This window comes from Chenopodium quinoa, unplaced genomic scaffold (genome assembly GCF_001683475.1).
Source record: "Chenopodium quinoa cultivar QQ74 unplaced genomic scaffold, ASM168347v1, whole genome shotgun sequence".
NCBI lineage: Eukaryota > Viridiplantae > Streptophyta > Magnoliopsida > Caryophyllales > Amaranthaceae > Chenopodium > Chenopodium quinoa.
In genome coordinates, this window is record NW_018743514.1 from 1,465,694 (window position 1) to 1,609,872 (window position 144,179).

Here is a 144,179-nt window from a genome sequence, read left to right on the forward strand (position 1 = left end):
AGAAAAATTGTTATTATTATTAGATAGTATTATGTGAACCATGTGTTGCGTTAAATAATTTAAAATTACTTCGTACTTAATAAGGAATAATAATGTATAAATAGTTAGCAATGGTGTATAATATATTTTCTTAAATATAATATATTGATTTTTTTTCAAGTTTTGTTTTTGTTTTTGTGTTTTACATTATTTGTGTAATTAAACCTTGATTCAACAAACAATTTTTAACAAATAAAAACTATCATCAATGCAAAGTAAGATACTTTTATTAATACAGTTTAAAACATGTAAAATATATTAAAATAGTTTAAAACATGCAAACTCTTATTAATACAGTTTGGTTTGTTCTATTTAACATGTAATTCAATTTGATTTGGTGTATATATATATAATATATATATAATGGTATTTTTACTATTTGATTTGGTTCATGCCTCAAAATTCATCAAGTTGACTTGGAATATTCTTATGTTGACAACCACATACATAAAATACACGTCATAAGGGTAAAGGGTACATCAAATAAATAGATCTTATAAGAAAATTCAACCTTCTTTATACTAATGTATTATTTTAAACTTTATTATGAAAGGTATAAAGGTATACCAGAGATACAATTATATGACATGTATCTAGTACATGTAAAATATGTACGATAAATTTTGGCAAAAGTAAGAGAAAATTACCAAAAAAAAAAAAAAATTGGATTTAAAATATTTTTTTTTTTTGTTATATTGTAATTTATTTAAAATAAAAATTGGATTGTTTCATTTACATATGTATCTAACAAATTAAGACATGTACCTTACTGTTTCATTGACGTGTGCGTAATATGTGCAAAAAGGTGACATTATTTTGTTCTTTTTTATAAGTCACAAGGTAAATCAAACTACAAATAAGGGGTGGGGATTGAAACTATGATCTATCAAACACATACCCTTAGTCTTAACTATTAGGGCAAACCTCATTAATATTTCATTTTATCATGTGAATGCCATGTAAACCATATACAAATGAAATATGTGTGTTGGTGCATGAAATTATTTTAAAGTGGTTAAATTCATTCTCAAAAATAGTAGGATTAATTATAAGAAAATTAAGTCATGCGTTGTTATGGTGTGACACATAATCTATCTTAAATTTATCTAGCGTAAGTCTAAAGCAAATTAATAATAAATTATTTATTAAGAAGATTGAATTAATAAAATAATAGAAAACATGGTTATTTCATAATATGAAACAAAATAAAACTTAAAATCAAATATACATATGGTCCAGTGGCGGAAGCAGAAATTTTACATTAGGGGGGCCAAGTTTTTTTTTTAGGTAGTATTGCCATGTTGTGCTTATGTGTGATGTCAATATAAAGGAGAGTTTAAAAAAAGAAGAAGAAAATAGTGCAACAACCTTCGAACTCTAGACATGCAAATTGGAATCTCACTTGAAAACAGACTGAGCTATCAAAATTAACTAGACATTACAAGCAAAATTTGTTTTTATAGAGTATTATGGGGGTGGCCATGACCTACGCCAACCCCCCTAATTCCGCCCCTGATATGGTCTCATTGATATATCAAAAGAATATTTATATTTAGGTGCACTTCGACTCTAGTTCTATTTGACTTATACGATATTAAAAGTATATGAAGTTATTTTGTGTAAAATAAACTAATTAACAACGTTAAGTTTTATCTTAGATAAAATTTAAATTCATTAGTTTACATTGCTTGCCATTTCTTCTCCCATCCAATGTCTTACCTTAAACAAAATATAGTCACAACTCAAGTTCCTACCGATGTAACCTTCTATTTCTTTCTCTTTTGCAGTTTTACCACAACAATTTTAAAAATGGTTGATAATGTTAACAAGGACAACATCAAGAGGTAGAGATTGCAAAACAACAACAACAACAACACAACTCAAGTTCCTACCAATGTAACCTTCTATTTCTTTCTCTTTTGCAGTTTTACCACAATAATTTTAAAAATGGTTGATAATGTTAACAAGGACAACATCAAGAGGCAGAGATTGCAAAACAACAACAACAACAACAACAACAACAACAACAACAACAACAATAAAGAACAGAAAGACAGATTGAGTGCTCTCCCAGATGACATCTTGGTCGACATTCTCTCTCAGCTTCCTATTAAAACAGCAGCTAGTACTAGTGTTTTATCCTATCGATGGCTCAATCTCTAGACCAGAATTTTCTATGTCTTCATCAATAAGAACTATTTCTCCACTACCAATCACGATAAGGTTCGTAACTTTATCACTACTAGCCCTCCTCTCACTTCTCCAGAAATCAGCAAATTCAAAATTTATATTTCGGACCATAAAGCTGATGTTCTTAATAATGAAGATCATAAGCATCGATGGAATTACGCTATAAACTACAACCAACATTGGTTAACTAAGGTATTCGAGCGACATGTTAAGGTGTTCAAGTTAAGCTTCGAAGGGAGTGAAGGTTTGTCTGAATTAAGGTATTTACTAAAAGTTCGTAATTGTCAATCATTGGTAGAGCTTTATTTAGACGCATGGGGTGACATCCGATGGTTTATTGTCGATGACAAGAATATTTCATTTTCGAATATGAAAGTTCTTGACATCATAAATTGAGTTTTTTCTCTCGTCTTATAAAAGCATGTCCGTTGTTGGAACATTTGAAGTTGGAAGGGGATCCAAACGTTTCAGAAGATGGCGATGTCTGGGAGATATTAGCTCTGAATTCGAAAAGGTTGATCATAATTATGGATGATCCAGATATTTGCAAAAGTGTTATAATTGATGCTCTTAAACTCGAGTTTTATGAAATGCTCGAACATATTAATAAATCCAGGTATACTTTTGTAAAGACACCAAAATATTTGCTAATGCTTTGGAGGACCTTCAGCTCCAGGTTGGCTATTTCAAAAGAAGTAACACAAGACAATCTCAACTAATAAAGGAGTTGGAATTTTGCAAGAAATTGTACAAGTTTCCAAGGAGTTCTTTAGCTTGTAAGATTAGTTTTACAGGATTTTATGTCAATGTATCGGCCAAAAATTTTAAAGTTGGAGCACTTGATATATATATAGCAGTGTTCGGTGGGAGAAATCAGGTATGACCTTTTCTTTGGTATTCTCTATCCATATGTGTTTAGAAATTGCAACATATTTTATACTCCAATTTGTTTAATGCTAGTTCTGCCATTCTTTTTATGTTGAGCTTTGGTAAAAATCTTATTTGATTACTTGAAGCATGATGTACAATGTTGACTTAGTATCTTTTGCCTAATGTAACAGAAACTATATAACTATTATATCTTTCATCACGATTTTTTTATGATTTATTGTCCTCTATGCATATCTCTAAAAGTATTGTCTCATGAGACACATGTTAGCGTCTAATTAAATAATACTTGTAAATTTTGTGTATAAACATCCACTAGACCACTACAATGAGTATCTTACTTTGCCTCATGCCTAGTTTCAAAAGTTCTAACTTTAAAATACACGATTTTACTAATGCACAGTCTGGTGTTATGTTTTAATGTTCATTCCACTCAACAAGAAGATTCGAATTCAAATAAACATACTTATTGCTTTCATTTGATAATATAGCAATAAATGTGGTATGTAATATGCCAAGATAACTTAAATTTTATCTGAACTTATTCTTTAATGTTCACTTATCTTGTCAGGGAAACCAAAGCACAGACGAACAAACTACAAATCCTGCTAATTGCTTATTAAGCTACCAGTTTTAGATTTAAGTACTAGCAAACTTCCTATAGGTTTTTGTCATTTGTTTATTAGAAGATAGGGATTTTTCCCCCAGTAGAATAAATTTGGAGAGTAATTTGCTTGGTTTTTTGAATTTGTGTAAGTCGCTTTAAGAGTAAGTTTCATTGTGTTTGGCGTAATATTAGTCTTTTCTAAGGTTATTATGGTTGAGATTATGCTTAAGAAACTACATATTGTATGATGTCACTCTCATTTGCTAGACAAAGCTATTCCGTATTTCTTTTGTTATTCCGATGCTTTGATTAATGATCAAGTGTTGAGTAATAATTTTATATAAAATTTATTTTTATCTAAATTTGCGCTCTATAATTATGAATTGGGTGTATAAAATTTATTTTTATCTAAATTTGTGCTCTATGATTATGAATTGGGTGTGTGTCTCTTCCTTGACTTGATGTGGGACTCTTTTCCAATTGCTTATTAGATGCAAATATATTTTGATCCCTCTAACCTCACCTCTAGAACACGTAGAACTAGGAATGACAACGGCTCGGATTCGGATCGGATGGAGCATCACCCGCATCTACCATCCGCTTCACCTGATCCACCCATCACCCACAAAATCCATCACCCGCATCTGATCCACCCGTCATCCACGGGTGAAATGGGTGGATTGGATGCATAGCGGGTGATGATTAAAATTTTGAGTTTAATAAGTACATAAATAATTCAAAATTATTGCTATTAATTAAGTTGGCTAATTTAGTGAATGCATCAACAACAAATTTATCAAAACAATATAATTAAGTTCATTATAAACCAGAATGATAGTTTCACTGTCTTAGCATTATAATTAAGTATATTTAAGGCACTAGAATGGATTTCTTATAACAAAATGATAATTTTAGCACTATCTTTATGTAAAGTGATTTCTTCCATGTCCTAATAATTAACAAGAACGTACTACAAACAGGTACAAGTTGTTTCAGGGTTTTCTGTGTCCCTTGGGAGAGTTACATCACTAAATCTGGTTTCCGGGCGCCTGTACCTGCAAAACAACGGAGACTTCGGTTGGGTGGAGTTCTGTCTCTGACGATCAAGTTAGAACGCGTACGGAGAATGTAAAAAGGTGCTGAAGTAAAGTGAGATCTTCTTGGATTCCGAGATCAGGTGTTTTCTCTAAGGTGAGAGAATTCAATGTTTTCAATGATTGAATGTTGCTCCCAAAGTGGGGTAATCTTCCTACTTATAGGGTCATTGGGATTTGTGCCTCTGTCCTAAGTTACAGAAACCTAGGAATAGCGCCGTTTTTGGGCAGTCTAGGGAATTGGGCCTTGAAGGCTGCCAATTCCATATGGAGTATCTGCCTGCCACGTGTCTAGCCCTGGTAGGTCCACTTTGGGATCTCCCTAGGGTGACACGTGTCACGCTCTAGTTGGTCCACGTGGCGGGGTAAAAATACCCAAATCATTTGCCCCTCATAGGGGTGACGTGGCACGCCATGTGACACCTGTGACAAGTGTCACACATGCATGGGTGAATAGAGTTTTTACTATTTACCTTCTAGAGTAAATGTCAGGGTTGCCCCTAAGATTTTTACCCTTATATATATATATGTTTTCATCCCCTCATTTTCGCATATTCACGAGAAATTTTCAGATAGATAATCTTTGACTTTTGAGAGAATTTGTTTATTACCGCTTGAGTTCGATCTGCCTGCATTACAGACGTCCCAAGAGGTTCCTTCAGTACCTTTAATACAAGGTAATCGCCTGCTTCATCTCTTTCTTGTTCTTTTAATTTTCCGTCTGTGTTTGTTATTCCTTATTTTTCAAAATGGGTTCACAAACACACACGACACGGCCTAGGGTAGCTATCAGCCGGTCACCAGGGACGGCTCAATCTAGGACTAGGAGTGTCGCCTACCCCCACTTGGACTCCCTTCTGCAAACATCCCGGAATCCGACCGTCTCTGTGTCTGTGCAGGACACAATGGTCAGAACTAAAAAGACGGCCCAGGGCCCCATAAATGATGAGGAAGGTGGCGACGCTATTAGGGTGCCAAGAGAGGAGGTTTTTGATCACCCACCCGGCACTCCAAGCACGCCGGATGACTCCATTCTGAACAAGTCAGATGATGGGGCTGATGATAGTGCATCCGGCTATGAACAAGGGTCATCCCAGTCGGATGGTGATTTAGGCGGTTCCGAAGAGAGAACTGAGCCTCCTATATCCCATGAGGAGATAGAAAGCTCAGAGTCTACCTCTGACTCTGAGGAGGAGGTCGCCTCTCCTAAAAGAGGAAAAGGGGAAGATTCTTCCTCTACTCAAAAAGAATTCACTCCCTATTTCACCCATGTCTCTGCTAGTACTCAGAGAAATATGCTGAAAAAACTTGAGGAATTCCGGGACACCTATGTCATGGGGGCCGGATATGAGATTCATGTCCCTGACCTGGACGATACAGTCGTCTGGCCATTCAATCAAAGTTATGGGGATATGCTTCAGCTGTTACGAAGCTGCGATACAGGCGGGCTTGAGATTTCCCCTTGACAAAGACGTTAAGAAAATCCTGGACAGATACCATCTGGGTGTTTGGCAACTCGCCCCTAACTCGTGGGTGAACGTTCTTGGGTACGTCGCCACCGGTAAGATGCAAGGGGTGAAACCGGGCTTTGAGGCCTTTGCTTCGATGCATTATTTGAGCAAGGCTCCTAATGCAGCCGACCCTGGGTGGTACACCCTAACTTGTCACAAGGGGTTCATGATGACCCTGGGCAAGGAATCAAAATGGAAGGACTAGTGGAGCCATTTTTACATCATCTCTTCGCCAGATACCAGGCGGAACCGGAAGTATAACACTTGGAACAGGATCCCGTACCTTTTAGGCCAGAAGGCGATCCTCTCGCCTGTTCCTGATGAAGGCTGGGTTCAAATTTTGACGCCTGGCTTATTCAAGGTTTCCAACAAAACCTTAGAGGGAGGGAACGAAAGGGAGATAATTCCCCACAGTTACATCCCTAGGTTTGAGTGGCTAAGGGACCTTTTTTACTTAGCTGCCTGTGGTCTTAGCACAGAAAAAACGAAAGGTAGCTGGTCGGATGAAACCGCCTAGCAATATATATATATACATATATGTATATATATATACATATATGTATATATGTATATATATATATATATATGTATATATAATATATATATTATATATATATTATATATACATATATATATATATATATATATATGTATATACTTAATTCTTTTTGTTAATTCTTACTGACGCTCATCTGGCCTTTTCGCAGAAGAAGCAATGTCGTAGCTATCTTTGAGTAAGAAACCCGCGAGCTCTGCTGCCGCCTATCGCCAAATGATCCGGTAGAAAAACCAAATCTTTAAAAAAGATCAGCTAGAGCATGTAAGTATTCTACAATTGTCACAGTCAGGCCGGACCTTATTGTCTTGAATTTGACGACTTATCTTGATTTTCAAGAGGGATCAACGAGGCTGCCTGCCTTCGGCGACAAGCCACTAAAGCGTCCGCTTGCTGAAGAGGACCGGATGCCCACTAAATCGAGGAAATCTGTGGCGTAAAAAAATCCATCTGCTGCCAAGACTGGGGATGACTCTCACCCCTCTACTGCCGGAAAGTCGCCTGCTTCTCTCGGAGCCCTTAAAAAACCGGACGCCCCTCGAGCGTTGAAGAGTGGCAAGCCACTCACCGCTGCTGTCGGCTCAGCAGTAACAGGCGGGCCTGTCGCAAGCGGACGCAAAGACAGGCGTACTAAGGACTTGGAGGTTGAGCTCCCAGGTATCAGTGCCTTCAACCCATTACCTTACCCTAATAGGGTGAAGTCTTATCAGCAGTCACCCAACAGCTCTGTAGACACCCGTTCTATAGGCCGGGCTTATGTCAACTTCTCACCATGTGTTGAATGTGCAGATGCTACTCAAAGGCCGGATATACAGCAGTTCGTTAAGAACGTGCTGAAGGCCGTCTCTGCTGAGGAGCGAGATTTTGTGAGGGGGTTGGCACCCTCAATTTTGATGCCATGTTGCCGCTGCTAGCTGAGGTAACCTGTTTTTAAGTTAGAAAATATTTTTAACCCTTCTCATGCCGTCTGTATTGATGCTGCGGGTGAATGGGCTCAAGAAGCCGTTTTCAAACAAACAAAAAAAGGTAAAGAGTTCCAAAGAAAGGGCCGCCTCTGCTCTTGATCAAGCCATGTTTGACATATGTAAAAATGAGGCACTAACTCATAATATCCTGCATTCTCAGGCAGAGGCCAACTTGCAGGTCAGGTAGCAACTAGAGGTGGCCTAGAAGAGGGTATCTGAACTTGAGGGCCATCTGAAGTTAGCCAGGGATGAGCTTGAGAAGCATGAGGATTTCAAACAGATAGCCTCCACCGCTAGAACGAGAATCTTAAAAGAAAACTCGCCAACCATGAAGAGCAGCTGAGGAAGAAGTACCAAGCCCGGGCCGAAGAGGAAAAGAGGCAGCTGGTCGAGAAAAATGAGGCCGACTGTGCCATCCGGATGAGAATGTCTTGGAAGGCTTTGCATCCTGACGACGATTACTCCGTTTAGGAGTATCGTTTTGAGCAAGCCACTGAGGAGCTTGACGAGGAGCGGCTGCAGGCGGAGAAAAATGGCGGAGCTGGTGATGATGAAGACATGGCTGAGAATGAGGACTTTGAGCATGATGAGGATCATTCGGCTGATGCTGGTGAAAAGCCGGATGAGAATGTAGAAGAGTCCTCCTTTCTAGATCAAATATAAATCTTTCTTTGGCCGAATGGCCAAACAATTACTTTTCCGGCCTGCGTGCCGAGTATATATGTATCTTTACTGACTGAGGAGTCGGGTTTGATTAACAATTTCTTTTTCTCACCGATTATAAAATCGGTTAACACTTTCTTTTGACCGACCATGGGGTCGGTTTTACATGAAACAGCTGGCCATTGAGTCGGTTTTCCTTGCATTTTTTTTAATGCATCAATTTTGCTAAGTGCGTAGAACATGCGGTATGCCGAATGTACTTGCCCCTGGACGGATGTGCGCTTGGCTTCAAAAGTGGGTTGATTACCCCAATCAAGCGGACAGTCGTCCATTAAGCATCCGAATAGAGTATCAGACAATCATTGACCGTATCAATATTGCCAAAGGGCTTTTAATTTTTGAATCAATCACTCCTAACAATAGGGGACTCTGATCTTGGACCGTCTATTTTGGAACAGGCGGCTCAAATTGCCTTTGCCTCGTTGTGGGAATTTATTAGCTTACTCAATTATCATGAGATATTAATCTAAGTTGGAATGACGGTCGGTTACCGGCTAGTGTCAATAAGACATGCGGTTTTGTTTATGCCGTTTAGGTTCCATTATATATTCTTCAGGTCAAAAGGTTGTGAATTAGCCCTTATTGGGTTAATTAGTCTTTGCCGCTTGTGTTTGAGTTTATAGAGCAATGTACCATCCAAATGGGAGATGCTCTCTGCGACGAATTCACCCGGATGGGCGTCGCCAGATGTCCTGCTCTTATTGGAGCAGATGGGTAAACGTTTAGTAACAGACGATGTCAAGTCATTTTAAACGAGCAATGTTTAGCTGCTAAGTTTTGGACTTAGCTTATATTTTCAAATTTAGCCGTCTGTATTGCCCCTGAGAAATAACAGGCGTCTTAAGGGTGTAAGAACAGAAGTGAGTTCTTTTATCTAAATGAAATAATAGCCGGATGCCGGTTGTTATATAACAGGCGGTAATCTCTAGCTATCTAGGTCTCATTAGATAGTTCAATTCAAACAGCTGCGAGCTTATCTTAATCCAGACAGTCGGTAGGGCCGTTTGTTTTTTAAGTTTATAAAGCAATGTACCACCCGGATGGGAGATGCTCTCTGCGACGAATTCACCCAAATGGGCGTCGCTTGATGTCTACTCATGTTGGAGCAGACACTGGGTTTTAATAAGGTCGTCTGCACATTGCACAGACGGTATTCCCATTGGGAGGTGTATATAGTTAAAGCAATACATATCATCAAAAGCAACTTTTCATTGATAGGCTTTTAATTTACAAAAAATTTACAAGTCTTAGAAGTAGTACTTTTTTAAGTTATCTACATTCCAAGTTCTGGCTAGCTGCCTGCCGTCTGGAGTTTCCAGGCGGTAGGTGCCGCATCTCACTTCTTCATAGATCCGGTAGGGGCCTTCCCAATTGGGAGTCAGCTTTCCTTGCTCATTAGCCCTACCGGTTGCCTCCATTTTTCGTAACACAAAGTCCCCTACTTTCAAGGGTCATTTGTGTACTCTTTTATTGTAGGCTCTCGTCATTCTCAGACGGTAATCTCATGATGCAAGGCGGTATTGCCCCTGTGCTTCGGGAGTGAGTCCAATGCTAGACGCATGGCCTCCCAGTTAGCCTCTTAGTCATACAGCATGACTCGAAGAGTCGGCTCATGGTGTTTAATGGGCAAGACGGCTTCTGCACCGTATGCCATGAGAAATGGGGTTTCACCGGTTGCCCCTTTTGCTGTTATTCTGATGGCCCAAAGGACATGAGGCACCTCATCCGCCCATAGACCGCCTGCTCTTTCAATTTTCTTTTTAATGCCGTCTGAGATTAGGTTGTTGAAGACTTCAACCTGGCCATTTGCTTGGGGATGGCCGACTGATGCAAAGCAATGAGAGATCCCTTTGTCTCCCAACCAATTCTTGAGAGTAGGCGTCTCAAATATAGGGTCATTATCAAAGACCATAAACATAGGAACCCCAAACCTGGTGTTGATATTCTTCCAGATGAAAGAGATGATATCCTTTGTCTTAATGCCCTTGACCGCCTCTACTTCTACCCATTTGGTGAAGTAGTCAACGACGACTAGAATATAGCGTCGTCCGCCTGATGCAGGCGTTTATGGACCCAGAATGTCCATTCCCCATTTGGCGAATGGTATTGGGGTATGGATGGCCGTCAGATCAGTGGGCGGACGGTGTATGAGTCTGCCGAATCTTTGACACTTGTCACACTTCTTTACCATTTCCATGGCGTCTGCCTCAAGAGTGGGCCAAAAGTAGCCTTGCCGCCTGGCCCTAAGCGTTAGTGCCCTGCCGCCTATGTGAGAGGCGTAGTAGCCTGAATGCAATTCCTCCAGAATCTCTTGCCCCCTTTCTAGGGTGATGCATTTCAAAAGTGGTTGCAGAAAACCCTTCTTGATAAACTCTCCACTACGAATCTCAAAGTTGGTTGCACGTCTTTTTATTGCAGCCATTTTAGGATATGTATCCGGCAAAGTGTCGTCTAGCAGGTAGGCCCGGATGCCATCCATCCAGGTTGAACTCCGGTCTAGTATTCCAATGGGATCTTCTTTAATACTTCGCTTTTCCATTACCTCCCAAAAGACCGACCGAGGTGTATCACAGGAGGCGAATGATGCCAGCTTAGAAAGAGCATCCGCCTGATTATTCTTTGACTTGGGCACCTGACTTAGATTAAATTCATCAAGTGTCCCAGCTTCAGCTTTAACCGCCTCCAGATATTTGATCATAGCCGGATGGGTGGCCTCATAGTCACCATGGTATTGGCTAGCGATCAGTTGTGAATCAGAGCAGGCGTCAATCTTTCTTGCCCCTGCCGCCTTGCACAACCGGATGCCGGCTAGCAGGGATTCATATTCCGCCTCATTATTTGAGGCCTAAAACATGAACCGTAGTGCATATTCGTACTTATTCCCTTCAGGAGACTAACATATAATTCCTGCACCACATCCGTTCATAGTAGAGCTCCCGTTTGCATACACTTTCCAAACCTGGTCAAGATTCTCCGGCTTAGCCGGCCTTGTCATTTCGACAATGAAGTCAGCAAACACCTGACCCTTCACTGCCTTCCTTGGTTCGAAAGAGATTTCAAGGCTTTGCATTTCAAAGCCCATTTGAACATCCTACCGGATGACTCCAAGGTTGTCATTGGCCGCTTGAGGGGTTGGTCTGTGTAGACCACAACCGGATGTGCCAAGAAGTAAGGCTTCAACTTCTTGACTGCCATGAAAAGAGCCAGGCCAAATTTTTCAACCATTGGGTATCGTAGTTCAGCATTTCGAAGAACATGACTGATGAAAGAGACCGGGAGCTGGATGTCGTCTCTCTTAGCAAGGAGGACAACACTGAGAGCATGATCTGAGACAGCTAGTACATGTAAAGTGCCTCCTTTGGTAGAGGGATAACAAGCCTCGACAAAGAGTGCAAGTGTTCTGACAAACAGTGCGGGGTGACTTCATGTCAATGACCACCTGTACCTTCTCTAGGTTGGCCTCTATTCCCCTTTGATCAATTAAAAATCCGAAAAACTTCCCAGACTCAACACCAAAGACACACTTCTTGGGATTGAGCATGACCTTGTGCCGCCTGAGTGTGGTGAAGGTTTCTCGGAGGTTAACAAGGTGATCCGCCAGTAGCTTCGATTTGACTATCATGTCATCGATGTACGCTTCTACATTCCTCCCAATGTGATTAATGAAGATTGTATTAATAATTCGTTGAAAAGTAGCAGGCGCATTTTTCAAGCCACACAGCATCACAGTATAGCAGGGATAACCCCTGATCAGTGACGAATGTCGTCTTCTCATGATCATTTTTCAACAAAGGTATCTGGTGAAAGCCTGAATAGGCGTCCATAAAGCTCATCAAAGCATGTCCAGCTGTAGAGTCGACCAGACTGTCGATCTTTAGAAGTGGATAACTATCCTTAGGACATGCCTTGTTCAAATCAGTGTAATCAAAACACATGCGCCAGGTACCATTCGGCTTCTTTACAAGCACAACATTTGCAACCCAGTCGGGGAAGTGACACTGCCGAATGAAACCGGCGTCTAACAGCTTTTTCACTTCGGCGGCTGCCGCTTGACTTCTCTCCTCGCTGTGGTTTCTTTTCTTTTGCCTAACCGGCTTCTTTTTGGGATCCACGACAAACTTGTGGACAGCTAGATCCGGGCTGATGCCTGGCATCTCTTCCACTTCGAAGGTAAAGATGTCTTTGAATTCCTTCAACAAATTATGCAATTCTGCACCCAATTTCGCAAAATCAACCGTCCCCACCTTAATAGTACGCTCCGGACGTGTGTCGTCCAGAGCAATATCAATGTGTTCACCAGCCGGCTGGGGACGGAGTTCATTCGACCATTCCCTGGTCTGCGATTGCTATTGCCTTTCCTTCTTCAAGGCCACCAGCTGGTCGGCCTTTCTCTTCTTGCCGGCTGCAGTTAGAGCAAGCTTGGTTTCCTTGACATCATCAAGGCCTATTGGCTCCTCACCCTGGCCGGCTGCGGCCACTGTGGGATTGACGTCTGAGAGGTAGCACTCTCTAGCCGTCTTCTGATACCCGTTCAGGGAGCTAATGGACCCGTCATCCTTCTCAAATTTCAGCAGCATGAGGGATAGAATAATGACGGCCTTGGATTCGTTTAGAGTCGGAAGGCCAAATATTAGATTATAGGCGGTCAGCTCCTCTACGACCAAGAATCGGACAACCGTGTGGCGTCCATCTCCTTTCTCCCTCGGCCGGATGGGTAGGTTAATCCGTCCGACCGGGTGCACAACCCCATCCCCAAAACCAACCAAGGGGTGAGACACCTTGTGCATGCTGTCGGGCTTGTACTTTAGCTTTGAGAAGCACTTGTAGCTGATGATGTCAGATGAGCTATCGGTGTCAATGAGGATCCGGCCGACCTTCTGGTTAGCCACTTTGCACTAAATGACAATGAGGTCATCATACGGTCGGCGGACCTTGCCCCTGTCCTTTTTAGTGATGACGATCTCAGGGAAGGTGTCAGTAGACGTCTGGCCCTCATCAACTAAACTGATATCTAATTGTCTGACATGGTCCTTGGTGACCCTAATGGTTGGGCCCCCTCCAGCAAAGTCACCTGCTATTGTGTAGATCGACTCTTTGTCAGTGTCCGAACTACTAGCAGGTTGGGCATCCTTTTTAGACGACTGCCCGGGGTTTGTCTTCAGGGTCACCTTAGACTTTGGGATGTAAGACTTCAACACCCCTTTATCAGCCAAAAGGTCCAATAGACACTTAAGACTATAGCAGTTGTTGGTGTCGTGGTCAATATCCTCATGGAAATGGCAGTACTTGTTTTTGTTCCGGCTTTTGGCAGAACCTTTCATAGCAGCGGGCTTCTCTATAGTCACCCTTCTTTATCTCCATGAGGATGGAGTAGCAGTCTTTGTTAAACTCGTACTTTGGGACGTACGGTTTAAACTCTTTCTATTTCTTTCGGAATGGCTGATCAGAGTCGTCAACCGCCAAGATCTCTTTTCTCTTCTTACTCTCTTCAGCTTTCTTAGCCGGCTGAGATTGCTGACTCTCTTTTTTGTCAAACTTCTTGGAATCCGACTGCTTGCTGATGGAGCAGAGCTCGGTCGCCTGTATATAAGCTTCCGCCTCCATCAACACTTCCTAGAGGGTGGCAACTCTCTTTCTGACGAGGTCAAACTTAAAAGTCAACATGTCCTTCAGACCCTTGAAGAAGTATGTGTAAGCCACATCGTCAGACAACCCTTGAATCTAGATTCTCACCAAATTGAACCACCTGACGTATGACCGTAGCCCTTCTCTATCCCCTAGCTGCACTGCACCCAAGTCAAGACTTGTTTTCTTAGCAGGAATATTTATAGAGAAGTTAGAAGCAAACAAGAACGCAAGCATCTTGAAGCTATTGATGTAGCAGGCTGGCAAGTTGCCGAACCATTGTTGGGAGATGCCCTTCAATGTAGTCGGGAAGCATCGGCACCAGGTGGCGTCATCCAACCCCTGCAAGTACATGAGGTTGTTGTAGGCCATGAGGTGGTCTTCAGGGTTGGTGGTACCATCATAAGTACCCACTATGACATTCTTAACCTTGGCCGACTGTGCCGCCTCGGTTATCTCCTTGGAGAACGCAGAAGATTGTTCCCCAAAGTTTAACAAAAGGAGCTGCCAGTCCAAAGGTTGGACGTTTTGTGCCGCCTGACCCCCAAAGAGGGCCGATTGCATGTAAGGTTGTCCATACAGCATGTATGGCTACTGAGGCACATACGGGGCCGAATGGATCATCTGAGGGCCAGTGTAAACGGACAAGCCACTTGACTGACTCTCTCGTATAGATTGAGAATTCCTCATTGAGGTATTTTGGAAGCTGTATGGGTAACTCGACGTTGAAGCCGACTCAGACAGTTGCTGGTTTCTCATCTGCTCTATTAGGAACCGAGCATCAGAGTATGTCTTCTTTAAGCCATCCGACTGAACATGCTGGATGGCCTTCCTCCTCCCAATCTCAGGGAATCGGATCTTGGAAAGATCAAACAAGGGTCTCTTTCCCTCCTTTGATTTAGGATGCAGAGTGCGCTCTCGGTCCCTGACTGGCTTGTTCTTCTCAGAAAGAGAAGGATTCTTGGCTGACTGACCCCTGTTGGAGCCAGCTGTCCTTTTGTTAATCAGGTCCTTTATTTCCCCCTTGAAACTTGTCATGAATTTCATGAGTTCGTCTCGAGTGACTGGGGCTGTACCTTCCGCCGCCTAGTGTTGTCCAGACGATTGTCCGGATAACTCACTTGGACCAGCTTGATTGTCGCCCCGTTCTCTTCTTTCCTTGGGACGGGTGCGTCTGGTTCTAAGTGACCCATCAGCGGCCACATACGTTTCGACTTCAAAGTCGTCATCATTATCATAGTCCGAATAGATCTCAGCTTCAGTCGTAGGCTGTTTCTCATTATGAGGCGGTACAAACTGTTGTGAAGCCATCTTAGAGGTACTCTCCCCACAAACTTCAGTGTTTTCTCTGAGGTGACAGAATTTAGTGTTTTCAATGATTGAATGTTGTTGCCAAAGTGGGGTAAATCTCCTTACTTATAGGGTCATTGGGATTTATGCCTCTGTCCTAGGTTATAGAAACCTAGGACTAATGGGTTGCGCTATTTTTGGGCAGTCTAGGGAATTGGGCCTTGAAGGCCGCCAATTCCATATGGAGTATCTGCCTGCCACGTGTCTAGCCCTGGTAGGTCCACTTTGGGCTCTCCCTAGGGTGACACATATCACGCTCTGGTTGGTCCACATGGCGGGGTAAAAATACCCAAATCTCAAGTAACGAATACATATATTCGACCCAAAAACAAAGTTAATTCAAGATCAATAAGAGAATCAAAATTAAAGCAACAACAAAGATCCACAAATACAATCAGTAAAACTAGTACTAGAAATTAGAAAAAAAAAAAAAAAAGGAAGTAAAGGACATTACTAGAAATTAAAACCCAGTAAAAATACATTAATATAGCTTTGATAAACAGATCTACTAATCTAGAAATTCAAAAACAAAATAAGAAATTGAACTAAATTAGGAACTATTTGTTGATTAATTATAATTAGTAATTATAATTAAACTAGGAAAATTAATTAGACTAAATAACCAGAAAGAGGAGTGTTGCGCTACCGTCGATGACAGTGAGGACACCAGTGAGAAAATTACCGGTGAGCACGCTCGCAGCCGGTGAGAAAATGAGCAAACACCGAGATGAGGGAGAGTGAGACTGAGAGGCGTTCAATACTAATTGGGGTAAGGGATTCTGAAATTACTAAATTAGGGAAGGTTTTATATTTTTTAGAAAAATAAGTCAAACAAACAGAAATATATACATATATTAATTCAAAAAAAAAATACAATATAAAATATAAATTATTTTTCTAAGATTATATATATATATATATATAAATTATTTTTCTAAAAAATATAGTATCAAGTATAAAGTATACGGATGGATGATGGATCGGGTGATAAACGGGTGACGGATGCCACGGATCGGGTGACGGGTGAAACAAAGCCGCACCCGAATCCGTCCCGATCCGTCACCCGCTTCATCCATCACTCGCCCTTCATCTGAAAGGAATGGTGTCCTTCCAACAAGTGTATTCTTCTGATAAAGGGTTCAGAATTATTACAGAGCTAATTCTTTAGTAAGATCAAGTGATCGGAATGCCTAGGTGGAGGCCGCTTCCGATCAGTAATGTCAAGGTACAATTGATATTACAGCTTAATCTTAACTGAACCCTTCGGGTCGAACCCAATCGAATCACCGATCCGAGACGACGAATTAATCCGAAAGGATTCAATGAGTCGACAGAGTTTTACGAATACAGACGTCGGAAATCGAGCCTAGGGCATCGAGACCGAGCGTCGCATTATCACAATCGACAAGTATGAGTGTGGCCATAGCTAGGCTAGGCTAGCTCATCATAGGCGTCAGGCGCGCTATAGCAGCCCTAGCATCATGCCTAGGCGCTGTCGCAGCCCTAGCGTGATGGCTAGGCACCATGGCTGGCTATCGCTAGCACCAGGCGCGCCAACACATCCCTAGCATCATGCCTAGGCATTGTGTGCGAGAGAGATGCGTGGTGCGCATGGTGTGGGAGTGTGGTGCGTGGCAAGAGGCCACCATGCGTGGCTCACTAGCAGCACGCATACTGGGCCATGCGAGCAACGACGATGTGTGGGATGTTGGCACCAGCGCCAGCACGCACCAGCCAACACCAGCGCCAGCACGCACCAGCAAGCATCAGCGATGCTGTTGGGCTTGTGCTAGCATGCTGGGCTAGCTGGCACAGCCAGCTGGGCAGCAGCAAAGGGTGAGACGGTTTATGAGGGAAGTGGGGACCAAGGCTTTGGGAAAGCCTTGGGGATAAAGGTATTGGTCCCCCCACCTCTCCATGGTCCTCACCTAACACTCTCTCTCCTTTTGACACTTGTCGAATTGTGATTGCATTTGTTTATTGATTTATTTTAGAAATAAATTAATTGGCAAATAAATTATTCTCCCACATTGGTTGGGGGATGAGAATCAAGGGATCATTTCCCTATAAATACCAAGCTTGGTATTGGGATTTGATACAACCTTGAGTGGAATTAAAAAGGCAACTCTAAGAAAAGAGTAAACCTTTGATTCGTAAAACTCATAGTTATTTTTTTCCGGGTCTTGACTAACCTTCTAGACTTAGGACGCTCGGGTCGGGTTGAGGGTACGATTCGTCAGAGATCTCGTCTTTTCAGGATTTTGAAGTAAGAGCTCTTTGGGAGCGAAGCACGCATCAAAGGTATAATTCTTGTCCTTAATCTTGTTTGATTAAGTTTATTATGCTTGTTTAATTGCTTTAATTAAGGGGCGGGTCTTGGTGGGTTTCCTTCTGCGTAGTGTCGGGTCACTACGAAACCCTACATCATCCATTTAACGCGGATTTTCGTCCAATTAATTATATCGGGTGGATCGGATTAGCGGATATTCGTTTACGATTGCCATCCCTACCTAGAACTTACATCCAATCCATACCCCATCACAAATTATGGTACAACTCCACCACCTATATCAGATATATATGGATTTTATCCCTATATATTCTCTATCACCCACAAACCTTTAAATTTCTATGATAAATTATTAGTTACACTCTTGTGGAGGTAGGTGTCAAAAACTTACTCGACTGGTATACCTTTTATACCTATTATTTTTAAGCTGGTTTGAACTAAGAAATCTTAAATCCAAATTCAACTTTAACCTGAAATTAAATCAAAATAAACTTTAGCTGATAATTTATCATCAAAATTTGACATGGAATCTGTAAGGAGGGTAGTCCATTGTAAAGGATCAATCTCATGGCCTCATTGCCTAAGGCCCTTTAAAGCCTAGAGCTTTGCACTTTTAAATGCATAAAGATTTGAATTCCTTACTATTTGGGGGATATTGATATGAAAGGAACTAAGCATTGATTTTTTCACCTTATACTTAAAGAAGAGTCGTCAATGAGTTTATAGGAAGAAACTTATAAACCTCATTTGAACTCATAAACTCAAATCCGAATTTTATACTTAACAAGTTTATTTTCCGATGAATTTTATATGTTCGTACGACTGTTTTTAAGTTAGGAGTTCTAGAATTTCCTAATAAGCTTGGATTAGTTTGTGGGTCAAATGATTATGGGCTGGGCTTAAATTTAAAGAAAAAGGTTAAATAAAAAGGTTAAGCTTATAATCAAGGGCTAGGAAAATAAAATGATTGAGGTTTCTAAATAAAAATCGAATGCTCTTTCATTGCAATACTCTACTCGAATCTAGTGGCGATGAAATGTTTTCACTCATCATTGGGTTGTTGGTTGGGGAGACATATTTAGGTGTCTACAACTACGTATTATTTTTCTTTTTAGACGTAAAGCACCAACACATGCAAAAATGAAGGTATGCTACTAAAACTACGAAATTTAAAGAAATCGAAAAGAATTTTGAATGTTTTGAAAACAATTTCGAAGATATTTATTATTACGTCTAATAATGGATAAAAATAGTTAAAATTTAAAAAATGAAACAAAATTCAACCAACAATCTTTTGACTGACCAGAAGGCACAAAGTTACGTTGTAAGCCTCGCATAACATTATATTAGATGTTGCGCACAGTAGGCTCGCACAAATTCCACAGTTGCGCGCAATACTTAAACCAATGAAACAAAAGGAAAATACTCAAGCTATAATATTTCATTTAATTCCTTTGTCCCTCATTTCGCCATTTTTTTACCACCTTTCAAGCTTTCAACTCCATTTTTGTTACGGTTTCAAGCTCTAGGAAGTAGATCTATTATCCATTTTAATTTTTCCAAACTCCAATGTTTGAGCTAAATGGGGATTTTCAAATTGAAGATAGATCCCTAAATTTTGAATTTGGTTAGGTAATTCATGAAACTGTTTTGTCCCATGTTATTATAGCATGTTTGTGAACATTTTGAGAAAATTTAAATTTTGAATTTGGTTAGGTAATTCATGCATACGTTTGTTTCAAGCTCTAGGAAGTAGATCTATTATCCATTTTAATTTTTCCAAACTCCAATGTTTGAGCTAAATGGGGATTTTCAAATTGAAGATAGATCCCTAAATTTTGAATTTGGTTAGGTAATTCATGAAACTGTTTTGTCCCATGTTATTATAGCATGTTTGTGAACATTTTGAGAAAATTTAAATGTAAAATTTGGTTAGGTAATTCATGCATACGTTTGTTTTATTTTTTGCTCTTTTGGTTCAAATTTCATGTTCAAAGTTTCGTTTTTTTTTTTGGTAAATAATGATTTCATTACCAAAAGGAAGCTGCAAAGCAGCAAAAGAGTATAAACCAAGACAGGCTAAAGCCAAAACAAAGAAAAAAGCCAATGAAAGCCCAAGCACCACAAGCCAAGAAGGCAAACACCACCAGCCAAAGGTTAAGGAGCCATAGGCCACCTTCTAGGAAGGGTTCCTATGGAACCAGAACCAAGTAAAAGGCAAGATGAACTCTAAGGAAAGCGGCTACCCTCCAGGAAGTACACCCCTAACCAAAAGAACAACACAACAGACACCAGAGACCAAAGAGATACCTATTGACTCTCAAAACAGCAAACAGAGAGAAAAGTAGAAGACTCCCTAATTACAACATAAGCATCAATCTACTCTTTTCTGGGCATCTACAGGCCACTCTGAACATAATATCTCTAACAAGCAACTGAGGAGACTTAATTTGTCCAGAGAAAATGTAAGAGTTCCTTTGAAGCCATATACTGTATATAGATTCAGTGAAGCCATGTTCAAAGTTTCTTTTGTTGCTCATTTGGATCATACTTGCTAATTACATTGTTTATTGAAGTATTTGAACAATAATTATTATATTTGGAATTTTGAACTTTAAAATGGCGCGAAGTCGTGTTCATGTGTGGCTTATTCTTTTTCTTTGGCCATGTTTAGTAGCAATATTTGGTTTTAGGAATTATAATAATAATAATAATAATAATGAATTATTATTATGCATTCTCATTTCAAGATTAATGTAAACTAATTTAGTTTGACAAATGCTAAATGCTAGAAAATAACCGGAATGATGAAATTGTGATTAATTTGGTATATGTGTTTCTATCTCTTCCAACTACTGGATCCCCCAAGCTAGTTCCAATTGATTAGGCAATTAGAGTTTAGACCATTTATAGCCGTTATGCTGCTGAAATGAGCCTAAAATCCTTATGTTTCATCATTTTTCGATTATTTATAAATTTAGCATAGGAAATTGTGCTATATTTAGTAAATTAATCATTCATTTCCGTGACGTAGCATGTCTTCTCCATTTGAGGACGCTCGAGAGGGTTTAGAGGGGGCAACGATGGGCCCGTGAGGCCTCCCCTTCGAAAGAGGGCGACTCACTCTTGTGAGCACGTTCGGGAGTGTAGAGCTGGAGTAGCGCGATGGCATCATACAGAGATGGTTTGGGAGGCACCTCCTAACTTGGATCCTCAGGTTCTTCAGTGGGACTCGGACCACCATGTTTCAGTCAAAGGACGATGTGGTATCGTGAGCATCTTATTGTTTCACTTTGATGACAAAAGTCCAGGAAGCATCTAATTACTTATGTAAAAAATTTGATGAGATTAGCAATACTCTGATCTCAATGAAATTAAGGGAGAAAGTAGCAAAATAAAATCTCAATACGTTCAAATGCTCGAGTACCAGAAAGAGATAGATGAAAAAACGACAAGGTTTAAGTTATTCACTTATTTCTCTTAATAAACAATATCTCAAGTCTCACTAACTTTATAATTTGATAGGTTGAAAGAAAAATTGATGAAATTAATTAATTCTTTCTTAATTAATCAAAAGTTTATTATTAGATCATTTTAATTAATTTATTTACTTATTTATTGTATGCTATATACGTTTTAATTTACGTTTTTGTAATGCTGTACTCTAATTTTTAATATGCTTATGAAACTTGTTTATTTATAATTTGTTATTATTGTTTGTTTATTATCCGTTATTGTTTGTTTTTAGCTATATTTTTATAATCATTTTTATAATATTAAATCCTTACAATATATGAAATGTCTGATTATTTTGAAATCATGGTCATAATGCATGCATTGTATGTCAATTGTTCACCCTTGTATTATCATCATTATCAAGTTGAGCACCCATACACTTTAATGTTTGTTATGATGATAAAGAAGTAAATGAACCTTATATTGTCAATAGTTAACCACTATATTGTGAAATTCCACTGTATAGTACAAACAAATGTCTACTCTCTTCCATTGCATTGTCACTTTAATGTTAGTCCCTAGTCACATGTTGCTACTTTCTTAAAGCTATTTGTTAAGTCTTTGACATTTAAAGTAAAATGCCAGTTCAATTATAAAAGGTGAATCTATGTAGTCTATTTAGAAATAATCCAAGTGAAATTGTTTTTAATCTTATTACTAGTGTGTATCCCGGGTGATGCCCCGAGTTGCTAGTTTGTGTAATTCTTTAATTTAATATATGCTCGAGAGTTTGTATAGTTGGTGTGTGTAGTGGTTCGGGCGTTGCCTTGGGTGTCACTTTTTTTTTTTTTTTTACAATCATATGTATTTTACATTCTAATCTTGTGTAAAATAAATGAATTATATTACCTCTAATTTACTTAATAAAAGAAAGGAATATATAATATTATGTGAAATTTGAAACATTAATAAAAGTTGGTTGAGATGGTAAATGTATTACCTATATGTATTTCGTATCTTGTTCAAAGCATATTTTATTTTGTTAAATGAAGTGGCTAGCTTACGTGGCGCATATACTTTGGATGGTGACGTGGCATTGTGACATGGCACACATATTTTGAAGAGTACCACGTGGCACCGTTCCTTTAAAAGGAACGCCTTTTAATATAGAGTATAGATTAGTTGTATATATCAATAACTATGAACTCACATTAACTTTTATATATATATATATATATATATATATATATGTGTGTGTGTGTGTGTGTGTGTGTGTGTGTATATATGTATGTGTATATATATGTATATATATATACATATATATATACATATATATATATATACATATATATAGGGTCGGGATCCGGTGAGAACCACCTTCTACGTGAGAACACATCCTATATGTGAGAACCAATCTCAGCCATCAAATTGTATTCAATCCAACGCATGTGATTAATCACATAAAACTCCTAAAATCACACCTAACTGTCATCTCTCTCCACCTAGCTAACTAACTTCTCTCTCCACCACGAGCTTCATCAATGGCGCCTAATCAGTAACGTTGTTTCTCATTGCTTCAAATTGCTTCATCAAAGTAATCATAAGCAAGTTCACACCGACCTTGCTCGCCTTGCGCTATATTACTAATCGTGATTGCAATCGCTGCTACAAATCAAATTCGCCAGGTTATTGAATTGCATGTTAATTGGATGATAATTTTTGATTTTTGGTTTGTTCTGTTCTTATTAATTTGCATATTTAATTGCATCAATCACCAGGTTATTGAATTGCATGTTAATTGCATGATAATTTTTTATTTCTGAGGTTTGTTCTGTTCTCATTGAACTTGCTTGTTTAATTGCATCGATTATGGATTTGATTGAATTTACTTCTTTGAAATTTTTTGAATTAAATCAACAATTTAGGTTTGATTAATTTTATAGAAATTGGAAATTTGCAATCAAATTTAAAACGAGCAAATGAATTGAAAATGAGCAAACCTAAATATTTGTAATAATATAAAAAACATATAATGAGCAAACATAATTAAATTGAGCAAATTCAAAAAAAAATGAGCAAATATAAAAAGGAGCAAAAGAGCAAAATAAGTTGGTAATGGTGGTGGTGGTAGGGTGCAGGGGACAGGGGCGGCGGCGAGGGAGTGAGAGTGAGACAGGTTGTGGTGGTGATATTGGTGGTGGTAAGGTACAGGGACAGGGGCGGAGGAAGGAGAGAGAGTTTGGTGGTGGTGGTGATTGTACAGTGTAAGATAGAGGGTGAGAAATGGGATTCAGGTCATTAACATGAGTTGCAGAAGCAGTGAAAGTGAAAGAGGTAGCTGTAGCTAATGAGCAAATATTTAGTTGCTCCTTTATCAAATGAGCAAGTGGTTTTGCTTCTTAGATTGAGCACTTCTGTGTGCTGTGATAATCTGAAATTACTGTGTGTGTGTGTGTGTGTGTGTGTGTGTGTGTGTGTGTGTGTGTGTAAGTGAGTGTAAGAGTGAATGTGTTAGAGTGTGTGTGTGTCTAAGAATGTATGGTTTTTGTAGGCAAATATGCTATACTGAATGCTATATATGCTAGGTTTTGCAAATCATAGTGAAGGGTAGCATTATCAAGTTTTACTCCTTTTCAAATCATCTAGTTTCTGCTATCAAAGCATTGAGTTCCTTGGTTTTCTTACCTGCACACAAGCCCCACCCCCCTTCTTCTTGGTCTATTTCCTGCACACCAACCACACTCCCTTCTTACACTTCCTTATACAAACCTATTCCCCCCTCCCCCCTCATCTTTCTGTTTGCAATTCTGATTTCTGAATCTGATTTCAGATCTATTTTAGATTCTGAAATTATTTTTTGTGTGTGTGTGTGTGTGTGTGTGTGTGAGTAAGTGTAAGAGTTATGCTGTAAGTAGTAATTAGTATGGTTAAAAACATGATTCAACAACACACATGAGATTTTTAATGAGCTTCCTTAAACTATTTTATGGAATTGTTACTAACCTGTTATTTCTATTATATTTAATGTCAGAAATGATGAGCAACAACGAAGAACTTGACAGTCATTCTAGTACCATCACAAATGTGGCAACTACTCCTACAATAGTAGTTTCTCCTAAAGTAGCACCTTTGCTCACTCCTGGAGGAACAAAAGAATGGCTTCCAATATGCCCCAATGAGTTGAAATAAGCTATAGGGATGAAGTTTAATAATCTTGAAGAGGGCCTTGAATTTTATAAAAGATACGCATTTGCTGCTGGATTCAACACAAGAAAGTCTAACACTAAAAGGCAAAGAAGAAGCAAAGAATTGAAATCACAGTATATCTTATGCAATAAAGAAGGATACAAAGAGAAAAGAAAGCCTACTGTTGAAAAAGATTTAAATAACAACGAAGGAGAAAGCAATGAAGAAAAAACTTCAATCAAAAGGAAGAGACTCGTTACTCGTGTTGGGTGCAAGGCACATATTGTCATAAAGCATTGTGATGATAACAAATTCATAGTGTCACAATTTCATGAGGGACATACTCATCCACTTTATACACCTAGTTGCAATCTCTTCCAAAAAGAAGGAAGAAAAATGAACATATTGCACAAAAAAATAATTGTGAATAATTCTAAGGTACGACTTTCAAAGTCTCTTATGTTTCATGAATTTTCTGTATGTTCTAATAAAAGCAGTATGCTCATTTGAAAAATGAGCATTTAATTGTTTGTTTATTTGAAAAATGAGCATTAAATTGTTTGATCATTTGAAAATTGAGCATTAAATTGTTCAAATGAGCAAGCAAATAATTGAATTGTTTGCTCATTTTAAAAATGAGCATTAAATTATTTGCTCATTTGACAAACTGTTTTGTTCTTTAAATAGGTGAATATTGATCCTGTTACAACTTTTCGAATGATGAAGGAAATTGTTGGAGGATATGATAACATCGGTGCATCTAAGCAAGATTTCAAAAAATTTCATAGAGATTTGAAAGCATACATTCAAGGAAGTGATGCTCAAATGTTCGTGGATAACTTTACCAACAAAAAGCTAATGTGGAGCGCTTTTTTCTTTAATTTTGAGATGGATGAAGATTATTGCCTTTGTAGAGCATTATGGGCTGACCCCTTTTGTAAAAAGAGTTACGCTCTATTTGGTGATATGGTATCCTTTGATACCACATACCAAACCAATAGGTAATTCATAAAAATCACAATTCACTTTTATGTTATAACTATAGCTTAAATTAATAACTTTGTTTTAAATGAACTTAGTATAACTATTTGCTTATTTCACAAATGAGCATTGACTTATTTGCTCATTTCAGAAATGAGCATTCAATTATTTGCTCATTTGACAAAAAAGCAAATAATTGTTTGCTTATTTCACAAATTAGCATTGAGTTATAAGCTCATTTGACAAATGAGCAATCAATTATTTGCTCATTTGTCAAATGAGCATTGAATTATTTCAGTAGCTAATGACAATTCTGATTTCATAATCTGATTTCAGATTCTATTACAGATTATGAGTGCGTGTATGTATGTGTATGTGTGTGTGTGCGTGTGTGTGTCTGTATCTAAGTACGTGTGTCTGTGTATTTATGTGTGTGTAGTTATTTGATCATTTAAAATTTAATCTGTATGTGTAAACAGGTACAACATGGTGTTTACTCCATTTACAGGGGTTGACCATCATAAGAGCTGCATTACTTTTGCTGCTGGTTTCATAGCAAAGGAAGATATAGTGTCATTTGAGTGGTTGTTCAGATCATTTCTCAAGGCAATGGGTGGAAATGAACCGAATTGTATGATTACAAATCAAGATCCAGCAATGAAAATTGTTGTTAAAAGTGTGTTTAACAAGACGGAACATTGCTTCTGTATGTGGCACATAATGAAAAAGTTACCAGATAAGGTGGAGAAATCAATCATGCAAGAAGAAACTGGTTTCCTAAAAAAATTATGTGCTTGTGTTTGGCATCTTGAAATTGAACCTGCTGAGTTTGAAGAAAGGTGGAACAAGGTGATGGTTGAATACCACTTGGAAGAACATGAGAGGTTAGGTTATATGTACAAGATATGGAACAAGTGGATTTCGGCGTATTTCAGAGATGTGTTCCTTGGAGGAATAGAGCAACATTAATCATTGAGAAATTAAGAAGATTGTAGTAAGAATTCATGGTAAGGAAAGAATGTCAGGACTAAAGTTACTACCAGAGTATACGACAAAGTATATAGCTCGTCAGAGACCCAGAGTTATCCAGCACCCAGCACTAATGACTAACTAAGCACAAAAAACACAAAAGAAGAGAACGCAAACTTATCAGGTGGTCAATTCCATAATAGCACAAACAATATCACCATCAACAACCTTGAGTACCTTGACTACCTTGCCCCTTGGGACCCCAACCTTGAGTCAATATACACTCAGACACACAGTTGACCAAAATACGTTGCATTGTAAAATTCAGACCTGATTGATCAACTATTCTCTAATAATTAACCTTGGTTAGTGAAATAATAGAAACTAATGGCCCTTTAACTACTAGTTAGCTACTAACGTTATGTTTAAGACAATTCTTAAAGTATATAGTTACTTTTGGGATTTTTTAAAACTTTAATGCTAGCGATGGGAAAAGTGTAAAATACAACGCTATCAATGGGAATTTCCCAAATTTTTATTAGAAGTTCATAACACATCAGTTGTTTCTATTTGCTAGGGACATTGATCAATTTCTTAAATCGGCTACTTTTTTAACAAAGGAAGTCAGAATTTATATTGTTATCAAAATTAATTGCTCATTTGACAAATGAGCAAAAATTAATTGCTCATTTGATAAATGAGCAAACGCAAGACAATACACTACAAAGTGCAAACAAACAACCATGGCATGATTATGCCTTGAAGATAACTATAATAGGTAAATTTCTTAAATTAGTTCTGTATTTCAAATATTTTATCAAAGGATTTTATGTTATTTAGTATCCAATAAGAGACTTAAATTAGTTCAGTATTTATTTTTTGCTCATTTGACAAATAAGCAAGAATATTTGACAAATGAGCATTGAATAGTTTGCTCATTTGACAAATGAGCAAAGAACTAATAATAGTTTTTGCAAATACAAAACAACATCTACATTCAAATATAAAAAAATTATATGAAATGAGCAAAGTGAACATGAACAAAATAAAATGAACGAGTTGAACTTACAATTGCATTAAGACCGAAAAAGAAACGTCCAGTAGAATTGATATCTCTATATTGCTCATTAAAATTCAGAACAGTAGACCATGCATTAATGATATCACCATGAATTTTGCTCTGAGTTTTTAGCATTTCAAGTTGAAATAGCATTACTTCAGTATCAAGCTCACCCTCGCATAAAAACCCTGCATCACTACATATAAGATTTAGGGAAGTTAAAATAATTTCAATCGTAGATATGTAAAGTGAGAATATAGAGCTAGACTTGTTATAAGAAAGAAAAATAAAGTCAGTTGCCAAAATTTCCAGAACCGAAAAAATTGAATAAATACTTACAAACGATTTTTCTTCTCATGAAAAAATGAATCCATAACACCTTTCTGAACTGCTGTTAATGGTGTATATATGTTGATAACCTGAGACTTAAAAGGAGATCTTATCTGCAACGATGGTTGCACTTTACGCTTCTTTGGAATACAACTCTCATTTTCAGCATCTCCTTTTCTCTTAAGCGCAATTGGATCTTCTTGAGCATTCACAGCATCAACATCATCGGCAACAGCAGCAACAACTGATTTAGAAGCACCAACTTGTGCACTGACAGGAGCAACTACACGTTCATCAGTAGGTGCAATGCCAGGTGTTTGGGGGTTTTCTATGTGTCCTTCGGGAGAGTTACAATTTCCTAGCAAACTTCCTTCTTACGCCTGTACCTGCACCTAGCAGACCTCCTTCTTACGCCTGTACCTGCACAAGTAACGGAGACTCCGGATGGGGGGTGGGAGTTCCGCCTCCGAAGATTAAGTTAGTATCTTTTCTAAGTGGAATAAGAACAGTAAAAGCTTCTCGGTTCGAGAGCGTTTCAGTAGGTTTGGGCTTTGTTTGGTTTTTTTTTTTTTTGTGGTTGCAATTAATGTATCCTCATAAATGAGGTCTACCCTTACTATTTATAGAAAGGGAGAACTGTACCTCAATTAGGGTATAGGGGACACGTGTCTGCAAAGGGATTGGGCCTTTGCAGACCGTTTGAAGATTGACACGTGTCAAGCCTTTATTGGGCCACGTGTCTTAGGGTATTTTCACCCTAAACATCTGCCCCTCACAGGTGAGATGTGGCAAGCTCACGTGTCATCTGTGACAGACGTAGGGTGCATGGGGTAAGTGACGGTTCGTCTGCTTCCCCCCTCTTCTTTTTTTTTTTTTTTTTTTTTTTTTTTGAATTTCAAATTTTCGTGCAGAAGGTGACTGTTCGCCTTCTGCCTCTTTCTATAAGTAGGGTGGCTACCTCTTTCCTCCGCACTTTTTATTTTCAAAAATTTCCTGAGAAGCTCTGATACCGGCTGCTTCTTTCATGACTTTCGAGCATCCGGTTTTCGCAAGTACTTGACATCTGCCTTCCGGCTGAGTACGGATTTAGCAAGGTACCGTCTGCATTCTCCCTCTTTTTGCCCCTAGATTAAGGACCTCACTCGGCATTTTGCCGCCTGGGTATATTTTGTCCAAAAATTTCTGAATTACCCCTACCTCATCCGGGATTTCCCGTGTGGTTTTTGAAATATTTCCCTAGTTGTAATATGCCCTCATCCGTCATTTTGCCGCATGGGGCTGGCTTGGGGCAAGTCCAAAAATCCCCCTCATCCGGCGTTTTGCCGTCTGGGATGTTTAATATACACCCATCCGGCATTGTGCCGCATGGGACCCCTTTGAGCCAACTTTGTTTTTATTCAGACTAGTCACAAGTAACCCCATCTGGCCTTTAGCCGTATGGGGGTGGTTTGATCAACCTTTGCTTTCAAACATCTTTCAAATTGCCCCCATCCGGCATTTAACCGTATGGGGGTAGTTTGAGCAGCCTTGGCTTTTTCTCAAACATCATTCAAATTGCCCCCATCCGGCATTTAACCGTATGGGGGTAGTTTGAGCAGCCTTGGCTTTTTCTCAAACATCATTCAAATTGCCCCCATCCGGCATTTAACCGTATGGGGGTCGTTTGAGCAGCCCTGGCTCACACTTTGTTTCAAATTGCCCCCATCCGGCTTTTAACCGTATGGGGGTCGTTTGAGCAGCCTTGGCTTTTTCTCAAACGTTGTTTAAATTGCCCCCATCCGGCGTCTAACCGTATGGGGGTTGTTTGAGCAGCCTTTAGCTTTTTCTCAAACATACAAATAGCCCCCATCCGGCTTTTACCCGTATGGGGGTCGTTTGAGATTCCTTGGCTCAAACTTTGTTTCAAATTGCCCCCATCCGGCTTTTAACCGTATGGGGGTCGTTTGAGCAGCCTCGGCTTTTTCTCAAACGTTGTTTAAATTGCCCCCATCCGGCGTCTAACCGTATGGGGGTTGTTTGAGCAGCCTTTAGCTTTTTCTCAAACATACAAATAGCCCCCATCCGGCTTTTAACCGTATGGGGGTCGTTTGAGATTCCTTGGCTCAAACTTTGTTTCAAATTGCCCCCATCCGGCTTTTAACCGTATGGGGGTCGTTTGAGCAGCCTCGGCTTTTTCTCAAACGTTGTTTAAATTGCCCCCATCCGGCGTCTAACCGTATGGGGGTTGTTTGAGCAGCCTTTAGCTTTTTCTCAAACATACAAATAGCCCCCATCCGGCTTTTAACCGTATAGGGGTCGTTTGAACAATTTCCAGCCCATCTCTGCTATCCCTCATCCGGGACTCCACCGCTTGGGGGGCTTTTAAATGAGCTTCCAATTAAACATGTCTGATCTATTTTTCTTTATCAGCTTCAAACACATTCGGAGATTTCCGCCTGTGTAGGTTTCAAGCCACCATCTCAGCAAATTCCAACCTCCAAAGGTACCGTCTGCACCCTTTTTCAATTCTTTTTGTTAATTTTCCGGTTGCATAGATAGGATATGGACCCTTCAATTATACACTCGGCACAGTTTACGACTGCTGTCAGGCGGTCACCAGGCACGGCTGAGTCTAGGACTGGGACTGCCGTCTGGGGGTATTTGGGCGAACCTTCACCTACCTCGAATCCGACCGTCTCTGTTCATGTGCAGGACAGAATGGCTCGGATAAGATGGACGGCAGTTGACCCGGATTACAAATCCGACGACGCAGCCGAAGATCCGGCTGATCCCAGAAACGAGGACCAGACGGCAGGACCGTCTGGTGAAATTCCTTTGGAAGAAACCCTGGGGACTCGTCAAGATTCCCCGAGTGGTCCGAGCACACCGGGTGACAGCATATTAGAAGACTCTGATTCTAATGCCGAAGGATCCGGCGATGAATCTGCTGGAGAAGGGTCTGGGTCCGAATCTGAAGCCCCTGCACAGGAGGCTGAGCCTATTGTTGAAGAGGCCTACAAATGGCCGGCTAAGGGAGATCCGACTGACATGACCATGTCTGCAAGAGACGTGGTCACCCTTACTGCAACCCTTCCTGCCTTTCTTTTTAAAAGGAAACCAGTTGGGAAGGACTGGGAAATAAGAGTCCCGCCTGTTAATGCAGCCGTCGTATGGACGGACGACTTGGACCATGCCGATGATTTTTTCGGCTGTTATGAGGCGGCATTCAAAGCAGGCCTCCGGTTCCCCCTTCACCCCTGCATCAAGGACATATTGTTGGGGTATGACTTGGGCGTATGGCAATTGACTCCTAACTCTTGGGTCAATATTTTGGGGTACATTGCCGCATGTGAGCTGCAGGAGGTGAACCCCAGTTGGGAGGCTTTTGCACACATGCATTACCTCAGCCGGGCTCCGGGTGGGTGGAATGCCTGGTACACCCTTACCACCAACCAAGAATACATGATGACTTTGGAGAAGCCATCAAAGTGGACCAACTGGAAGAGCAAATTTTATGTCGTCTCTTCTCCTTCCACTTCCCTAAATCACCGGCTGCGGCGGTATAATAAGCACCCGGCATTGCTGGGCAAAAAATGCGCGCTCCCGAAAGTGCCGTCTGAGGCCTGGGACCAAATAATGGAGACGGGTCTCTTCCTCAAAACGACCCATCTGATGGAGGACGGTAGTGAAATCATCATCCCAAAGTTCTGGGTACCCCTCCCGGAATGGTTCAGGGACGAGTCCTTCTTGTCCCTTTGCAATCTAAGTTCAATGTTTAAAAAGAGTAGGTTCATTAACCCATCCGGTATTCTGACGCCTGATTATGCGTACACGCTCTAACTCGAATTTCCCTTTTTTGCAGGTAAAGCTAAAAGAATGGTGCCTCCTGAAAAGACACCTGCCTTCTCAGCTATTGAGCTGAGAAAGAAGCAAATCGAAGAGAAGAAGGCGGCACTGGCCGCCAAGAATGGAGTAAAACCTCTTCCATTTCTTACCGGATGACATATGATCTGCCTTTGTTTCTAACTGATTGCTTTGTTTTGACTATTTTCAGGGTGGAACCCAAGGCATGCCAAAATCACTAGCAAGCATGCACAAAAGACCGGCTGGTGTGATACCCCAGCCGGCTTCAAAAGCTCCAAGGCTGCCGGGTCCACCTTTGGCAGCTAGTCCTGCAAAGAGGACGTCTGACCCTGCCAGGCCAACCACTGCAGGGAAGAGCCTGCAGCTAACGCCGAGTGCTTCGGCGGGCCAGACCCGGATGGGATCTTGCTCAGATGCGGCTGGGGGGGGATGGCACCCCACAGCCTGAACAAGGTAAAACCTCTGCCTTTGACCCCCCCTGGCCGCTTGGGCATATGAGAGTCAAAACTCAAGCAAGCCAGTCTGGGGGCTCCTCTGGCAGCCGCATGAATATAGGCGGCGCCTATGCCCAGTATCTGACAGATAACCCTTCCTTTGCAGATGACTCTACCAGCCGACCTGACTACAACCAATACGCTAAGAGAATGGTCAAGACTCTGACCCGTTCTGAAAAGGAGGCGGTGCCGGCTGTACACCAGGTTAACCTGGATCGCATCAACTCTCTTCTTGCTGAGGTAAATAACCCGAATGCCCTATGCTTGTCTCAAGCTCTGCTTTTGCCGGATGAGTAGTAATTATCATCATTAGTTCTAACTCCTTTTCCGGTTGGTACCATAGGTGATGCTGAGAGTGGACGGGCTCCGAGTCCCCTTGTGTAAAAAGCAAGAGGAGGTAAGAGACGCTCAGAAGCGTGCCCTTGACCTAATTGACGTTAGTCAATTTCACAGTATTAAATATGATTTGGCAACTAAAGAGAGAGAGTTGCAACAGGAGGAATTACTGAAAGAGGCTGTGCTGGCTGGGGATGAGGCCAAGAAGAAAGTTGATGAACTTGAGCTCAAGGTCAAGGACCTCCAGGCTGATCTCAGAGCTCTGGAAGGAGCTGACAAGGAAAATGCCAACCTCCGCCAGAAGAACAGCGAGCTGACTGTTCAACTCACTAATATTCAGGCGGCCCACAAAAAGGAGCTGAACGAGGAACTCAGCCGCCTGATTACAGAGAATGAAGCCGACTGCGAGGAGCGCATGAAGCTGGCTTGGGACCTCATCCATCCGGACTCTGACTTTGACTATTTCAACCTCCGTTACTTGTATGCTTCTGAAGTTTATGAAGCTCGAGTACTCGGCACTCCTGCCCCTCCTCCTTTCGACGAGTGGGCTGAGAAGGGGTTAGGGTCAGAGCCGGATGGGGTGCCAATGGGAAACCAGCCGAAGCAGCTGCAAGAGCAGACGGCTGAGACTCAGGTTGGGCAAGCTCAAGGGTTGGAGCAGCCTCAGCAACAAGAGCAACAGCAAGATTGATACTCTTTTTTTATCGGCCTGCGTGCCGTATATTTTCGATGTATCTTTCCCGGACAGGGGTCCGGCTAACATTTCAATTAATCTATTAACCGACACAGTCGGTTTTTCTATCTATTATTTGCAATTTTTTTTTATATGCATTTTTACAAGTATTTCAGCCGTTCTATATATGCCGGATGAAGAAGAGATACCACAATATGCCCCTGAAATGGCTACCTGTTTACCCCAACAGTACACAGGCAGTCGTTTCATGGAAACCGGATGGGGGGTCAGTGACTGACCTAACCTTGCCCCGTCTGGTACAATTATATATAGGATGGGATGTTAAACCTTTTAGGTGGTTACGGTGGCCCATTAGGAATTTCATTTTTCCGGATGGACCTCTTTTGGGTCCTTGCCGGATGAATGCTAGATGCAAAGGATCATTTCTAACGGCTGCAAATCGTTTTAGACAAACGTCGTTTGAGTTATGGGATCGCTAGAACAATGTTCCACCCAGAAGGGAGCTGTTCTCTTCAGTGATTCACCCGGATGGGTGTCACCGGATGACTGCTCTTTTTGGAGCAGTGGTTTTAACAAGTGTTCTTCCGTCTGTGTTCTTGCACTAGACAGGTGCAAATACAATTGTATGAATGGAAATTATATGCTTTCACATTTCAATCCTTAGAAGTAGTACTTTTTCAAGTTATCTACATTCCAGGTACGAGGCAGCCGCATTCCGTCTGGGGTTTCCAGGCGGTATGTGCCGTTTCTAACTTCTTCAAAAATCCGGTAGGGTCCCTCCCAATTTGGGGTTAGTTTCCCTTGTTCGTATGCCCTACCGGTTGCTTCAAGCTTCCGTAATACAAAATCTCCAACTTTGAGGGGGCGTTTAAGCACCTTTTTGTTGTAGGCCCTCGTCATTCGAAGGCGGTAGATTTCATGACGCAAGGCGGCGTTGCCCCTTCTTTCTGGAAGAGTATCCAGAGACAGGCGCATGGCTTCCCAATTTGCCTCTTCATCATACAACATAATTCAAAGTGTTGGCTCATATAATTCAATGGGAAGCACCGCCTCTGTGCCATATGCCATAAGGAATGGAGTTTCACCGGTTGACCCCTTCTCAGTAGTTCTGATGGACCAAAGAACGTGAGTTAACTCTTCTGCCCAAAGCCCGCCTGCCTTCTCGATCTTTTTCTTTATGCCGCCTGAGATGAGCTTGTTGAAAGCTTCAACTTGACCGTTTGCTTGCGGACGGCCAACGGATGCAAAGTAGTAGGAAATCCCTTGGTCTTGCAACCAAGTCTTTAGGACAGGCGTTTCGAACTGGGGGCCATTGTCAAAGACCATTGACATTGGTACACCGAACCGGGTGATGACATTTCTCCAAATGAAGGAGATGACATCCTTAGTTTTGATGCCCTTTACCGCCTCGGCCTCAACCCACTTGGTGAAGTAATCAACAGCCACTAAAATGTATCTTCTGCCGCCTGGGGCAGGAGTGTATGGCCCCAAAATATCCATGCCCATTTTGCAAAGGGAATTGGGCTGTGAATAGCTGTCATATCAGTTGCCGGCTGCCTTATCAGCCGGCCGAACCTCTGGCACTTGTCGCATCTTTTCACCAGATCTAATGCATCCGCCTCTAGTGTAGGCCAAAAGTATCCTTGGCGCCGGGTTCTTTTGGCGAGGGTCCTCCCGCCAATGTGAGATCCACAGAAGCCGGCGTGGAGATCTTCCAGTATTTCCTTGCCCCGTTCTGGGGTAACACACTTGAATAGCGGCTGCAAGTAACCCTTCCGAAACAGTTCACCCTTGTGCATTGCGAAGCTTAATGCTCGTCTTTTAAGAGCAGCTGCTTCGGATGAGGTTTCCGGTAGAGTGCCGTCTTCCAAGTAATTCCGGATGGGGTCCATCCATGTGGAGCTTCGATCTAGAAATCCAATGGGGTCATGTTCAATGCTTTTCTTTTCCATGACTTCCCAGAAGACTGATCTAGGCGTATCACATGTGGCGGAGGATGCAAGTTTGGATAGTGCATCCGCCTGATTATTCTCGGATCTGGGTACTTGACTTAGGTTGAATTCATCAAATGCCCCAGCCTCCTCTTTGACCGCCTGCAGATACATAATCATCACCGGGTGGGTGGCCTCGTAGTCACCGTTGTACTGGCTAACGATGAGTTGGGAATCTGAGCAGGCATCAACTTTCCTTGCCCCGACCGCCTTACACATGCGGATACCGGCTAGCAGGGCCTCGTATTCAGCTTCATTATTCGAAGCTTGAAACTTGAATCGTAGAGCGTACTCGTATTTGTCCCCCTCCGGAGAGTGAATAATTACACCCGCTCCGCAACCATTCAGCGTAGAGCTCCCGTCTACATAAACCCTCCAAACTTCATCAGTTTTATCCGGCTGTATTGGCCTTGTCATTTCAACAATGAAGTCGGCAAACGCCTGACCCTTCACTGCTCGCCTGGGTTCGAAAGTGATTTCTAAGCTTTGGATTTCCACAGCCCATTTAATCATTCTTCCGGATGACTCTAAAGTGGTCATAGGCCTTTTGAGCGGCTGATCAGTGTAAACGGTCACCGGATGTGCTAAAAAATACGGTTTCAGCCGCTTGACTGCTTTGAACAAAGCCAGACCGAATTTTTCGATCATGGGATAACGAAGTTCAGCATTCCGGAGGACATGGCTTATAAAGTATACCGGGAGCTGATTACCGTCTCTCTCAACAAGGAGGACGGCGCTCAAGGAGTGATCCGAGACGGCCAAGTACATGTAGAGAGCCTCCTGGGGTAGGGGACTCACCAATCTTGGCAAAGAATGCAGGTGTTGCTTCAGCCGTTGAAATGCCGCCTCAGCCTCTTCACCCCATTCAAACCTTGACCTCTTTTTGATTGCTTGAAAGAAATACAGGCACTTGTCACCTGACCGGCTGAGGAATCTCCCCAGTGCCGCCAGGCAACCGGTAAGCTTTTGAGCCTCCCTGACGGTACGTGGCGACTGCATGTCAATCACCGCCTGTACTTTGTCCGGATTGGCTTCTATGCCCCTCTGATCAATCAAAAATCCAAGAAACTTCCCGGACTCAACTCCAAAGACGCATTTTTTAGGATTTAACATGACTTTATGCCGTCTGAGGGTGGTGAGAGTTTCTCGGAGGTCGGCTAGATGATTCGCCTGCAGCTTTGATTTGACAATCATGTCATCAATGTACACCTCCACGTTCCTTCCAATCTGATCATAAAAGACCGAGTTCATCATTCGCTGGAAAGTAGCAGGCGCATTCTTCAACCCAAACGGCATCACCTTGTAGCAATATAGCCCTTGATCTGTGACGAAAGCCGTCTTCTCTTGGTCTTTCTTCCACAAGGGTATCTGATGGAAGCCGGAATAGGCGTCCATGAAACTCATCAGGGCATGGCCGGCTATAGAGTCTACAAAATGATCTATCTTTGGAAGCGGGTAGCTATCCTTTGGACAAGCCCTGTTGAGGTCCGTGTAATCTACACACATCCGCCAGGTTCCATTCGGCTTTTTCACAAGGACGACATTGGCTACCCAATCCGGGTAGTAACATTGCCGGATGAATCCAGCATCCAAGAGTTTCTTGACCTCGGTTGCTGCCGCCTGGGACCTTTCCTCGCCATGGTTCCGTTTCTTTTGCCTGACCGGCTTCTTCTTAGGATCCACAGCGAGTCTATGTACAGCAAGATCCGGACTTACACCCGGCATCTCTTCTACTTCAAAGGCAAACACATCTTTGAACTCCTTCAGAAAAAGGAGCAAACCTGATCCCAAACTTTCAAACACAGCCGTTCCAACCTTGACGGTTCTGTCTGGCCGACTGTCTTCAAGGACAACATCAATTATTTCTCCTGCCGGCTGAGGGCGAAGGACGTTTGTCCTCTCCCCGGACAGTGATTGCTATTGTTTCTCCTTCACAGGCGCCAGTTGGTCCGCCTTCCTCTTTTTACCGGCTGGCTTTGTAGCCGGTAAGCTTTGATCACAGTCGTCAAGTTCAACAATTTCTTTCTCTTGACCGCCTGTGTCAAGCGTTGGTTTGATGTCCGAGAGGTAACACTCTCTCGCCATCTTTTGGTCCCCACTCAAGGAACCGACTGTGCCATCATCCCTTTCAAACTTTATCAACATTAGAGATGGGATGATGACTGCCTTTGAGAGGTTAAGGGTTGGACGGCCAATAATCAGATTGTAGGCAGTCAGCTCTTCTACAACAAGAAACTTGACAACCATATGCCGGCCCTTACCCTTCTCTCCGAACCGGATGGGTAGATCAATCATGCCACCGGATGTACTACTCCTCCCCCAAAACCTACAAGAGGGTATGAGGCCGGAAGCATGCTACTGGGCTTATACTTGAGTTTCTCCAAGCACCGGTAGCTGATGAGGTCGGATGAGCTCCCGGTATCAATCAAGATCCGGCCAACTCTTTGATTGGCGATTTTGCACTCGATGACTATGGGGTCATCATGAGGCCGCCTGACCTCGCCCCTATCTCTCTCGGTTTTTCAAGATTCAACCGGTCCTTTACTTCGTTGAGAATGGAGGCACAGTCCTTGTTGAACTAGTACTTTGGCACATACGGATCCGACCTCTTCCTTTTCTGGAAAGGTTGTCCGGATGAGTCTGCCGCCCATACCCCTTTCTCTTGTCTTCCTTTTTGGCCGACTGGGTAGGCCGATTCTCTTTTTTATCGGATCTTTTGTAATCCGTTGGAAGTTTAACAGCACACAATTCCACTGCCTGAATGTAGGCCTCCGCCTTCATGAGTGCCTCGTGAAGAGTGGAGACCCTCTTCCTAACCAAGTCAAACTTAAAAGTTGATCCATCTTTTAAGCCTTTGAAGAAATCAGTATAGGCAACGTCATCAGACAATCCATGGATTTGGATCCTCATCAGGTTAAACCGCCTGACATATGACCGGAGCCCCTCTTTGTCTCCCTGTTGTATTGCCCCTAGATCAAGGCTTGTTTTCTTGGCAGGGATGTTCATAGAAAAGTTGGACGTAAACCAGTAGGCCAAGGTCCTGAAATTATTGATGCATCCGGCTGGGAGGTTACCAAACCAACGTTGAGCAATCCCTTTCAACGTAGCCGGGAAGCACCGGCACCATGCGGCATCATCCAAACCCTGCAAATACATCAGGTTGGTGTATGCCATAAGGTGATCTTCCGGGTTGGTGGTACCGTCGTAGGCGCCTACCAACACGTTTTTTGATTTTAGACGGCTGGGTCATCTCGGTGATTTCTCTAGAGAACGTCGTTGGCTGTTCCCCAAGGTTGAGCAGCCGGAGCTGCCAGTCCATAGGCTGGACGGGCGACTGATGCTGCCCCCCGAAAATACCTGCCTGTGCATAGGGGGATCCAAAGGGCGTATACGGTGTTCCATGCACTGCCGGTTGGATCATATGGGGGCCGGATCGAGCGGAAACCTCGCTCGTCCGGCTGTCATTGTTTGTTCTCGAGTGCCTTCCTGAGGTGGCATTGAAGCTGTCTCGAAAGGTCGATGTTGATGCCGACTCGGATCGCTGAGTCTTTTTATCTTGGATGAGCGTCCGGGCATCAGAATAGACTTTCTTGGTTCCATCCGGCTGAATGTGCCGGACGGGCTTTCTGACTCCATCTATAGGAGTGTGCATCTTTGAGAAATCAAAGAGCCTAGCTGGCATGTCTGACTTCGGATGTGGGGTAGATGCTCTACCCTTTACTGTTTTGGCTGTCTTTTTACCGTGACGCCTTTCTTCCGCCTGACCCTTACGGGGGCCGGCTGTGTAGTCCAGAAGGCCTTTGATCTCTCCTTTGAAGCTCATCATCATATTCATGAGCTCATTTCTGGAGACTGGGGAGTCTCCAGCGGTAGAGGTTAACCCAAGCGGCCCCCTAGTTGGCTTGCTAGGAGCCGCCTGGTTCCCTTCCCGTTCTCTCTTATCTTTGGAACGGGTGTTCTTGGTCCTCAAAGAGCCATCCGCAGCAGTGTAGGCTTCCAAGTCATAGTTATCGGCTGTATCTTGGTCCGAATGGACCTCAACCTCCCCAGTAGGCAGATTGCCTTTACCAGGTAGTATAGGCTCAGATGTCATCTAGAAAGTACTCTCCCCACAGACGGCGCCAGATGTTTGGGGGTTTTCTATGTGTCCTTCGGGAGAGTTACAATTTCCTAGCAGACTTCCTTCTTACGCCTGTACCTGCACCTAGCAGACCTCCTTCTTACGCCTGTACCTGCACAAGTAACGGAGACTCCGGATGGGGGGTGGGAGTTCCGCCTCCGAAGATTAAGTTAGTATCTTTTCGAAGTGGAATAAGAACAGTAAAAGCTTCTCGGTTCGAGAGCGTTTCAGTAGGTTTGGGCTTTGTTTGGTTTTTTTTTGTGGTTGCAATTAATGTATCCTCATAAATGAGGTCTACCCTTACTATTTATAGAAAGGGAGAACTGTACCTCAATTAGGGTATAGGGGACACGTGTCTGCAAAGGGATTGGGCCTTTGCAGACCGTTTGAAGATTGACACGTGTCAAGCCTTTATTGGGCCACGTGTCTTAGGGTATTTTCACCCTAAACACCAGGGGACTTCTCCTGAGAATTAGTTTCTTTAGAAGAGATTCCTAAGCTGAATGAAGGAGTTCCACATCCTTTGGCAACTTAACTTCTTAAACTATATCTCATACTTGACTCTCCATGTTTTTTAAACACATGCTCAGCAACCTTAGGCTGTATGATAACAGATGGAGCTTCAACATCAGGTATACCACTTGTTATGTGAACACATTCAGCAGCAATCTTAGTAACATCAATTGGTTCTGATTCAATCAGATGATCAACCCTAGCATTAATTGTAGATTCAGCATGCTTGTCATTGCCTGAAATCTTTGAAAACCTATCACAAGCTTCAATTACAGCTAGATCTTGCCAATACTGTTCATCTTGGCTAAATGAGAGAGGAATATCTTCAGTCAAAGCTTTAGAGCTCATCTTGTGCTCATCACAAACAGTCATTGCATCTTCCTTCAGCTTTTGAATCTTCTCATTGTTTGGAAAATACTTAACAGCAGTTTCATGTTTTTCACTGAAATCCATGTATGCCAAGACTAGATTTGTAGATGTTGTTGCAAGCTCCATAAGGCATTTCTATAAAAATAAAAAAAAATAAAAAAATACATAATAAGGTTAATATAAATGAAAAGAGAAAATATGAAATGAGCAAAGTGAATATGAAATGAGCAAAGTAGATGTGAAATAAGCAAAGAAATGTGGTACACAAATGTGATATTAACCCTATCCTCCCTAAGATACAACCAGAAGATGTATCTTAGGGAGGATAGGGATTGGGCTGATAATTATGATGTAGATTCAGACAACTTTTCATAGGTTAGCTTAGGTGAGGAGGCACAAATCACTATTTTTACAAGGTCTGGGCAGAAGTCTGACACTAATATGGTACAAGGGTAGGACAGGTAAGCTACGTATGGGACATCCATAGTTATATGCCAAAGCCACAAACCTCTTATGACATATTCAAGTTCCAAAGAATAGACATTTTCAGCATTTAAGCAATTTAAAAATTATATGCTAAAGGTAAATCAAAGACATTTAAACAAGGCATAGCTATAATTCTTGATATTAACTAAGTATAGCATAAATGAACTAAACAAAGCAGTAAGCAGAAGCAACAGAAATAGTCCAATCCAAGATATTATACAATGAGTTCAGTAAAGAGAACAACCCAACATACCCTAATCTTCAAAATCATAGAGGCTAAATTAACTAGATATATGTTGATAGTTAAAAAATAAAAAAAAAATGATATCGGATTCAATTAATATGCACAACTCAAAGGATATTCACCATGAAAGTCACCCTCACCTCATAACAACTCGCACACCCCCAACCTTTTAACCCCCTACTCTTTCATCGCACGGCAATCCCCAAATTCACAAAACAACAATACAAATTCACAAATTAAGTAAAAAAAATAACAAAAATTAGGAAAAAAAAAAACAAAAACAAAAAATGAGCAAATTAATATAAGTTTCCAGAAAAGTCATATAAATACCTTCTTCGAATCTTGTTCAATTTCTTCATTTTTTGTATGAATTGGATCAGATTGTTCCTAAAATCAAGCAAAAACAAAAAAAAAAAAGAAAAAAAAAAATTAGGTAATTGTGTAATTTTCATCCAAATCACATAGAGTATCAAATGAGCAAAAAAAAATTGCTCATTTGACAAATGAGCAAATAATTTTTTACTGATTTAGGAGGTCCATTAATGTGCTATAAAGAGCACCACATTGCATCATTTTCCTAAAAGCAAGATTTGTTCCAATTCAATTCTTCAAGCAATGCCAAAGACATAGAAAAACTAAGTATTGGTTACAAGTGAAATACCATTTTTGGTTGTTTGCTGCCAAAAGGACCAACAAGCTTCTGATTTTTTATCAAAAACTACAAGCCTCCCTTTAAAAATTTCCAATTTCTCACGACTTGACAACATATCGGTTATCCAACCTTTGAGAACTGGAGTTTCTCGTTTGGCTCTAACTTCCTCAATGACAAACTGATCAGCGTATAAAAACTACAAACAAGTAAGATAGAAAAAATTAGTACATTAAAATTAAACAAATAACAATTAATACATAAAAACTACAAACAAGTAAGAAAAATAATTAGTAAATTAAAAATCAACAAATAAGTAAAAAATACTACATTAAAAAAACAACAAAAATTAAAGTAATACCATAAGAAACAGTAAAGACCTAGGAAAAAGAACCAGTTTGACGTTCTTCCCAGAAAAGCTTGGCCTTCACAAGTGAATCAAGGATATACTTGCACCAATTCAAGTCCTTTATTTTATCAACATCAGAAAGAAATGTGAGAATACCAGAATTGATATTCACATTTTGTTTCCCTGACAAAAAAATGAGCAAAACAAAAGAAAAATGAGCAAAAGGAAATTTAAATGAACAAAATATAATATAAATAAGCAAACAAAATTGAAAAATGAGCAAACTCCTATAAAATTTAAAACCATGATGTTGATTCTCCACCTTTTCCTGATGATATAATTAATTTTTAATATAACTTGAAATTTTTTGACAAGTATGTTAATATGAAGTATGTACCAAATCCTATTCCAAATTTGTTCACCCATCTCATCATTGACTAACAACAATAATCCATCAAATTATACAAACTACTTAGATAGCCCAAAAGATAAATACATAGAATAAAAAATAAATACATACATACATACATATATATATATATATAATATATATATATATATATATATATATATATATCTTATTCTGAAAGTGTCAACAGTCTCTATCTAATGATGTATAGTTTCAAGTAACTGATTCTATACATATATGACCAACAACTTAGATAATATAATTGCTATATATAGCACACAACTGCTAAGTGCTAACTATAACTAAAAATAAGCAAAATAAAAATAAAAAGTTTACCATCCATCAATGTAGAAACGCATAGCACTACAAAGTTCCTTTTGAACATAAGACCATCTGAGTTATGCTCTTTCAGAAACTCTTTCAGCTCCCCTATTTTGATAGAGAGTGAGTTGCTTTTGAATTGCTTCTTCCATTGCTGAATCACTCTCTTATCTCTGGAAAAATTATTTTTGTCAATTTCTATGCCACCCATTGGCAGCCCAAGTACTTGATGCACATGCTCTTCAGTGATACAAAAAGGTTCAAAATCTGGAATGTTTAAAGAGCATGTGTTAGCATCAAAGTGATGAACCAACCATAAACCCAACTGCAAAGGCAGTTGGGTCACCTTCAAGAACTCCATAGACCCGAATCCTATTGCTCTAATAGCTTTCAAACTGATTTTCTGAACATTTTTCAATAACTCGAACGATGGATGAAGGGGACATCCGACTATGTAATGTCCCATAAACATGAGACTTCAAATCTTCCCCTTCGTTGCTGGATTTCGTCTCCTCCAGCTTAATCTTTTGTTTTTCTTTCAATCCTTTTTCAACCTTTTTTACCTTTAACTTTAGTACCAACTAATACGTCTGATGAACCAACATCAGCAGCAGGCCCTGCTAAACCAACATCAGCAGTAGGCCCTGTTGAACCAACATTAGCAGCAGGCCTTGCTGAAACAACATCGGCAGTAGCACCTGATGAACCAACATCGGCAGCAGGCTCCTTTTCAATAGACTCCCTGCTCATACAAAACAATTAAAAAAAACAGTAAATAATTAGTTGGTAATTTTATACAAATGAGCAAAAACATAGATACTCATTTGTCAAATGAGCAAAAACATAGATGCTCATTTGTCAAATGAGCAATCAAACATAGATGCTCTTTAAGTGACAAGCAAATTTTTTGCTTTAACCAGCCTAGAAACTACATTTAGTCAGTAAACCTACTCTCACATGCTTCATACCCATCTTACATTCCTCCCACCTCATTCCAACCCCAAATCTATCCTCAAGTGCAGTGGTAATACCCTACAACCACTTGTCATCCGAAACAAAATCAGTAGACTTAAATGAGTAAATTCCATTTACTGCAAGACCATAAATGACAAAACAAACAGGAGAGAATGAGTAATTATGGAGTGCATTTCATTATATGTATTCTATGATATTAGATTTTTGTTCTGTTATTAAAGCTTAATTTCAAATGAATTAAGCTTTTTATACACATAAACAAGGCTAATAATGCTTTTTTTTTTCCTGAATGCAACAAATTTGTCATAGAGATCTTAAGCTTAAAAAACACTCTCTTAGATGGCAGTTCAAAATCGCGTCTCAAAATCTGCGACTTTGGCTACTCTAAGGCAGGGATACTCCTCTGAATCTATCATTTTGTTTATAATCAATTACTAATCATGACTAATCTTTGTTAATTATAATAGTCTGCAGTGCTACATTCTCAACCAAAATCGACGGTAGGAACACCGGCCTATATCGCCCCAAAAGTCCTTTCCCGAAAGGAATATGATGGAAAGGTAGTGTAACAACTAGTGAATAGTGATAGAGCGCTCTAGATTGCAATAAAAATATAAACAGCTACATGTATTACAGAGATGTAATATTTCAAGCAGAAAAGCTCAGTAATGTCAGGAGATTAAACAAAATTCAGCAGGTTAGGTAGACTACATGACATAAAGGTGCAATTACACATCATGGAGGACCTTACAAAAGACTCGGAACCATCGACTTTACTGGTTAGATAATATAACACATTCAACGCTCCCACTATTTACATAAAACAAACCACCCAAATTCAGTTCTGGGCATAGTCATTACATTAAACGTTCAAGGTACAGAAAGAACCAGTTTAAAAACCTGCAAAGAGCAAGGTACAGGAATATACAGACGAAAGAAGACACCCTTAAACATTGACCCAAGTACACAAAGCATGGAATAGGGCAACATTAATCATTGAGAAATTAAGAAGATTGTAGTAAGAATTCATGGTAAGGAAAGAATGCCAGGACTAAAGTTACTACCAGAGTATACGACAAAGTATATAGCTCGTCAGAGACCCAGAGTTATCCAGCACCTAGCACTAATGACTAACTAAGCATCAAAAAACACAAAAGAAGAGAACGCAAACTTATCAGGTGGTCAATTCCATAATAGCACAAACAATATCACCATCAGCAGCCTTGAGTACCTTGACTACCTTGCCCCTTGGGACCCCAGCCTTGAGTCAATATACACTCAGACACACAGTTGAACAGAGTCATGGTCACTAATGACTCAAACACACAGTAATAACAAACTAAAAGATAATCGACACACAGTAACCTAAAATTAATACACAACCAAAGCAAGAAGACTTGTAAAAACCTAAATTCAGAGAAAATAAAACTAAAAATAACTTGATAATTACTCAAAAAAAAAAACAAAAAAAACTAAAATCAACAAAAAAAACAAACTAAAAGATAATCGACACAAAGTAACCTAAAATTAATGAGCTAAAATCAGAACAAATTAAACGAAAAGCAAAACGAAAATCAAGCAAAAATCGCAACAAAATCAAGCAAAAATCGCAACAAAACAACATAATATCGCAAATACAAAACCAAAACAAGAACACTTAGTAAAACCAAAATTCAGGCAAAATAAAACTAAAATTTACTGGATAATCACTCAAGAAAACGAAATAAAACTAAAAATCAACAAAAAATAACAAAATGAAACATAATCGACGCATTGCATGTTAAAATTAATGAGCTAAAATCAGAAAAAATTAAACGAATATCAAAACGAAAATAAAACAATGAATGTAACCTAAAATTAATTGAAAAACAACAAATGTATAAACAATAGACTCACATTTAACGAAAAATTGATGAAGATTGAAGAACTTGTGATGAAAAACAGAGAGCAGCAGAGTAGAACACCGTAGAATTGAAGGAGGAGAGAGAAAAATGAGCGAAAAAGAAGAAGGAGGAGAGAGAAAAAACGTAGGAAATAAATTTTGAAATAAATTTGTTTTGTTTTGTTTGTTTTACCGGGTTGTATTATGACCCTTGGATGTAGTTGATCTAACGGTTGTAATATGTCCTCACATAAAATAGGGTTCTCACATAAGGCGGGTGGTCTCATATGATATATATATATATATAATATATATATATATATATATATATATATAATATATATATATATATATTCTCATAACACTTACTTTTATATATATTTAATCTCATAACAATTACTTTTATACACCACATAAATTGAGGGAGCCCCAATTTAACACGTTGATATTCGTGTATCAGGTGGCAAAACAATAAATAAATCAACAAAAACATCCGATCAACATGACATTTTCGTAATTATATCAATAACTATGAACTCATATTTAATAAAAAAAATTGTTGATTTATATATAATTTTATCATTTGATACTGATAATCTTGTGGATTCCCACACAACCTTTTTTTTTCTACCAAAATTTCTAATGATGAATAATACTGCCTTAAATACATCACTTCAACAAGAACGAAAATATAACCATCGAGAATGTCATTCAATATTAGATGTGTCAATTCAGGTGTTCGGATCGGGTTTGGTTAAGTCTGGTCGGATTGAGTCGGGTTAATTTTTAAACATGAGTCATACTAAATTATTATGTCCACGCGAGTTAAAATCTGAATCGTATATTTTTCAAATCGGATCGGGTGAATTGTGATTTTGACACCTCTATTCAACATTCCATTCACAAACATTACCTCTACTTTTCAAAGGCCTCTTTGAGTGTTTGTTTCCAGAATCTGGGACCCCTTTATCTGTTTTGAATCTCTTCCTTTACAACTTTTGAATCTCGTACAAGATTCTCATTCTCACCTCTTTCGTTCCGTCAGCACTCGACAATGAACAAATAACCTACATACACATATAGTCAACCCATTTATTAATTAGTTATTTATTTTTATTTATTCATCTGGTCCACTCTAAATTTCCTTGTCCCTTAATTTAAATCTCATATTGGTTGATAGGTATTTGTTACAAATTAATTCCCACAAAAAGCTTACTTTGCATTTGTAAATTTTGTCAAATTTATTCATTTTCTTCCGCAGAATTGGATTCTTCACTTTGACAGTTTTATTATTCTTTAAATTAATGTTTTAAAGTACAATTTTTTTTTTAAACTAACACCCAATTTGGTGAACGTGAAACAATCAAATTTGTGGGTTTAATTTAATTTTTGTTTTTTAATTGATGGGTGTTATGAATGAATATGGAGGACAATGTTTAATGGGTTTCAGAGGTTTAAGAAGAAGAAAGCAAGTGGACTCTGAAAATCTCAACATAAATCATGGTCATCAACAATTGGCCAAGAGATTAAATGTTCTTGATCTTGTTGGAATTGGTATATTTTTCCTTTCTTAACTTTTGAATTTTGTTTTTTTGTTATGTTTAAATTAATTGTTTATTGTGAGATGATGTTAATGCCATGCTTAAGTTTTTGTGCTGTTTCTGCATTAATGTTATAGGCCAAGTGAAATCATTTATGTTTGAGAAGGTTTTTGTATATTGGCATGAATTAAATTTATTGGCAAAGTGGAATCATTTGTGTTTGAGAATTATTTAAAGATTGGAATTTTTGAAGGAATGCAAAACTGGTACTAATTTTGAAGAAATTTGTTCATGCTGGATTAGCTTGAAGACTGAATTTACTATTAATTTCCTGAATTATGATGATGTGTCACATCTTAGAACTCGGTTTTCTCGTTTGCTGATAATTTGATATACAACTCGGGTTTTGAAGGAATATATATTTATGAAGTATCCATGGGCAAAAATTGGAAATTAGATGAAGGAATTAATTGAAATTAGATTGTTTAGTTTCGAACATCATGTTTCTGTTTTAGGTTTAAATGTGAAGATTGGCTTTTCTTAGCACTAGTTGCCTGGATTTATATATTATTTTTCAATTTTTTTGGTAACTTAATAAAGAGTTGCTAGGTAGGTTCACCATATGTCTGGTTGTTTTAGCTAAAAAAACTGTAAGTCAAGCTGTTCCACTCTCCAGTTTGTTGTCTTGCCCTGCATTTTCTTTCATGCCTATCATCCAGCTGCTGGCTTAATGAATATTGTTCAAGCCGAGTCCCAAGTACGAGTGCTACTAGGCCAGGAAAGTCAGCCTGCTTTGTCTCAAAGAACCAGTGGTTGGGCTTTTGAGTCTTGAGTTCTGCAGCACTTATTCATCTGTCAAGTGTCAACTCTAAGTATATGCGGATTATAGTATATGTATATTTGTATATGTGACTTGGTTAACATAAGATGAGTTTTTTTTTACTCTTTATCTTCCCGCCCCTCACTTTCTTTATGCAGTTCTATATTTTAGGGAACTAAAAAGCTACCTGAGAAGAATGTAATTATTGAGAATGATGTTTGGCTGTATACTTGTGTGGAAGCTGACTTTGGAAGTGCAAGTTCCATGCTAAACCAAAGCTACATTGTATGGTAGTTTTTTGTTCCTGGAACTTTAGTGTGTACCATGTTCCATCGTACATGGCAATCTGCTTAACTTAGAGTGTGTCGGTTCCTACTTCTTTTTTCTCTATTAGGAATGGAGTATTTGTTACATGTTAGTGTGTGTATTTGACCTTAATTTGTTCTACAAGGTTTATGTCTGAACCAAGCAGTGTCTATGCAACTTATATCTGCAAGAATGATTTAGGAAAGAACAATTACTTGGACTTTAAAAGCTAATGCTTGAAGAAAGGAGGAAGTGAAGTGAATGACTCCTTTGCTACTAAGCACTAAGGCCTAGCTGATTCCTTGATTAAAACATAAAGATGTATTATTTATATCTTTCTGAGCATTGAATTCCATTTTCATTTAAATGGAGCCAAACAATTTGTTTTTTCTATTCTTTTTGTTTAAAAATTTATAGACCAGATCATTATTTCTCGAGAAATCGATTGTGCTTTTCTCTTATTATAAAGTAATGGATGGTCGATTAGTTATGATCAAGGATCAAATGGAGAGGCTATTTTCATTCAACATCCCTAATCATGCCACAAATTGTATCTTATTAAGTAGCAATAGCATAATGTTGGTGTAACGTGTTAAGCCAAAGGGCGGATTCGTGACTGGCTCTTCAAATTCTGTCTGGATTAGGCCTGGTACTGATTGGCTTAGGTATGGCGCAGGATCAGTCCTTAGGTGTGGTAGTTCTCAGGCTCTAGGTCAATCTTTTCGACCTGAGCCAGACCAATGCACAATAGGCCTTGACTAGTTATATCAGGTTTTTAAAGTGGGTCGATTTTCAGAAGAAGCTATAAATTTTGTGAATGGCTTGGAATTAAGCTTGGTACTGAATCGGCTTAGATTTGGATCAGGTTCAGTCTTAGGTGCGGTGGTACATAGGCTCGAGGTCAATAATTCAGTGTGAACAAGATCAATGCACAGTAGTTCTCGCATAGCTGAAGCAGTTTTTCAAATTAAATCTGTTTTCCAAAAGAAGCTAGAAATTCTTGACTGGCTCACCCATTCTGTCTAAATTAGTAAATTAGGCCTGATACTGAATCAGCTTAGATATGACACAAGTTCAGTCTTAGGTGCGGTGGTTCGCAGGTGTGAGGTCAATTTTTTTCAGCCTGAACCAGATCAATGCACGATAGGCTTTGCCTCGCTAAACTCGATTACAAATGTAAATCTGTTTTACTGAAGAAGCTAATATGCATATGCCCGGCATAAACAAGGTCCACGGCCAGTTTATTTTTGGCCAGGACTAGCCTGCCCCACTGCCTTATCCATGATGTGCCCATTTATTAGGGAATTTTTGGGAAATCCCAGTCTGAACTATGGCCAAGCCTATATGAACTAGCTCATGGCTAGCTGTAGCTGATAATGTCGTTAGCTAGTGGTGAGTTCCTTTGTTTAGAGCTCTCTTCAACTCAGATTTCCTTTATTAGATGAAGTCTTCTTCCAAAATATATCACCAACAAAAAAGACACTAAGATGTCTTTTTAGACTATCATAACAAGAGGTTTGTTTATCTGCTAAGTTGCCATGTCCGGCTCGGCTTTTTGTGGAAACATTTGATGATTAGGGTCCAAAATGAAGGGTCTAAGTGTCCTACCCATTTCTGAATGTTTAGGATCCAACATGAATATTTGAGGTAAAGTGAAGTGTATGAGTAACATAGGGGTATCTGCATATTTATCTTCACATCTCTCTCTCTCTCTCTCTCTCCCTCTGTGTGTGTGTGTGTGCGCGCGCGCGTGTGTGTATTATTCAGTAGTAATTTAAATTCTTAGATTCTGATTTACATTTAATCTGTATGTGCTGCAGGTGTTGGAACCACTATTGGTGCTGGGGTTTATATCCTCATTGGAACTGTTGCAAGAGAACAGACAGGCCCTGCCCTTCCTATTGCTTTCTTGATAGCTGGGATAGCGGCTGCCTTGTCTGCAATTTGCTACACAGAGCTTTCCTGCCGTTGCCCTTCAGCTGGAAGTGCTTACCATTATTCATACATATGTATTGGGGAAGGGTAAGTCATTGTTTTTCTGATAATAATTATAAGGTCTGAGATGCTTTATTTATGTGCTTCTTGATTAACCCTTGCTTTTAAATGTGTTAGATCTTGCTATTGAATTTTTCTACATATGTGACTGTCAACTGGTATATATATCATAATTGATTGCAGTGTTGCGTGGATAATTGGTTGGGGTCTAACGCTGGAGTATGCCATTGGAGCTTCAGTTGTTGCTCGTGGTGTTTCCCCGAATTTGGTACTGCATTGTTTTTCTTCATGTTTATGTGAATTATGTCCAAGTTATGTTGGTTTGCATTGCTGCCACTGAACAAGCATTGTTTCCATAGTTAAATATTTAGGTTATTAGTCACTGACACATCCAGTCATATTCCAAGATCCAAGGAGTAAAAGCCTGCAGAAATTCAGAAAATGCTATCATTTGGCATTTGTACTGATTGTTCAGTGCTAGAACATCTAGGGACTCATATCAACAATTAAATCAATTATGGATTGATGGGAATAAGTTGAAGAAATATGCTTCTTAAATTAATATAGGCTCCATAGACTTTTATTTTCTACATGTTGGGAGAAAATGTAAGAATGCAAAACGACTTGCTTTCACTAGATGTAGAAAGCATACTGTTGCTTTCTTATACTAGGTTTTGCTATGGTTTCAGGCCTTATATTTTGGAGGAGAGGGGAATCTGCCGGTATTCCTTGCGCGTCATACAGTATTTGGCATTGTAGTTGATCCATGTGCTGCAGCCTTGGTCATCATAGCCACAATACTCTTGTGCACTGGAATAAAGGAAGTATGTGTAAAACTATTTCAGACAATCAGCAGCTTTGTCTAATCTTCTTTTAGAACCCAAAATTTAAGGATCATTAATTTCTTTCAGTAATAATGTGTTGTTCTTTTTTGGTTCCAGAGTACCTTGGCTCAGACTATTGTTACATCTATAAATGTTTGTGCACTACTTTTTGTTATTGTGGCTGGTGGGTACCTCGCCTTCAAGAATGGATGGGTGGGATATGAACTTTCGAATGGGTAAGTAGCTTCCTTTTGTGAATGTTATAAAAAATTAATGTAATTTCTTAATCAAATCAGTTGTTAATTTTGAGTTCTTTGTCTAATTTAGATACTTACCTTTTGGTATAAACGGAGTGCTTGGCGGATCTGCAACTGTATTCTTTTCATATATTGGGTTTGATTCGGTTACTGCCACTGCCGAGGAGGTAATAGATAGTACTCCTAATTTTTAAATACTTTTGATTTGAATGTTGTAGAGGATTCAAGTATATGAAAAACGGTAGGCTGAAATTATACCTTTCGATTTGTTCAACAGGCTATGATTGACCGTTGTTTTTTTTTTTTTATATATATATATATATATATTGGACTATTATTATTTTTTGAATTCCTTGGATATTGGTGGTGCAGGTTAAAAATCCGAAGAAAGACTTACCCTTGGGAATAGGGATCTCGTTATCCTTGAGTTGTATACTTTATATGATTCTTTCTTTTATTATTGTCGGTCTAGTTCCTTATTATGATTTGGATAAGGACACCCCGATTTCATCTGCATTCTCTGTGTATGGCGTAGAATGGGCAGCGTTAGTTCTATATCCCTTTGTTGTCTGTGTTATGACATTGATTTATAATATCCTGAGGATAATAACTGTGAATGGGGATTCACTTGGTTTATTTTTTGCTTGTCAAGTGCAGTTTTATAGTGTCAACTGGAGCAGTTATGGCCCTGCTTGCATCATTGATGGGGTCTCTTCTTCCTCAGGTATGCATTTGATTACAACTTTTTTTGTTTCGATATCCTTCTATAGATATTTTAATGTATAACCATTTATAGTAGAAGAAAAAATTGGTTAAGGTCAAATGGTCATGCAATTACCAATTGAAATTGAAATGCCCTGACCAGTAAAAATCCTGACTATAAGCTTACGTGACCTGACTTTACTGGACTGTTTGACATGTCTGTTCCGGAGCCAAAGAGATATTTGTGGGTGGTGGTGGTGGTGTTGGCGGCTGAGAAGAGAGGAAGGTGGGATTAAATGAAAGATGAGGAGAAATTGAAGAAGATGATGATGAGAGAAGGTGGTGGAACTTTAAGCAGCAAATAGTTATAAATGATGTCAAATTTTCTATCTAATTCAATGGATAACTTTTATGTCTTGCAATAAATTTTCTATCTAATTCAATGAATCACTTTTCTATCTAATTCAATGGATAACTTAAGGAAGTTGCTTAGATGTCAGTGTCATTTCTCGAAATGACTCTAAGTAAAGCAGAATTATCTTTACTATGCTAATTAGTTACTGTGTTAATCTGTCCAGTCTCGAATTCTGATGGCCATGGCTAGAGATGGCTTGTTACCATCCTTCTTTTCTGTTATTGATAAACGGACCCAAGTTCCAGTGAAGGGAACAATTGCAGTTGGTTTTCTTGCTGCTGTAATTGCATTCTGTATGGACGTGGATGAATTGGCTGGAATGGTATGTTTATATTACAAGGCAATTTAAAGATGTGAATGCTTCCTGTGGTGGATTATAATTTGGGCACATAAGCACATGCTGATTTTTAAATGCAGGTCAGTGTGGGTACACTGCTCGCATTTACTTCAGTTGCATTATCAGTACTAGTGATCAGATATATTCCACCAATTGAAGTACATCCCCTAGCATCTGCTGGAGAATCTTCTTCTTCTTCTGGTGGCCATGGTCAGAATATGCAGGGAGCTGATGAGGCAGTTGTTAAAGATCCTTTTATTTCGTTGGGGGATGATTGTCGAGGCTTAATTCTGAAAAGAGACCCATGTCATGGAGCATCTGTTGACCAAGAAACAAATTTAGGTAATAACAATACTACAGGAGGCAGTGATTTCAAGTGTATTGGTCAGTGTTACTTGAGTTTGCTTTCCATGTCAAGTTCTTTCTTTCGCCTTTACTTCTGTGCTTGCTTTTTGAGGTGCCTTTCCTGACACCTTGAGCACAAAGAGCAACAAATTTTGTATGATCTGTTTCTCCATTAGTGCTAGTTAGGAGAAAAACCAAAAAATAAGAATCCATTTAAAGCCTTGCAGGCATGTTTTGACCTTTTATTCCTTTCACATTCTTTCTAAAGATATTTTGAATTTATTGTACAAGAAGACAACCAAAAGGGGCAGAGAAGACGACCTTTGGCTGCATGGTTGTTAACTATTATTTGCATAGGTGTCATTGTGTTTACATCTTCGGCTTCAGCAGCATTCCTTCCCAGGTATTTTGTCTTTAAATTGAATTATTTTTTTGAATTGATGGGGAAGCATGTGCCGTTTAAGCTAGAATTTAAGATGTTTTCAAGTATGTCTTGTTAAGTAATACTCCGTACAAAAGAGGCAAGGACAGAGAGTAATCGACTTTGCTGTCCAAAGATATGGATATATAATTTTGTGTAGCTCCTGCATACAAAGAAATTTTATCTTTCATCTTGCATCTTTTGTTATCATAAAACCTTTTTCTTTAATACCTATTCATTTTCATTACTATCATCTTGTTTTCTGTTTTAGGATGTCCCATTTTAAATTTTAATCTTCTTGTTTTCCTTATGAATACTTCGTAAAATTTTGCTTTTCTCTTTTAGTTAAATTTATCTTTTTTCAATCTCCAATTCATCACTTTTATAAACCTTTTCTCCATTCACTTTCGACTTTGTTCTATTTTATTTTACATTTAACCGTTTTTTTATAATTATTTCTACATAATAGCAAACAAGAAGATTAATATAGCATAATTGCTTTGGCCATTCACAAGCTGAAATTGATGGCTGATGCTATCCTACTAGTTCTTACAATGAATTACTGTATCTATGCTGTTATATTCAAGAAGCTTTTTTCAATTTATTGATCTTAGTCTTAAAGTTTAAATGTAGCAATTTAGAGTTCTCTTTACTATCTTCTGTTAATATTGGGAATGGTGAAGGAGCTAAATTGTGTCAAGTACTTATAATGAGGGCTAATTATGGTTTAGAAGTTCTGTGTTATGGTGAAGGATCTTTCTTATGCACATGGTTTATCATCTTATCTGTGATGTAATTCTTTGTTTATGTACTGCCAGCTCCTCTCGCATCATACTCTGTGGAATTGGTGGTGCTATATTTTTGGCTGGGACAGCTGGCCTTGTATTTATAGGTCAAGATGATGCAGCAGGAGTATTCGGACACACAGGAGGTAAACTACAAATGTCCTATCACGACATTTCTGACCCTGCTAGGCCTAATGCAGCAGGCGTATTAGGACATACAGCAATATTAAAAGTGAACTTTAGAGCCTGATCTTTTTCATGATTTTTTATTTATTTATTTTATTTTTTATTTATTTATTTTATTTTTATTTATTTTTTATCATCTGACAATTGTAAGTTCATTTTTTCTACTAGTATGAATCTTGTATTTCCTGTCTTCAGGTTTTATTTGCCCATTTGTTCCATACCTGCCAGCTGCCTGTATGCTTTTGAATACATACCTTCTTATAAATCTTGGGTGAGTATCTTCTGATCAATCTGATTTTCACAGTGTAGCTTAGTTATGACAAATCATCATTATTTCCTTTCAGATGCTTATGAGGGAACTGACTTTAATTTCACTTTTGGCAGCATCGGGACTTGGATTCGTGTTTCAGTATGGCTGCTTCTAGGAGCTTTACTTTACCTCTTCTATGGCCGAACACACAGCTTACTGTTGGAAGCATCATATGTGCCCATTACTCATACCGAAGATATATACTCCCCCTAATTAAATTATTCTTAGTTTCATCTATCTATTGGCCAGTGGCCACACTGTCACAGAAATCACAGAATTTTCCTGAACTTCTCCGGTGAATTTCATTTCATTGTTGCTGGGGCGGGAGAACCACTGCCTGTCGATCTGTTGCTATCATGTGTATATACATTTGGGAAAATCATAGGCCATAATGTATATCGACTTGTACAGTCAAATATATATACAGTATTTGTTACCAAGGGTGTTCTTATTCTTTAAAACAACACCCCATTCAAGAAATCACTATGGCTTAGGGAAAACCATGTTCAGCAAGACAATGTACATGTTATTTTATAGTAAATCATATACTATAGATAGTGCATTATCCAAATTGAAAATATTTTATTTGGTATTGGATCAAGTTTTTATTATTATATTTATTCATTAATTTATTTTTTGAACTATTTTGAGATGAAATGTGGAAACATTGAAGTTTTAAATTAGATATGTCACTTTTTGTTTTTTAATTAATAAATTCCTTCTATGTGTCACATCATATCGGTTTTCATTTATCTTGTTTTTTGTAAAATGATGCAACTAAAAAAGGAGATACAAACTTTTAAAAAAATCGGGTGTACAATAATTATTGTACATCCACTATAAAGATAGACTAGATTGATCAAAAGTTACCCCTAAAATAAATAAAAGTTACCCTAATATGCATAAAAGTAATCCAATACAAATAAAAATTATTAGTAAAGAATCACATTTTAAATGACTAAAAATCAATTATTTGTGATTAAATGTAATTAAATTACCATTATATAACTTTTCTTATTGTCTATTTATATAAAAATGTAATTAAATTACCATTATATAACAATTTCCAGCCCATCTCTGCAATCCCTCATCCGGGACTCCACCGCTTGGGGGGCTTTTAAATGAGCTTCCAATTAAACATGTCTGATCTATTTTTCTTTATCAGCTTCAAACACATTCGGAGATTTCCGCCTGTGTAGGTTTCAAGCCACCATCTCAGCAAATTCCAACCTCCAAAGGTACCGTCTGCACCCTTTTTCAATTCTTTTTGTTAATTTTCCGGTTGCATAGATAGGATATGGACCCTTCAATTATACACTCGGCACAGTTTACGACTGCTGTCAGGCGGTCACCAGGCACGGCTGAGTCTAGGACTGGGACTGCCGTCTGGGGGTATTTGGGCGAACCTTCACCTACCTCGAATCCGACCGTCTCTGTTCATGTGCAGGACAGAATGGCTCGGATAAGATGGACGGCAGTTGACCCGGATTACAAATCCGACGACGCAGCCGAAGATCCGGCTGATCCCAGAAACGAGGACCAGACGGCAGGACCGTCTGGTGAAATTCCTTTGGAAGAAACCCTGGGGACTCGTCAAGATTCCCCGAGTGGTCCGAGCACACCAGGTGACAGCATATTAGAAGACTCTGATTCTAATGCCGAAGGATCCGGCGATGAATCTGCTGGAGAAGGGTCTGGGTCCGAATCTGAAGCCCCTGCACAGGAGGCTGAGCCTATTGTTGAAGAGGCCTACAAATGGCCGGCTAAGGGAGATCCGACTGACATGACCATGTCTGCAAGAGACGTGGTCACCCTTACTGCAACCCTTCCTGCCTTTCTTTTTAAAAGGAAACCAGTTGGGAAGGACTGGGAAATAAGAGTCCCGCCTGTTAATGCAGCCGTCGTATGGACGGACGACTTGGACCATGCCGATGATTTTTTCGGCTGTTATGAGGCGGCATTCAAAGCAGGCCTCCGGTTCCCCCTTCACCCCTGCATCAAGGACATATTGCTGGGGTATGACTTGGGCGTATGGCAATTGACTCCTAACTCTTGGGTCAATATTTTGGGGTACATTGCCGCATGTGAGCTGCAGGAGGTGAACCCCAGTTGGGAGGCTTTTGCACACATGCATTACCTCAGCCGGGCTCCGGGTGGGTGGAATGCCTGGTACACCCTTACCACCAACCAAGAATACATGATGACTTTGGAGAAGCCATCAAAGTGGACCAACTGGAAGAGCAAATTTTATGTCGTCTCTTCTCCTTCCACTTCCCTAAATCACCGGCTGCGGCGGTATAATAAGCACCCGGCATTGCTGGGCAAAAAATGCGCGCTCCCGAAAGTGCCGTCTGAGGCCTGGGACCAAATAATGGAGACGGGTCTCTTCCTCAAAACGACCCATCTGATGGAGGACGGTAGTGAAATCATCATCCCAAAGTTCTGGGTACCCCTCCCGGAATGGTTCAGGGACGAGTCCTTCTTGTCCCTTTGCAATCTAAGTTCAATGTTTAAAAAGAGTAGGTTCATTAACCCATCCGGTATTCTGACGCCTGATTATGCGTACACGCTCTAACTCGAATTTCCCTTTTTTGCAGGTAAAGCTAAAAGAATGGTGCCTCCTGAAAAGACACCTGCCTTCTCAGCTATTGAGCTGAGAAAGAAGCAAATCGAAGAGAAGAAGGCGGCACTGGCCGCCAAGAATGGAGTAAAACCTCTTCCATTTCTTACCGGATGACATATGATCTGCCTTTGTTTCTAACTGATTGCTTTGTTTTGACTATTTTCAGGGTGGAACCCAAGGCATGCCAAAATCACTAGCAAGCATGCACAAAAGACCGGCTGGTGTGATACCCCAGCCGGCTTCAAAAGCTCCAAGGCTGCCGGGTCCACCTTTGGCAGCTAGTCCTGCAAAGAGGACGTCTGACCCTGCCAGGCCAACCACTGCAGGGAAGAGCCTGCAGCTAACGCCGAGTGCTTCGGCGGGCCAGACCCGGATGGGATCTGGCTCAGATGCGGCTGGGGGGGGATGGCACCCCACAGCCTGAACAAGGTAAAACCTCTGCCTTTGACCCCCCCTGGCCGCTTGGGCATATGAGAGTCAAAACTCAAGCAAGCCAGTCTGGGGGCTCCTCTGGCAGCCGCATGAATATAGGCGGCGCCTATGCCCAGTATCTGACAGATAACCCTTCCTTTGCAGATGACTCTACCAGCCGACCTGACTACAACCAATACGCTAAGAGAATGGTCAAGACTCTGACCCGTTCTGAAAAGGAGGCGGTGCCGGCTGTACACCAGGTTAACCTGGATCGCATCAACTCTCTTCTTGCTGAGGTAAATAACCCGAATGCCCTATGCTTGTCTCAAGCTCTGCTTTTGCCGGATGAGTAGTAATTATCATCATTAGTTCTAACTCCTTTTCCGGTTGGTACCATAGGTGATGCTGAGAGTGGACGGGCTCCGAGTCCCCTTGCGTAAAAAGCAAGAGGAGGTAAGAGACGCTCAGAAGCGTGCCCTTGACCTAATTGACGTTAGTCAATTTCACAGTATTAAATATGATTTGGCAACTAAAGAGAGAGAGTTGCAACAGGAGGAATTACTGAAAGAGGCTGTGCTAGCTGAGGATGAGGCCAAGAAGAAAGTTGATGAACTTGAGCTCAAGGTCAAGGACCTCCAGGCTGATCTCAGAGCTCTGGAAGGAGCTGACAAGGAAAATGCCAACCTCCGCCAGAAGAACAGCGAGCTGACTGTTCAACTCACTAATATTCAGGCGGCCCACAAAAAGGAGCTGAACGAGGAACTCAGCCGCCTGATTACATAGAATGAAGCCGACTGCGAGGAGCGCATGAAGCTGGCTTGGGACCTCATCCATCCGGACTCTGACTTTGACTATTTCAACCTCCGTTACTTGTATGCTTCTGAAGTTTATGAAGCTCGAGTACTCGGCACTCCTGCCCCTCCTCCTTTCGACGAGTGGGCTGAGAAGGGGTTAGGGTCAGAGCCGGATGGGGTGCCAATGGGAAACCAGCCGAAGCAGCTGCAAGAGCAGACGGCTGAGACTCAGGTTGGGCAAGCTCAAGGGTTGGAGCAGCCTCAGCAACAAGAGCAACAGCAAGATTGATACTCTTTTTTTATCGGCCTGCGTGCCGTGTATTTTCGATGTATCTTTCCCGGACAGGGGTCCGGCTAACATTTCAATTAATCTATTAACCGACACAGTCGGTTTTTCTATCTATTATTTGCAATTTTTTTTCATATGCATTTTTACAAGTATTTCAGCCGTTCTATATATGCCGGATGAAGAAGAGATACCACAATATGCCCCTGAAATGGCTACCTGTTTACCCCAACAGTACACAGGCAGTCGTTTCATGGAAACCGGATGGGGGGTCAGTGACTGACCTAACCTTGCCCCGTCTGGTACAATTATATATAGGATGGGATGTAAAATCGTTTAGGTGGTTACGGTGGCCCATTAGGAATTTCATTTTTCCGGATGGACCTCTTTTGGGTCCTTGCCGGATGAATGCTAGATGCAAAGGATCATTTCTAACGGCTGCAAATCGTTTTAGACAAACGCCGTTTGAGTTATGGGATCGCTAGAACAATGTTCCACCCAGAAGGGAGCTGTTCTCTTCAGTGATTCACCCGGATGGGTGTCACCGGATGACTGCTCTTTTTGGAGCAGTGGTTTTAACAAGTGTTCTTCCGTCTGTGTTCTTGCACTAGACAGGTGCAAATACAATTGTATGAATGGAAATTATATGCTTTCACATTTCAATCCTTAGAAGTAGTACTTTTTCAAGTTATCTACATTCCAGGTACGAGGCAGCCGCATTCCGTCTGGGGTTTCCAGGCGGTATGTGCCGTTTCTAACTTCTTCAAAAATCCGGTAGGGTCCCTCCCAATTTAGGGTTAGTTTCCCTTGTTCGTATGCCCTACCGGTTGCTTCAAGCTTCCGTAATACAAAATCTCCAACTTTGAGGGGGCGTTTAAGCACCTTTTTGTTGTAGGCCCTCGTCATTCGAAGGCGGTAGATTTCATGACGCAAGGCGGCGTTGCCCCTTCTTTCTGGAAGAGTATCCAGAGACAGGCGCATGGCTTCCCGATTTGCCTCTTCATCATACAACATAATTCGAAGTGTTGGCTCATATAATTCAATGGGAAGCACCGCCTCTGTGCCATATGCCATAAGGAATGGAGTTTCACCGGTTGACCCCTTCTCAGTAGTTCTGATGGACCAAAGAACGTGAGTTAACTCTTCTGCCCAAAGCCCGCCTGCCTTCTCGATCTTTTTCTTTATGCCGCCTGAGATGAGCTTGTTGAAAGCTTCAACTTGACCGTTTGCTTGCGGACGGCCAACGGATGCAAAGTAGTAGGAAATCCCTTGGTCTTGCAACCAAGTCTTTAGGACAGGCGTTTCAAACTGGGGGCCATTGTCAAAGACCATTGACATTGGTACACCGAACCGGGTGATGACATTTCTCCAAATGAAGGAGATGACATCCTTAGTTTTGATGCCCTTTACCGCCTCGGCCTCAACCCACTTGGTGAAGTAATCAACAGCCACTAAAATGTATCTTCTGCCGCCTGGGGCAGGAGTGTATGGCCCCAAAATATCCATGCCCCATTTTGCAAAGGGAATTGGGATGTGAATAGCTGTCATATCAGTTGCCGGCTGCCTTATCAGCCGGCCGAACCTCTGGCACTTGTCGCATCTTTTCACCAGATCTAATGCATCCGCCTCTAGTGTAGGCCAAAAGTATCCTTGGCGCCGGGTTCTTTTGGCGAGGGTCCTCCCGCCAATGTGAGATCCACAGAAGCCGGCGTGGAGATCTTCCAGTATTTCCTTGCCCCGTTCTGGGGTAACACACTTGAATAGCGGCTGCAAGTAACCCTTCCGAAACAGTTCACCCTTGTGCATTGCGAAGCTTAATGCTCGTCTTTTAAGAGCAGCTGCTTCGGATGAGGTTTCCGGTAGAGTGCCGTCTTCCAAGTAATTCCGGATGGGGTCCATCCATGTGGAGCTTCGATCTAGAAATCCAATGGGGTCATGTTCAATGCTTTTCTTTTCCATGACTTCCCAGAAGACTGATCTAGGCGTATCACATGTGGCGGAGGATGCAAGTTTGGATAGTGCATCCGCCTGATTATTCTCGGATCTGGGTACTTGACTTAGGTTGAATTCATCAAATGCCCCAGCCTCCTCTTTGACCGCCTGCAGATACATAATCATCACCGGGTGGGTGGCCTCGTAGTCACCGTTGTACTGGCTAACGATGAGTTGGGAATCTGAGCAGGCATCAACTTTCCTTGCCCCGACCGCCTTACACATGCGGATACCGGCTAGCAGGGCCTCGTATTCAGCTTCATTATTCGAAGCTTGAAACTTGAATCGTAGAGCGTACTCGTATTTGTCCCCCTCCGGAGAGTGAATAATTACACCCGCTCCGCAACCATTCAGCGTAGAGCTCCCGTCTACATAAACCCTCCAAACTTCATCAGTTTTATCCGGCTGTATTGTCCTTGTCATTTCAACAATGAAGTCGGCAAACGCCTGACCCTTCACTGCTCGCCTGGGTTCGAAAGTGATTTCTAAGCTTTGGATTTCCACAACCCATTTAATCATTCTTCCGGATGACTCTAAAGTGGTCATAGGCCTTTTGAGCGGCTGATCAGTGTAAACGGTCACCGGATGTGCTAAAAAATACGGTTTCAGCCGCTTGACTGCTTTGAACAAAGCCTGACCGAATTTTTCGATCATGGGATAACGAAGTTCAGCATTCCGGAGGACATGGCTTATAAAGTATACCGGGAGCTGATTACCGTCTCTCTCAACAAGGAGGACGGCGCTCAAGGAGTGATCCGAGACGGCCAAGTACATGTAGAGAGCCTCCTGGGGTAGGGGACTCACCAATCTTGGCAAAGAATGCAGGTGTTGCTTCAGCCGTTGAAATGCCGCCTCAGCCTCTTCACCCCATTCAAACCTTGACCTCTTTTTGATTGCTTGAAAGAAATACAGGCACTTGTCACCTGACCGGCTGAGGAATCTCCCCAGTGCCGCCAGGAAACCGGTAAGCTTTTGAGCCTCCCTGACGGTACGTGGCGACTGCATGTCAATCACCGCCTGTACTTTGTCCGGATTGGCTTCTATGCCCCTCTGATCAATCAAAAATCCAAGAAACTTCCCGGACTCAACTCCAAAGACGCATTTTTTAGGATTTAACATGACTTTATGCCGTCTGAGGGTGGTGAGAGTTTCTCGGAGGTCGGCTAGATGATTCGCCTGCAGCTTTGATTTGACAATCATGTCATCAATGTACACCTCCACGTTCCTTCCAATCTGATCATAAAAGACCGAGTTCATCATTCGCTGGAAAGTAGCAGGCGCATTCTTCAACCCAAACGGCATCACCTTGTAGCAATATAGCCCTTGATCTGTGACGAAAGCCGTCTTCTCTTGGTCTTTCTTCCACAAGGGTATCTGATGGAAGCCGGAATAGGCGTCCATGAAACTCATCAGGGCATGGCCGGCTGTAGAGTCTACCAAATGATCTATCTTTGGAAGCGGGTAGCTATCCTTTGGACAAGCCCTGTTGAGGTCCGTGTAATCTACACACATCCGCCAGGTTCCATTCGGCTTTTTCACAAGGACGACATTGGCTACCCAATCCGGGTAGTAACATTGCCGGATGAATCCAGCATCCAAGAGTTTCTTGACCTCGGTTGCTGCCGCCTGGGACCTTTCCTCGCCATGGTTCCGTTTCTTTTGCCTGACCGGCTTCTTCTTAGGATCCACAGCGAGTCTATGTACAGCAAGATCCGGACTTACACCCGGCATCTCTTCTACTTCAAAGGCAAACACATCTTTGAACTCCTTCAGCAAAAGGAGCAAACCTGATCCCAAACTTTCAAACACAGCCGTTCCAACCTTGACGGTTCTGTCTGACCGACTGTCTTCAAGGACAACATCAATTATTTCTCCTGCCGGCTGAGGGCGAAGGACGTTTGTCCTCTCCCCGGACAGTGATTGCTATTGTTTCTCCTTCACAGGCGCCAGTTGGTCCGCCTTCCTCTTTTTACCGGCTGGCTTTGTAGCCGGTAAGCTTTGATCACAGTCGTCAAGTTCAACAATTTCTTTCTCTTGACCGCCTGTGTCAAGCGTTGGTTTGATGTCCGAGAGGTAACACTCTCTCGCCATCTTTTGGTCCCCACTCAAGGAACCGACTGTGCCATCATCCCTTTCAAACTTTATCAACATTAGAGATGGGATGATGACTGCCTTTGAGAGGTTAAGGGTTGGACGGCCAATAATCAGATTGTAGGCAGTCAGCTCTTCTACAACAAGAAACTTGACAACCATATGCCGGCCCTTACCCTTCTCTCCGAATCGGATGGGTAGATCAATCATGCCCACCGGATGTACTACTCCTCCCCCAAAACCTACAAGAGGGTATGAGGCCGGAAGCATGCTACTGGGCTTATACTTGAGTTTCTCCAAGCACCGGTAGCTGATGAGGTCGGATGAGCTCCCGGTATCAATCAAGATCCGGCCAACTCTTTGATTGGCGATTTTGCACTCGATGACTATGGGGTCATCATGAGGCCGCCTGACCTCGCCCCTATCTCTCTCGGTTTTTCAAGATTCAACCGGTCCTTTACTTCGTTGAGAATGGAGGCATAGTCCTTGTTGAACTCGTACTTTGGCACATACGGATCCGACCTCTTCCTTTTCTGGAAAGGTTGTCCGGATGAGTCTGCCGCCCATACCCCCTTTCTCTTGTCTTCCTTTTTGGCCGACTGGGTAGGCCGATTCTCTTTTTTATCGGATCTTTTGTAATCCTTTGGAAGTTTAACAGCACACAATTCCACTGCCTGAATGTAGGCCTCCGCCTTCATGAGTGCCTCGTGAAGAGTGGAGACCCTCTTCCTAACCAAGTCAAACTTAAAAGTTGATCCATCTTTTAAGCCTTTGAAGAAATCAGTATAGGCAACGTCATCAGACAATCCATGGATTAAGATCCTCATCAGGTTAAACCGCCTGACATATGACCGGAGCCCCTCTTTGTCTCCCTGTTGTATTGCCCCTAGATCAAGGCTTGTTTTCTTGGCAGGGATGTTCATAGAAAAGTTGGACGTAAACCAGTAGGCCAAGGTCCTGAAATTATTGATGCATCCGGCTGGGAGGTTACCAAACCAACGTTGAGCAATCCCTTTCAACGTAGCCGGGAAGCACCGGCACCATGCGGCATCATCCAAACCCTGCAAATACATCAGGTTGGTGTATGCCATAAGGTGATCTTCCGGGTTGGTGGTACCGTCGTAGGCGCCTACCAACACGTTTTTGATTTTAGACGGCTGGGTCATCTCGGTGATTTCTCTGGAGAACGCCGTTGGCTGTTCCCCAAGGTTGAGCAGCCGGAGCTGCCAGTCCATAGGCTGGACGGGCGACTGATGCTGCCCCCCGAAAATACCTGCCTGTGCATAGGGGGATCCAAAGGGCGTATACGGTGTTCCATGCACTGCCGGTTGGATCATATGGGGGCCGGATCGAGCGGAAACCTCGCTCGTCCGGCTGTCATTGTTTGTTCTCGAGTGCCTTCCTGAGGTGGCATTGAAGCTGTCTCGAAAGGTCGATGTTGATGCCGACTCGGATCGCTGAGTCTTTTTATCTTGGATGAGCGTCCGGGCATCAGAATAGACTTTCTTGGTTCCATCCGGCTGAATGTGCCGAACGGGCTTTCTGACTCCATCTATAGGAGTGTGCATCTTTGAGAAATCAAAGAGCCTAGCTGGCATGTCTGACTTCGGATGTGGGGTAGATGCTCTACCCTTTACTGTTTTGGCTGTCTTTTTACCGTGACGCCTTTCTTCCGCCTGACCCTTACGGGGGCCGGCTGTGTAGTCCAGAAGGCCTTTGATCTCTCCTTTGAAGCTCATCATCATATTCATGAGCTCATTTCTGGAGACTGGGGAGTCTCCAGCGGTAGAGGTTAACCCAAGCGGCCCCCTAGTTGGCTTGCTAGGAGCCGCCTGGTTCCCTTCCCGTTCTCTCTTATCTTTGGAACGGGTGTTCTTGGTCCTCAAAGAGCCATCCGCAGCAGTGTAGGCTTCCAAGTCATAGTTATCGGCTGTATCTTGGTCCGAATGGACCTCAACCTCCCCAGTAGGCAGATTGCCTTTACCAGGTAGTATAGGCTCAGATGTCATCTAGAAAGTACTCTCCCCACAGACGGCGCCAGATGTTTGGGGGTTTTCTATGTGTCCTTCGGGAGAGTTACCATTTCCTAGCAGACTTCCTTCTTACGCCTGTACCTGCACCTAGCAGACCTCCTTCTTACGCCTGTACCTGCACAAGTAACGGAGACTCCGGATGGGGGGTGGGAGTTCCGCCTCCGAAGATTAAGTTAGTATCTTTTCGAAGTGGAATAAGAACAGTAAAAGCTTCTCGGTTCGAGAGCGTTTCAGTAGGTTTGGGCTTTGTTTGGTTTTTTTTTTTGTGGTTGCAATTAATGTATCCTCATAAATGAGGTCTACCCTTACTATTTATAGAAAGGGAGAACTGTACCTCAATTAGGGTATAGGGGACACGTGTCTGCAAAGGGATTGGGCCTTTGCAGACCGTTTGAAGATTGACACGTGTCAAGCCTTTATTGGGCCACGTGTCTTAGGGTATTTTCACCCTAAACACCAGGGGACTTCTCCTGAGAATTAGTTTCTTTAGAAGAGATTCCTAAGCTGAATGAAGGAGTTCCACATCCTTTGGCAACTTAACTTCTTAAACTATATCTCATACTTGACTCTCCAAGTTTTTTAAACACATGCTCAGCAACCTTAGGCTGTATGATAACAGATGGAGCTTCAACATCAGGTATACCACTTGTTATGTGAACACATTCAGCAGCAATCTTAGTAACATCAATTGGTTCTGATTCAATCAGATGATCAACCCTAGCATTAATTGTAGATTCAGCATGCTTGTCATTGCCTGAAATCTTTGAAAACCTATCACAAGCTTCAATTACAGCTAGATCTTGCCAATACTGTTCATCTTGGCTAAATGAGAGAGGAATATCTTCAGTCAAAGCTTTAGAGCTCATCTTGTGCTCATCACAAACAGTCATTGCATCTTCCTTCAGCTTTTGAATCTTCTCATTGTTTGGAAAATACTTAACAGCAGTTTCATGTTTTTCACTGAAATCCATGTATGCCAAGACTAGATTTGTAGATGTTGTTGCAAGCTCCATAAGGCATTTCTATAAAAATAAAAAAAAATAAAAAAATACATAATAAGGTTAATATAAATGAAAAGAGAAAATATGAAATGAGCAAAGTAGATGTGAAATAAGAAAAGAAATGTGGTACACAAATGTGATATTAACCCTATCCTCCCTAAGATACAACCAGAAGATGTATCTTAGGGAGGATAGGGATTGGGCTGATAATTATGATGTAGATTCAGACAACTTTTCATAGGTTAGCTTAGGTGAGGAGGCACAAATCACTATTTTACAAGGTCTGGGCAGAAGTCTGACACTAATATGGTACAAGGGTAGGACAGGTAAGCTACGTATGGGACATCCATAGTTATATGCCAAAGCCACAAACCTCTTATGACATATTCAAGTTCCAAAGAATAGACATTTTCAGCATTTAAACAATTTAAAAATTATATGCTAAAGGTAAATCAAAGACATTTAAACAAGGCATAGCTATAATTCTTGATATTAACTAAGTATAGCATAAATGAACTAAACAAAGCAGTAAGCAGAAGCAACAGAAATAGTCCAATCCAAGATATTATACAATGAGTTCAGTAAAGAGAACAACCCAACATACCCTAATCTTCAAAATCATAGAGGCTAAATTAACTAGATATATGTTGATAGTTAAAAAATAAAAAAAAATGATATCGGATTCAATTAATATGCACAACTCAAAGGATATTCACCATGAAAGTCACCCTCACCTCATAACAACTCGCACACCCCCAACCTTTTAACCCCCTACTCTTTCATCGCACGACAATCCCCAAATTCACAAAACAACAATACAAATTCACAAATTAAGTAAAAAAATAACAAAAATTAGGAAAAAAAAACAAAAACAAAAAATGAGCAAATTAATATAAGTTTCCAGAAAAGTCATATAAATACCTTCTTCGAATCTTGTTCAATTTCTTCATTTTTTGTATGAATTGGATCAGATTGTTCCTAAAATCAAGCAAAAACAAAAAAAAAAAAAAAAAAAAATTAGGTAATTGTGTAATTTTCATCCAAATCACATAGAGTATCAAATGAGCAAAAAAAAATTGCTCATTTGACAAATGAGCAAATAATTTTTTACTGATTTAGGAGGTCCATTAATGTGCTATAAAGAGCACCACATTGCATCATTTTCCTAAAGGCAAGATTTGTTCCAATTCAATTCTTCAAGCAATGCCAAAGACATAGAAAAACTAAGTATTGGTTACAAGTGAAATACCATTTTTGGTTGTTTGCTGCCAAAAGGACCAACAAGCTTCTGATTTTTATCAAAAACTACAAGCCTCCCTTTAAAAATTTCCAATTTCTCACGACTTGACAACATATCGGTTATCCAACCTTTGAGAACTGGAGTTTCTCGTTTGGCTCTAACTTCCTCAATGACAAACTGATCAGCGTATAAAAACTACAAACAAGTAAGATAGAAAAAATTAGTACATTAAAATTAAACAAATAACAATTAATACATAAAAACTACAAACAAGTAAGAAAAATAATTAGTAAATTAAAAATCAACAAATAAGTAAAAAATACTACATTAAAAAAACAACAAAAATTAAAGTAATACCATAAGAAACAGTAAAGACCTAGGAAAAGAACCAGTTTGACGTTCTTCCCAGAAAAGCTTGGCCTTCACAAGTGAATCAAGGATATACTTGCACCAATTCAAGTCCTTTATTTTATCAACATCAGAAAGAAATGTGAGAATACCAGAATTGATATTCACATTTTGTTTCCCTGACAAAAAAATGAGCAAAACAAAAGAAAAATGAGCAAAAGGAAATTTAAATGAACAAAATATAATATAAATAAGCAAACAAAATTGAAAATGAGCAAACTCCTATAAAATTTAAAACCATGATGTTGATTCTCCACCTTTTCCTGATGATATAATTAATTTTTAATATAACTTGAAATTTTTTGACAAGTATGTTAATATGAAGTATGTACCAAATCCTATTCCAAATTTGTTCACCCATCTCATCATTGACTAACAACAATAATCCATCAAATTATACAAACTACTTAGATAGCCCAAAAGATAAATACATAGAATAAAAAATAAATACATACATATATATATATATATATATATATATATATATATATATATATATATATATATATATATATATATCTTATTCTGAAAGTGTCAACAGTCTTTATCTAATGATGTATAGTTTCAAGTAACTGATTCTATACATATATGACCAACAACTTAGATAATATAATTGCTATATATAGCACACAACTGCTAAGTGCTAACTATAACTAAAAATAAGCAAAATAAAAATAAAAAGTTTACCATCCATCAATGTAGAAACGCATAGCACTACAAAGTTCCTTTTGAACATAAGACCATCTGAGTTATGCTCTTTCAGAAACTCTTTCAGCTCCCCTATTTTGATAGAGAGTGAGTTGCTTTTGAATTGCTTCTTCCATTGCTGAATCACTCTCTTATCTCTGGAAAAATTATTTTTGTCAATTTCTATGCCACCCATTGGCAGCCCAAGTACTTGATGCACATGCTCTTCAGTGATACAAAAAGGTTCAAAATCTGGAATGTTTAAAGGGCATGTGTTAGCATCAAAGTGATGAACCAACCATAAACCCAACTGCAAAGGCAGTTGGGTCACCTTCAAGAACTCCATAGACCCGAATCCTATTGCTCTAATAGCTTTCAACTGATTTTCTGAACATTTTTCAATAACTCGAACGATGGATGAAGGGGACATCCGACTATGTAATGTCCCATAAACATGAGACTTCAAATCTTCCCCTTCGTTGCTGGATTTCGTCTCCTCCAGCTTAATCTTTTGTTTTTCTTTCAATCCTTTTTCAACCTTTTTACCTTTAACTTTAGTACCAACTAATACCTCTGATGAACCAACATCAGCAGCAGGCCCTGCTAAACCAACATCAGCAGTAGGCCCTGTTGAACCAACATTAGCAGCAGGCCTTGCTGAAACAACATCGGCAGTAGCACCTGATGAACCAACATCGGCAGCAGGCTCCTTTTCAATAGTCTCCCTGCTCATACAAAACAATTAAAAAAAACAGTAAATAATTAGTTGGTAATTTTATACAAATGAGCAAAAACATAGATACTCATTTGTCAAATGAGCAAAAACATAGATGCTCATTTGTCAAATGAGCAATCAAACATAGATGCTCTTTAAGTGACAAGCAAATTTTTTGCTTTAACCAGCCTAGAAACTACATTTAGTCAGTAAACCTACTCTCACATGCTTCATACCCATCTTGCATTCCTCCCACCTCATTCCAACCCCAAATCTATCCTCAAGTGCAGTGGTAATACCCTACAACCACTTGTCATCCGAAACAAAATCAGTAGACTTAAATGAGTAAATTCCATTTACTGCAAGACCATAAATGACAAAACAAACAGGAGAGAATGAGTAATTATGGAGTGCATTTCATTATATGTATTCTATGATATTAGATTTTTGTTCTGTTATTAAAGCTTAATTTCAAATGAATTAAGCTTTTTATACACATAAACAAGGCTAATAATGCTTTTTTTTTTCCTGAATGCAACAAATTTGTCATAGAGATCTTAAGCTTAAAAACACTCTCTTAGATGGCAGTTCAAAATCGCGTCTCAAAATCTGCGACTTTGGCTACTCTAAGGCAGGGATACTCCTCTGAATCTATCATTTTGTTTATAATCAATTACTAATCATGACTAATCTTTGTTAATTATAATAGTCTGCAGTGCTACATTCTCAACCAAAATCGACGGTAGGAACACCGGCCTATATCGCCCCAAAAGTCCTTTCCCGAAAGGAATATGATGGAAAGGTAGTGTAACAACTAGTGAATAGTGATAGAGCGCTCTAGATTGCAATAAAAATATAAACAGCTACATGTATTACAGAGATGTAATATTTCAAGCAGAAAAGCTCAGTAATGTCAGGAGATTAAACAAAATTCAGCAGGTTAGGTAGACTACATGACATAAAGGTGCAATTACACATCATGGAGGACCTTACAAAAGACTCGGAACCATCGACTTTACTGGTTAGATAATATAACACATTCAACGCTCCCACTATTTACATAAAACAAACCACCCAAATTCAGTTCTGGGCATAGTCATTACATTAAACGTTCAAGGTACAGAAAGAACCAGTTTAAAAACCTGCAAAGAGCAAGGTACAGGAATATACAGACGAAAGAAGACACCCTTAAACATTGACCCAAGTACACAAAGCATGGAATAGGGCAACATTAATCATTGAGAAATTAAGAAGATTGTAGTAAGAATTCATGGTAAGGAAAGAATGCCAGGACTAAAGTTACTACCAGAGTATACGACAAAGTATATAGCTCGTCAGAGACCCAGAGTTATCCAGCACCTAGCACTAATGACTAACTAAGCATCAAAAAAACACAAAAGAAGAGAACGCAAACTTATCAGGTGGTCAATTCCATAATAGCACAAACAATATCACCATCAGCAGCCTTGAGTACCTTGACTACCTTGCCCCTTGGGACCCCAGCCTTGAGTCAATATACACTCAGACACACAGTTGAACAGAGTCATGGTCACTAATGACTCAAACACACAGTAATAACAAACTAAAAGATAATCGACACACAGTAACCTAAAATTAATACACAACCAAAGCAAGAAGACTTGTAAAAACCTAAATTCAGAGAAAATAAAACTAAAAATAACTTGATAATTACTAAAAAAAAAAACGAAAAAAAACTAAAATCAACAAAAAAAACAAACTAAAAGATAATCGACACAAAGTAACCTAAAATTAATGAGCTAAAATCAGAACAAATTAAACGAAAAGCAAAACGAAAATCAAGCAAAAATCGCAACAAAATCAAGCAAAAATCGCAACAAAACAACATAATATCGCAAATACAAAACCAAAACAAGAACACTTAGTAAAACCAAAATTCAGGCAAAATAAAACTAAAATTTACTGGATAATCACTCAAGAAAACGAAAATAAAACTAAAATCAACAAAAAATAACAAAATGAAACATAATCGACGCATTGCATGTTAAAATTAATGAGCTAAAATCAGAAAAAATTAAACGAATATCAAAACGAAAATAAAACAATGAATGTAACCTAAAATTAATTGAAAAACAACAAATGTATAAACAATAGACTCACATTTAACGAAAAATTGATGAAGATTGAAGAACTTGTGATGAAAAATCAGAGAGCAGCAGAGTAGAACACCGTAGAATTGAAGGAGGAGAGAGAAAAATGAGCGAAAAAGAAGAAGGAGGAGAGAGAAAAAACGTAGGAAATAAATTTTGAAATAAATTTGTTTTGTTTTGTTTGTTTTACCGGGTTGTATTATGACCCTTGGATGTAGTTGATCTAACGGTTGTAATATGTCCTCACATAAAATAGGGTTCTCACATAAGGCGGGTGGTCTCATATATATATATATATATATATATATATATATATATATATATATATATATATTCTCATAACACTTACTTTTATATATATTTAATCTCATAACAATTACTTTTATACACCACATAAATTGAGGGAGCCCCAATTTAACACGTTGATATTCGTGTATCAGGTGGCAAAACAATAAATAAATCAACAAAAACATCCGATCAACATGACATTTTCGTAATTATATCAATAACTATGAACTCATATTTAATAAAAAAAATTGTTGATTTATATATAATTTTATCATTTGATACTGATAATCTTGTGTATTCCCACACAACCTTTTTTTTTCTACCAAAATTTCTAATGATGAATAATACTGCCTTAAATACATCACTTCAACAAGAACGAAAATATAACCATCGAGAATGTCATTCAATATTAGATGTGTCAATTCAGGTGTTCGGATCGGGTTTGGTTAAGTCTGGTCGGATTGAGTCGGGTTAATTTTTAAACATGAGTCATACTAAATTATTATGTCCACGCGAGTTAAAATCTGAATCGTATATTTTTCAAATCGAATCGGGTGAATTGTGATTTTGACACCTCTATTCAACATTCCATTCACAAACATTACCTCTACTTTTCAAAGGCCTCTTTGAGTGTTTGTTTCCAGAATCTGGGACCCCTTTATCTGTTTTGAATCTCTTCCTTTACAACTTTTGAATCTCGTACAAGATTCTCATTCTCACCTCTTTCGTTCCGTCAGCACTCGACAATGAACAAATAACCTACATACACATATAGTCAACCCATTTATTAATTAGTTATTTATTTTTATTTATTCATCTGGTCCACTCTAAATTTCCTTGTCCCTTAATTTAAATCTCATATTGGTTGATAGGTATTTGTTACAAATTAATTCCCACAAAAAGCTTACTTTGCATTTGTAAATTTTGTCAAATTTATTCATTTTCTTCCGCAGAATTGGATTCTTCACTTTGACAGTTTTATTATTCTTTAAATTAATGTTTTAAAGTACAATTTTTTTTTTTAAACTAACACCCAATTTGGTGAACGTGAAACAATCAAATTTGTGGGTTTAATTTAATTTTTGTTTTTTAATTGATGGGTGTTATGAATGAATATGGAGGACAATGTTTAATGGGTTTCAGAGGTTTAAGAAGAAGAAAGCAAGTGGACTCTGAAAATCTCAACATAAATCATGGTCATCAACAATTGGCCAAGAGATTAAATGTTCTTGATCTTGTTGGAATTGGTATATTTTTCCTTTCTTAACTTTTGAATTTTGTTTTTTTGTTATGTTTAAATTAATTGTTTATTGTGAGATGATGTTAATGCCATGCTTAAGTTTTTGTGCTGTTTCTGCATTAATGTTATAGGCCAAGTGAAATCATTTATGTTTGAGAAGGTTTTTGTATATTGGCATGAATTAAATTTATTGGCAAAGTGGAATCATTTGTGTTTGAGAATTATTTAAAGATTGGAATTTTTGAAGGAATGCAAAACTGGTACTAATTTTGAAGAAATTTGTTCATGCTGGATTAGCTTGAAGACTGAATTTACTATTAATTTCCTGAATTATGATGATGTGTCACATCTTAGAACTCGGTTTTCTCGTTTGCTGATAATTTGATATACAACTCGGGTTTTGAAGGAATATATATTTATGAAGTATCCATGGGCAAAAATTGGAAATTAGATGAAGGAATTAATTGAAATTAGATTGTTTAGTTTCGAACATCATGTTTCTGTTTTAGGTTTAAATGTGAAGATTGGCTTTTCTTAGCACTAGTTGCCTGGATTTATATATTTATTTTCAATTTTTTTGGTAACTTAATAAAGAGTTGCTAGGTAGGTTCACCATATGTCTGGTTGTTTTAGCTAAAAAAACTGTAAGTCAAGCTGTTCCACTCTCCAGTTTGTTGTCTTGCCCTGCATTTTCTTTCATGCCTATCATCCAGCTGCTGGCTTAATGAATATTGTTCAAGCCGAGTCCCAAGTACGAGTGCTACTAGGCCAGGAAAGTCAGCCTGCTTTGTCTCAAAGAACCAGTGGTTGGGCTTTTGAGTCTTGAGTTCTGCAGCACTTATTCATCTGTCAAGTGTCAACTCTAAGTATATGCGGATTATAGTATATGTATATTTGTATATGTGACTTGGTTAACATAAGATGAGTTTTTTTTTACTCTTTATCTTCCCGCCCCTCACTTTCTTTATGCAGTTCTATATTTTAGGGAACTAAAAAGCTACCTGAGAAGAATGTAATTATTGAGAATGATGTTTGGCTGTATACTTGTGTGGAAGCTGACTTTGGAAGTGCAAGTTCCATGCTAAACCAAAGCTACATTGTATGGTAGTTTTTTGTTCCTGGAACTTTAGTGTGTACCATGTTCCATCGTACATGGCAATCTGCTTAACTTAGAGTGTGTCGGTTCCTACTTCTTTTTCTCTATTAGGAATGGAGTATTTGTTACATGTTAGTGTGTGTATTTGACCTTAATTTGTTCTACAAGGTTTATGTCTGAACCAAGCAGTGTCTATGCAACTTATATCTGCAAGAATGATTTAGGAAAGAACAATTACTTGGACTTTAAAAGCTAATGCTTGAAGAAAGGAGGAAGTGAAGTGAATGACTCCTTTGCTACTAAGCACTAAGGCCTAGCTGATTCCTTGATTAAAACATAAAGATGTATTATTTATATCTTTCTGAGCATTGAATTCCATTTTCATTTAAATGGAGCCAAACAATTTGTTTTTTCTATTCTTTTTGTTTAAAAATTTATAGACCAGATCATTATTTCTCGAGAAATCGATTGTGCTTTTCTCTTATTATAAAGTAATGGATGGTCGATTAGTTATGATCAAGGATCAAATGGAGAGGCTATTTTCATTCAACATCCCTAATCATGCCACAAATTGTATCTTATTAAGTAGCAATAGCATAATGTTGGTGTAACGTGTTAAGCCAAAGGGCGGATTCGTGACTGGCTCTTCAAATTCTGTCTGGATTAGGCCTGGTACTGATTGGCTTAGGTATGGCGCAGGATCAGTCTTAGGTGTGGTAGTTCTCAGGCTCTAGGTCAATCTTTTCGACCTGAGCCAGACCAATGCACAATAGGCCTTGACTAGTTATATCAGGTTTTTAAAGTGGGTCGATTTTCAGAAGAAGCTATAAATTTTGTGAATGGCTTGGAATTAAGCTTGGTACTGAATCGGCTTAGATTTGGATCAGGTTCAGTCTTAGGTGCGGTGGTACATAGGCTCGAGGTCAATAATTCAGTGTGAACAAGATCAATGCACAGTAGTTCTCGCATAGCTGAAGCAGTTTTTCAAATTAAATCTGTTTTCCAAAAGAAGCTAGAAATTCTTGACTGGCTCACCCATTCTGTCTAAATTAGTAAATTAGGCCTGATACTGAATCAGCTTAGATATGACACAAGTTCAGTCTTAGGTGCGGTGGTTCGCAGGTGTGAGGTCAATTTTTTCAGCCTGAACCAGATCAATGCACGATAGGCTTTGCCTCGCTAAACTCGATTACAAATGTAAATCTGTTTTACTGAAGAAGCTAATATGCATATGCCCGGCATAAACAAGGTCCACGGCCAGTTTATTTTTGGCCAGGACTAGCCTGCCCCACTGCCTTATCCATGATGTGCCCATTTATTAGGGAATTTTTGGGAAATCCCAGTCTGAACTATGGCCAAGCCTATATGAACTAGCTCATGGCTAGCTGTAGCTGATAATGTCGTTAGCTAGTGGTGAGTTCCTTTGTTTAGAGCTCTCTTCAACTCAGATTTCCTTTATTAGATGAAGTCTTCTTCCAAAATATATCACCAACAAAAAAGACACTAAGATGTCTTTTTAGACTATCATAACAAGAGGTTTGTTTATCTGCTAAGTTGCCATGTCCGGCTCGGCTTTTTGTGGAAACATTTGATGATTAGGGTCCAAAATGAAGGGTCTAAGTGTCCTACCCATTTCTGAATGTTTAGGATCCAACATGAATATTTGAGGTAAAGTGAAGTGTATGAGTAACATAGGGGTATCTGCATATTTATCTTCACATCTCTCTCTCTCTCTCTCTCTCCCTCTGTGTGTGTGTGTGCGCGCGCGCGTGTGTGTATTATTCAGTAGTAATTTAAATTCTTAGATTCTGATTTACATTTAATCTGTATGTGCTGCAGGTGTTGGAACCACTATTGGTGCTGGGGTTTATATCCTCATTGGAACTGTTGCAAGAGAACAGACAGGCCCTGCCCTTCCTATTGCTTTCTTGATAGCTGGGATAGCGGCTGCCTTGTCTGCAATTTGCTACACAGAGCTTTCCTGCCGTTGCCCTTCAGCTGGAAGTGCTTACCATTATTCATACATATGTATTGGGGAAGGGTAAGTCATTGTTTTTCTGATAATAATTATAAGGTCTGAGATGCTTTATTTATGTGCTTCTTGATTAACCCTTGCTTTTAAATGTGTTAGATCTTGCTATTGAATTTTTCTACATATGTGACTGTCAACTGGTATATATATCATAATTGATTGCAGTGTTGCGTGGATAATTGGTTGGGGTCTAACGCTGGAGTATGCCATTGGAGCTTCAGTTGTTGCTCGTGGTGTTTCCCCGAATTTGGTACTGCATTGTTTTTCTTCATGTTTATGTGAATTATGTCCAAGTTATGTTGGTTTGCATTGCTGCCACTGAACAAGCATTGTTTCCATAGTTAAATATTTAGGTTATTAGTCACTGACACATCCAGTCATATTCCAAGATCCAAGGAGTAAGAGCCTGCAGAAATTCAGAAAATGCTATCATTTGGCATTTGTACTGATTGTTCAGTGCTAGAACATCTAGGGACTCATATCAACAATTAAATCAATTATGGATTGATGGGAATAAGTTGAAGAAATATGCTTCTTAAATTAATATAGGCTCCATAGACTTTTATTTTCTACATGTTGGGAGAAAATGTAAGAATGCAAAACGACTTGCTTTCACTAGATGTAGAAAGCATACTGTTGCTTTCTTATACTAGGTTTTGCTATGGTTTCAGGCCTTATATTTTGGAGGAGAGGGGAATCTGCCGGTATTCCTTGCGCGTCATACAGTATTTGGCATTGTAGTTGATCCATGTGCTGCAGCCTTGGTCATCATAGCCACAATACTCTTGTGCACTGGAATAAAGGAAGTATGTGTAAAACTATTTCAGACAATCAGCAGCTTTGTCTAATCTTCTTTTAGAACCCAAAATTTAAGGATCATTAATTTCTTTCAGTAATAATGTGTTGTTCTTTTTTGGTTCCAGAGTACCTTGGCTCAGACTATTGTTACATCTATAAATGTTTGTGCACTACTTTTTGTTATTGTGGCTGGTGGGTACCTCGCCTTCAAGAATGGATGGGTGGGATATGAACTTTCGAATGGGTAAGTAGCTTCCTTTTGTGAATGTTATAAAAAATTAATGTAATTTCTTAATCAAATCAGTTGTTAATTTTGAGTTCTTTGTCTAATTTAGATACTTACCTTTTGGTATAAACGGAGTGCTTGGCGGATCTGCAACTGTATTCTTTTCATATATTGGGTTTGATTCGGTTACTGCCACTGCCGAGGAGGTAATAGATAGTACTCCTAATTTTTAAATACTTTTGATTTGAATGTTGTAGAGGATTCAAGTATATGAAAAACGGTAGGCTGAAATTATACCTTTCGATTTGTTCAACAGGCTATGATTGACCGTTGTTTTTTTTTTTTATATATATATATATATATATTGGACTATTATTATTTTTTGAATTCCTTGGATATTGGTGGTGCAGGTTAAAAATCCGAAGAAAGACTTACCCTTGGGAATAGGGATCTCGTTATCCTTGAGTTGTATACTTTATATGATTCTTTCTTTTATTATTGTCGGTCTAGTTCCTTATTATGATTTGGATAAGGACACCCCGATTTCATCTGCATTCTCTGTGTATGGCGTAGAATGGGCAGCGTTAGTTCTATATCCCTTTGTTGTCTGTGTTATGACATTGATTTATAATATCCTGAGGATAATAACTGTGAATGGGGATTCACTTGGTTTATTTTTTGCTTGTCAAGTGCAGTTTTATAGTGTCAACTGGAGCAGTTATGGCCCTGCTTGCATCATTGATGGGGTCTCTTCTTCCTCAGGTATGCATTTGATTACAACTTTTTTTGTTTCGATATCCTTCTATAGATATTTTAATGTATAACCATTTATAGTAGAAGAAAAAATTGGTTAAGGTCAAATGGTCATGCAATTACCAATTGAAATTGAAATGCCCTGACCAGTAAAAATCCTGACTATAAGCTTACGTGACCTGACTTTACTGGACTGTTTGACATGTCTGTTCCGGAGCCAAAGAGATATTTGTGGGTGGTGGTGGTGGTGTTGGCGGCTGAGAAGAGAGGAAGGTGGGATTAAATGAAAGATGAGGAGAAATTGAAGAAGATGATGATGAGAGAAGGTGGTGGAACTTTAAGCAGCAAATAGTTATAAATGATGTCAAATTTTCTATCTAATTCAATGGATAACTTTTATGTCTTGCAATAAATTTTCTATCTAATTCAATGAATCACTTTTCTATCTAATTCAATGGATAACTTAAGGAAGTTGCTTAGATGTCAGTGTCATTTCTCGAAATGACTCTAAGTAAAGCAGAATTATCTTTACTATGCTAATTAGTTACTGTGTTAATCTGTCCAGTCTCGAATTCTGATGGCCATGGCTAGAGATGGCTTGTTACCATCCTTCTTTTCTGTTATTGATAAACGGACCCAAGTTCCAGTGAAGGGAACCATTGCAGTTGGTTTTCTTGCTGCTGTAATTGCATTCTGTATGGACGTGGATGAATTGGCTGGAATGGTATGTTTATATTACAAGGCAATTTAAAGATGTGAATGCTTCCTGTGGTGGATTATAATTTGGGCACATAAGCACATGCTGATTTTTAAATGCAGGTCAGTGTGGGTACACTGCTCGCATTTACTTCAGTTGCATTATCAGTACTAGTGATCAGATATATTCCACCAATTGAAGTACATCCCCTAGCATCTGCTGGAGAATCTTCTTCTTCTTCTGGTGGCCATGGTCAGAATATGCAGGGAGCTGATGAGGCAGTTGTTAAAGATCCTTTTATTTCGTTGGGGGATGATTGTCGAGGCTTAATTCTGAAAAGAGACCCATGTCATGGAGCATCTGTTGACCAAGAAACAAATTTAGGTAATAACAATACTACAGGAGGCAGTGATTTCAAGTGTATTGGTCAGTGTTACTTGAGTTTGCTTTCCATGTCAAGTTCTTTCTTTCGCCTTTACTTCTGTGCTTGCTTTTTGAGGTGCCTTTCCTGACACCTTGAGCACAAAGAGCAACAAATTTTGTATGATCTGTTTCTCCATTAGTGCTAGTTAGGAGAAAAACCAAAAAATAAGAATCCATTTAAAGCCTTGCAGGCATGTTTTGACCTTTTATTCCTTTCACATTCTTTCTAAAGATATTTTGAATTTATTGTACAAGAAGACAACCAAAAGGGGCAGAGAAGACGACCTTTGGCTGCATGGTTGTTAACTATTATTTGCATAGGTGTCATTGTGTTTACATCTTCGGCTTCAGCAGCATTCCTTCCCAGGTATTTTGTCTTTAAATTGAATTATTTTTTTGAATTGATGGGGAAGCATGTGCCGTTTAAGCTAGAATTTAAGATGTTTTCAAGTATGTCTTGTTAAGTAATACTCCGTACAAAAGAGGCAAGGACAGAGAGTAATCGACTTTGCTGTCCAAAGATATGGATATATAATTTTGTGTAGCTCCTGCATACAAAGAAATTTTATCTTTCATCTTGCATCTTTTGTTATCATAAAACCTTTTTCTTTAATACCTATTCATTTTCATTACTATCATCTTGTTTTCTGTTTTAGGATGTCCCATTTTAAATTTTAATCTTCTTGTTTTCCTTATGAATACTTCGTAAAATTTTGCTTTTCTCTTTTAGTTAAATTTATCTTTTTTCAATCTCCAATTCATCACTTTTATAAACCTTTTCTCCATTCACTTTCGACTTTGTTCTATTTTATTTTACATTTAACCGTTTTTTTTATAATTATTTCTACATAATAGCAAACAAGAAGATTAATATAGCATAATTGCTTTGGCCATTCACAAGCTGAAATTGATGGCTGATGCTATCCTACTAGTTCTTACAATGAATTACTGTATCTATGCTGTTATATTCAAGAAGCTTTTTTCAATTTATTGATCTTAGTCTTAAAGTTTAAATGTAGCAATTTAGAGTTCTCTTTACTATCTTCTGTTAATATTGGGAATGGTGAAGGAGCTAAATTGTGTCAAGTACTTATAATGAGGGCTAATTATGGTTTAGAAGTTCTGTGTTGTGGTGAAGGATCTTTCTTATGCACATGGTTTATCATCTTATCTGTGATGTAATTCTTTGTTTATGTACTGCCAGCTCCTCTCGCATCATACTCTGTGGAATTGGTGGTGCTATATTTTTGGCTGGGACAGCTGGCCTTGTATTTATAGGTCAAGATGATGCAGCAGGAGTATTCGGACACACAGGAGGTAAACTACAAATGTCCTATCACGACATTTCTGACCCTGCTAGGCCTAATGCAGCAGGCGTATTAGGACATACAGCAATATTAAAAGTGAACTTTAGAGCCTGATCTTTTTCATGATTTTTTATTTATTTATTTTATTTTTTATTTATTTATTTTATTTTTATTTATTTTTTATCATCTGACAATTGTAAGTTCATTTTTTCTACTAGTATGAATCTTGTATTTCCTGTCTTCAGGTTTTATTTGCCCATTTGTTCCATACCTGCCAGCTGCCTGTATGCTTTTGAATACATACCTTCTTATAAATCTTGGGTGAGTATCTTCTGATCAATCTGATTTTCACAGTGTAGCTTAGTTATGACAAATCATCATTATTTCCTTTCAGATGCTTATGAGGGAACTGACTTTAATTTCACTTTTGGCAGCATCGGGACTTGGATTCGTGTTTCAGTATGGCTGCTTCTAGGAGCTTTACTTTACCTCTTCTATGGCCGAACACACAGCTTACTGTTGGAAGCATCATATGTGCCCATTACTCATACCGAAGATATATACTCCCCCTAATTAAATTATTCTTAGTTTCATCTATCTATTGGCCAGTGGCCACACTGTCACAGAAATCACAGAATTTTCCTGAACTTCTCCGGTGAATTTCATTTCATTGTTGCTGGGGCGGGAGAACCACTGCCTGTCGATCTGTTGCTATCATGTGTATATACATTTGGGAAAATCATAGGCCATAATGTATATCGACTTGTACAGTCAAATATATATACAGTATTTGTTACCAAGGGTGTTCTTATTCTTTAAAACAACACCCCATTCAAGAAATCACTATGGCTTAGGGAAAACCATGTTCAGCAAGACAATGTACATGTTATTTTATAGTAAATCATATACTATAGATAGTGCATTATCCAAATTGAAAATATTTTATTTGGTATTGGATCAAGTTTTTATTATTATATTTATTCATTAATTTATTTTTTGAACTATTTTGAGATGAAATGTGGAAACATTGAAGTTTTAAATTAGATATGTCACTTTTTGTTTTTTAATTAATAAATTCCTTCTATGTGTCACATCATATCGGTTTTCATTTATCTTGTTTTTTGTAAAATGATGCAACTAAAAAAGGAGATACAAACTTTTAAAAAAATCGGGTGTACAATAATTATTGTACATCCACTATAAAGATAGACTAGATTGATCAAAAGTTACCCCTAAAATAAATAAAAGTTACCCTAATATGCATAAAAGTAATCCAATACAAATAAAAATTATTAGTAAAGAATCACATTTTAAATGACTAAAAATCAATTATTTGTGATTAAATGTAATTAAATTACCATTATATAACTTTTCTTATTGTCTATTTATATAAAAATTGTATTATGTTAAAAGTTACCCCAAAAAAAGCAAAAAGTTACCCTAAAATTTGGTAAAAATTACCCTTATACTGCTCGATGTACAATAAAATTAGTGTAAACCGGGTGTATACAAAAGTTTTTGAAAAAGAGAAAGTACATGTAAAAGTAAAATTGTTTCGGTGACTCAGTTCTATGCCCCAACTAGAATATTAAAGTTGATATTTACATACACTTGTTTGATTTTATAGAAGTACAAATTAAAAATCAATTTTTTATAATCTTTAGAATTTTAAAATATATACTTTTTAAAATTAATATTATTAGAAATTAGTTTTATTAATTAAGAATATGGTTTTTGTTAATTACTCTCTCCTTTAATCTGATCACTACATATTGCCCGACGCCGTAATTATAGGCTATGTAAAACTCTAATTCTCTCGTCGCAACATAAATATTCTCAATCATTTTCTTATGTTCTCTTATTTTCTCTCTCAGACCCTTTTCCAGTTAATATTTCTGGGTTTTTCGATAAAAATCATGCATTGGTTTTTTGGTTAGCCGTACTCGAGTTTTTCTAGTTGATTAGTTTTCAAAGATTTTTATTTTCATAAATAAAGAAGGGTTGTTCTAAATTTCATCAACGTAATATAATTTTTTATTTTTTTATAATATAGATTAAGTTTGGAAATGAAGGCGGTAAAACTAGCCGCCTACGATGTTATGTTGGTGTTGACCACTAAGAGTTGAACATTTTAGATAGAAGTAATGGTTTGAAAATATAATGAATAGTGTCAATTGAAATAGATGATGAACAATTATGTATAATTCAGAGTTAGAAAAGATTAAGAAATCGCCAAGTATGACATTGGATACAATCAATGTTGGTAACCCAAAATAGACTTGAATATATCAAACACAGTAAGTAATGCTATCAAACACCCTATATTCTATATAATACCAAAGGATCACGCATAATCGTCAGTTATATCAAATCAACTAACGTTTCTTCTCCTTTTTCTCTTATAATGTCCTATAACATAATTGATTTCGTTTAACTTCCTTACTTATCAAATTATCTTCATACCAGCATCATCAATTTTTAAGTTTATATACATTCTTGTCCAACTTGTAAAAAAATAAATGTGGAACTTAAAGCTTTGAGATAGTGAAAAATTTAGATTGATTATATTACAAATGTGACACTTGTGATTTTTTCAGGTGGTGCAAGGGGCACATGGAGCAACAACAAACAAATTGAGAAAAAAATAGTAACAAATCATAAGATGAGGATGTTAAAAGACAATTCAAGATTAATTAAATAGATGTGGAAATTGGAGGAGAAGCTCAAAAAGCAACAATTCCAAGTTACGGCAATTTAAATAAGGATTTTAATATTTATGTTTCTAAAAATTGTAAGCATACAGTCATGCATCACTTTTGGGAAAAAAAAAAATAATAACCAATAGTATTACTATTAATTATAATTTATAATAAAAGCAATACCCATATAGTAGCACTGCTAATTTAATAAAAACAAAAAAAAAAATCACCAATAATTTTTTTTTTCCTTTTTTTTTTAAATAAAATAAAATTGGGAGCCCAAGTTAATCTTAAATATTAACATTTCAATTTATCTCCTTTCACAACTTTATGCATTTATTTATGTGCCACTTTACTATATTATTTTTATCATTTAAAAAATAAAAGAAAATGATTAAGTTGTGAGAGGAGATATATTCACATATTTATCTTAGAGAGAAACTTGAATTTACCCTAGTACTAACTTAAAGATGACCGCTCTTCGTCCAAGTATGCATCGTTTTTACTTTTACTAATGAGGTTGTCGGTGGTAATGTCCTCATAATCCCTAATTTAAGGACTTGTTGTCTTCAACTTGTTTCAGGTACTTATTACTTAGGCCTCGTTCACTTAACCTTATTTTGCTGAACTGAAACTATTTTTAATGAATTGTAATTATTTTTGTTGAATCTAAATTATTGTTACTGAACTGAAATTAATTTTGTTGAACTGAAATTATTTTTGCTGAACTCAAATTATTTTTTCTGATTTTATGTTATAATTCTTCTTTAAAATTACTGATTTTTACTGAAGTGAAATTATTTTTATTGAACTGAACTTATTTTTGCTGAACTGAAATTAATTTTACTGAATTTTTTTTTTAAGGTGAAGTGAACAGGGCCTTAATAAATTCATATCAGACCTGAAACATTCAAATCAGATCAAAACTTTTAATTATGATTTGCTTATTGCTAAATATCGTTAATAGTGAATTAAAAAATTATGAAAATTACATACTTGAATAGTACATGATGAGACGATCTAACAAGATCCAATGTGATGATGTTTTTCTTTATGGATTAGTATTAAAATAAGGTTAAAGTTTAGTCAAATTAATAAGTCAGATCAGACAAGATAATAAAATTTTAAATCAGACCATATCATACCTTATTAAAAGGGTGTTGTTAAACGTCGCTCGCAAATTACATAGCGGCGCTCGCAAATTTTACTTGAATTTCCTAATTTGCCCCTCGTATATAAATACTCGCGAAACTAACTTACGAAACTTACAAGTCATTTCACTACCAACATTCTCTCTCTCTAAAATTTTCTCAATCTAAAAAAAATAAAAAAGTCAGAAATTCAAAAAAAAAAAATCAGAATTTTTTTTAAATTCAAAAAAAAAAATCAGATTTTTTTTTTAAAAAAACCCCAACATCTCAAAATCACCCAAACACCAACGAACACCACCCATTCAAGGTTGAATCCGGCTATGGCGGACCGGCAACGCATAAGAGTGACATACGGTGGTCGTGGGGGCGGCATCAGTGGCGGCGAGCAGGTATGGGTCTGGTTTTTTTTTTTTTTTTGAATTTGAAAAAAAAAAATAAATAAATAAAATTTCGTGGATTCATCTTTCGGGAATCTGACCCTTTTTTGAATTCCGAAAGTCTGGGGGAACTTCCGGATTTTTCAGGCGGAAGTTTGAGTTTCCGATTTTTTTTTTTTTTGTTTATCGTGTTTTTTTTTTTTGAGTAATATAATTTTTTTTTTTAATTTTTATTTGTTATGTATATGTTTTTTATTAATTTTGGAATTTTTGTTTCCTCGTGATTATTGATATGTAATTTTTTTTTTGACTAATATAATTTTTTTTATTGTTATTGTTATGTATTATGTTTTTTTATTAATTTTGGAATTTTTTTAATATCGTGATTATTGATATGTATTTTTTTTTTTACTAATATAATTTTTTTTATTGTTATTGTTATGTATTGTTGTTATGTAATTTTTTCGTGATTAAAATTTTATAAAAAATTGATTGAAATTATTATTGTTGTTGTTATTACCATTGTTATTATTGTTGTTGTTGTTGTTGTTGTTGTTGTTGTTGTGTTGTAATGTTGCCGATTTTTTGGTTTATTATTGTTTTGATTTGGTTTATTATTGTTTTCAAATTATTAGTAGTTATTATTGATCCCTAGTAATGTTGCTATTATCGTTTATTTGATTTGGTTTATTATTGTTTAATTTTTTTTTTTTTTTTGAATTTGAATATTAGTTGTTCAACTTTAATATCATAGTTATATTTGTAATTATTACTGATATTTGATTTTGTATTTATTTAATGTAGATTGAGGGTTCGGGTCCTCGTCATGCAGTATCAAGACGTTTGAATGCGTCTATTAGGAGGGAGTCGGGTCGTTCGGTTAATATGGGGGCACCGTATCATCATGAGCAGCAATATGGGTATGCTGGTACTTGGTCGAGGGAGCATCAGTCGCAAGGGAGCCCCCCCATGTACTCGTCGGGCCAAGTGCCGACATTTGACGAGGAGGATGATGAGCGGGCAAGTCAGGCTGATCGAGATGAAGAGTACGACCCAGTTGATTATCATACGGTGCATAGGGGTCAAAAAGGGAGATTTGTGAGTAGCAGTCAAGCGATTCAGCCTTCCACCAGCTCAGTAGAGACATGGGTAGTGTAGCAGCCGATGCTAGGTGGTCCTGAGGATGGTACTGTTATCCCCAGTTTTGGTGGTCACATGGCTGCATATATTTGGGGCGGGCAGGAGCGCAATGTTTTGCGCTGTTTGAGCAGGACACAGTTGTGTTCTGCATTGGTTACCTGGCGAGGTCGTCTTGCACAGGAGCATCTGGAGCTGATTGACGGTAGTGGTCTGTCTCACTTACGAGGGATCATGTTTAGGCGTTTTGATTGGCCGTTGATTTCTGCGTTTGTTGAGAGATGGCAGCCAGATACGAACACCTTTCATATGCCATTTGGGGAGATCACGATCATGCTGCACGATGTGTACCATATTCTTGGGCTTCGTGTTGATGGTTCCATGGTTTCCACTACTCCTAGCACGGACGTCATACGGGACGCGTGCCAGGTTACCCTGGACATGACTGCGGAAGAGCTGAACGAGAAGTGCGGTACGAAGACCATTTGGCAGGGTAGTGGGGTGCTGACCGAGAGGATTATGGACTCGACCTTGGAGGAGCAGAGGCCCTTCAGTCTCCATTACAGTGCCTACATGTGGTTAGTACTGGGCGGATGTCTGTTTTTGGACAAGAGTGGTAACCGCACTCATCCTTCCTTCCTCAACGAGCTTGTTGTTGAGGAGCTGCAGATTAGTGACTACTCTTGGGGTTCAGCTGCTCTGGCATATTTGTATCGCCAGTTGGGTACGACATCAAGAAAAGATGTCGATTCAATCGCTGGTTGTCTCACGCTTCTGCAGGCGTGGATCTACGAGTACTTTCCGTGTTTCCGGCCTCAGCAGGGTACCTTGACGAGGGAGCTTAGTATTCCTCGTGCGTGTGCTTGGGATGTGGGATCGGGGTGCCCGAACAAGAGCATGGAGCGCCTCCTCGCTTTTCGTGCTCGATTGGATCAGTTGACCGATAATGAGGTTAACTGGCTACCGTACGAAGTTGATCCCGCTCGACGCGTGCCAGCCACTCTATTCATTGGTTGCATCTAGTAACGGAGTATCATTGAGCCATACATGTCTGATCGAGTGGTCCGACAGCTTGGATTCGTGCAGGAGGACCATTACCAGACCTGAGAAGGCCAAGAGACCGACGAACCTGAAGATGTATCGGGTTGACTTTCCGACTGAGATGACATCTGTGATGTGGACTCGTTTGTCCCTGGCTCGTCTTTCAGTATTGTTTTAGGTGCCCTCACCAGACTCAGTGGTGGAGGTGCTACGGTCGCTCCTGGTTACATGCAGTGGCTGTACCGATTTTCTCATCCTCGTCTTTCTCCTGGTGGGTCATTAGATGGGAGTAGCAGACTTCCTGAGAGGACTAACACGGACTATGTAAGTAGTTGTCTTTTATTATACTGTAAATATTACTTAAACAAATTGTAATTTCTGTAACTAATATGTTGTTCTGTTACTTGCAGTGGATGGGTCGGTCCTTGGAGATTCACCAGAGATCACTGGATGAGTATCCCAGCATGATGCGTGAAACGAGGGCAATGACTGAGCAACTGACAGCTGACTAGAAGGCGATGATGGGGTTGTGAAGTACTTGTCTTTTAGTTTTATATTAGCAAACATGGATTGTTTTAGTTCATTGATTTTTATTATTTTTATTATTATGATTATTATGATTTTTATGATTATTATTATTATTATATTTATGATTATTATTGTTGTTGTTATTATTGTTATTATTATTAGTTTATGTTAATGAGTTAATAAAAAAAAAATATTATTATTTTTATGTTAAAGAGTTTATGTTTATGTTCATGTTATTGAGTTAATAACAAGAATGTTAATAACAAAAATGATTTACATATTACATATCTACAACTGTTCACCATAAATGAATGTACATAAATGAGTTTGCTATCTAATTAACGCATCCCACATGTTCCGTCTAACTGCATAACGCTGATCCCAACCGTCAACACTTGGCTTGTGGTGCTTGGTCCACCAACCTGCAATCGGGGGAAGTGGTGAATCTGGTGCAAGATCAATACGGATAAAATGTGAGCCCCCAACTGTAGCAATCACAAACTCTCGGGCAGGTGCAGTGACCGTCCTTCGTGCCTGCAACGGCAAGATCGTGAGGCATGGGTAGTAGCAGGTTGGTACGTGGCCTACACCAAGAACCATTGCGTTGAACCAAGTAGCAATAGGAAATAAATCTTGAATTGCAACCATCCAATGACAGGAATCAACCGCCCCATTGTCCCATCGAATACGCTCGACATTCATCCCAAGCCTTCTAAGCCCGTAAATCCTTTCGTACAGGACTGGATAACCGAGGACCTCGTTATCTATTGTTTCTCGAGCGTCATACCATTGCCCTTGATCACCGAAGAAGAAGTCGGCCACACAACGAAAGCCGCAGTTACCATCGCCAATGACATCCTTCCATCCTGTGATGTAAGGCAATATCGGTCCTGGAAGCAAGTGTCGATACCGGCTTTGGCTGATGTCACATGGATCTTCTGCACGAAATTAGAGTTCAGCTATTAGTACAGTAAATGTTAAAATACGTGAAAATCAAAATAGCCAATCTTACCTGTTTGCTGCGGACCACGTTGAGTGTTTCGACGGTTGACATGTTTCGAAATAACAAGGATCACGTCTTGCATCATTGTTCCAGAACGAGTGAATTTGCCTGGTATACAAGCCTGTCTCGGCAGCTAGAGAATCATGTATCTGGAAAGCACACGGCAAACCGTGAGTCACACGCATTGCACATCCACATCGCTCATACACCTGATAACTCAGCTCCCTCATCCGTTTTGTCTCATCGTCGAGAACCTTCAAACAATGCTGAGACACCTTGTCGTTAAATACGTGACAGTGGCAATTGTCGGTACTTCTGACCAATCTTCGACCTAGACTCCTCCAAACCATTACGAATGGCGATGATCTGATTACCAATGTGGCGATGAACTCGGGCCCATACGGTATCCAAAGAACCTGCACATTACAAAAAACCGTCGGGAGTGATAATCATAATAATAACAATAATAACAACAACAACAACAATAATCATAATAATAATAATTATTATTATAATTATAATAACGCTAATAATAATAATCAAAATCATAACAATAATAATAATAATCATAATAATCATAACAAAAAAAATAATAATCATAATAATATAAATATTAATATTAATTAATAACTACAGCAAAGTCCAAACAACGAACCTGTCGAAGATTCAAACCACATCTTCACGGCCGAATGTTGGCTCTCAACTCTGCAAGTGCTGGTGTTGCCAAAATGCAGAACTTGGTTTGTCCAAAAAGTCACAAACTTGGTTTTATGACAAAGCCACGTTCTCTCTACATATTGTATCACCGCTGGATAACTTGCCCACCGATCTTTCATTTTTTGTACAGCAGCATTATAATCCTCCTCGGTTGCAGCATCCATGATACGTTTCCATTTCCCGTTTTTGAAACTCGCACCGATCTTCTTATTTTTGAACATATCAGTGACCCGAGCCTCCACATCTTTGTTAATGTGCCATCGACAAAGTAAGTGCGGGGTCCCTGGAAACACTTCTCTCAATGCCGCACATAGCCCAAGCTCACGGTCTGTCAAAAAAACTGACGGTTCCCTATCATACCCAGTCAAGTCTCTCAGTCTCTGCAGAACCCATCGATAGCTTGCCGTGAACTCGTTACGCATGAACACGTAACCGACGAGGAAATTCTGATTTGTCGGTGTCACACCTACTATCTCAAAGAACGGCATCCCGTATCGGTTGGTCTTGTAAGTGGAATCCATACCGATCACATATGGGTACGTCCGTAGTATGTCTACCGTGACAGGGTGCACCATAAAGGCGTGCTGTAAAACGCCTACATCATCAGACATGACCCAGTATAGATACTAACTGTGTCTCGCCAAATGTAGAAATTGCTGAACTACTCCTCTTCCATCAGACATCTCCGTTCTCAAGTCATTCCGGCAGTTGTAGATGTGTCTGATGTTTGGATGATCATCAGGAAATTGCTCGGCAATAGTCGCCATGATGTTACGCGGTGCCACCTTAGACTTCGTCATGTCACGCACAACCTTCTTCGCATCCGGGCTTAACCCACTAATTTTACGATGCCCCTCCTGATACACAATCATTGGATGGTTATGGGTCCCAGTTGCATCATTTTTTGCCCGGATCTTCTAACTGTCGGTGACGAACTCGTCATATATCTTGATGTAGAAAGGACAACCATTGGCTTTGGTTTTAGTGTCCTTCCGAATTGCGTTCTCAAGATCTCTCGGCTTGCTCCTACGTCCCCGATAACATTGTTGGAAGATTTAGAGTGTTGATGGTTGCGCGCTCGCGAACCATGAGTAGCGCCCGCGCTGGGTAAGCGCGGCCGCGCCGAGGTCGCGCCTAAACCGTGGACCTCACTGGAATCTGAAGGTTTGAAAGGAGAAAGTTGGCGCGCCCGCGCGTCCAAGTGGCGCGCCCGCGCTTGGGTCGCGCCTAAACCGCGCCCCCTTCTGCCTCCTTTGTTGAATTTCGGAAGTACAGGAGAGGCGCGCCCGCTCCTGATTAGGAGCGCCCGCGCCACTTTGGGGCGCGCCCGCGCCTCCAGGTGGAGCGCCCGCGCCAGTCCTGATTTCGCGAAATTCTGACGGTTATTAAGTCTTTAATAAAAGGCTTAATGAATAGATTCGAAGATACAGAATTATTCTTCTTCTCTCCAAAAGTATTCTTCACAATTCCTCACAAACTTCTTGCAAACTTTTGTGAGAAATCTCTTCCAATTAATCCTTCTTAGTGTTTTGATCATCTTTCATCGATTCTTAGTGCAAAGAACGTTGGGCTGACTTTTGTATCTCAAAGAGTATTTCCGGATCATACCCAAGCACCATTGTGGGGGAACTTAAACTCTTTAGGAATGTATTCATACGCCTAAGTCAGTGTATCAAGGATTGAGACTCAAGTGGTCACCGATTTCTCATGTTCATGTAGATTGTTAAAGCTTGGAGTAGAGGCAAGTACATTATCTTTCACAACTAGTGTTTTTCATTGTAATTTCTGAAATACATTGATATTTTGGTGTTTGGTTGTAATACATTGAATTGTATTTGGATAATTGTATAATTTAATATTAATTATACATGTTTTAGTTTTGTTCCCACACTTGTTAAAGTAGTTCTTGTTCTAGAATTTCTTGAAAAACCTAACACACATCTCAAATACCGATACTGCCTACCATCCCTAGTTTTGTTGTAAGACGATTTGACCAAAATAAATCCCAGATTTATGGCAACAGCATCCGCCCATTGAACTGCATCATCAAACGTTCAAAAAAACGTATCTGTGACAAAATTCGCACTGTAATCACACCGTCACCGCCTTCTTCAAACTGCGAATCCTTTAAAAATAAAAACACCAATATTTTTAAAAGAACAATAATAATAATAATAATAATAATAATAATAATAATAACAATAATAATAATCATAATAATAATAATAATAATAATAATAATAATAATAATAATAATAATATCATAACATTAACTAATATTAACTAACATCAACTAACACTAACATTAACTAATATGACAATATTAACTAACATAAACTAACACTAACATTGACTAATTTTTAACTCATTAACATAAACTAATACTTACATTAATAACTAACAATAACAATAATAACAATATTAATAACAATTACATAAACTACTACTAACAAAAAAAACGAATAATAATAACAATAACAATAATAATAACAACAACAACAACAATAATCATAATAATACTAAATAATAATAATAATAATAATATCATAACAAAAATAATAATAATAATAATAATAATAATAATAATAATAATAATAATAATAATCATAATAATCAGAACAAAAAAATATAATAATCATAATAGTAAAAATAATAATATTAATCAACAACAAAACAAAAAAAAAAAAAAAATATTTGGAAAAGGGACTTTCGCCCAAAATTTCCGGAAGGTCCATGGAGGATCCGCCTAATATTTCCGGATCTATATATTCGCCTGAAATTTCCGGATCTTCCACGGAGGATCCGGAAATATTAGGCGGATCCTCTATAGACCTTCCGGAAATTTTGGGCGGATGTCCCTTTTCCAAAAAAAAAAAAAAATTTCCGACTTACAGATTCTTCCAAAGATGCCTCCGGCGTACGTCATCGTCGTTCATTGTCCAAAACCCGTCGCTAATCCTTGATAAATTTTTTATACAAAAATTTAATACTTTTGGAGGTGGGCCCGGGAATTTTGGGACTCGGGATTTTTTAAAGGCAAGTTGCTCGGCTCAAAAACCTCGGGAATAATATTAAACAGCTCGGTATACTATGTGACAAAGGGGTGGAGCCTTATATAGGTCAAATTAACGCAAGGGCAAAACGGTAATTTCATATTTAAATGGGAGCGTCACCATGTAAATTGGGAGCGTAGAATAGCAGTTCACAAATCAAAACATATCTCCTTTTTTTTTTGAGAGGAAACATATCTCCTTATTTCAAGTGAAAAGAACAAGTTCTAAGGATATCAAGGTATTATTTCACCATTCAATGGTAGACATTTTACTAACGCCTAACGGTGAGTCGATAGCACTAGCGGTGAAAGTTCGGTTTGCGGTTTGGATTATAGCCAAAATCGCATCCATCCAAATCCAAATTAATTCGGTTTTGGATTTCTCAAACAGAATCCAAACCGAATTAAGATTTGATCCAATCCAAACCAAACCGAATTTGGGCACAGTATGAAAGATCTTTTAGAAGCACATATTCCTCCAGGGGGGCGATTGGGACGCGGGCATAAGGGTCTTTATGACACAATCAACAATTCGATTCATTTTCAATTAGGACTTGCTCTAGCCTCTTTAGGGGTTATAACTTCCTTGGTCGCCCAACACATGTACTCTTTACCTGCTTATGCGTTCATAGCACAAGACTTTACTACTCAAGCTGCCTTATATACGCATCACCAATACATTGCAGGATTCATTATGACAGGAGCTTTTGCTCATGGAGCTATATTTTTCATTAGAGATTACAATCTGATTAAAATTCAATCCAAATCAAAATTTGTTCCTTCTTTTGCAAGTCTATGCGTTAAGCTACCTTGAAACAAGTGTTTGAATGTATTGTGAACTAAGGTAATCAAACAAAGCAAGTAATAGAGGAAAAATCAATAACAAAGATGCTAGGGATTGGGTTCCACATGAAATCATGATAGAGGTGCCAAATTGAGGGTAAATCGAAGCAATATGTGTTGCAAGGACTAATGACAATTTCATTCAACGAGTTCAAAAGGCTATCTAGACTAAATGTCAAGCTATGTTTCCACTATGGATGACAATTTAGTAGAATCACAACTCAAACAAGTAGAAAATTAACAATCTCAAATCAAGTGGTCATGTCATCAAGATCATCAATGCAATCAAGTTTAGAATTCTAGGTTGATCAATCCTATTATGCTAAACACATGCACAAATTCATCAATCAATTTAATTACAACAATCTATTATCAAAATCCCCAAATCAACAACAAATTACCAATCAAACATGCTTCCCCAAAACCCTAGCTAAGAAATCTACTCACTAATCATCATGAATTGAAGAAACAAATCAAATCTAATCATGATCATCATCATATTCAACTAATCAAAGAGAAAATCAAGTCATTAAGCAACTAATCAAGAAATTAAACCAAATCAAACAATTATCCAAGATCAAAACTAAAATCAAACCAAAAGAGAAGAATTAAAGGAAAGAAATCTCACTAATTATCATTGATTAAGGGGAAATCCAAGCTTGATTGAAGTAATTTGAAGTACAAATCAAGTATCTTAGTGTTTCTCTCTCTACTTTGCACTAACTAAATTTGGAAAATGTCAAAAATGTACTAGCAAAAACGTCATGCCCCAAAAATAGAAAGAACTAAGGTACATATAGTAAGCAAGGAACTAGGCTCGGTCAGCCTGTCGCGCGTATGCGCAAAGGGGTACGCACACGCGCGCCATAGGGTACGTGGCGCTCATGGCTGCCCAACCGCGCGCACGCACCAGCACATAGCAACAACACTTCGCGCTCCCTCGGTCATGGCTTGGTCTTCGCGCTCACAAGCATCCTCCTCATCGACGCTCTCACATGATGCTCACGAGGGGGGCAGCCTTCAAATCTCAGATTTTGCGTGTTCATGACCGAAGTATGCGATGAGAACGTGGACGAGAGTGAAAGGCCTTGAGTAGGAACTTGCTCCATAACTTGATCCTTAGGCATCCGAATGGCATGAGATCTCATCCCGAGCATCCAAAAGACTTGTAGAATCTTCCCAAGATAAATTCCGAGCCCCGAACAAGACCTATAATAAAAGAAAGTAAAGCGAGTAGAGTAGAAAAGACGAAAATACCCTTAAATCACAAGAAAACATAAAATAAGGGAAACGAAGAAACTAAAGCATAAATGAACGAAACTAAGGCATTATTTAAAGAGAAGGAAAACATCCTAAAGTACCACCATATGAGTGCCATAAATGACACTCATCACAGCTATTGCAAGACCATTTACAACTCATTTGGTCAGTGCATATTTTGATTAGAAGATTGAAATCTTCCCTTTCACTTATCAATAACCAACAAAGAGGAAGTCCAAAAGCAAGAAGAAGGCGAAAACGATCACCAAAGTCATTCAATTAGATATCAAAGAAGTATCAAGAATAATGTTAATTGATCATATTGTGCCAGCCATCAAAGCAAAATAGCCATCTAATGGCCCCAAAACAATTTACATTGAGTAGGAAAATGCTAGAGCTCATATCAGACAAGACGATCCCGAATGGTAGAGTGTACACAAATAAGATGGATTCACTTTCATCTTAGTTCAGCAGCCACCTAATAGTCCATATTTGAATATACTTGATTTGGGGTTTTTCAGGAGCATACAATCACTACAACATAAGAAAATGCCTAAAACTCCAGCAAGTTATTGGAGGCAGTTAATGAAGCATTTTATGAGCTTGATCATCAAACTTTAAGTAAGGTTTGGTTGACAATACAATATGTAATGAATGAAATATTAAAAGCCAAAGGGTTAAATAAAGGACTTTGCACAGCCACATGTGAACAAATCAAGGTTGGAAAGGGATGGAAGATTAGAATGGCAGAAAGAGCACCAGAATGGGTAGTACAAGATGCATGGAATATTATTCATGCTGATCCAAATATAGAAGTAGAACAAAACACCAGCTAGCAAGCAAATGAAGGGGACAATGTGTAGATTATATATCAATCAACAATGCCAAATGACATCCTCAAGGCAAGAAAATACATGACCATATATACCAGAGCAACATGATTGGGAAGCATCCACATCAAGGGTAGAAAATGATTGAGAAGCATCAACATCAGGGGCAACAAATACAGAAGGCTTAACAAACTATGAAGCATATTTATTCAATGAAGAATAGTTTGACAATTGGTTAGTAAGGTTTTTTTTTCCCCAACTTGGTTATGTAATTAAGTTAACGGTCTTTTTTGGGATCTAGTTGACTGTGTAATCACTTAGTTTCTTCTTTTGAGTATGTCAAGTTGACTATATAATGACTTAGTGTCCTTGTAACACCCCAATAATTTTCTCTTAAAAACCTGTAAATACCTTTATCAATTTGCAAGAGAATTACTGACGTGCTACCGCCACGTGTTCAAACGTTAAGGCTAGTTCAGAATTTAGCAGCGGAAAAACTAACTCAGTTATAAATAAGTTTTCAAAACCAATAATCAAAACCAAATTTAGTCTTACAAGTCGGAAACATTAAGGCCCTTATTCAAAACCCAATAAAAGTAGTAAATAAATTAAACCAGAGTTTAAATAAATCCAACTTAAGAGTTGCAATAAACTGTGAAAATATCCAACACTCCACTCAAAATACCACCACCTTGATGCAAGTTCTGATTGTGTAAAAACCTGTGATTAGTCTGCTCCCCAATATTACAAGTGTAAAAATTGGATCATTACAGGGTCATTGAAAAGGCGAAGGCCATGACCAGGAAAAGACACACAAAGGCACGCAATCAGCAACGCTGAGTACATACAAGCTACAAAATATAACAAAGAATCCCTAGCATACTACTAATAAGCAATCAACACACACAATTTATTTACTTACTCAGGAACATGTCTCAACTGTTAACATTACTAAGGCTTCACTAATTAATAATAAATAATTCATTTCATTCATTGATTGGATTAAGCAATAGACCAGGTTGTCCCCGTATGCTCCATTTCAGAACATTAATAAAAGAATATCCTATGCCTCCTTTCGGAAACATTAATAAACATCCAATGGCAGACGGGCGCGACTCCGTGGCCATAGCTAGTATGAGATCTCATCTAACTCCTTATAGTTTAAAGAAAACATTTGTAAACAAGAGACTCGTAGATCAGACGGCCTCTAGAAAGTACACGGCTAATACCCCGTGTACCCCAACCCCTGTTTGTCATTACTCTAGATGTGCACAAATCCAGAGTTTTATTGCTCATCCATCTTGCACTTTACGTGATTTACCAGTTTAAACTTGGTGATGACTCAAATGCAAAACTATACAACCAATCATACATCCATCATTCAAACAATTCAAATTTCCAATTCAATTCTTGATTTATTAGTGACAAACAATATTTAGTATTGAATCCTTTAACTACCTCGATGTATAAACACCTTAAGTGCATAGGGCACCTCAATCCTCAACCTCGTCTTATAAGACTTTAAATCTCCCTTTACTCATTCCATTTCATTAATCATGAACGAGTAACACAATAATTCATTCCACATATTCACGTACCTTTGCCTCTAAGCTCATCTTGCATTTTAATGCATAAATAATACTTACAAGATAAATTAATACGCATTTCTCATACATGAAACAAAATTAATCATCACATTATTCATCAATCAAACTTCTACCATAAAATTCCAACCAATCTACAAGTTTCCTAACATGATTCTAAGGTTTTCCAAGTCCTTAAACATGCTTTTAAAGTCAAGATTTTCGTATCTTTGTACGTACCTTGAGTAAACGAGTTGGTTGGCCACCTTAGAAACTAAAAATCGTCTTCTACAAAGTCCTCTCCTAAACCAAACAACAATGGTTCAATCAATACCCAAACAATATAATTTACAGCAATACTAACTTACTTTAAAACCCCTTAAACCATTGAAATAATGCTTTTAAATTACTCACAATAGTCAAAGTTAATAATTCAATAGTTCAACTATAAGTCTATATGTTAAAATCATGAAAATATAGCTTATAACATAAAATTCCAGCAACTTTAAAGTAAGGATTATAATCTGGAAATTTAGTTTAAGATTATAAAACAACCTCATAAACATCTCTACTTGAAATAATCATTATATAGTAGGTTAGTATGTTAAAAACCTAAAAATTCATCATAAAACCATGATTTAAAACCTTTAAAACCAAGATTAAAAATCTGAAAATTTAATTTAATAGTAGAATGTATGAATACAACAATCTAAACTTAAAATATATAATTAGAATTCAACTAGTTTCATAAAAACTCAATCAAACCTTCAAAATTCAATTAAACAACACTTTAAAACCTTCCTTTTTGCTAGAATTAAAAGCTTATATATTATTCTTAAAATTTCCTACATAAAAACATAAAAATACATACTTATTAATAAAATTACAGCAAGTTTAAAGCTTTATAAAAATCTGAAAATTTATTTTAAACATTAAACCTTCGTTAAAAATCAAAAACTGCCCGAAAAGTTTATGCAAAGAAATAAACTACGAGCAATAACCAACTCTCCACTCAAATTCCCACCACCTTGATGCAAGTCTAAACTATGCAAACACCTGTGATAAGTCTGCTCCCCAATATTACAAGTGTAAAAATTGGATCATTACAGGGTCATTGAGAGGCAAAGACCATGACCAAGAAAAACACACACAAAAGCACGCAATCAGCAACGCTGAGTACGTACAAGCTACGAAGTATTACAATAAAATTCCTAGCATGCTACCAATTATCAAACAACACACAACAATTTAATTACTAACTCCAACACATGATTCAACTATTAAAATTATTAGAACTTCTCTAATTAATATTGATTATTTCATTTCATTTTACTCATTGGATTAAGCAATAGACAAGGTTGTCTCCCCATGCTCCAATTTGTAACATCAATAAAAGAAAAACCCCATGCCTCCTTTCGGAAACATCAATAAACATCCAATGGCAGACGGCGCGACTCCGTGGCCATAGCTAGTATGAGATCTCATCTAACCCCTTATAGTTTTTAAAAAGTGTTTTAAAACAAGAGACTCGTATATCAGACGGCCTCTAAAAAGTACACGGCTAACTTCCCGTGAACCCCAACCCCTCTTTGTCAATACTCTAGATGTGCACAAATCCAGAGTTTTATTGCTCATCCATCTTGCACTTTACGTGATTTACAGGTTTAAACTTGGTGATGACTCAAATTCAAAAACAATACAACCAATCAAGTATTAATCATTCAAGCAAATTTAAATTTCCAATTTAATTCTTGAATTCGTGATGACAAACAACATTTAATATTGAATTCTTTAAACTACCTCGATGTATAAACACCTTAAGTGCATAAGGCACCTCGAATCCTCATCCTCGTCTTATAAGACTTCAATTTTTCCTTTATTCATTCCTTTTCAATAACCATGAACGAGTAATAATCATAATAATAATCCAATCTATATACTTATATACTTTTGCTTCCAATTTCTTCTTGTAAGTTAACGCATATAAAATTTCTTACAAGATAATTCAACATACATGAGACTATATGTCATACACAACCAAGAATAATAGCCAGAAAGTTTAGTTACCAAACAATTCCAATCATCCACAAGTTCCCTAACATGATTCTAACTTTCCAAATCCTTAAACATGCTCCTAACGTCAAGGTTTTTTCGTATCCTTGTACGTACCTTGAGTAAATGAATTGGTTAGCCACTTTATCAACTAGAAATCGCCTTTTAAGAAGCCCCCTCCTAAACCAAACAACAATAATTCAATCAATATCCAAGCAATTAAATTTACAGCAATACTAACTTACTTTAAAACCTTCAAAATCCAATTAAACAACACTTTAAAACCTTCCCTTTAATTATAAATAAAAGCTTATATATAGTTCTTTAAGTTTCCTTCATAAAAACCTTAAAATACACACTTATACATGAAATTACAGCAAGTTTAAAGCTTTATAAAAATCTGAAAATTTACTTTATACATGAAATCTTAAAATTATAGTAATCTTTGAAACTACCTACATTATAGATTAAGCTAGTAAGTTTTAAACCCCAAAATACACCAATTCAATTTAATTAGAGACTTCAAAAACATTAAGCAATAATATGAAAATTAATTCTTGAAATTAGACTTTAAAGTTCAAGGCTTTATAATCATAAAATACTCACAACCATTGTTTTAAGCGATTAGGAACATAAAAATATGAAATTAATACAATTTAAACCTAAAATTGAAATTTTAATAAATTTGAAATTTTATTTATAATCGAAATAATTATGCTTTAACATAATTTAGACATAATATAATTAGATAACTTATTCAACACGTTTTAAACCCTAAAATCATGAAATATCAAGATTTTAAACCCACTTTTTATACTTACTAAAATCTGAAATTTTAGTCATTCAATTAAACACAGTAAAACTCATAAATTTGCAATCTTTTAGGGTGATTAACATTATTAAACAATAATAACAACAATTCAAAAACAAAAACTTATTAAAGATTGAAACTTGAAATAGTTTAACAAAAGAAAAAGAAAGACGGAAGGAGGGAGAGAGAGGGTGAACTAGCTGCTGAGCGGTGGTGGTGCAGTGTGGTCGCCGGAGGCAGCAGGGTGGCGTCGGTGGTGGGCTGGCGTCGGCTGCAGCAAGGGGTGCAACAAATTTTATTTTTTTATATTTTTTTTTTTTTTTTATCGTGAAACAGCAAGAAGGGGGAAAAAGCAATAGAGAAAGTAACGTGAGATGGGGGGAAGAATTGAGGGTTTTTGGGGTTATAGTTTGGGCTTGAATAGGAGTTTAAGCTTTCTTACTTATAATTGGGCTACTAACACTATTGACAAAGTAAATTGGTGTATTAAAAGAGAAATTTAAATTAAATTAGTGCATATTAATTTAATAGAGTTCAATTAAATTTTACATAAAATACTTTATTTAAGGAAATTTTGTAAAAAAAACCACCCCCAAATACAGCTCTTTTGTAAAAAATCACCCGTTTTTTTACGAAATTAAAAAAAACCACCTGCAAAACCCAAAACAAGTAGGATTCACCACCCCTACCCTATTCTGGCCTGTTTTCCGACTAAAGGGTCCACGTGTCACCACCCTATTGGCAAAAATTAACAAAATTAAAAAAAATTAAAATTTAAAAAGAAATCCCCAACCAGCCCACGACAGCCACCCCCTTCCCCTTGCTTTTTCAATCCCATTGCCACCACCACCTCCACACCTTCCCGACCCCTCCGACCACCTAACCCAGCCACACGCAACCTTGCGCTGCCAAACGACCACCCCCACAACCTCTCTCTCTTCTCTGCCCCCTTCTTTCTCCCTCACGTGTTCCTTTCTTTCTCCTTCGCGCCGCCCAAACCATCGCTAGCGCCACCCAATTCCTTCCCTGTCTTGAATTTTGGCCTTAACGTTGTCAATGGTGTCGGAGCTAGGGTTCGGCTGTCCTCTAGATGTTTTCCGCCACACCCAAAACTCGACCCAAACGACGTCACTCCATTGACTCACCCCTTTCTCTCTCCTCCTACTCCCTTCGCCGCCACCATGCCGAACAAATTAAGGTTTTGTTTTTGAGTAATTTGGTGTTTGATTTGAATTGGGTCAATTGATTTTGATTGATTTTGGTGTAATTGATTTTGGGTTAAACGAGGAAATAGGGGAAGAAGGTTGCTAATGCTTCTAGGGGGTGGTCCGGCAGGTAATGGTTTAGGTGGGAAGGTAGGTAAAGGAGGAAGGGGTGGTTCGGCAGGTGCTGATTAGGGTGGATGGCTATCGGGCTAGGGTTAAGGGGTTTTTTCTTTTATTTTTTTTAAAAAAAATGATTTTATTTTTAAAAATTTTGTTAACCTTGGCCAATAGGATGGTGACACGTGGACCCTTGAATCGGAAAATAGGCCAAAATAGAGGAGGGGTGGTGATACCTACTAGTTTTACGTTTTGGAGGTGGTGTTTTATAATTTCGTAAAAAAGGGTGGTTATTTAGAAAAGTGGTGTATTTGGGGGTGGTTTTTTTCACTAAATTTCCTTTATTTAATGAAAACGAAATAAAATATTTGTATAAATAATAAAGAAATATATTATAATTTACTTTAAAAAATATGGGGGATTACAACAGACACATACAAGCCTAACCTTATCAACATCGGCCTACAAGCCTCAATTCAGTCCAAAAGGCCTGGTTTCTTGTGGCAACATAGACCAGGTTTCACTAGTTTGCATGGTCTTAGTATAGTGGACTTATCATTGACATTAAGAGCAACTAAGTAGGGGACAATCCCATTTTACAAAACTTAGGCAATAATTATCAAACCATCATCATTATCCTCAATGTTAGCTTAAGTAACATCAATAACCCAATTTTCATACACTATGTCAGCAAGAATATGCTCATAAACATCATATACACCAAACTACTAGCATTAGCCTCAATATAACCATTAGTATCATCAACAACTTAAGTATTGTTATAGGCAATGCCGCAAACACATACAACCACAAAATCATAAATCCATCCTTATAAACACCTAAGCCATCATTAATTAATCCACATTAAGCGTAATAAATTCAATTACATCTACAATAACACAATTATCAACATTTCAACATAGAAATAAAAAGGAACTGAACACTTAGCTATATGATTCACATGTATGAATCACTCGCATAACCATCAATAGCAGCAAGATCATCACCATCAACTCCAGCATCATCACCAGTAGAGCAAGAGTAGAGGTGATCAACTATGGCCCCACCCGCTAGCTCAGCCCGAAAAATGGGCGGGTTTGAGCAAGCCTAGATACACATTTTGAGTTTAAAACCTGAACCTAGCCCGTAAAAATCCCGGCCAAGCCCACCTCTTTTGGGCTAGTTTGGTCATGAGTTATGATGTTAAAGCCCAGCCCGACCCAATTTTTTTTTTTTTTTTTTTTTTTTTTTTTTTTTTTTTTTTATCACCTCTAAGTAAGAGTTAGTCGCATGATCATCAATAACACTAGGGCATCATTAGGGGACTTTTTTTTCCAGGTTGGTTAACACCCTCCTCAACAGGGGACGTCTTTAGTCTGTGCTATCATAAAGGTACGACCCAGAAACTAGTCGCCCTCACTCGCAAACACATCGTCACTCATTTCAAAGGATGAATAGAGTAAAAAGAGCAAGGAAAAAATTATTAACAATAAAAACCGCAAGAAACAGATCTACAACACCATTTATAACAATAGATAAAGGGGCCAAGGTTAACAAACCCATAACGTAAAAGGTTTGGTGTAGGTCTGGAAAAAATAGAGAAGTGGAAAACTGACGCTAGTAGATCAAAGCTTAAAACCCAAAAACAAGTGAGGGCTTTTACTTGTAACCTTGAAAAACCATCAAAAACTCAAATTTTAAAGCAAAAATCGACATTGTAAGAAAGGAAATCAAAAGAGAGAAACTATGATTCTAGACTCTTGAGGTTGAAGATAAACTTGAAGAGAGAGAACGAGAGAAATCACCAGAAGAGTGTAGAAATAAGATGAGAGTGAATTGGGTGGGTGAGATTGATGAGTAGTGTTACTATTGTCAAAAATAAATGACAAAAGTACAGTTCAGATGGTGAGTAGGTGGGGAATTTAAGGTGCCATGTGGAAGGAATCTAGGGATATAAGGGAGATTTTATTTTTTTATGAGGGTAAAATTGTCTAAAAATATACTTCCTCCATTTCTTTACGGTTGCAACACACACTTTATCACGGTATTTAAGAAAAGTGAACATCACATGATATTGTACACTTAAAATGGGGTTAAGAGGTGGTTAGAAGTATAATCAAGTGGGCCATGAGTTTTAAATAAAGGTAATAGTATAATTTTCACCATAAAAACTTTCCTTTTATAGTGTGTTGCAACTATTGTGACATTTTCATTTTTAGGGAAGTGTTGCAACTATAAAGAAACGAAGGAAGTATATTATTTTTAGAAACAAAACTTTAATTTTGGGACACTGGAAAAGGAAAATAGACACTTTAAAATGGGACGAAAGGAGTAAAATAAAAAAGAATCTACTCCCTTTGTCTCATAATAATTGAGACGTTAGACTTTTCCATTATTCATATATTAACTTTGACTATAGTTTTTTTTTATTAACATAATAACAACATATTTATCATAAAATATGTTATTAGATAGGTATTGATATAAAGTTTCATGATATAACATTTTTTATATATTTTTTATTATTGATATTTACTTAAGTAAAAATAAGGTCAAATTAGTGCATCGATATGTGTGTAAAGTATTTGTATGAAAGACGGTCAAATAAAGGTTTGTAAAATATACTTCCTCCGTTTCTTTTTAGTTGACGTGTTTCTTTAGTAATGTTTGTCAATGCACTTATTCAATCATTAATATCTTTAATTATGGATAAGTAAAGATTATGAAAAGTTGATATTTTAAAAGTATATAACGTGACGAATCTAACAAGATCTCACATAACTATATTTTTTTTGTTTCGGGGTTTTCTGTGTTCCTCGGGAGAGTTACAATTCCAAGACTAGACTCCGGGCGCCTGCACCTACAAAACAACGAAGTCTTCGGTTGGGTGGAGTTCCGCCTCTGACAATCAAGTTAGAACGTGTTCGAAAGATAAAAAGTGCGGAATGTAAAGTGGGATCAGGTTTCTCTATGGTGAGAAATGATCATACGGCTATCATAGACGGCCTCAATATCCGAGTATTTACTCTCGTAATTCGTGTGAATTGAATGAATTCCCTCCCTTTTATAGGGTCTCGAAATGCGTGCCCATCCTAGGTTAAGAAACCTAGGATTGACGGGCTGACTTAAGATTTGGGCCTTGAAGACCGCCAAACCCTTTTCTGAACATCTGTTTGCCACATGTCGAACCCTGGTAGGTCCACTTTGGGCTCTCCTTAGGGTGACACGTGGCGGACTCTGATTGGTCCACGTGGGGGACTCTGATTGGTCCATGTGGTGGGGTAAAAAATCCCCTAATCATTTGCCCCTCACAGGGATGACGTGGCTTGCCACGTGGCGCCTGTGACATGTGTCACACGCGGATAGGCGAACGATTTTTACCTTCTGGAACATTTTTCAGGGGTGCCCCCTCAAATTCTTATCCCCCTATATAAGGTTCCTACCCTCCACCATTCTCGCACATTCTCGAGAATTTTCGGACAGAGGACTTTTTAACCTTCGGAAAGAACTTGTCATTTTTATGAGAAAAGCCACTACTGCCTACAACTGACTGCCTGTTTCTACAGCTGTCCAAGACTTTTTCCAAGCGCCAACAGTACCTTCAAACCAAAGGTAACCGCCTGCTTTTCTCTCGTATTTTAACTTTGTTTCTTTTCTTTTTGAAAACGGTTTCCCAAAAGCACACGACACCGGCTTAATCTAAAACTAGGAATGCTGACTGCCCGTTGTTGGACCACCCTTTGCGAACTTCCCTGAATCTGACTGTCTCTGTGTCTGTGCAGGACACCATGGCCAGAATTAAACAAACATCCAGGCAGCAGAACCCGAACGGCTCCTTTAGGGCGCTTGTTAGTAATCTCTCTGATCTACCGCCTAGCACCCCAAGTACCCCCAATGATTCTATTTTGCAAGAATCAGGGGAGGAGTTTGAAAGGGATGCCTCTAGCTCTATTAAACAGGCCCCCCAGGCGGACGCAAGGTCCGACGGCTCAGACAGTGAGTCCAAGCCAAGTACTTCTAGCAGAGTCTCTGATGACTCTGATGAAAAGCGCTCTCGGCTGGAGACAGCGAGAGAGTCCCTTTCTGTAGTAAAGGACAAGGGCTGGGCCGAGCCGTTTGCTACCCGCCGAGAGCAGTTTGCTGCTTATTATCATCATGTTCCCGCTGGCAGGCGGAAAACAATGGCTGACAAGGTGGGGAATTTCATAGCTGATCATGTCATGGGATATGCTTCATTTTGTGCGTGCCGAATGCTGAGAACACCGTAGTCTAGCCAGAAGGGTCAAGTTATGGGGACGAATGCATTGGCTACTATGAGGCGGCCATTCAGGCTGGTCTCAGATTCCCCCTCCATCCGGCCGTGGAGAGAATTCTTGATGGATACCAGCTGGGTATCTGGTAACTTGCCCCTAACTCTTGGGTAAATATTCTGGGCTTTGTTGCCGCCTGCGAAATGTTAGAGGTAGATCCAAGCTTTGTGGCATTCGCCCACATGCACTACCTCAGCCGAACCCCCAAAGCAAGCGGGTCCGGTTGGTATACTTTATCTAGCCATAAAGGCTATATGATGACAATTGGGAAGGAAAACAAATGGAAGGACTGGAGAAGCAAGTTCTACACTGTTTCTTCCCCTGACAAGATAAAGAACCAAAAATACAAACGGTGGAACTGGAACCCCCCTCTGCTCTCAGGCGGAACTGAATTGCCGCCTGTTCCCAGAAAGGCTAAAGAGCAGATCCTGGACAAGGGTCTTTTCAAAGTGACCATTCGGTCAAATGAGGAGACTAGGGTGAAAGAGGTCATTCCCCAAAGTTATATTCCTCGCTATGATTGGCTATCTGATGGGGATTATCTGGCCGCCTGCGGTTTAAGTGTAGAGAGGCTGAGAGGTAGACGACCGAATGTGTTCAGATTTTTAGTAAGACTTGATTGTTTAGTTCAGCTTACTTAACCATTTAAATCATGCAGACAAAGCAATGGAAAAGCTCTCGTCCACAAAGAAGCCGGTTGCCTTCTACCGCTCGCTTTTGGGTAAGCGGAAAGGCGAGGAGTTGGATGCCGCAAAGACGCCCAAGGTGAACCATACTCTTTTATCTGGCTAAGTTTGATTTATTTTTCCCGCCTACTTCTCACTCATTTTCGTTTATGTGTAGAGCGGTTCCTTCAAACCCTCTCCTTCTTCTCAGCCGGACCCGAAGCTTCAAAAGCAGACGGCCGGCAATGTCGGGACTCCTGGCAGGTCCAAGAAACACAAGCCAGGAAGGACCAATCCGCCAACTGGGGGAAAGTCCCCAGCTGGCCCTGAGAGTATAAGGCCCCCAAGGGAGAAGGCGGCTTCCGAAGGTATTACAAGCCTTAATCCCTTGCCCTACCCTTGTAGGGTCAAGTTCAATCAACAATCGACCAGTACTTCTGAAAGCAGCTGGTCTATAGGCCGAATTTACACCAACTATTTACAAAGTGTTGAATGTGCAGATGTCCCTCAAAGGCCGGATCTTCAACAGTTGGCAAAGACCACTACAAGAAAACAGCTTGATTCCGACGGAAAAAATCCGTCGGAAAATGGTCTTCCGTCGGAATCAATCTGTCCAAAACCCGTTATAGAAAATTCGACCTGTTCCGACGGAATTTCCAACGGATTTATTACTGTCGGCGCTTTTTTTTACTTTAATTGAAATTTCGTCGCAATTTTTCGACGGGAATTTCCGTCGGAGTTGGAGAGGTTTTCGACGGAAATTTCCGTCGGAAGAGGTATATTCCGACAGAAATTTTCGTCGGAAAAGTCAATAATAAAAAAAAAACAGCCCCACCCCTAACCCACCCCACCTGCCCAGAAAAACCCCCACCCACACCCACCCAGACCACCGTACTTCACCTACCCCACCTAACCAAACCAAAAACTAACCCAAACCAGCCACCTAGCTCAGATTTACCAACCACAACCACCGTATCTCCACCTCGCCACCCCCACAACCCACAAAAACCACAAAATCGTAATTGAACCCACAAAAACCAAAAAATCGAAACCACAAAATTGAAACCACAAAAACCACACAATCAAAATCACAAAAACCAAAAAAACGAAATAGAAACCACAAAATTGAAACAAAAACCACAAAATCGAAAAAAACAATTTATATATTACATAGTCCAAAAATCCGAAAAATTACAAACTTACATTTCAAAATTTAAAAAATTATATCATAATTTCATCAAAAAAATAATTATAATCATAAATTTGTGAAAAATAAACCTAGATCTACAAACTAACCAATATTTAACCTATATTTTCGGCCTTCTACGGTGCTTGATGGTGGACGATGCAACGACTGGTGATTGAAGGTGTTGTTGGGCGGCGGTGGTTGTTGCGGTTGATGTTGGTGCGGTTGTGGTAGTTGATGTTGGTTTTTTTTTTTTTTTTTTTTTGAAGGGTTGTTGATGTTGCATTGAGAGAAAGAGAAAGGGGAAAGAGATCGAAGAAGCGTTGAAGGGGAAAGAGAAGGGAAGAGGTGGTGAGGGAAAGGGGAAAGCGGAGAGAGAAAGAGTAAGGGGACAGAAGAGAGAGAAAGAGAAATGAAGAGGCGGAGAGTAGCTGAGTGGGAGTTCCTCAAATTAGGTTTTTAAAAGATTTTTTTAATTTAAATTCCTACGATGGAAAATATTTCCGTCGGAAATTGTAAATTTCCGACTGAGAATTACGTCGAAAAGCACATATATTCCGACGGAGTAATATTCCGTTGGAAAATTCCGACGGACATGTTGAATTCGTCGGAAAATTCCGACAAAACATAAATCCGTCGGAATTTTCGCTTTTTCCGACGTAATTTTGTGTCCGTTGGAACCAGTCCGTCGGAATTTTCCTGTTTTCTAGTAGTGGACCATGCTGAGGGCCATCTCCCTCGAGGACAGGCAGTCTGTTAGAGGAGTCGCACCCTCAATATTGATGCCATTCTTGCTCTCCTCGCTGAGGTACTTTAACTTGTTATTTTTACTTTTTTGCGCAACTCTTTGAGCCGCCTGGTACTGATGTTTTCCCTTCTTTGCCAGATGCAATCTATGCTGCGAGTGCACGGTCTTAGAAAACCGCTCAGCGAGAAGACCAAAGAGGTAAAAGCTGCGAATGCTCGGGCCACCTCTTCTCTAGACACGGTCATGTTTTAGATTGCTCAAAAGGAATTATTGACCACTAACATTCTATATTCTCAGGCGGTCGCCAATCTGCAGGTCAAGGCCGATCTGGACGCAGCGAAGAGGCGGATCTTCGAGCTGGAGAAGGAGATTAAGGACCTCAAGGCTAAGTTCGAGCCCCTCAAAGAGGCGGACACTAAAGAAGTCGGACTCTGCACCTCGGTGGAGAAACTCAAGGCAAGGCTGCAAAACTAGGAAGTCCAACTCGCCAAGAAGTATAATTTAAGGGCTGAGGAGGAGAAGGAGGCCCTAATTAAATAGATGGTGGACGACTCTGATGCCATGATGCAACTGACTTGGGGGGCTCTTTTCCCGGATGCTAGCTATGAAGGCTGGAAGAATCAGTTTGCCGCCGCCTCCAAAAAATACAATGATAAACTCTTGAACCAAGCTTAAGACGAAGATGAGGAGGAGGAGGAGGAGGAGTCTGATTCTGTTGAGGGATCATCCGGGGGGTCCGATCAGGAGGAGGAGTAGGATGGCGAAAAAGACTGGGAGCCGACTGGGGAGGAAAAGGATGCGGCTGCCAATACTGAGAAGCCCCCTCATGAAGCTTAAGCCTTGTGTTGTTTTTTCTGCGGCCTGATGGCCATGTATTACTTTCTCCGGCCTACGTGCCGTGTGTTTCCTTGTATCTTTACCGACTAAGGAGTCGGGTTATTTGACAATTCTTGCCGGTTGTACGAGTTAACTCTTTTTATGAATAATCCGGCCATTTGGCCGGTTTTGCCATTTTGCAAGATGTCTTTGAATTTTTGCATTTCATAGATTTTTAGCTAAGTACTTAACTTGCTTTTTTCAATGATTTTTTTCACTATATACCGGCTGTTTTTGTCCTTGGGCGGCTGTGCGCCTGGTTTTCAAAGGTAAATTGATGGACTTGGAAATTTTTGATACTTTAGAGAGTATGACTGGTTTCCAAGTCAATCAATCACTATGGTGATTGCCCCAAACCAGGCGGACAGTCGGCCATTACATAGGCAGGTAAGCGTTCAGTAGTACTGGCCATTGGCCTCATTAGATAGTTCTAAGATGAATAATGCTTAGCTGCTAAGTTTTTTGACTTAGCTTATTTTATTATTTGGAAATTGGTCGTTTGCATTGCACCTAGACAATAACAGGCGTTAAACGGGATATCCAACCAAGATAGCGGCCGCTTGTTATATTACAGGCGATAGCTTTTAGCTATCTTGGTTTCATTAATCTAAGTGGGAATAACGGTCGAATACCGGCTGGTGTCAATGAGACATGGGGTCTGCTAGATGTAACCGCTTCTGGGTATGCATCCGGCAAAGTGCCGTCTGCTCGATAAGCCCGGATGCCATCCATCCAGGTTAAGCTTCGGTCCAGAATTCCAATGGGATCTTGCTCAATACTTCTTTTTTCCATAACTTCCCAAAAGACTGGCCTAGGCGTATCACAGGAGGCGGATAACGCCAATTTTGAAAGAGCATCCGCCTGATTGTTTTCTGGTCTGGGCACTTGACTTAGATGAAATTCTTCAAGTGACCAAGCCTCTTCTTTGACCGCCTGCAAATACTTGATCATGGCCGGATGGGTGCCTCATAGTCACCATGGTATTGGCTAACGATCAATTGTGAATCAGAACAGGCGTCAACTTTTCTTGCCCCCACCGCCTTACACATGCGGATACCGGCTAGCAGGGCTTCACATTCTGCCTCGTTATTTGAGGCATGGACCTTTAACTGTAGTGCTTATTCGTACTTATCCCCTTCAGGGGACTGACATATAACGCCTGCACCACAGCCGTTAGTAGAAAACCTCTGTCTACGTATACTTTCCAATCTTGGTCAAGATTCTCCGGCTCAGCCGGCCTTGTCATTTTGACAATGAAGTCGGCAAACGACTGACCCTTCACTGCCTTCCTTTGTTCGAAAAATATTTTAAGGCTTTGGATTTCAATAGCCCATTTGATCATTCGACCGGATGAATCCATAGTTGTCATTAGCCGTTTGAGAGGTTGATCTGTGTAGATCACAACTGATGTGCCAAGAAGTAAGGTTTCAACTTCTTGACTGCCATGAAAAGAGCCAGGCCAAACTTTTCAACGGTTGGGTACCAGAGTTCAGCATTTCGAAGAACATGGCTGATGAAGTAAACCGGGAGCTGGGTGACGTCTCTCTCAGTAAGGAGAACGACATTGAGGGCATGGTCTGAGACTGCTAAGTACATGTAAAGCACCTCCTGTGGCAGAGGGCTAACAAGCCTTGGAAACTAGTGCAAGTGTCCTTTCAACTTCTAAAAAGCCACCTCAACATCCTCCCCCCATTCAAATCTAGTCTTCTTTTTTTATTGCTTGGAAGAAATAGAGGCTCTTGTCACCTGGCCGGCGAAGGAATCTCCCCAATGCGGCTAGACAACCGGTTAATTTTTTAACTTCCTTGACAGTGCGGGGTGACTTCATGTCAATCACCGCCTGTATCTTCTCTGGGTTAGCCTCTATCCCCCTTTAGTCAATCAGAAATCCGAGAAAATTCTGAAAGGAATGGTGTCCTTCCAACAATTGTATTATTCTGATAGAGGATTCAGAATTATTACAGAGCTAATTCTTCAGTAAGGTCAAGTGATCGGAATGCCTAGATGGAGGCCGCTTCCGATCAGTAATATTAAGGTATAACTAATATTACAACTTAAATCTTAACTAAACCCTTCGGGTCGAACCCAATCGAACAACCGATCCGAGACGACGAATTAATCGGAAGGATTTAATGAGTCGACGGAGTTTTACGAATATAGACGTCGGATATCAAGCCTAGGGCGTCGAGACCGAGCGTCGCAAAATCACAAGCAACAAGTACGAGCATAGCCGTAGCTAGGCTAGGCTAGCTCATCGCAAGCCTAGGCGCGCCATGTGTGTGCTAGGCGCACCATGGTGTGCTAGGCGCACAAGGCAGCCCATCGCAGCCTTCGCATGGCATGGCAGCACCATCGCAGGCCACACGCACCATGCACTACATTATTTCATGGCTAGGCCTATGCGTGTGTGCATGCGCATGTGCCTAGGGGCCATCGCAAGCCATCGCAGGCCACACGCACCAAGCACAGTTGTCGCAGTGCTGGGCACTTGCGTATGTGCGTGTGCGTGTGTGCCTCGCACCATCGCAGCAGCAGCACGAGCCTCGCTCTGTGCGTGTGCGTGTGCACCATCGCCCAGCACCAAGCCCAGCATGCGTGGCTTGCTAGCAGCACGCATGCCAGGCCTTGCCTGCGTGAGGGGCTAGCTGGCCTGGGTGTGCTGGCTGTGCGAGAGGGCCTGTGCATGTGCGTGGGACTGGGAGTGCAAGGGGCCACGAGTGCGATTGCCCTGCGTGTGCGTGTGCGATGGCGAGAGAGGCAAGGGCCAGCGTTGGCAGCTAGCAGCGCTTAGCACCAGCACTAGCACGCAGCAGCAACACAAGCATCGCCCAGCACAGCACGCATATGCTGGCTAGGGTGATGCGGGGCTTGCTGGCTGGTGCTAGCTGGCAGCACTGGCTGGCGTGCCTAGCTGGCTGCCATCCCAGCATCCCTCCTATGCCGGTTTTGGATGAGGGGACCATTGCTTGGAGCAATGCTTGGGGATCAAGGCAATGGTCCCCCCCAAGCCTTTGGTCCTCACCTAACTCTCTCTCTCTCTCTCATTGACACTTGTTGCATTGTGATTGATTTGATTATTAATTTATTTTGGAATTAAATTAATTATCAAAATTATTCATTCTCCCACATTGGTTGGGAAATGAAGTTCAAGGGTTCATTTCCCTATAAATACCAAAGTTTGGGTATTTGGGAAAGAACAACCTTGAGTGGAATTAAAAGGCAACTCTTGATTTGAGTAAACCTTTATTCGTAAAACTCATAATTTTATTTGTCCGGGTATCGACTAACCTTCGAGACTTAAGACGCTCGGGTCGGGTTCGAGGGTACGATCCCGTTGGAGACCTCGTATTTTCGGAGTTCAAGTAAGAGCTCATTGTTGAGCGAAGCACGCGTCAAAGGTATAATCTTTTATCCTTTCTTGTGTTTAATTATGTTTTGCTTGTTAATTGCATTTATTATGGGGGCAGGTCTTGGCGGGTTTCTTTCCGCGTAGTGTGGGTCACTACGAAACCCTACAGCGGTATCGGAGCCACGCTCCTTTTAATTTTTGCAATTATTGATTAATTAAGGTGTTTTAAAGTAAGATTTAATTTCTGGTTTTGCCTTTCTAATTAGATTAGAAGCTCGTTTTAATTAATTTTAAAACTCGTATTTTTTATCGATTTGGCTGTCGAACCCAGATTTTGGCTCAAAAATAGTGATTTTTGGGTGGAATCGACATTCTGAAACAGATTCAACCCTTTTCAAGAACTGTCCAGAAGCCAAATTCGAACCAGAAATCCAAGTTTTTGGGGTTTTTTTGTTTTTCAACGAAAATTTTAAATCTTTTTAAGCCTTGATTAATGCAAGCATTACAAGGTAAGATTAAATGCATTATTGCATCCCTAATCTACTGCTATTTTAATTATCCTTAAGCATAATTATGGAGTTTTAATTAGTGCTTGAGTTGATATGCTATTTTTCACACAAACTTGTTTTTTCACAATTATGCAAATAAATGGCATTAATGTGTGAATAATTGATGTGAATGTGTAATTTTAAGTTCCCAAGTATGTTAAAGTTCTATCTAGGTTTAAATGATTAGAAATCTAACCCTAAATTCCATATTGAACAAAGTTTGGATTTTTCATTTTTGGTTGATTAAAATCCATGAAGTTCAAATACTTGTGAGTAAAATTTTGATTAATTTTCATATTGGAAGACGTAATCTTGTTATTTTACACAAGTATGAAAGTTGGAAAATTTTTATCATTAGATGGTTAATTTATTTTTCCAACTCCCATTTGTCAAATCCATTATTAATTTTCATATTGGCTAAATTAATTATGGACATAGCTATTTCAATTTTAAGCATAAAGGAAGACCTAAATTGTTTTTAAAATGAATTTTTGGATAATTTAGGCTTGTGCACCGTTAAAATTGAATTTAATTAAGTTGGACTTATTTTATTTTCATTTTTACCCTTAAATTAATTCTAAAATAAATTTAGATTAATTTTATGTCACACGTAAATCGGGATTAAAGTCCAGAGAAATGGCACGCAAATCAAGGCAAAACCACCCAAGCGCCACCAAGGCTAGCTGGGCTGCCGAGCAGCCCACATGTGGCTGCCTATGGTGCGCACAGGGGTGTGCCTTGAGCGGCTGTTGTGTGGCAGTGGGAGCAGGGTGCTGCCGTAGTGCTAGGGGCATGGCAGGGTTGCTGGAGATGCTTGTGCGTGCTGCTGGGCAGCGAGGCAGCAAGCCCCAGCCAGCCTGCCAGACGCTGCCAGGCACCAGCTAGCAAGCTAGCATGCGCAGCATGCGTAGCATGCGTAGCGAGTTGCTAGTGCTGGCTGGCGCAGCAAGCTACGCTGGGCGTGGATGCTGGCACACAGCACAGCAAGCGCATCACATGGGCTGCCTAGCAGCCATGGTGCGCACCCACCAAGCTCTAATGTGGGGTTTTTTGCTTGATTTTGAGCTATGTAATTTTGCGAAATTTTTTTGCCGTTTTAAATTATTTAAGTAATTATTTTAACGAGGTTAGACCTCGGTCTTTCCCGGCTTTTGCAAAATTTTGATTTTGACAAATTATGGGTTATGCCGACTTAATTAATTGGATTAATTAAGTATGGATGCGGAATTTAGTGGGAGCTTAGTTAATTACGTGAGCAATTTGCTTTTAGAAATATTGGATTAACCACCTAAGTTAGTTACTAGTTTTGCGTGTTTAATTATGTATTTTGTAATTTGCATGGGCCATTCACAAATAGTGAATGGGTGAATGGAAGATTGTTTTCAAAACAGGTTATTGAAAATGGCAACTAGTGGGGCCCGTCTAGGATAGAAAATACGGACTGCGTTCCGTTATGTATTTTTGTAAATCTAAATACGGTCTGCGAACCGTTAAGTATTTTTGTACTTTAGATTAATCTTAGTCGTACTAGCTAGTTATTTTATTTTGGCCAAAATGTCTCAAGACGGCGTTTCGATGAAGACGAGCCAAGATGAAGACCCATGGAAATTGAAGATTTCAAGGGGTCATGCTAGTTGCCAAATGCATCAATTTATGCTTTATATATATATTATTGTTATATATGAATGTTAGAAGCATGTCTAGGATTTCATATGTTACGACGATTAGTTAAGTTCACTTAAATCAAACCAACATAGAAACCCTAGGTCCCTTAATAATATTGAGCTAAAATTTGTCGTTCCAAGAACAACACTTACCGAACTAATGCGTGTATGTGATGGGCTACGCCAAAGCGAGGCATCACTACTTCCCTAGGAACGTAAGATATACTAGGTATACAAGTTGTCTTGGTTAAGCTCAACGATATCAGTAAGGAGTCCTTAGATGTCGTGGCAAAAGAGATAAAATGTCAAGGATGCATTAGATGCGACATTTTATCAAACCGAGAGTAGCTTGGAGCTATTAGCAATTGGATTGCTTACCTTAAGATATTTAATGATTAAGACAAGCCAAAGCATGCTTAACCATTTCTTGATCTTTGGGATCTCGGAATCATTTTATTCTCGCCCATAAGGGACAATTTATTAATGCGTGGATAAAATGCTCAATAAGATTGAAAATATGCATGAACGCTTTTAAAATTCAACTTATTGATTTATGAATGGTTTTTCATTTCAAATTCTTTCAATTGTAGAACAATGTCTGCAAGTAACTCAAACAACAACCAATTCTCTTTACGCTCAATTCTCGACAAGGAGAAGTTGAGCGGGCCAAATTTTCTTGATTGGCAAAGAAATTTGCATTGTACTAATGCAAGAGCAAAAGGAATACGTCCTTGATGAGGAAATGCCCGACGCTTCAAATGCGGAGGTCACTCAGGCTGCCCTTAACCGATGGCAAAGTGCCAATCGGGATGCCAAATACATCATGTTGGCCACTATGTCTCCCCGGACCTTCAAAAGACTTTTTTTGAAAAGGAGAAGGCTTTTAAGATCATTTCTGAGCTTCAGAATATGTTTCAAGAGCAGGCCCAAACTGAAAGGTTCGAAACCCACAGGCAGATCCTTGAGAGAAAGCTCAAGAAAGGAGAGCCAGTCAACCCGCATGTCCTCAAAATGATTGGATTATTTGAGAACATGGAAAGTCTTGATGCTGGGTATTCAACCGAGATGGCAATTGACATCATTCTCCACTCGCTTCACAAAGGCTATGATCAGTTCAAGATGAACTATAATATGCATAGCATGGAGAAAACCCACACCGAGCTTCATGGTATGTTGAAGCAAGCGAGCAAACCCTCAAGGATGAGGGGAAGCATGACATGCTCATGGTGAGGAATGGAAAGCCATTCAAACGTCCGGTCAAGAAGAAGAGCTTTAAAGGGAAAAAGAGAAATTTTCCGCCTAAGTCAAACACTGCCAAGGGCAGCAAGGACAAAAGGGTAGCCTCTTCCAAGTCCGATTCCGAATGTTTCTACTGCAAGAAGAAGGGACATTGGAAACGGGACTGCCTCAAATTCAAGGAAGATAAGAAGAACGACACCGTTGCTTCTTCATCAGGTATTTTTGTTATAGACTTAAACTTCGCTAGCAAAACATCATGGGTATTAGATACCGGATGTGACTCACACCTTTGTTCCAATGCTCAGGGACTAAGGATAAATAGGAGGCTAGAGAAGGGAGATGTCGAGCTTCGGGTCGGTAATGGAGCAAGAATGTCTGCCGTCTCCGTTGGAACTCTCAGTTTGTCTTTGCCCTCTGGGCTTATTTTGGAACTTGACAATTGTTATCATGTTCCTAGAGTTACCAAAAACATTATTTCAATTTCGGCGTTGGACGCCAAAGGTTTTGAATTTCGAATTAAGAACAATAGTTGTTCATTTTATTTCGATAATGTTTTATATGGTAAAGCATATTCAGAAAATGGTCTTTATGTGCTTTCTCTTGACAAACAAGTGTATAACATTGATGATACTGCCAAAAAGGCTAAGATCATCGAGTCGAATCAAACCTACTTGTGGCATTGTCGTCTTGGCCATATTAACGTCAAACGCATCAAGAAACTTCTACAAGAAGGCGTTCTTGACTCATTCGACTTGGAGTCGTTTGAAAATTGCGAAGGATGTCTATTAGGAAAGATGATAAAACAACCATTCTCCAAGTTGGGAGAAAGGGCAAGTAACTTATTAGGTCTAATACACACGGATGTATGTGGACCAATGAGTACACCCGCAAGACAAGGTTACCGATATTTCATCACCTTCACCGACGATTTTAGTAGATATGGCTATATCTACTTAATGTCGAATAAATCTGAATCCTTTGAGAAATTCAAAGAATTTCAGAAAGAAGTTGAAAATCAACTTGGCAAGAAAATTAAAGCACTTCGATCGGATCGAGGTGGCGAATATTTGAGCCATGAATTTGACGATCACTTGAAAGAAAATGGTATTCTTTCAGAGTTGACACCTCCCAGAACTCCTCAATGGAACGGAGTGTCCGAACGGAGGAATCGAACCTTGTTAGACATGGTCCGATCAATGATGGGTCTTAGTGAACTTCCTATCTCTTTCTGGGGACATGCACTACAAACCGCGACACTAACACTGAACCGCACTCCGTCAAAAGCTGTTGAAAAGACTCCATACGAATTATGGACTAAGAAACCTCCTAGGTTGTCTTTTCTCAAGATTTGGGGATGCGAAGCATATGTCAAGTGATTACGGACAAACTTCACCCCAAATCGGATAAGTGTTTCTTTGTGGGATATCCAAAAGAAACCAAAGGGTATTACTTCTACAATAAATCCGAAAACAAAGTGTTTGTTGCTCGTGATAGTGTCTTTTTGGAGAAGGAATACCTTTCCAAAATGACAAGTGGGAGGAAAATCGAACTCGACGAAGTTCGAGAGGACGAGCAGTAATGTCAACCTGGTAAAACTGACAATCTAAGTGCTTTGGAAGCAGCTGGGAAGATTGGTCAGAATCAAACAGACCATGTAAATGCTCAACCTATTACCCTTCGTAGGTCGCAACGGCAAAGATCTCAACCAGACAGACACCTTGGTATTGTCTTAACCGATGATCAAGACATCCTAGTTATGGATGGAGATGAGCCAGCGACATACAAGCAAGCTATGACGAGCCCTGACTCTACTAAATGGCAAGAAGCCATGAAATCCGAGATGGACTCCATGTCTGAAAATTAAGTTTGGGACTTGGTGAATTTGCCCGAGGGTTACACACCCATTGGTTGCAAATGGATCTTCAAATTGAAGACAGACAAGGATGGAAATGTATCGATATACAAGGGTAGACTGGTGGCAAAAGGTTATAGGCAAGTCCACGGGATTGACTATGATGAAACCTTTTCACCAGTTGCAATGCTAAAGTCTGTCCGGATTATTCTAGCGATTGCTGCATATTACGATTATGAAATATGGCAGATGGATGTCAAAACCGCCTTCCTGAATGGGATTTTGGAAGAAACTGTGTACATGACACAGCCAGAAGGTTTTGTCGATCCGAGCAACGTTGGAAAGGTTTGCAAGCTTAAGAAGTCCATTTATGGACTAAAGCAAGCCAGCAGGAGTTGGAATCTACGATTTGATGAAGCCATCAGCAAGTTTGGTTTTATCAAGAATCTAGATGAATCTTGTGTATACAAGAAGGTCAGTGGGAGTGACATCGCATTCCTAGTCCTATATGTCGATGACATACTACTCATTGGAAACAACACAAAATTACTGGAGTCCGTAAAGGGCTGGTTGGGAAAGTGCTTTTCAATGAAGGACTTAGGAGAGGCACAGTACATATTGGGCATCAAGATCTACAGGGATAGATCTAAGAGGATGATTGGATTGAGCCAGAGTACTTAAATTGATAAAGTACTAGCACGATTCAACATGGAGAATGCCAAGAGAGGGCATCTACCCATGTCCCATGGCATAACTCTCAGCAAGAAACAGTGTCCACAGACACCTGTTGAGCGAGAGAGAATGGATCAAATTCCATATGCTTTGCTAATTGGGTCGATCATGTATGCCATGATATGTACCAGGCCAGATGTCTCGTATGCCTTGAGTGCTACGAGCCGATACCAATCAAACCCAGGAGAGGCGCATTGGACTGCGGCCAAGAACATCCTAAAGTACCTGAAAAGGCACAAGGATAAATTCCTAGTTTATGGTGGCCATAAAGACCTGGTTGTTGAAGGTTACACCGACGCTAGCTTCCAGACTGACAGAGACGACTTCAAGTCACAGTCAGGTTACATATTTTGCCTAAATGGAGGAGCATTTAGCGGGAAAAGTGCCAAGCAGAGCACAATTGTAGACTCTACAACTGAAGCTAAATACTTGGCTACTTCAGAAGCTGCTAAGGAGGTTGTTTGGATTCGAAAGTTTGTCAGTGAACTTGGTGTTGTACCCTCCATCAAGGGTCCGATAGATCTCTACTGTGACAACAATGGAGCTATCGGTCAGGCTAGAGAGCCAAGAGAACACCAGAAGGTCAAACATGTCCAAAGGCGATTTCACATGATAAGGGAATGGAAATCCGAAGGTGAAATCAGAATTTGTAAGATCGGCACGGACGATAATGCGGCCGATCCTTTGACTAAACCTTTGCCTCAAGTGAAACACAACAAGCACGTTGAGGCAATGGGAATCAAGCACGTTGGAGATTGGCTTTGAAATTCCCTGTACATGTGTTTTAATTAAACTGGTTGTTTTAATATAAGACACTGTATTGAAACCATTCATTTATGGAGTAATTAATTTTTATGCAAAATTATCATTCACTCCATTGCTATTTAATTGTGGTTTAGAATTAAATAATGAGTCCATTCAACTTATGGAAATATTCAAAATAGGGTATCAAGACCATGTCTTGGATAAAGAAACACATGTTAAGTGAACATTGAATATTTGAATCGAAAATTATCCCTAATCGAGGTCATCTAACTGATGGACGATTGTGACCACCAGAAATTAGTGTGTAGTATGATTTACATCACCGTTTCTTGTGCTGCAAGGACATGATGGTCATAAATCATTTGCACAGGTGCCAGTTTGGAACTGCACTAGATCGACCTATGAGAGTACTTTAAGAGATTCAAAAATTGTCATAAGTACATTTCTCATTATAGCTATCGGAACTCGTTTCCTCGACCATGAGTATTGTGAAGTTTTCTTGTTTGAGAACTAGTCTCTTTGATGTTGCCTAACGTCTGCCGTAACTGGGGATCATAACGGGAACACTCGAGAGATTAGGTCCTCTTAGTAAGAGAAACTTACAATGCAAGACTGGGAATGTCCCCCTATTAACAATAGGGAATATGTCTTTGTTGTTTACAAGGCCGCTCGATGAGCGAGACTATGAAAATGCATGGTCGTGCTCACATGGATTTTAGAAATCATCTGTTTATTGATAGTCGAACTCGGAGATCGAGAAACACTTTTGAACGTAATAAGGATGACGATGAATCTTACCTTATAGTTCATGAAGGGACATTAAGCGACATAGGAAATGGGCTATACACTATATGCACACTTGTCCGGAAGGAAAAGTGGGAGATTGAAAGGAATGGTGTCCTTCCAAAAAGTGTATTATTCTGATAGAGGATTCAGAATTATTACAGAGCTAATTCTTCAGTAAGGTCAAGTGATCGGAATGCCTAGATGGAGGCCGCTTCCGATCAGTAATATTAAGGTATAACTAATATTACAACTTAAATCTTAACTAAACCCTTCGGGTCGAACCCAATCGAACAACCGATCCGAGACGACGAATTAATCCGAAGGATTTAATGAGTCGACGGAGTTTTACGAATATAGACGTCGGATATCAAGCCTAGGGCGTCGAGACCGAGCGTCGCAAAATCACAAGCAACAAGTACGAGCATAGCCGTAGCTAGGCTAGGCTAGCTCATCGCAAGCCTAGGCGCGCCATGTGTGTGCTAGGCGCACCATGGTGTGCTAGGCGCACCATGGTGTGCTAGGCGCACCATGGTGTGCTAAGCGCACCATGGTGTGCTAGGCGCGCCATGCGTGCTAGGTGCACAAGGCAACCCATCGCAGCCTTCGCATGGCATGGCAGCACCATCGCAGGCCACACGCACCATGCACAGCACTATCGCATGGCTAGGCCTATGCGTGTGTGCGTGTGCATGTGCCTAGGGGCCATCGCAGGCCACACGCACCAAGCACAGCCATCGCAGTGCTGGGCACTTGCGTATGTGCGTGTGCGTGTGTGCCTCGCACCATCGCAGCAGCAGCACGAGCCTCGCTCTGTGCGTGTGCGTGTGCACTATCGCCCAGCACCAAGCCCAGCATGCGTGGCTCGCTAGCAGCACGTATGCCAGGCCTTGCCTGCGTGAGGGGCTAGCTGGCCTGGTGTGCTGGCTGTGCGAGAGGGCCTGTGCATGTGCGTGGGACTGGGAGTGCGAGGGGCCACGAGTGCGATTGCCCTACGTGTGCGTGTGCGATGGCAAGAGAGGCAAGGGCAAACGCTGGCAGCTAGCAGCGCCTAGCACTAGCACTAGCACGCAGCAGCAGCACAAGCATCGCCCAACACAGCACGCATATGCTGGCTAGGGTGATGCGGGGCTTGCTGGCTGGTGCTAGCTGGCAGCACTGGTTGGCGTGCCTAGCTGGCTGCCAGCCCAGCATCCCTCCTATGCCGGTTTTGGATAAGGGGACCATTGCTTGGAGCAATGCTTGGGGATCAAGGCAATGGTCTCCCCAAGCCTTTGGTCCTCACCTAACTCTCTCTCTCTCTCCTTGACACTTGTTGCATTGTGATTGATTTGATTATTAATTTATTTTGGAATTAAATTAATTATCAAAATTATTCATTCTCCCACATTGGTTGGGAAATGAAGTTCAAGGGTTCATTTCCCTATAAATACCAAAGTTTGGGTATTTGGGAAAGAACAACCTTGAGTGGAATTAAAAGGCAACTCTTGATTTGAGTAAACCTTTATTCGTAAAACTCATAGTTTTATTTGTCCGGGTATCGACTAACCTTCGAGACTTAGGACGCTCGGGTCGGGTTCGAGGGTACGATCCCGTTGGAGACCTCGTATTTTCGGGGTTCAAGTAAGAGCTCATTGTTGAGCGAAGCACGCGTCAAAGGTATAATCTTTTATCCTTTCTTGTGTTTAATTATGTTTTGCTTGTTAATTGCATTTATTATGGGGGCGGGTCTTGGCGGGTTTCTTTCCGCGTAGTGTGGGTCACTATGAAACCCTACTAATTCCCAGACTCAACACCAAAGACACACTTCTTGGGATTAAGCATGACCTTGTGCCGCCTGAGAGTGATGAAGGTTTCTCGGAGGTCAGCAAGATGATCCGTCTGTAGCTTGGATTTGATTATCATGTCATCAATATACGCCTCTACGTTCCTCTTAATTTGATTAATGAGGACTGTATTAATCATTCGTTGAAAGGTAGCAGGCGCATTTTTCAATCCAAACGGCATCACAGTATAGCAGAATAACCCTTGATCAGTGATGAATGTTGTTTTCTCTTGATCTTTCTTCCACAAGGGTATATAATGAAAGCTTGAGTAGGTGTCCATAAAGCTCATCAAGGCATGACCGGCTGTGGAGTCGACCAGACTATCGATCTTTGGAAGTGGGTAACTATCCTTCGGACATGCCTTGTTCAGATCTGTATAGTCAACACACATGCGCCAAGTACCATTCGGCTTTTTTACAAGAACAACATTTGCAACCCAATCCGGGAAGTAACATTGCCAAATGAACCCAGCATCCAACATCTTCTTTACATCGGCGGCTGCTGCCTGACTTCTTTCCTCACAATGGTTCCTTTTCTTGTGCCTAACCGGCTTCTTTTTGGGATCCACGGCAAGCTTATGAACAGCTAAATCCGGGCTGACGTCTGGCATCTCTTCTACTTCAAAGGCAAAGATGTCTTTGAATTCTTTCAGTAGATTGTGCAAGTCTGCACCCAACCTTGCAAATGCAACCGTCCCAACCTTAACAGTTCGCTCCGGATGTGTGTCGTCCAGAACGATGTCAATGTGTTCACCAGTCGGTTGGGACGGAGTTCATCTGACCGTTCCCCGGCCAGTGATTGCTATTGCTTCTCTTTTTTTTTACGGCCACCAACTGGTCGACCTTTCTCTTTTTGTCGGCTGCTATTGGAACAGGCACGACTTCCTTGAGTTCATCAAGGTCTATAGGCTCTTCACCTTGGCCGGATGCGGCTGCAGTATGCTTGATGTCTGAGAGATAACGCTCTCTTGTCGTCTTCTGATCCCCATTCAGGGAGCCTACAGACCCGTCATCCTTTTCAAATTTTAGGAGCATGAGGGATGGAATAATAACAGCCTTGGATTCATTCAATGTTGGACAGCCCAATATCAGATTGTAGGCAGTCAACTCTTCTACAACCAAGAACCGGACTACCATGTGGCGTCCTCCCCCCTTCTCCCTTAGCTGGTAAAGTAGGTCAATCCTCCCTATCGGATGCACTACTCCACCCTCAAAACCAACCAAGGGGTGAGATACTTTGTACATACTGCTGGGCTTGCACTTGTGGCTGATTAGGTCAGACGAGCTGCCGGTGTCAATAAGGATCCGACCTAACCTTTGGTTAGCCACTTTACATTTAATGACTATGGGGTCATCATGTGGTCGCCTGACCTTGCCCTTGTCGTTCTCAATGATAATGACCTCAGGAAAGGTGTCTTTAGACGCCTGACCCTCATCAACTGAGCTGACATCAGCCGCCTGATATAGTCTTTGGTGCCCGAGATGGTTGGACCCCCTCAAGTAAAGCCACTTGCTATCGTATAGATCAGCTCTCCATTAGTGTTCGAACTATGAGCAGGTTGGGTGCCTTTTTGGACAATTATCCTTGTTTTTCCTCAGGGTTACCTTGGACTTCAGAATGTAGGACTTCAACGCCCCTTTATCAGCCAATCGGTCCAACAGCCGCTTGAGGCTATAACAGTCGTTGGTGTCATGGCCAATATCCTCATGGAAATGACAGTACTTGTTTTTGTTCCGGTTTTTGACGGAACTTTTCATTGCAGCCGATTTTTCAAATGTCACCAGGTCTTTAATCTCCATGAGGATGGAGTAGCAGTCCTTGTTAAGCTCGCACTTGGGAACGTACGGTTTAAACTCTTTCTTCTTCTTCTGGGACGGCTGTTCAGAATCATCTGCCACCCAGATTTCTTTTCTCTTTTTGTTCTCTTCTTTTTTAGCCGGCTGAGCAGGCCGATTCTCTTTTTTGTCAGACTTCTTGGGGTCCGACTGCTTACTAATGGTGCAAAGTTCAATTGCTTGTATATAGGCTTCCGTCTCCATCAGAGCTTCATGGAGAGTAGCAACCCTCTTTCTGACAAGGTCGAACTTAAAGGTCGACCCGTCCTTCAGACCTTTAAAGAAGTCTGTATAAGCCACTTCGTCAGACAGCCCTTGAATCTGAATTCTCATTAGATTGAACCGCCTGACATAGGACCTTAGCCCTTCTCTATCCCCCTGCTGTATTGCACCCAAGTCAAGACTTGTCTTCTAAGCAGGGATGTTCATAGAGAAGTTAGAAACAAACAAGTACGCAAGCGATTTGAAGCTATTGATGAGCCGGCTAGCAGGTTGCCAAACCATCGTTGGGAAATGCCCTTCAATGTAGCCGGGAAGCATCGGCACCAAGTGACATCATCCATCCCCTGTAAATACATGAGGTTGGAGTAGGCCATCAGGTGATCTTCAGGGTTGGTGGTACCATCATAAGTACCCACCATGACATTCTTAACCTTGGCCGGCTATGCCGCCTCGGTTATCTCCTTGGAGAACGCGGAAGGTTGTTCCCCAAGTTTGAGAAGACGGAGCTGTCAGTCCAAAGGTTGGACATGTTGTGCCGCTTGACCCCCAAATAGGGCCGGCTGCATGTATGGTTGTCCATACGACATGTATGGCTACTGAGGCACATACAGAGCCGAATGGATTATCTGAAGGCCAGTGTGGACGGACAAGCCCCCTGACTGACTCTCTCGGTTTGGTTGCGAATACCTCATTGAGGTATTCAGGAAGCTGTCTGGGTAAGTCGACGTTGAAGCCGACTTAGATAGTTGCTGACTTTTCCTCTGCTGGATTAACATCCGGGCATCCGAACAAGTCTTCTTTGATCTATCCGGCTGAACATGCCGGATGGCCTTTCTCTTCTCTGTTTTAGGGAATCGGATCTTGGACAGATCAATCAAGGGTCGGTTCCCCTCCTTTGGTTTAGGATGCGGAGTAGGCACACGGTCCTTAATAGGTTTTTTCTTTTCTGAGGGAGCAAGTTTCTTGGCTGACTGACCCTTGTTGGAGCTAGCCGTCTTCTTGTTGATCAAGTCCTTGATTTCCCCTTTGAAACTTGTCATGAATTCCATGAGTTCGTCTCTGGTGACCAAGGTTGCACCTTCTGCAGCCTGAGGTTGTCCAGACGGCTGTCCGGTTGGCTCACTTGGACCAACTTGCTCTTTGTCCCGTTCCCTTGTTTCCATGGGACGGGTGTGCCTGGTTCTGAGTGAATAGTCATCAGCTACATAGATGTCGACATCAAAGTCTTCATCACTGTCTTGGTCTGAATAAACCTGAACTTCGGCCGTAGGTCGTTTCTCATTAGCAGGCTGTACAGACTCATGTGAAGCTATCTTAGAAGTACTCTCCCCACCTATGGCGCCAAATATTTCGGGGTTTTCTGTGTCCCTGGAGAGAGTTATAATTCCAACACTGGACTCCGGGAGTCTGCACCTACAAAACAACGGAGACTCCGGTTGGGTGGAGTTCCGCCTCCGACGATCAAGTTAATTAGAACGTGTTCGGAAGATAAAAAGTGCGGAATGTAAAGTGGGATCAGGTTTCTCTATGGTGAGAAATGATCATCCGACTATCATAGACGGTCTCAATATCCGAGTATTTACTCTCGCAATTCGTGTGAATTGAATGAATTCCCTCCCTTTTATAGGATCACGAAATGCGTGCCCATCCTAAGTTAAGAAACCTAGGACTGACGGGCTGACTAGGGATTTGGGCCTTGAAGACCGCCAAACCCTTTTCTGAACATCTGTCTGCCACGTGTCGAGCCCTGGTAGGTCCACTTTGGGCTCTCCTTAGGGTGACACGTGGCAGACTCTGATTGGTCCACGTGGTGGGGTAAAAAAATCCCCTAATCATTTTTCATTGCATATACTTCCTCCGTTCTTCTAATATAGCATCACTTGCCTTTTAAGGAAGTTTCACAAATATTGCATCACTTCCATTAGGACAAAAAATATCTACGTTCACACTGCAAATACCCAACATACCCTTATTTTTTCACACTTACTTTTTATTTTATCTTTACATTATATGGACAATTTTGTATTTTTACGTTTCTCTCTCTTACTTTTTTCCACTACAAAATTTTGCATTAAAAATCCCTATGATGAAATAAAAAAAGAACGGAGGAAGTAAATCACAAAACATAGTTAAAGAGAGGTATGTGAATAGTGAAGTCAAAACGTGTGAAATAAAAAAACGGAGGTAATATTAAAGTCAAAATGGTTAAGTAAAAAACAACGAATAAATACTCAACTGGTGCCCTGGTCTACTAGCATACTCGCTACTTTCTTATTTCCCGCCATTCACCTCTGCTCTCTTTCTCGCTCTCCTTTCCTTCTTCACGCCGTTCATCATCTTCTTGTTCATCGCTTCTCGATGTTGTGGGTGGACAAATACCGACCCAAAAACCTAGACAAGGTTTTAATTCACGAACAAACTGCCCAAAATCTCAAAAAATTGGTAATTTTTGCTTCTCTAATTCCAATTTCTTTATATTTGCTGTTTAATTTAGCCCATTAATTGCTATTAAGTCTCTTAAATTTGTTATTTTGACATTTTAATTTGCTAATTTTTCAGGTAACTGAGCAGGATTGTCCACATTTGCTGTTTTATGGACCTCCTGGCTCTGGCAAGAAAACCCTAATCATGGCCCTTCTTAGGGAGATGTTTGGACCTAGTGCTGAAAAGGTATTTTTTTGGTGCATCTAATTATAACAATTACATGGTAGTTAATTTATTTTTATCCGTGTTACTCGGACTCGGCTAGAATTGTCGAAGTACGTGTTAAGTATCTTTTGTGGATTTTATATTTGCATGATTATGCTTTTCAATGTTTTGGAGTTGCTAGCTTATTTTTGTAGTCTGTTGATTTTGGCGTTAATTTGAGGACTTTCTTGTGTTTGTTTTCCAGGTCAGGGTGGAGAACAAGGGATGGAAAGTTGATGTAAGTTTCTCTATGTTTCACTTTTTATTATAAAGGAAGTGATGTACCATGTATGTGTTGTTAGTTTTGTGATACTATAGCTTTAGTATGACAAGCACTATTGTTAATGTACATGTAGATAATTTTTAAAGAAAATTTTGGACTACTATTATTGAGTCGTATCATTAGAACCATTTTTTTTCCTGGTTTTGCTCGATGGTTGACATGTCGCTGATCTATATAGTCTATTGTCATAATTACGGAGTATATGGTTTAGCTCGACAGTTTGAATAGGATGGAAGGACTGTGTCATGAAAGGAGGGGGAAGAAGATTAGGGACCAAATTATTTTGCCCATACCAATTTTGTTTTTTCTTTTGATTGTAAGGGAATAACACATGGATATTTTAGTTTTTTAAATTTTCAGATTATTATTTGCGGGTAGTGTAGGAGGTATTGGCTGATTTGGCTTGTATAGCAGACTTTCATCTGAATTAATATTTCCATAATTGTGAGGTGTCATGTTCATGAAATCAAGGTTTTTTGTGTTAATCATGTTCATGATTAATCAAGGTTTCATCTCATCTTTCTGCAGAAAGTTATTTCTTAGCGTTGTTTGAATAATCATACTGTGAAAGCTGTTGTAGACTGTTTTGTCACTGCTTCATTTGTTCATTGTTGTTAAATCCATCAACATAGTACTACTCAGGAGCTTCAAGCATGTATTATAGTTATAGCCATTTTTTAAACCCTTGCTTTGCTTACACAATAACTAGAGTAGGTCTAATTAAGTATGTTTCATGTGTCTTGAATCATGGCAATTAGACCAATGTTATATTGGTTTGAAATGTTGGGCATACAGAAAGAACCATATTAGATAGATTGGAGTGGTTTAGATGCGCATAGTGAAATGAATTTGAGGGAACTCCTTTAGGAATATATAATTATGAATGAAGACATTTAGAGGAAAGTTGGGAGTTGCGCACATCAAGGATTCAATAAGGGAGAATTGATTTCCTTGGTTTGGGCTTGTAAGACGGAGATAAAAATGCACCAGAAAGGAAATTAGAAAGCAGGGTGCACAAGGATCTTGGAAGTAGTAAAGAAGTTAGAAAGTAGTGTTATATGCACCAGAAAGGAAATTAGAAAGTAGTGAATAAGTTAGATTGTAGTGTTATTTGCACCTAACATGGTGCATATATAGTAGTGTTATATGCACCAGAAGGGAAATTAGAAAGTAGTGTTATATGCTCCTATAAGCCAAATTTCTTCACTTGAATGGAGGAGTTAGGAATCATGTGAAGAAATTTGGCTTATAGGAGCATGTAAGACTTTATAAAATGGCATGCAGGGGAAGGAATCATGTAAGACAATTTGGTGCATTTAGCTGATCAAATCATTGGGACTAAAGCTTTGATATTATGTTTCATTGCTCATTCTAATAGTAAATATATTAGTACATGAATGAATTCAAATGTATATGTTATTGATTCAATGTATATGTTATTGATTTCAATGTATTGTAATTTGCATTTTAAATAAAACTGGATTTTAGCTCTTACCTTTTGAAGGAACGGATAGTTGTACTTCTCTTGGGTTTGTGTTCAGCTAACTTAACATTGCCTGGGAAAGCCTCATGGCTTGGTGATTGGCACTTTTTTATTTCATATAATAAGTAAATAGGAATGAGGCATCCTCCCCAGGCTTGGGAATTTGGGATCCTCTGCGCAGGATACCATCCCACCCTCGGCGAGGAATTTTGGTGTGCGAGATCTGTGGGGAGTGGGAGTAGACTGATTACATTATATTTTCTTTTCCTTACATCTTAAATTCATTGCCATTATTGGCCAATTCTGTACAATTAGATTTTTACTTCTATTTTTCTTTCGGACGTTAAGTTACTTGCCCATTTCCTTTTTGGAAGTCTTCCTTTCTAGTTTTGCTCTTTGAGTTGGGTCCCACACTCTACCACCCATTTTTTCTTTTTACCTTTTCACTTAAATTGGCACATAAATAGAGATGGGTAGATGGATGGGCTATCCATATGGATTTTATTTTATTGTGTTACGAAGGTTTTTTTTTTTTTTTTTTTTTTTTTTTTTTTTTTTTTTTGTTGTTGTTGTTGTTGTTGTTGTTGTTGTCAGTACATAATTTTGATAGATTATAAAATTATAAGACTTCATCAATGATTTAGGAGATTTTGACCTTTATAAACCAAATTGGGAAGTAGGACTTTGTTTGCTGGTCGAAGCATTGCTTTTAAAGTTTTAACTAACATATCTTTGAGGAGTAGCTAGGTCTCTAAATAAGCTTTCGCCTTGTACTAGTTATTTTGATAAATAAGTTGGTCTTGCAATGTACTGTCTGTTTTAATTTCATAAACTAGGAAACTTCTAAATTTGGCTTAATTACCATCCACAGGCTAGTTGATTCTCTCCAGTTTTGTTTTTAATAGAAGTATAGTTATAATATTTGTGCTCTGAGGTTTTGTTTATCTATATTCTAAAGCTGCCCATTGGGAGTTATCTTTTGAGAGGTGCTACCTGAACAATACCGTCTTTAAGTAATTAAGGTAAAGATGTTAAAGATAATTAAAAATTAACACCAACAGTTTACTGATCCACAGCCATTTTGATGATCAACACCAACAGTCTTTAAGTAATTAGGTCTTGCAATGTACTGTCTGTTTTAATTTCATAAACTAGGAAACTTCTAAATTTGGCTTAATTACCATCCATAGGCTAGTTGATTCTCTCCAGTTTTGTTTTTAATAGAAGTATAGTTATAATATTTGTGCTCTGAGGTTTTGTTTATCTATATTCTAAAGCTGCCCATTGGGAGTTATCTTTTGAGAGGTGCTACCTGAACAATACCGTCTTTAAGTAATTAAGGTAAAGATGTTAAAGATAATTAAAAATTAACACCAACAGTTTACTGATCCACAGCCATTTTGATGATCTAATCTATTTTTCTATCAGAAATATATAAGCCAGCTTTAAGTGGATGGTAGAAACATACCTATTATTGGCCTGTATGTATATCTTATATTTTTTTTTTTTTTTTCTCTCTTGCACTTTGGGCTAGATAATCAATAGCCAGAATTGAGATGATTGTTTTCATGAGATCATGACTATTTAGATTTCATCTTTAACTCTTCATTTTATATGGTGTAGGCTGGGACCAGAACGATTGAAATTGAACTTACTACTCTATCTAGCACTCATCATGTGGAGTTGAACCCAAGTGATGCTGGGTTTCAAGATAGATATATTGTTCAAGAGATTATTAAGGAGATGGCTAGGAATAGACCTATTGATACTAAAGGAAAGCGTGGATTTAAAGGTAAGAAGCTTTCTTACTGTTCTCTCTCTTGATTTCATGCCCACATGCATGTTTCCACCATTCACTTAAAGCTGCCTTATATATTTCTGATAGAAATAGAGGTATTTTGTGCTACTATGCCCTGCAAAGAGGACAATATTATAGTACGGAATGTTTCTATGTTTTTGAGTAAGTGACCACAAGCCCTTTTTTTTTTTTTTTTTTTTTTTTTTTTTTGTTGTAATATTCCTACTAGCCACTTTACCTATTTACTATTGAAGTTTCTTATATAAAGGATTCACTTATAAATTTTTTGGGCAATTGATTTCATAACTTTATTTTTAGTAACAAATATAAACTTTATTGTGTCTTACGCACTTTGTATTCTCTTATAATAATGGTAGAGTCCCTATTAAAATTCTTTTATACTCTTTACTCAAATGTATATTTTTTCCTTATAATTTGTGCACATAATTTATTTTTCCTTACATTAGTCAAGTTAGTAATTTACAAAGTTGTCGAAATACTAGCTTTCATTCTTTACACTACCTCCGTTAATTGTTATGTGCAAATTTGGAGTATTATTTGTGAGATAGAAAAAATTCCAAAGTTGCCCATAATAATTAACTAGGTAGTATAAGTATTTAATTATGTTAATTTATTTTCCTAAAAATTAAATTTTTAAAATTTTTCTGTAACCTATGTACTCCTGTTATAATTTCAGCAATTACATCTCTTCTGGCTTCATAGTTTCTTTTAAAAGTTCATTATTTATAAAGTAAGATTGGCTAAATATAATGTAAAATATTGGAAAGGAGTGAGATATTGATAGAGATGAATTACATGGGAGGGAGGAGGAGAGGATGACAAGGCTTTCTATTGTTGCCTAATTGCTCTTCATCCTTGGCAAAACTTTTTCTAGAACTTGAAAATTAGGATATAGCGGTCAAGTTCATTATCAGGAAAAACAGGAAAAATTGGAATTCTGTACTTTTTACTTGTTGATGATTTAAGATATTAATGATAGAAATAATGCATTGACAAACGAGAAATGAGGAGTGTTGCAAGTAAAAAAGAAATGGAGGAAGTATTCCTAAATTATCAAATTTACTGCGTGTCTCTCAAAATTGTCAAACCTTTCATATAGTTTGATGGTTGGCAGATGGATTTGGGAATATAGTAATCTAAGGTTAGAGGTTTTCCATCACCCTTTTTTAGGATTATGAGAAGAAGCTATAAAGCAAATTCTAACACAAGTCATTTGATGCAAAGTATGATGTGGTGTAATAGTTGTTACCATGTAGGGGTTGGCAATTGGTATTATAAAGAAATAGATACACTTATAAATATGTAGATAGATAGGTCTAATTGATGTGAAAGGTAGACTCATCAAAATGTAATAAAACATTGTGGCACATAGTTTTGCATGTGTGAATTCATTATAGATCAGGGATCACAAAAAGTGGTTCATTAAAATGTAATAGTTTTATCTCATTTTATCCTTTGCAAAATTTTGATTTCCTCTTTGGGAAATGGTTTTGAATATATTTAGGCTTTTAGTTGATCTATGGATAATTCCTAATACCATTACATACTATGCTCTTCATTTCTATCCTCTTCCTTAACACAGAAATTAGGAAATTTGTTCATTGCTCTTGTTTCATCTGTTAGCATTCTGATTGTCTTTGTAAGTTTGCACTCTAGTCTTGTTTGATATCATAATAGACTCGCAGAAGTAGTATGTCTTCATTGGTTATGAAAGCAAAACAAAGACGAATTAGCACCTTATTATGGATCCTCCTTGAAGTTTTTTGGATTTTGGACCGCTTCCTGTTTTTGTAACACCTATTTTCTTAAATTGTAGTGTTGGTACTTAATGAAGTTGATAAACTTTCAAAAGAAGCCCAGCACTCGTTACGAAGAACTATGGAAAAGTATAGTTCATCATGTCGGCTTATTCTGTGCTGCAATAGTTCTTCAAAAGTTACTGAAGCAGTTCGATCTCGTTGTCTCAATGTACGAATCAATGCTCCCAAGAATGAAGAGGTAGCATTTTGTTTTGCTTTATTTTATACTCCTTTTCCTTTTCCATCAGTGAACATGTCAAAAACTGAAAATAACTTTTGACCTGCAACAATAACCGTTTACTTCAAATATATGACCAGATACTACCTTGAATACTTACTTGTCTGTGTGTGTGTGTGCTAGGAGAGGAGGGGGGGGGGGGACTGCTCTTACTGTTTTGATATCTATCGTCATGTTGATGTCCCTTCATGATACGTCGATACTAATAAGAGAGATGAGTTCTTTGTCCTATTGTCATTTTACTCAGGTTTATTGCAAGTGATTTTTTACTGTATTACAGAGTACATAATATAATCAAAAGAAAATTTTCAAATGTTGATATGTGAAATATTGCTTGTGATTTTAACACCTCTGGTTTCTTGTAAGAATTTGGATATATATTTGTGCAGATTGTCAAGGTACTGGAGTTTATTGGGAAGAAAGAAAGCCTGGAACTCCCGCCTGGATTTGCTGCTCGGGTGGCTGCAAAATCCAATCGCAGTCTAAGAAGAGCAATACTACTGTTTGAGGCGTGCCGTGTCCAACAGTTAAGTACTGATATAATTGTGGTATAATGCTGCAAATTACATTGGTAAATAAATCAGTTCTATGTCATATAATTTTTTTCACCTATTAATTACCTTTAATATTTTCATAGGTATCCTTTTACAAATAGCCAGGTGATTCCCCCTATGGACTGGGAGGAATACGTCTCTGAGATAGCATCTGATATTATGAAGGAGCAGAGCCCTAAAAGGTTATTAACTGCAAATTCTTTCAAGACTTTTAGTATTGTTGAGATTACATATGAGCGCTGTCTTTGGCTCCTTAAAAATAATATTATGTGCCAAATTTTGTGACCTTCTTGAGTTGGGCTTCATAATATTGTGGTTACTTTGAAGGATAAGAGTTTGGTGTAAAATGCAATGTATACTGGATAATTGGCAGTAGCTGTAGCAATTTTGTAGGTATGGCTCGTGTCGGTGTTGCTCTCCTATAACACCCCATTTAAGCAAGAAAGAGCTACATGTGAAAAAGAAACTTGACTAGAGAAGCATCTCCTGCTGCTTTTCTCCAACTATATAATGCTCAAAACAGCCTAAGTAGATCAGTGCTAGATTTTCTTTCCTTAGTCTCCTTGATCTCATGCATGGTGCAGATGCTTCACTAAATCTTGTTTTCTCTCTTATTTCTTTTCATCTAATTTTGTCTGCACTTTCTTTTCTCTGATTGCATGATCCCACCCTAAATCACCTTTTGCTTCTTCATGACATCCTGTAATATTTTTGGCTGGTGTGCGACCTCCTTTCTAATCTTTTCTGTTGTTGCCATGATAAGGAGGTTTATTTTATTACGGGTAGTTTATGTATTTCTTGTGTTTGGAGAGGGTGTCTTGGTTTTGCATACTATATCTCTAATCTCTGTTTAGGTTGGAAAACTGAGACTTATTACTTAGTACGTAATATACTCTCTAGAGTGAGGTATGGCAAGTTGGTGTGCCATTTTGCATGCTAAATGAGGATGGTAGTCATTTTTGGATGTTGCACAAAGGCATGCATTTTAAAGGTATGAATTGGTTGCTTCTAGGGACCAGCACATACAGATGTACCTATTGAATCCATTCAATTGTTTCATATGCTAGTTTTTTCTCCTAAAGTATACCTGCACACTGTTTTCTCTTGAAACAGCAGGTTGCATCACCTTGAAAAAGAAGATGAAAGAAAGATATGGGATCTCTACGTATTTCACATTCTTGTCTTCATCTCTCTTCTGCACACGTTGAGACTTGTTTGGCTAATTTTTTACTAGGATCTCTTGAAGATATTAGAAAATTCTTTTTTTTTTTTATATATATATATATATATATATATATATTTTTTTTTTTTTATAAATGATTAAGTAATGTCTTAGGCTATAAAATATCCTCCCACTATCTTTAATTATTTTCCTTTATTTTTTGTTTTTTTTTTTTTATTTATTAAATTTTTTTTTTTATGTATTTTGTTATTTATAATTACTCTTCAATTCCCTGATTACAATGGATTATTTATGGCATGTGTACTATTGTTGGAAAGAAAATAAGAGGAGAAGAGTGGAGCTAATTTTTTTTTTTTTTTTTGTTTGAAAGCTTAAACCACAAGAGAAGATAAGTTATTGACCATAAGATAACTAACTGTGATATAACTACCCTTAGTTTTAACGGCTAAACTTAAACAACATTTAAGATAAAAGGTACATGTTCTGAAGTTATAAGGTAAGGTACTTAAAAATTTTATTCTTGCAAACTTTAAGGTACATGGCATATATCTATAAGGTACATGGCCAAAAGGTATAAGGTACATGGCATATATTTCTTGCAAACGCTGAAATAAAAGAATTAAAAAAATTGTTTTAAAAAAAAATTGATGTACTTTTTAGTTTTATTGCATGTACCTTATATGGTTCTCACCGTAAGAGTGATTCTCACCATAAGTATGTTTCTCACATGAACCTAAATCTATATATATATGTACATATCTGCAGCTCCTTTTCTTGGATTGGTAATATTTGAGTGTTTTGGTCCTCTTGGGAACCTGTGTGGAGTTTACTTTATTTCTCCTCAACTCAGTGAGACCTTTAAAATTTTGATGTATATTGTCTTGCTGCTTTGATAAATCCATTATGCATACTGCATTTTGTTTGTAATAACATATTATGTTGCATGAATTATGATTATATAAATTTCTCTTTTCCACAGTCTCTTCCAGGTTCGAGGGAAGTTCTATGAGCTACTAGTTAATTGTATACCCCCAGAAATTATACTAAAGGTAGGTGACTGAGAAGCCGTCACTGTTGTCATCCTTCCACTCCTTCACCACGACTTATATTTTTCCCTTTTAATAAATTTCAGAGGCTTCTTTCTGAGTTATTGAAGAAACTAGATGCAGAATTGAAGCATGAAGTTTGCCATTGGGCTGCCTATTATGTAAGTCGTTTAAGGGTTCCTATGCTGATTGTCTTTTCCTTTAATTGTGTGCTATAGCTATTTTTCTGTTGTTTCAATTAATTTTGGAAAGATGTCTGGAGAAAGTAGCATTTTTTTTTTTTTTTTTTTTTGGTTCGTTTCCCTCAACTGTATACTTTGACCACTTTACATGGCACTCCTACTATGGCATTCTATACTAGCAATGTTTAGAATCTTCACTTGCAGAGGCATTCCCATGATAGTGAAATAAGGTAGCTCACCTTCTCCTCCTCCTATTCCTCCTCCTCCTCATCCTTTTTCTTGATTGAAATTTAGATTGTAACACAAGTTGTGGATTGCTAGATGTCTAATTGATCAATGAGGGTAAAGTAGGTTCTATCTATATGCCAGATGTAGGATTGGTAGTGATCAAAATCAGGTGCGCTCAGTGGAAATTATGTCTACTGTGAACAGTGTACAGTCTCACAAAGGTCATATTATCTCTAGGGGATCAGCTTTGACCGTGTGTCTCTTGGCAGGAATGAGGCTGATAGTTGCTCACAAAATCTTTGTAGAACCTGGATCTGAGTTGAGGTCAAGACCTGCATCCTTAGGTTACTCCAGGAAATTTAATTCAATGGAGGATTAGAATTTATAAAGCCTATAAAAATCAGGGGAATAACTTTGAGAAGGGTTTTCTAGATTGGTGCTGTTTAGGGTTTTCATTGTTTGGTGTCTAACGTGAGTCTGTGAGGAGACTGAGAGCATCTTGTCCTCTTGCTATATTACTTCAGTCATTCCTGATGATAATTTATCTTATCTGAAGTAAAACAAGCATAGATGAATTGGCCATACATGCTGTAAAAATCCAAAAGCCATACATAATCAGCATGAAACAAATTTTTTTACTGAGGAAGCACATCTATGGTTCCTAATGAATATTTTATTCACGCAACCTAATGTTACATTTGTGTCGGGCATATTGTTGACTTTCTTTCCAATTCTTATGCTTATGTGGAACTCTCGTTTGATAATCTTGCACATTGTTGGGGTGGCATTTGGATTGTGTATTTGGAATGTATGTGCTGTATCTTTATAAAGCTGATGGAACCTGAATCATATGTGAACTGAAATTTCGTTTCCGAAGTAGATAAACTTTTTGATGGGAAATTGTGCTGTATCAGATTACGTTGTAGCATTGGCTGGTATCTCATTGATTAATTAAATGTGTACAGTGATTTGATCTCTCAAAAGCCAAGAAGTTGGCATTTTATCTCTAATGGCTGCAATTTTTTTTCTTTCTATGATTTATCCTGTTTCTGTATTCCTCTCCACTTGTAGTCCAAATACCTTGAAATGTTATCAGAGCTATTGTATGTAACGATGTAAGTTTCCCTACTTGCAAAGATTGGTGTTGAACTCTGAGTACTTGGAATGCTTTGAGCGTCAAAGTCTTTTTATGGTTTAAAGAATGCTCTAACCCTGTTTACTTTCAGCCATAAGAAGCCCTTAAGTTATGTTATCCAATAAACAAAAACCTAAAAAGAACAATGACAGCCATTGATATTCCATGTGTGGCAATATTTCTTTGTGAGATGAGAGTCCATCTTCCATATGTAATATTTCTGAGGAAGCCTTTTCATTTTCTACAGGAACATCGGATGCGTCTTGGGCAGAAAGCCATATTCCATCTCGAAGGTATGATGTGGAAATAGCACTATCATTTTTAATCCTATTTCCTACTTATAATTTTTGATATCTCTCTGACTTTATTGCCAGCTGCTTGCTCTAGATTTCTGCTTTCATGACAATTTTTTCTTGTTGATCACTTTGTATTTGAAATGAGCTAACTATGTTGCGACTAAGTAATAGTTTAAGATACTACCTCCGTTTTTGTAGTTGACACGTTTTGACTTTAGCACTATTCACACTCTCTTTTGACCGTGTTTTGTGCTATATACGTTATGAAAAATATAGTTATATGAGATCTGGTTCGTCACAATATATATTTTCAAAATAATCAACTTTTCATAATTTTTGCTTATCAGTAATTAAAGATATTAATGGTTGAATATGTGCATTGACAAACGTGACTAAAGAAACGTGTCAACTAAAAAGAAACGGTGGAAGTAGTGTTCTATTTACCTGAATCTCATGTATTTTATTTTAATCTGAACTTATTAGTCCTTCCCTTGATCTTATCTTTTTTTTTTTTTTTTTTTTTTTTTTTTTTTTGGTTATATTATTAGATCTTGTATGAACTTATTAGCTCTTATCTATTTGATCTAAATGTATTAGCCCTTATCGAATCTTATTTGAACTTATTAGACCTAAAATGAATGAAAATAAGGTAAGAACATAGCCTAACTCTTTAAGTCTTTGTTATGCATGTATTTAACAGTTTTACAGTAAGGATAAATTTTGAATTCTTTTATTTCACAATAGTAAGAATAGTCTGAACACTTAGCATTTTCATCTGTTTGTTTTTTTTGATATGGTCCTACCAATTATCTATTATCTCTTACATTTCTTGTAGAACAACTACTTTTTCGCACCAACTCTTCATTAACGTACCCGTATGAATACCCCACTAGCTCCCATTACATCTGCTTTTCTATAGAGACATCTGATAAAATTATTATAACAATAGATAACCCTACTACAACTTAAATCCCAAATTACAGGAAGTGATGGAGTAATATATGTTCGAACTGATTTGGGATGGTGGGAATAACTTTTAGGGGATGCTTGGTTGTATGTCTGGTACTTAGAGAAAGTAGAGGCATGTAATTTAAACATATAAGATCTAAAGGGTCTGCATAAAAATTTGTATTTGTTACATTTAATTAGTAAATTAACCGAACTATTAGTTTTTAACGTGTACAAATTACAAATCATCTAATAGTCTACCATTTTACTAGAAAATGGAGGGAATCTAAGACCATTTTCTGTTGACAGTTAACTGTTTAAAATAATTTATTATATTTTAGTCTACCACAGTTGCATCCCTTCTCCCTCCTTTCCTCCCTCCCTCCCTCCTTATGCCCACTTCTCTGCCATAGCCTGGAGAAAGACAGAGGTTTTGGCTTTACCAATTTTTCTCTCTTCGCCCTCTGTTGTTTGGTTGGAAGTCAATTTCCTTGGAAATAGAATTTCCTAGGAAGTATTAAAATGAAGTTGTGTTTGGTTGGAGGGAAATAAGGTAAGCATGGGAAATAGCAATTCCAAGGGAAATACAAATTCCCACAAACCATATGGGAATTTACTTACCAACTCCCCCCTTGGTGAGTTGAATTTCCTAGGAAATGCAATTTCCTATTGTGTCAACCAAACACTTTAGCTTAATTCCTAGGAAAATGATAATGGAAAAAATTTCCCATGAAATATTAATTCCCATGGGAAGTTACTTCCCACGTGAACCAAACAAGGTTAGTTAGAGAAAATTAAACTGAATTGATGTTGGATTCCATCATTTCAATGTTAGAGTTTTTCTTTTTTTTTTACTATTTTCCTCTCTTTTCTTTGGGATATTTATATGTTGGGTTGAAGTTTCCAGTCTGTGTTTGTTTTAGTTGATGATATTTAAAGCTGCAAATTTGGGATTTAATGAGGGATATCATGACAAATTGGGGATTGTTATGAATTACCCTGTCTATAGTTTTCAACAAATTTTTTAGCGAGGAAAGTAACCTGGATTGTAATGTTGCTATCAGTTTGTAATTGGAACTTGGATTGTAATGTTTAATAAGTAGTCAGCACTTTGATCTTGTTTAAAGAAATAAATAAGGTTATGATAGTGGTTTACCGCTTCGGAACAGTACGGTTGGCTGTCAATGAACACCCCTTAGTGGATCTTGGCTGGATGTTAGTGCACTCCCTTCCTGTTTCTGATTACACATTTCATTTTCAAGTGCTCTGCTGCCCCCTCCTCCGTAATTACCAATATTTATACCGGCAGTCAACCTCCTTGATGGACATATGAATATATGATCCTCTGCCTTGCTTCGAGACTGAACCATCGTCACCCTCCATGGAAGCTTCAGCCCCCTATGAATCTCATTATCGTCATGCTTCTATTACATCCTTTACTCACCAAATTCCCCAAATAGACATCCGCACAGGTGCACAGCAGGCATAGGATTTTACTCAATGGTCAACTTAATTGCCAAGGTTCTGTAGATCTGGTGCCTCAGGCAAATCGATGATCTGTACGCTTTAAAAAGGACCGAGGAAAGTGGATATTGTTAGGACTAAGGAAATAATTGGAGGGTGATATAGTAATGGTTGTTGTGATCTGAGATGGAGTAGTTGACTTGGAGGAGAGGAGGTGAAAGGGTGACTGAGATGTTGAGGACCTGGAAGACAATGCTCCATATGGATACAGAAGACTGAGTTGAAGGAGAGGTGTAGGGAAGGGAATTACTGAGACTGAATGGGGTATGTAGATAGATTTAAACAAAGGCTGTTCTGTCATGTGATTTCCACTTTGTTAAGAATTTTTCCTTGTCCTTATGTGAATACCTGTTCCACAAATGTATCTTAAACTGACATTCTGACATCTGTTGCATGCTGTTGTATTACATGAACTATTGAATCCTCATGATAGAAAAATTAGACTCATGCTATAAGATAGATAATACAAATGCTTAGAATCTCAAATTTCTAATAGAGTTATAAAATGGTGAAAAGTTTGAGAAAGACAGTACTTCGTATTAAAATGAAGTGGAGATTTTCTGAATTGTTTTTGCACATTGCAACGGGCCTGAAGTGTGATGCTTAAATCTAAAGATGTCTTTTCTGCAGTACTGCGACTGTCATTTGTGACTGCAAGGTTTGCATTTTTGGCATTTTTTTCTTCTTACGATTGTCCCAAACTGAACCAATTTCATGATACAAGGTATCATGTCTGGGTGTGAATGATTGCATACCTGAAAATGTCAATTTTATACTCATTCCTGACACCAGATGTGAACCAAACAAGGCCTTGCTATAAACTTTCATGGAAGTCTTGTATGTTATAAGAACTTATATGACAAAGCTTGAAATCTTCTCAATAAATAAGATTTATTACAGTGAATCTGAAAGTGAAAGTTATGTTGCATACACAACTTTATATTTTGTAATTGCAGTCTCTAACTGATATCAATCTTGAAAAATGCACAGCGTTTGTAGCCAAGTTTATGAGCATTTACAAGGGTTTCCTTATTGCAACTTTTGGCTGAAGCTTGAGCTGGTTTTCTCTGGTTTATCTTGGGTGCCCCTCCCTCTGGACTGAAATAGCCCTCTCTTAGCTGCCAACTTGCGAATTACCTTTCATGATCACTGTGACCTTTTCTTTTCTTTCTTTCGTTCAGTTTACTGGGCACCTTTGTGGAAAAAGGCAATAGAACTAGTGTGCTTCCAAATGCAACAACCTGCAACTGCTGAAGTTTTTCGGCATTGCAGCTTGTGTTTTAGGCCTTTTCGTGGTTAAAGAGGGTGAATTTTCAGTTGTATATTTGTAGCATGTATTGAAAATTGCTCCGTAGATGGATGAAATGAAACATGGAATATTGGAAGCCTTTTGCAAATTCTCATATATTTGCTGAACACATGGAAAGCCTGCCAATCTAATATTATATCACTAATAAATAAAGTCCATAGACACTTGAAATTTCAGTTTTTCGCCAAGTATTGAGCCATGTAGGCGATAAATAGGATGCTAAATAAGAGAATTTTGGATAGATTTTTGAAGATAAAAATGTTGTATAGAGTTTTATTATCGATACACTATTAATATTTCATATATACATAATTAATCATAATTTTTAATAAAAATCTAATAACTCGGTTTTATTTTCATCATTAAATTCGATTTAAAAATTCTTTAAAATAAGATCCATTTATAATATATTTAAAATAATAGAGTTAGTAAAATTAAGTTTTGATCGGTAGTAAAAATAATTTAAGTATGATAATGCATGTTTAAATATCTTGCATTTATCAAAAGTGATTATATGACTGTATTTAACCTTCAAGCCAAAAGGTTTATCCTAAAATTCAATAAACAACCTCGGCATTGCCCGGGGCACAAAACTAGTACATATATAAAGGGAAATTTTTTTCCAAGATTTTAGACACATAGGATTTTGATTTTTAAAAAAAATTTAGAGTACCGTGGAGGATCACTATTTTTAAAGGGTTATGTGTAGGATTATGCCACGTAGATTTATTATTTTAAGTGCCACATAGGATTAGAATTAAAATTTTAAATTAATTATAAAAATAAAACATTATCTTTTCATATTGGAAATTTTATCTAAATATGAGAAAACAAACAATTTATTTAAACTTAAAAAATGAATTGAAATTCACGTTTAATTAATATAAAAAAAATGGATTAGATAAAAAAATAATGAAATATGGGAAGTGATTATAATTAAATATTTTATAAAAAAAAAATCCTAATAAAAAAAATATGAAATCATGTTCAATTAAAAAAAATAGGAAAAATTGTCAAAAATAAAATGACTTTTCACGGGTGTTCTAAAAATAAAACAACCTTTTAATTATTTTAAAATAAAACGACCTTTTATATGAATAAAATAGAACAAAAAACCAGTATCCTGTTTAATAGGTTACAACAACCACGTGTTGTATTGTGATTGGTTAAGATTTTTTATTTAATTTTAACATTTTTATTTTTAAAAAACTGATTTTAATTTTTAATAATAACAAAATAATAAAATTTCTCCTTCCCTTTCAGTACTGCCACCCACTCCCCTCCCCATTCCCGTTCTGCTACCCCTTCCCCTTTCCCGTTCTGCCACCCCTCCCCCTCACTACCGCCTTTCATGTCCTGTGCTGTCCACCCTTCACCCTCCGGCGCCGCTCCCCTAACCCCAATCCGCCCTAGAAAACTACCAAAAAACCCACCCAAAACCCCACCCCCAAACCAATTGGTAACCCCTAAATTCCACCTGCCCACCCCGAAATCCTACCCAACCAACCCGGTAACCTAGCCCACTTCACCGGAAATCCACCCTACCTTACCCCAAAACCAAAATCCCACTGATTTAGCTCACCCATCTAATTTAACTCACCTTTCAATGGGCTTCAATGGAGATAGAGGAAAGGGAAGGGGAAGGGGTGTGGGGATGGATTTGGCTTGCGGGAAGAGGGGTTGAGATGGGTTTAACCGGCGGGGAAAAGATGTGTTGGTGGTGGCCGGTTGGGCAGCGCTTGCGGGGAGGAGAGTGGTTTTATGGATAAAAAAAAAAAAAAATTAGAATCAGTTTTAAAAAAAAAATAAAAATAAATAATGCACAAAATAAATAAAAAAAACTACCAATTACAATGAGACACGTGTCCTAATAAACTTGTCAAACCGGTCACCAACAGGTCACGTTCTATTTTGAGCGGGAGCATGTCAAATGTCGTTTCATATTGAAATAATCAAAAGGTTGTTTTAATCGACCCGAAATACATAAAATAAGAAAAAATCTTTGAAACTTAAAATATATACTTTCTCTTTTTCCAGCAAAAAAAATAAATGTTCATCATTTATCATTTATTTGGCCAAAAGATTAAGTACGATAACAAACTTTATCATATTTAATAATAAAATTTATCACCACTTAAATTCAGTATTTTTTCAATCCTATATAAACTCATCTAATTTCCCACACAAATAAACGTAATACTTTTCCCACACAAATAAACGTAAAGCTTTTGCAGGCAAAGAAGTATATTTTAGAATTTGAACACCATGAAATTCTTGAATGTGATGAACGGTGATCATAATAAAGAAGTCAACCATAAGTGTTAATTTTGCAAGGATGTTAAATTTGTAATGGGGCAGATTTAATTAAGCTACCTATCAACTGGCACGATCAGCAATTGATTTACAAAGGATGATAGAAGCCTAGAAGATAATATGTGTCACCGTGTACACAATTTGAAAAAAAGTTGGTTAAACAAATACATATAGCTTTACATTTTATTTTCTTTCTATTTTTAATCAAGAATTGGTTTGTTTTGTTGTTTAAACAAAAAATTTACAAAATATACGGTGTTTATATATGTGTGAATGTTAATTGTATAAGATTAAAAAAAAATAGTAATATTATGTATTAATATTTTTGTTATTACGATTGTTAAATTTAACTATTAATAGAGATCCGTACATCGCATGGGCTTAAATCTAGTTCTAATGTATAAGTGAATTTCAAAGAGTTGATATGGTAATTTGGTGATAAACTTGGATTAGTTAATATTAGAGGTGTATTAATAAATTGGGTTGTTGGTTATAATTTGTCATGTTGGATAATGTCAAAGACAACATACTAAGTATCATATGTGTTGGTTCCTGTAATTACTTGGTTCTTTATGTTTACGTTGGAATTTATTACGCTATTAGGGTCACTATGTTTAAATATTGCTATTTAAAAATAAAGGTTATTACATTAATATAAAGGTTACAATATTAAAATAAAGTTTTGAGCCATTGTCAATGTACGAGTGTTTTGATACTAGATCCATGAGGTGCATTCTTGTCTATTGATGACAAGGACACTAGCCAAGTGCGGAAGGGAGCTTGCTAGTAAAAGCACACAAGCGAGTAATGAGTATGGGGGGCACTCTTGCCTATTAGTGACAACTGACAAGAGTGGAAATAGGGTCAATTGGGGCTTGTGATGGCCGATCAAGTCAAAGCGGGCACAATTAAGTTCAATGACAAAAGTATATGTTTGGACTTTGGAGGGCCCTTGGTTTGGTAGGAGTACTTTAAAACTAGGATGGCACAATCCTAGAACAATAAAGGTTTCAACGCAATAAACAATTAGACAGAGGACATACATACTAAAATAAGTCATGTAATACGGAGTGATAAATAAGAGATTAATATATTTCATAATGAGAGTTTTTATAATTTGGGCTATATTTTATGAATAATAAAGATACTATGATAAACTTAATGTCACTTGTAGTCCTTGGGTTACAATAAAATGCTCATTAGTTTGGCATACCTTGGTCCTTAGGTTCACAATAAATATACTATGATAAACTTAATGTGATATAAACTTTATATAACGTCGGTTGGCAATCCTTGAGTCCACATAAGTTTAATAGGATCCCTACTTGTAGTTGTCTATAGATAGTCTTGAAATTCTAAGGTGATCAAGTAGTTTTTGAACACCATAGAATATTCTATGTGGCACTCTCATGGCCACAAGAAAAAGTAGTCTCTTTATTTATTTTTTTTTTTTTTTACCAAAAATCATTTAAATGATTTTCTAAATTGTTAAAAATGTTTAAACATTACTATCTATGTTACATTGGCACGAGTTCAGGTATCCAATATTGGTACGATCCGAGTATCCGATACGTCATTTTTAAAAATCTAGGACACGGGGACACCGTCTTAACTTTGGACTCGGATACGGATACGACAAGAGTTTTGTTAAGAAAAAAACAAACGAATAATTAGAAGTTTGAGAATCTTGGGGAAGCTTGTTTAGTAAGCCAAACCAGAAACAAAAACGAGTACTCTGTACCTTTTTTTTTGGGAAACCACAAAGCCCACAATCTCTTTAATTAACTGTTCACTCCACAAGAAAAAATAAAGGTACAAAATTATTTCTTTACAGTGTGTAATAGTAATGTGAGCAGTAATTAGATAAGTGAGAAAAGGGGTGGGTCACATGGGATTGTGAGAAATAATTTGCAGTGGGGTTAAGGAAATTGTGGTGGGGTCAGGTCAAGAGGTCAAAATTCAAAGTTAAAATTTACCCTTTATTTAAAATAAAAAACTTTTTAAAAGGATCCTGTTCGACTTTCATGGAGAAGTCAGACACCCCTCACCGGAAAAGTGTCCAAGGAGCTTAAATTATGTGTTTTTTCTTAAGAACATTATCGTACCCGAGAGCCAAGTGGCGTGTCCAAAACG

At 38.8% G+C, this 144,179-nt stretch overlaps 7 protein-coding genes across 7 annotated transcripts; 4 read left to right on the forward strand and 3 right to left on the reverse strand.

The window, feature by feature from the left end:
• Positions 1–26,610: 26,610 nt before the first annotated feature.
• LOC110739909 lies at positions 26,611–41,614 on the reverse strand. The gene is made up of 6 exons (XM_021920391.1): positions 41,572–41,614; positions 41,241–41,297; positions 39,856–40,315; positions 27,830–28,103; positions 27,500–27,686; positions 26,611–26,697 (listed from the first exon to the last, which is right to left on the reverse strand). The coding sequence occupies exons 1-6, from the start codon at positions 41,572–41,574 to the stop codon at positions 26,611–26,613; spliced, it is 1,068 nt and encodes a 355-aa protein (XP_021776083.1). The 5' UTR covers positions 41,575–41,614.
• A 4,839-nt stretch (positions 41,615–46,453) lies between these two features.
• LOC110739878 (cationic amino acid transporter 4, vacuolar-like) lies at positions 46,454–55,319 on the forward strand. Its single transcript, XM_021920356.1, has 14 exons — positions 46,454–47,049; positions 49,983–50,184; positions 50,341–50,425; positions 50,847–50,981; positions 51,099–51,217; positions 51,309–51,405; positions 51,611–51,783; positions 51,896–51,962; positions 52,519–52,677; positions 52,773–53,034; positions 53,332–53,440; positions 54,277–54,389; positions 54,625–54,700; positions 54,814–55,319. Exons 1-14 carry the CDS (start codon positions 46,899–46,901, stop codon positions 54,950–54,952), a joined length of 1,887 nt encoding a protein of 628 aa, XP_021776048.1. The 5' UTR covers positions 46,454–46,898; the 3' UTR covers positions 54,953–55,319.
• Positions 55,320–65,508: 10,189 nt separating this feature from the next.
• On the reverse strand, positions 65,509–67,474 carry LOC110739910. Its single transcript, XM_021920392.1, has 3 exons — positions 67,223–67,474; positions 66,895–66,951; positions 65,509–65,994 (listed from the first exon to the last, which is right to left on the reverse strand). Exons 1-3 carry the CDS (start codon positions 67,325–67,327, stop codon positions 65,509–65,511), a joined length of 648 nt encoding a protein of 215 aa, XP_021776084.1. The 5' UTR covers positions 67,328–67,474.
• Positions 67,475–68,160: 686 nt separating this feature from the next.
• On the reverse strand, positions 68,161–70,570 carry LOC110739911. The gene is made up of 4 exons (XM_021920393.1): positions 70,498–70,570; positions 69,331–69,382; positions 68,640–69,033; positions 68,161–68,466 (listed from the first exon to the last, which is right to left on the reverse strand). The coding sequence occupies exons 1-4, from the start codon at positions 70,568–70,570 to the stop codon at positions 68,461–68,463; spliced, it is 525 nt and encodes a 174-aa protein (XP_021776085.1). The 3' UTR covers positions 68,161–68,460.
• Positions 70,571–72,096: 1,526 nt separating this feature from the next.
• Positions 72,097–80,952, forward strand: LOC110739879 (cationic amino acid transporter 4, vacuolar-like). The gene is made up of 14 exons (XM_021920358.1): positions 72,097–72,687; positions 75,616–75,817; positions 75,974–76,058; positions 76,480–76,614; positions 76,732–76,850; positions 76,942–77,038; positions 77,243–77,415; positions 77,528–77,594; positions 78,151–78,309; positions 78,405–78,666; positions 78,964–79,072; positions 79,910–80,022; positions 80,258–80,333; positions 80,447–80,952. Exons 1-14 carry the CDS (start codon positions 72,537–72,539, stop codon positions 80,583–80,585), a joined length of 1,887 nt encoding a protein of 628 aa, XP_021776050.1. The 5' UTR covers positions 72,097–72,536; the 3' UTR covers positions 80,586–80,952.
• Positions 80,953–85,403: 4,451 nt separating this feature from the next.
• Positions 85,404–86,929, forward strand: LOC110739912 (protein MAIN-LIKE 1-like). The gene is made up of 3 exons (XM_021920394.1): positions 85,404–86,341; positions 86,585–86,741; positions 86,828–86,929. Exons 1-3 carry the CDS (start codon positions 85,404–85,406, stop codon positions 86,927–86,929), a joined length of 1,197 nt encoding a protein of 398 aa, XP_021776086.1.
• Positions 86,930–125,236: 38,307 nt separating this feature from the next.
• On the forward strand, positions 125,237–139,844 carry LOC110739880 (replication factor C subunit 3). The gene is made up of 11 exons (XM_021920359.1): positions 125,237–125,460; positions 125,578–125,688; positions 125,912–125,944; positions 129,096–129,264; positions 131,108–131,289; positions 131,718–131,854; positions 131,966–132,064; positions 134,045–134,114; positions 134,198–134,272; positions 135,904–135,949; positions 139,415–139,844. Exons 1-11 carry the CDS (start codon positions 125,377–125,379, stop codon positions 139,471–139,473), a joined length of 1,065 nt encoding a protein of 354 aa, XP_021776051.1. The 5' UTR covers positions 125,237–125,376; the 3' UTR covers positions 139,474–139,844.
• Positions 139,845–144,179: the final 4,335 nt, after the last annotated feature.

Bases quoted from the DNA above. Each gene is read 5' to 3' on its own strand.
- LOC110739909 (XM_021920391.1), bottom strand. The intron at 28,104-39,855 runs GTATGAGATATA...ATGAACGTGTAG, and splicing joins TAAAAAACATGGAGAGTCAA to TTGCTCCTGTCAGTGCACAA. The intron at 27,687-27,829 runs GTAAGTATTTAT...TCTTATATGTAG, and splicing joins CATGAGAAGAAAAATCGTTT to TGATGCAGGGTTTTTATGCG.
- LOC110739879 (XM_021920358.1), top strand. From the start codon at position 72,537: ATGGGTGTTATGAATGAATATGGAGGACAATGTTTAATGGGTTTCAGA. The intron at 72,688-75,615 runs GTATATTTTTCC...TATGTGCTGCAG, and splicing joins TCTTGATCTTGTTGGAATTG to GTGTTGGAACCACTATTGGT. The intron at 77,039-77,242 runs GTAATAGATAGT...TTGGTGGTGCAG, and splicing joins TTACTGCCACTGCCGAGGAG to GTTAAAAATCCGAAGAAAGA.
- LOC110739912 (XM_021920394.1), top strand. From the start codon at position 85,404: ATGCTAGGTGGTCCTGAGGATGGTACTGTTATCCCCAGTTTTGGTGGT. The intron at 86,342-86,584 runs GTACGAAGTTGA...CTCGTCTTTCAG, and splicing joins AATGAGGTTAACTGGCTACC to TATTGTTTTAGGTGCCCTCA. The intron at 86,742-86,827 runs GTAAGTAGTTGT...TGTTACTTGCAG, and splicing joins AGAGGACTAACACGGACTAT to TGGATGGGTCGGTCCTTGGA.
- LOC110739910 (XM_021920392.1), bottom strand. From the start codon at position 67,327: ATGTTGTCAAGTCGTGAGAAATTGGAAATTTTTAAAGGGAGGCTTGTA. The intron at 66,952-67,222 runs GTATTTCACTTG...GCTTGATTTTAG, and splicing joins GCAGCAAACAACCAAAAATG to GAACAATCTGATCCAATTCA. The intron at 65,995-66,894 runs GTATTTATATGA...TTATTTTTATAG, and splicing joins TTGAACAAGATTCGAAGAAG to AAATGCCTTATGGAGCTTGC.
- LOC110739880 (XM_021920359.1), top strand. From the start codon at position 125,377: ATGTTGTGGGTGGACAAATACCGACCCAAAAACCTAGACAAGGTTTTA. The intron at 125,945-129,095 runs GTAAGTTTCTCT...TATATGGTGTAG, and splicing joins ACAAGGGATGGAAAGTTGAT to GCTGGGACCAGAACGATTGA. The intron at 132,065-134,044 runs GTTATTAACTGC...TCTTTTCCACAG, and splicing joins AAGGAGCAGAGCCCTAAAAG to TCTCTTCCAGGTTCGAGGGA.
- LOC110739878 (XM_021920356.1), top strand. From the start codon at position 46,899: ATGGGTGTTATGAATGAATATGGAGGACAATGTTTAATGGGTTTCAGA. The intron at 51,406-51,610 runs GTAATAGATAGT...TTGGTGGTGCAG, and splicing joins TTACTGCCACTGCCGAGGAG to GTTAAAAATCCGAAGAAAGA. The intron at 54,390-54,624 runs GTAAACTACAAA...TCCTGTCTTCAG, and splicing joins AGTATTCGGACACACAGGAG to GTTTTATTTGCCCATTTGTT.
- LOC110739911 (XM_021920393.1), bottom strand. From the start codon at position 70,570: ATGACTCTGTTCAACTGTGTGTCTGAGTGTATATTGACTCAAGGCTGG. The intron at 69,383-70,497 runs GTACTCAAGGCT...ATGGTCTTGCAG, and splicing joins CAAGGGGCAAGGTAGTCAAG to TAAATGGAATTTACTCATTT. The intron at 69,034-69,330 runs GTTGTAGGGTAT...TTGTATGAGCAG, and splicing joins TTTGTTTCGGATGACAAGTG to GGAGACTATTGAAAAGGAGC.